The 140,612-nt window shown below is 39.3% G+C and overlaps 20 protein-coding genes across 20 annotated transcripts; all 20 read right to left on the reverse strand.

The window, feature by feature from the left end:
• Positions 1–43,225: 43,225 nt before the first annotated feature.
• LOC140319956 (trace amine-associated receptor 13c-like) lies at positions 43,226–44,496 on the reverse strand. The gene is made up of 2 exons (XM_072397722.1): positions 44,324–44,496; positions 43,226–44,042 (listed from the first exon to the last, which is right to left on the reverse strand). The coding sequence occupies exons 1-2, from the start codon at positions 44,494–44,496 to the stop codon at positions 43,226–43,228; spliced, it is 990 nt and encodes a 329-aa protein (XP_072253823.1).
• A 4,689-nt stretch (positions 44,497–49,185) lies between these two features.
• LOC140319957 (trace amine-associated receptor 13c-like) lies at positions 49,186–50,414 on the reverse strand. Its single transcript, XM_072397723.1, has 2 exons — positions 50,242–50,414; positions 49,186–49,990 (listed from the first exon to the last, which is right to left on the reverse strand). The coding sequence occupies exons 1-2, from the start codon at positions 50,412–50,414 to the stop codon at positions 49,186–49,188; spliced, it is 978 nt and encodes a 325-aa protein (XP_072253824.1).
• A 1,851-nt stretch (positions 50,415–52,265) lies between these two features.
• Positions 52,266–53,506, reverse strand: LOC140320001 (trace amine-associated receptor 13c-like). The gene is made up of 2 exons (XM_072397762.1): positions 53,334–53,506; positions 52,266–53,082 (listed from the first exon to the last, which is right to left on the reverse strand). Exons 1-2 carry the CDS (start codon positions 53,504–53,506, stop codon positions 52,266–52,268), a joined length of 990 nt encoding a protein of 329 aa, XP_072253863.1.
• Positions 53,507–55,401: 1,895 nt separating this feature from the next.
• On the reverse strand, positions 55,402–56,642 carry LOC140319958 (trace amine-associated receptor 13c-like). The gene is made up of 2 exons (XM_072397724.1): positions 56,470–56,642; positions 55,402–56,218 (listed from the first exon to the last, which is right to left on the reverse strand). The coding sequence occupies exons 1-2, from the start codon at positions 56,640–56,642 to the stop codon at positions 55,402–55,404; spliced, it is 990 nt and encodes a 329-aa protein (XP_072253825.1).
• A 3,670-nt stretch (positions 56,643–60,312) lies between these two features.
• LOC140319997 (trace amine-associated receptor 13c-like) lies at positions 60,313–61,553 on the reverse strand. Its single transcript, XM_072397758.1, has 2 exons — positions 61,381–61,553; positions 60,313–61,129 (listed from the first exon to the last, which is right to left on the reverse strand). The coding sequence occupies exons 1-2, from the start codon at positions 61,551–61,553 to the stop codon at positions 60,313–60,315; spliced, it is 990 nt and encodes a 329-aa protein (XP_072253859.1).
• Positions 61,554–64,339: 2,786 nt separating this feature from the next.
• LOC140319959 (trace amine-associated receptor 13c-like) lies at positions 64,340–65,580 on the reverse strand. The gene is made up of 2 exons (XM_072397725.1): positions 65,408–65,580; positions 64,340–65,156 (listed from the first exon to the last, which is right to left on the reverse strand). Exons 1-2 carry the CDS (start codon positions 65,578–65,580, stop codon positions 64,340–64,342), a joined length of 990 nt encoding a protein of 329 aa, XP_072253826.1.
• Positions 65,581–71,567: 5,987 nt separating this feature from the next.
• Positions 71,568–72,811, reverse strand: LOC140319960 (trace amine-associated receptor 13c-like). Its single transcript, XM_072397726.1, has 2 exons — positions 72,639–72,811; positions 71,568–72,384 (listed from the first exon to the last, which is right to left on the reverse strand). Exons 1-2 carry the CDS (start codon positions 72,809–72,811, stop codon positions 71,568–71,570), a joined length of 990 nt encoding a protein of 329 aa, XP_072253827.1.
• A 4,490-nt stretch (positions 72,812–77,301) lies between these two features.
• On the reverse strand, positions 77,302–78,454 carry LOC140319995 (trace amine-associated receptor 13c-like). The gene is made up of 2 exons (XM_072397756.1): positions 78,282–78,454; positions 77,302–78,118 (listed from the first exon to the last, which is right to left on the reverse strand). The coding sequence occupies exons 1-2, from the start codon at positions 78,452–78,454 to the stop codon at positions 77,302–77,304; spliced, it is 990 nt and encodes a 329-aa protein (XP_072253857.1).
• Positions 78,455–80,516: 2,062 nt separating this feature from the next.
• LOC140319229 (trace amine-associated receptor 13c-like) lies at positions 80,517–82,732 on the reverse strand. Its single transcript, XM_072396824.1, has 4 exons — positions 82,681–82,732; positions 82,329–82,575; positions 81,585–81,758; positions 80,517–81,333 (listed from the first exon to the last, which is right to left on the reverse strand). The coding sequence occupies exons 1-4, from the start codon at positions 82,730–82,732 to the stop codon at positions 80,517–80,519; spliced, it is 1,290 nt and encodes a 429-aa protein (XP_072252925.1).
• Positions 82,733–85,948: 3,216 nt separating this feature from the next.
• On the reverse strand, positions 85,949–87,157 carry LOC140319231 (trace amine-associated receptor 5-like). The gene is made up of 2 exons (XM_072396826.1): positions 86,985–87,157; positions 85,949–86,771 (listed from the first exon to the last, which is right to left on the reverse strand). Exons 1-2 carry the CDS (start codon positions 87,155–87,157, stop codon positions 85,949–85,951), a joined length of 996 nt encoding a protein of 331 aa, XP_072252927.1.
• A 5,704-nt stretch (positions 87,158–92,861) lies between these two features.
• LOC140319961 (trace amine-associated receptor 13c-like) lies at positions 92,862–94,156 on the reverse strand. The gene is made up of 2 exons (XM_072397727.1): positions 93,984–94,156; positions 92,862–93,672 (listed from the first exon to the last, which is right to left on the reverse strand). The coding sequence occupies exons 1-2, from the start codon at positions 94,154–94,156 to the stop codon at positions 92,862–92,864; spliced, it is 984 nt and encodes a 327-aa protein (XP_072253828.1).
• A 1,509-nt stretch (positions 94,157–95,665) lies between these two features.
• Positions 95,666–96,899, reverse strand: LOC140319963 (trace amine-associated receptor 13c-like). Its single transcript, XM_072397728.1, has 2 exons — positions 96,727–96,899; positions 95,666–96,458 (listed from the first exon to the last, which is right to left on the reverse strand). Exons 1-2 carry the CDS (start codon positions 96,897–96,899, stop codon positions 95,666–95,668), a joined length of 966 nt encoding a protein of 321 aa, XP_072253829.1.
• Positions 96,900–99,808: 2,909 nt separating this feature from the next.
• LOC140319232 (trace amine-associated receptor 13c-like) lies at positions 99,809–101,093 on the reverse strand. Its single transcript, XM_072396827.1, has 2 exons — positions 100,921–101,093; positions 99,809–100,634 (listed from the first exon to the last, which is right to left on the reverse strand). The coding sequence occupies exons 1-2, from the start codon at positions 101,091–101,093 to the stop codon at positions 99,809–99,811; spliced, it is 999 nt and encodes a 332-aa protein (XP_072252928.1).
• A 2,464-nt stretch (positions 101,094–103,557) lies between these two features.
• On the reverse strand, positions 103,558–104,858 carry LOC140319964 (trace amine-associated receptor 13c-like). The gene is made up of 2 exons (XM_072397729.1): positions 104,686–104,858; positions 103,558–104,374 (listed from the first exon to the last, which is right to left on the reverse strand). Exons 1-2 carry the CDS (start codon positions 104,856–104,858, stop codon positions 103,558–103,560), a joined length of 990 nt encoding a protein of 329 aa, XP_072253830.1.
• Positions 104,859–109,704: 4,846 nt separating this feature from the next.
• Positions 109,705–110,989, reverse strand: LOC140319233 (trace amine-associated receptor 13c-like). The gene is made up of 2 exons (XM_072396828.1): positions 110,817–110,989; positions 109,705–110,530 (listed from the first exon to the last, which is right to left on the reverse strand). Exons 1-2 carry the CDS (start codon positions 110,987–110,989, stop codon positions 109,705–109,707), a joined length of 999 nt encoding a protein of 332 aa, XP_072252929.1.
• Positions 110,990–113,468: 2,479 nt separating this feature from the next.
• On the reverse strand, positions 113,469–114,769 carry LOC140319965 (trace amine-associated receptor 13c-like). The gene is made up of 2 exons (XM_072397730.1): positions 114,597–114,769; positions 113,469–114,285 (listed from the first exon to the last, which is right to left on the reverse strand). The coding sequence occupies exons 1-2, from the start codon at positions 114,767–114,769 to the stop codon at positions 113,469–113,471; spliced, it is 990 nt and encodes a 329-aa protein (XP_072253831.1).
• Positions 114,770–119,620: 4,851 nt separating this feature from the next.
• Positions 119,621–120,905, reverse strand: LOC140319234 (trace amine-associated receptor 13c-like). Its single transcript, XM_072396829.1, has 2 exons — positions 120,733–120,905; positions 119,621–120,446 (listed from the first exon to the last, which is right to left on the reverse strand). Exons 1-2 carry the CDS (start codon positions 120,903–120,905, stop codon positions 119,621–119,623), a joined length of 999 nt encoding a protein of 332 aa, XP_072252930.1.
• Positions 120,906–130,305: 9,400 nt separating this feature from the next.
• Positions 130,306–131,434, reverse strand: LOC140319966 (trace amine-associated receptor 13c-like). Its single transcript, XM_072397731.1, has 2 exons — positions 131,262–131,434; positions 130,306–131,122 (listed from the first exon to the last, which is right to left on the reverse strand). The coding sequence occupies exons 1-2, from the start codon at positions 131,432–131,434 to the stop codon at positions 130,306–130,308; spliced, it is 990 nt and encodes a 329-aa protein (XP_072253832.1).
• Positions 131,435–135,199: 3,765 nt separating this feature from the next.
• On the reverse strand, positions 135,200–136,333 carry LOC140320017 (trace amine-associated receptor 13c-like). The gene is made up of 2 exons (XM_072397777.1): positions 136,161–136,333; positions 135,200–136,013 (listed from the first exon to the last, which is right to left on the reverse strand). Exons 1-2 carry the CDS (start codon positions 136,331–136,333, stop codon positions 135,200–135,202), a joined length of 987 nt encoding a protein of 328 aa, XP_072253878.1.
• A 2,261-nt stretch (positions 136,334–138,594) lies between these two features.
• On the reverse strand, positions 138,595–139,961 carry LOC140319967 (trace amine-associated receptor 8a-like). Its single transcript, XM_072397732.1, has 2 exons — positions 139,789–139,961; positions 138,595–139,408 (listed from the first exon to the last, which is right to left on the reverse strand). Exons 1-2 carry the CDS (start codon positions 139,959–139,961, stop codon positions 138,595–138,597), a joined length of 987 nt encoding a protein of 328 aa, XP_072253833.1.
• Positions 139,962–140,612: the final 651 nt, after the last annotated feature.

The raw sequence follows: 140,612 nt of genomic DNA on the forward strand, positions 1-140,612 counted from the left end.
AGACTTGGCACAAAGCAGCATGGGTGATGAGTGGATGACTAACGACAATTACACAGTTTACAAGTTCGATTTCACAAGGTGTTCCACTTTCCCAAACACCTACTTTAGTTGTCCTGGGCAAAATAGGTAACTGTTAATGCTGAGCCATGCACATCCTAACTGAAATGATCTTAAAGTGACACAATTTAGTGCATCTTTGGTGCTGCGTCATCTATAAGCCTCATTCATCACTTGTCAGACTTGATCCACAAAATCTTTGCACATAAAGCCCTTCAGGTTTGTTTGATGAAGTCATTTAGGTCAGTGATGAAGTCATCAGGAATGACAGAATAGGTAACTTTATTATTGTGTAATTATGGTTTATACTTGGAAGCTGTGGCTGCCAGGGAGCAACTCATTTCAGAAGCTGCTGCCGCCGAGGTTATCTTAAGTTGGATGTGTGAGCTGAGAGCAACAACAGCAAGCTGTGTTTTATTCCTGGTAGTAAAACGGTCTCAGACCTTTGGCAGCAGAACATATGGATTAGTTTGAATGGTGATTTGATATGCTTGTTAAGAGTGTATTGGGTTAAGAAATGGGAATGCCGGCTGTTGCGTTCAGTGTGAAATGTCTCTATGGGTAATTCAACTCTCAGAGGAGAATTAAATTGCTCCAACAGATTTTCCTCCTGCTGCTTTACGTTGTCACAGAGATGAGCACCTCAAGAGCTTTCCAACTTCATCACCCACATTTTTAATGTGTAATGTGTGAAAGAAACACTTGAATAAAAGTCTCAATTTCAGTGGTGTTTAATGTTACCTTAAAAAAGTAAAATGTGAAAACCAATGTTAGATAAAAGAAAGGTCCTTTTTTGTTTGTTTACATGGTGTATCTGCCACTTAAATACAGTGCTGTCTATTGTTTGATACTATAATCTTGTATGTGTGACATCAGTTGCAGAAATTATCGGAGGGGTAATTCAAAACCGCTTACATCCTCCAGAGAGTATCTGCTGAGAGACCATGAAAGGCATGATGTCATTCTGGCCATGTGTGATCAATAACTGCGTGCATGTCGAGCAGTAAAAGAAAATTATATTGTGTTTTCTGTTAGAATATGAGTAGCAAAATAAAATTAACATTCGAGCTGTAGCCGATTTACTTTCTATAATGATCATTGAAACACTGTTTCTGACTCAGTGTAAGACCTTGGAGTTGGGATACAATAATGCAAACAAAGATAAGTTTGAAACAAATCTCGAGTCATTAATGTTTCCCTGGAGAAAAACCCAAATGGGTCTTTATTTTTGAACGTTTTGCCCTGCTACAGATGCAACTGTTTGGACAAAAAGTTAGGTTTGTCCTTGACTTTGTTACAGACTGAAATATTTCATCAACTACCAAGAAATTTCTCTCACACATTCATTACTGATCAAGATCAAATGTAACCACTTTGTCAGTTTTTTTAAATTTATTTCTTTTGAATTAGATTATTTCTTTTATATTATTAAGAGCCTTTAACAAGCCAAACTCTCAATTTGTCTAATATTTAATTGTTCATTCGATACGGTGCAGAAATTAGACAGTGCACTAAAAAAGCTTCACATTTTTGCCTTTGATCTGGATCTTTTGGCAACTAACTCTTGAAGGATGAGAATATCCCCATATGTTCTTACTTATCTTTATACCTCATATTGCAGGAATTGGGTCAATGTTTTACAAGCCACATGTTTTCTGAACATTCTGACACAACGATAGCAGGCTACTCATACAATGGTAGAACTTATTTGGTGAAAGAAAATAATCCCAATGCATTTAGGTCAAAGGACATATTATTACATCTCAAGTAGCCTACAGTTTATTGCTCAGAGTTCAAATGTTTGCAAAATATACACTCACCGGCCACTTTATTAGGTACACCTTGCTAGTAAAATGTTGGACCCCCTTTTGCCTTCAGAACTGCTTTAATTCTTTCCGGAATACTTTGAGATGTCAGCATCACGCAGTTGCTGCAGATTTGTCGGCTGTAAGTCTCCACCACATCCCATAGGTGCTCTATTGAATTGAGATTGACTGTAGAGGCCATTGGAGTACAGTGAACTCATTGTCCTGTTCAAGAAACCAGTTTGAGATGATATGAGCTTTGTGACATTAGATGCATGATTGTCCTGCTGGAAGTATAACCATCAGAAGATGGAAACACTGTGGTTATAAAGGGATATGTATATATATATAAGCCTGTCAAAATTAATGAATTAATTGTAAATATATATACACACACATATATAGATATAGATAAATATCCATTAACAGGTTAAATTTGACATATTTATATATAAGATTCTTATATAGCACTTTTCATACAAGAAAATGTAGGACAAAGTGCTTTGCAAGATAAAAGCAAATAAAAAAAAGCAATGTTATAATACCGTAAAAACCACTAGTCTTTGCTCATGTGTTGATTTTCATGAAGATTAATGACAGCAACCTTAGTGGAGGAGCAACATAAAGGAGTTACAGATAAGGATTTAAGGTTCTTACATTTTTAAATATTGTAATGTTGACTTCACAAAGTCATGCTGTAAGTACATTTTTGTGTTGGATTTTGGAGGCAACCAAAACTGCTGTTAATTAGGATCTTGCTGTGGGTTGGGAATTGAGAAAGGGCTGAAAATCAGGCTTCTCTGGTTTCACTGCAGGAATTTGAGATGAACAACGCAGAACCCCTAAATTATAGAATAAGATGCTCTCCATGAATCATTTCAGAAGAATCTCCTCCAAATCATGTACTCTGTCAAAAAGCGTTCTTACCCACCCAAATATAATGTTTAAACGTGGGGTGAGGTAGGGGTTGGCATAAAAAAAATTAAATGAAGACTTTTCATCTCTCTGTTGTCTTTAATATGCTCCAAATCTAATTTTTGTAACTGATCTTCTCCACTCACAGCTGCTTCGAATTCACCAATAACATGTGCTCAATATTCAGGGAGTATCTTCCTGAAATAAGAGAAACTATCAGGGAAACTGATACATGTATTCCTTAATATATTAATATTCGTCATGGTCATTGTTGTTCTATATCTGGAATGTCTCAATTAGAGTCCCTTGTGGATTGTCACCCAGGCATCTACATATGCCACATATACGTAGTTATTCATATTATTCTGCTTTCGATGTCCTAAGTGTGCAATATATCTACTTCTTCAAAAAGATAGATTCTTCTTTTACAGCTTCCAAACAATTTCCCTAAAACTGCTGCATAAACCTAAGCATCTCTATTTTTTACTAAACCTAACTGTAAAGAATTAGGTGACACCAGGGGCCAGATGCATAAAAACGTGTAGTTTCATGACTAAAAGTGTGTTCGCAGAAAGGCAGAAATGTGCATACAAATTCTTTTCGCCATATGTATAGATGGGTCTTATTTTATAAATCTCAGTCATTGTGAAACTGTTGGCATGTTCACAAACTTGTATTCCACTCCCATTTTTAGCCACGAATGGAACTGGATATTCCCTAATTTGTAATTAGCATATCAAAGCATAATTTGCGCCACAACTAAACAGACACGATAATGAAAGCAACAGTGAAGAAAAAGTGCATTTTTACTGAATATAAAACTGTGTCACTAATAATAAAATCTTTTTTTTTGGTTGGCTCAGTTCTGTAGTCATGAACAGAACAAAAACAACTGAATTAAAGAAGTAAAATAGTGGCTGGATTATAACCTAGCACTTAATAGCTCATCCATCACATCGGGGCTATGTCTGGGGATTGGCAACTCCTGTTTTATCTGCAGCAGATGAACAGTATACCGTCTGTGTGAGGATGATCAGGAGGGAGACACGGAAGTAAAGACTGAACATGATATGTTTGCTTTGTCTACAAACAGGCCTGTGAAAGCCTTTGAGACAGTCTTATAACAGAAAATCAGAACAAGCTCTGATTGCTGATGTCTTTCCTCCTTGGCATTGTTAACACACCTCCAGACCAGCATACGGCTAAATCATCTGCTCTTATAGAGGCGCTCATACTTGCTTATAATCAGTTTATCAATTGCATTTAATTAGCAGCACCTTCTTACCCTCTTAAATGTTATGGAAGCAGTAAGGGTGTACTTAGTTTTTCACTTACTGCTGCCCCACACTGGCTTAGTTTTATATTAAATGAATAATGAATTGGTCTAATATGTCATTTGTTATTGCTCTTCTGAAGCTGTTTATCGATATCTGAAATATGGAAAGGACCTTTTATCATCTCCTCATACATAAAAAACATGGTGTAGTTACTTTGCTCACATGAAAGTTTTTTTTGGTCATAACAATTTTTATTGTCAGTAATTAGAAAAGTTAAGTTATTACTGAGGTTTCTAAATGGCCGGTGGACATTTTAGATCAATCGAAGGGAGACTCATCAGCTGAACTCAGGTTTACCCACTGTGTGTGTAAATCTCATAATGCTCATTCATGAAATAGGTCACTTTAGGTTTTATCTGAGCTTAAGTAGGACATCAGATAAATATTGTGGTTCAGTTGCTTGTTCAAAACAGAAAGTTTGCTGTAGCGTTATCAGCAAACCAACCTATACACTGAATATGGGGAAGTTTCTGTGATAAGTTTAGACATCAATGTGGCCTAGAAATACCTGCGACTTGTTTGTTGTCAGTCACTTTCAGTCTGTGAAATCTCCTGCTCTTTCTCCCATTAGAATTCAAATTTTGTGGGCTATCATGCAAGGGGTTTCTGGCAAAGTGCAACATCTGTGTAGTTGCAACATAGTGCTACTTTCACAGCTTAATATTTATATTAATGTGCAGCACGATCCGTTTTTTATTCTACCCACTATTTCAAGTCAAAATGCTCTCAGCTCTGAAAAAACAATGTACTCCATTTAAAGAAAAAAAAGTGCATTTGTGTGATGCCCATCAGGGGAATGGAGGAGCATTTTGAAGACCCACTAGCCTTTGCGTGATGCCTGCAGCCTGACTGTGAAAAACCTTCACAGAAGCATCACGGACAGCAGTGACCCAAATGGGCAAATTCTGTACGCGCTAAATATAACCTGAAGTGATGGAGGAGAAGGACAGGAATAAAATATGAGAAGCTTTAACATGGAGACACTTCTTCAAAGCCACAAACGCCTATCTGACACTATGCACGCACACTTTAGGAGCTTTTAAGTGCTTGCTGTCATAATGGAATCTTTGTTACATGAACATTTTGTATTAAGAGTTGACAGTGCTTGTTTTTGGCTTAATAATGGTATATTCTGACTTTATGCAAGCAGTTTTTAGAAGGTTATTAGGACCTCAAAGGTCTAAACATAATGTTCATAATTTTTTAGGAGTTTTTCTTTTTCAGAACCTAAAAGCATGAAATAATTGAACACATCATTATCACAACAGACAGGAACATCAATAAACTTTGCACGACTGTCAAATTGATATGTGGATGAGAGATATCTTATGCTGTGTTCACAATTACTCACCACTCATTACATAGTGGACTACATAAAGTTTATATCTATCATGTAGTGCAAAGAACAAAGTAAAACAAAGTTGTAGAATTGATAATAACTAACCCAACTCATATACCATCAACACCATAATGTATTGCATGGGAAGAAAAAAGACCCACAGCAGCTCCAAAACAAGTGTGATAGATGTAAGTTACCTTCATTTAAAGCAGTTTCCTAGCATTATTGATTATAAATGAATATCACTATTATGAGAATATGAAATGTCTTGTGTGAAGTAACAGGTTTATCAGATAGTTTCCTCTTTTTACTGTTACCAATTGTAACGTTGTTTCCTTTCAAAACCACAAAATGTAAACCCTGAGGTTTTGCTGTAAGCCACAGGGCCACTAGGTCATCACCACTGACCCACTAATGACCACAAACTGTGCGGAATTTAAAGGCTATATAGCCTTTATATTGCTATATAGGCTTCCTATATCTGTTGAGATATTTCAAGCTGGATCAAAGCGATGGCCCTGCTCACAAACTGACTGACTGTCAGCATGGAGCTATGTGATTGATTTGGCTAAGTTCCACAAAAAAGAACCTTGCAAACCTTGATTGGTTTTGAATTAATTCTTATCAGTAGGGACTCATAGACCTTTTTTCCTTTGGATGGAGGATGCATACATGGTTTTGGGTCATTCTTAGTAATAACACTAAAATATTAGTTTGAGGTGAATAATGTTAGTTCATATTCAAGCTTAAGATGTTAAAAATATGTTAATCTCATCTTTCTTGCAAAGAGATGAGTCAGGCTGAAGCCAAACCTGTGTCTCCAGTTTCTGCTTGGAACTTCCAACCAGTGGTTTTTCTTATGGGATCAATTTTCCAACTGTGTACAGTGAGTGATTTAGGGTTTGTTTAAATCTGGGGCAGCTTGCATTACAACAGAGCTGCTGAACAAACATCTCCGGCAAAGAGGTCACCCTGTTCTGTCATTGTATGAACTGGAACAGGTGGAGCTGCTTTTGTTTCCAAGCAGGAGAGGATGGTCCACTTTGTGCTGAAACTCTATTCACTAAATACACTAAAGTCATTCGCCTGTTGAATCTGAGCCCACTACAGGTGGAAAGAAAACAAATTCTACAAAGACAGAGAATGAGACAGGGTTGTCAGCTAATGGTTGTGGTCAGCCAATAGTAGTGGTCCCTGCAGGCCTGACATTACATGGGGGGATGAGCTGAAAGGTTGAGCTGGGAAAGAGTAAAAACACAAAGGATCTGTTGTTGGTTCCCACTGGAGTGGAGGTTTCCCAGGAAGGCATTACCATTCAGGCACAGGCCTGAGATAAGAGAGCCCCCCTTCTTTTGTATTGTGACTGTGAAGGGGTCAGGAGAGCTTAGAGGAGGGAGGAGATGCCTCCAGCTGGAGGATGTAAATTCACTGCCAGTACAAACCAGATGCAAGTGGTTGGTCCTTGTTACGACACTCAAATTTTCAGTGAAAGAATGTAGGACTTACAGCTCACCTGTGTCATCATGAAAGATGTTATAATATCCAATATGGACTCTTATAGAAAACTGGAAGAGGCCATTTTCTCCTTAAAGCTAAAAGTTCTCCAACAAAAATGACAATTTGACTAAGGTGTAAAGTTAAAACATGAAAGTTAAAAAACTTTTTATTCTTTGTGCAGCACACAAGAACATCAGGTGTTGGTTTGTGGTGAAATAAAATCTTAATGTTTATTATTCTAAGAGGCTCGAGTTTTATTTCCATAAAAATGATAGTGACGACTAACAAATCCCAACGACCCATTCGTTTACCAGCCCTATTCATGCTTCATTACTTTTCTACTTTGCTCCAACTAATAGTGTTAGGAGATAAAAACACGATAAAACTTCAAATGTTTATGGTTTAAACACTTTAATACTGTTTTGACAAAACAACAGCCTCTCAAAACTTCCCTTTGGTAAATGATGCGATGATTCCAGCAGAATTTTTTAATTTGTGCTTTAGGAACAGTTGATGGAAAAAGTTTATAACCTGCACAAAAACATCTACAGTTGCAGAATTAAATCCATTTTCTTTTTCCAAAAGGAGCTGACTCACATGTGAATGGAATGGAAACAATTTGTTTTTTTAGGGACAAAAATGGCCTGAGAGAATAATACTGGCATGCTGAATGTCACAGGGTGGGTGCAAAGGACGTAACTGCAGGACACACACAAAGGGATTTGGTAAAGAGTGTATTTTAATGTTGCTAGAGATCAAGGTCAAAAGGCAAGTCACTATGGTTGAGAGGCCATGATCACACTACCATACAAAGTAGGTCGAGTCCAGGTTAAATACTGTAGAGGATGAATGATGATGGTCAGGTGTGAAGGAGAAACTGGGGCAGCCACACCTGCTTCTGGGAGGGTACACGGAGTTGGTGCTCACGCCCACACACACACACACACACAAACACACACACACGATAGAGTGAGGAAAAAGCAGGAAAGACAGACAAGGTAGAAGGAGGGTCGGCACCTGAGACGGCAAGGGGACCATGACCCTGAAGAGCTCTCTCTATTTTTCTGAAGCTACAGCAGCTTTGTGTCTTTGGTTAGGATTATTTTGATCTTTGAGGAGTTTCTCTTTTAGAATATCAGGTGTTTCACCTATGACTAGATGTTCCTTCAATCTTTGATTTTCTCCTGCCCTTATCTGCTGATATTTGAACAGATCTAAACCTTTAAATATAAAGTCACAAAGAGCAACAAAGAGCAGGGGGACCAAAGTGAAGACAACACTAAATACTTCAATAAAACTGTATGTTTAGTGATTTAATCTCTGTATAAACTGTTTGAAGCCACTCACACAGGCTTGTTGAGGCTTCTCTTCTTTTGTGACAGGATACTACACACCCCGAAGACATTTGATTTTTTTCCAAATATTTCTCCATCTTCACAGCAAACAGACACAGCTTCCACAGCTAGTGGATGATGCTTAGTGATGATGCTGCAGAAAATGAATGGTAGTGACATGGGTGTGTGCTGCAGGAAGGTGGATACGGATGACACAGGGGTACGCTATGAGAGGCTACAGCCACGTCACTTGAGGGAAGTGTTCACATCTGTGTTAGATCACACGCCAGTCCCGACTTGTTTGTCAGCCAAGACTGAGCCCTGCTGCTTGTGTTTGAACCCGTGAAAATGTGACTTTCAACTGCTCAGAAAAGTGCGTGAAATATTTTTAATCACCAGGGAGAGGTTGTGTTTTTAGATCTGGGAGGAAATAAGTAGTCTTAAAAGGGAGACTAGGTCTGTTCTTGAGAAATCACTCTCGCAGCCCACGCATAACGACTCATCGCTTCCTGCTTTATTTATCTGCAGCGCTTACTGGAAGGACCAACCACAAAGTGAGAGTGAAGCGCTCCCTTTCAAACAAACTTTGAAACAGCTGCAACAAATTGTGTAGAATAGTTCTCGTCCTGATTCTTGACACGGGTCAGAAGAGGTTGCAGATGTAACCAGATTATTTTGAAGCCATCAGTAATTCAACAACTGCAACAGATGTCTTCACTTCACTGTCTCTTATTTATTATTAGGTATACCCTACTGGCATACCTAATGAAATGTAGAAAAAATTAATTGGAAATGAATGTCTAAAATTCCACCGTCATTGCAGTTCTATTCAATTTCATTACATGTCACAGTAATAGAATGTATTTGAAGTTCTGTTCATGTTTGATAGAGAAATAGATGGTTTAATCCCTGCTCCTTTGGATATTAGTCAGCCACTTGAAGCATAACCTGCCTTAGACATTTCATCACCCCCCTCCCCCACATTATTCAGACATGCTCTGACATAAATATGACAAACTCATCCACTTTAGCAGCAGCGTCCATAGACTGGAAGGTGACCATGAGAGTCTATTCATAGGTCAAAGATGGTGTTTGGGGGGATTGTAACACTGATTCCTAATGGCTGGGATGTTGTGTAAAATGTAAATAAAAACAGATTAAAATAACTTGCAAAACTCATCAATCAACATTTAATTGACAATAGAACATTGAAAACATATCAAATGTTGAAAGTGATTTTAACCAACCTGGATAAGCTGCAGTAGGACAGAAACCATTACAGGACACCACATTTGCTGAAACTTCAGGATGTTTTACCTCCTGAGGTCTTTGCCCCCTCAGGCAGAGTGAGATTTCACTGTGCATGTCGACAATAATGAGGAACTGGATCTATATTCATCAAAGCACTAAAAGAAAAAAAATTGGGACATGAGTGAAAGGAAATGGTTAGAATGCTTTACTTTTTTCCCACTTCCAATACCAAGTTCAGGAATAAAAACAATTCATTGATCTTCTTTTGAAAAAATGAGTTTGACTAATATGAGCCAGACTTATGAAAAAAGGTGGCAGGGATTTGCTTTTCTGGTCTATCCTCTTAATCATCTCACAACCCCACAATGTTTATCTTGTAACCCTTTTCAGAGGGTGGGATCACTGCTACCAGTTAAGCTGTTTGACTTTATGGAGATTTTGGGGAGACAGAATTTTTGTTTTTTAGATTTTATACATGCCAGATGAATCGGCCCTGCATGGCCACCCAAACATGCTCTGCTGCTCTGAAATGCTCATCACAAACAGGATAATGGAGACCCACTGGTCTAATTCTTAATCCAGGACTAGCCTGCTTCTGCGTCCTGGGAAAAGCACCGAAAATCAAACCCTATCTCAGTTTCAAAAGAAAATGATGAAACAACAACTGGCAGGCTGTAATATGGGCTTTTGCTTTTTGGACTGAAGTGATGCAGGGTCTTTTCACCCTTCTTACCCTCTAAAATCCCCAACCATCACGTTCTGAACCTCCTCAAGGGTGCAGCTTAACAAACACGTCAGCAATGGATGTTTGTTGCCAGCTGTCGTCTGATGTTTTGATTTGGTGTGGCAGAGTGGAGGTCGTGATGATGATGGACAAGCACACACTCAGGAGGCCACTGCAGCTCAAAAGCCTCTACATGCCTAAAACATTCCTCTTATCCTATAGATAGTCTGATGTGAGGGTCTAGAGCTGAACCATAATAGTATTTGATTACAGACCTAAATGAGGAGGAGGGTAATTGCAAGAATAGTTTGGATGTTTTAAATTGGTGGAAAACATAAACCTCAAGCTCCGCCAATTAGCACGAGGGCTATTTCTGTTGTCAGAGATACATTTCACTTAAAATCTACACATTATTTATTTATAATATATGGCAGCAGCAAGTAGAAGAGAGGATCTTTGCACAGATTGTGTCTAAAATACAACACTTTTCTCTCCTGTGTCTTCAGGGAGCTGAACCCGATACTGAAACATGAAGCCACGCCTGGTCTCTTCACTGTTGTAAAGCGTGACACTGACAACAAAATACACTTTATTCACTTTCAAGGAGTAGTTTTGTGAAAGTATAAGCATGCAGCTGCACTGGTTGCTTTGTGACAGTTTCTATTCACAGACATCCTGTGGTGTTCACCATGTTTCTAAAACCAATATGAAGTTCACATCAGTAACTGATTAGGCAGACATTTTAAATGCAGTGTTGGACAGAACAAACCAGCAATGATTCGGCTCTTCCTAGAGCTTTACAAAGAAAAACATTTAGTCATGTAGCTAGTGCCAGAGCAAATGTCATGAACAACACTTTGTCATGTGAACTAATTGTCAAAAGTCTGTTGTGCTACCAGACAAATTGCCCACAGATGAGAGAAACAAGAAGAAAGACAGAAAATAAGTGAAAACATGTTCCTCTGCTTGTAAAGACAAGAAGAACCTCTGAGACAGGACTGATTCAATCCTCTCTGATTAAAAGAACTAGTCTGACCCTAATCAGTAAGAACGCTTTTTTTCTTCGACCGATCACTTTTCATATCAGTACAGAATCCTCCTCTATCCACAGACTGCCTGAGATGGTTATGAAACCACGTGTGAAGGGTTTTCTTCCTAAAGATGATTTTCAGTATTCCAGACACCCCGTGTGATGTAATCCGACATATACTGTCATACATTAGTTAGATGAAAATGTAAAAATAAGACACAAAAGTTCCAGAGATCTTTGGCCTTTGACACAGCTAATACCAGACAGAATTGATAGCTATTACTTACAAAAAGTCCCCCTCCAATAAAGATCTAGTTTTTAAACCTTGTTACCATGACATTACGATGTTGGTATGTGTTACAAGTAATGAGCAAAATCAGCCATCAATGTTGTGGCTGCAGAGCTCCAACTACAGTGTCGGGAAGATGATGTCAGAGTATATTCCACGCAGACTTTAAAGAAACCAATCCTGACTTCTTGCTGTGTGGGGTTTTACAGTTACTTTGCAAACACTGTGAGAAACCAATGAAATGACAAGTTAGCAAGCTATAGGAGAAGTTAGCACAAGCTAGGTGGAGACGACAGCAGACAAAGTATAACCTACGTGGCGAGTTGCAGTCTGTTTAAAATATTTTGTTTATATATGTAATAGCATAAAATTAGATTTCATAAACCTTCATGTATGACCCAAAGATATTTCAGTTACAGCTGAAGTGGACTGAGTTTATTTGAAGACGAGACCCGGGTCTGCAGTCTTTATTTTTTGAGCAGCTGCTTCTCTGACTCAACACAAACACAGGTTTTGACACTTCAATAATTATATAAGTCTGACGCTGTTTCAAACATTTATCCAAACAACACCACATTTATGAGGGGGCATGCTGGATGACTAGCGAGTTGATTTTTTAAAATGTGAATTCTTTCTGTCCTGCCTTCTTTCCCATTTCATGCACTAAAGCAGTGAGTCACTGGATAGACAGGGCCTCATCAATCCAGGAGCAGAGGACTACTGTCTTAGTCTAGCTCTAATCTAGCTTCCTCCACTTGAAAATCACTCTGTGGTTCAAACATTTACATCTGGATTGTCCAGATATTTTTAGTGTTCATAGTGTACTGGAGACAGGTCAGGGATTGTCATCTACTGGTAGGCAGATATATGAGCAGAACCAACATATTCACACATTCGCTGAATGAGGAAAAAGATAGTTGTACAGCACCAAAGCCATTTTAAAGTTTATTGTGATAAAAACTTTAAAAAGTACTATTTTGAGGAACACAGATGAGTTTTTAAGGGAGTTATAACTACTCGACACCAAAACAAACAAAACACTTTGATCTTCTCCTCTGACTGCAGATGAGTTCAGATTTTAAAGCTTTAAGTTACTTTAAAAAAAAAGTTAAAAAACAAGGCAGTTTGTTTTGCAAAAGCTTTAAGTCAGTGCTGCTGTTTTAGTAGCTGTGGTGATAGACTACTGATATTTAAAGAGTTTCAGCAGAACAGAGAATAATTCATGGTGATTCATTTACTCTTTTATGGCCTGACTTTATTTTTTCCCATATAAATAATTTCTTTTGGAATCCCTGTTTCTCCTTACTTAAAGACATTTCTCTTCCTGTGTTGCAAAATGTCATCTTAACAACTGCTGTGACTTGCTTCTGAGGACGTCTCTTCAATAATAATTCTGCAGAGCAAAGAACAGAGCAGCAAGATGAAAAAGAGCCACTATTAGTACTGCCAGCCCTCATTTTCTTCCACTCCAAGCGCCCTGTCGCCCCCAATTGTGCATTCCCCCACTGAGACTGTCTCCGCTATCCCAGGATGTTTTTCCTGTACAGACGTTGTGTTAATATTCCACACACATACAGAGAAGGGTTGATAATCATGTCAGACACAGCTTTGATTTGTCTGAAAATTTCAGACTGTGTGTATATGTCAAACCCCCGTCACATCCTACAAGGGCTGCAGACGAAATATTGTGTGAAAGCTTAATGGATGTAACCCCAATCGAAGCAATTTAAAGCAATCTTCCAATGTCATTCTGGCCAACCTGGTGATGCCAAAATACCTCTAACATATCAAGGCATGGATCTACAGACCTCTCAAAGAGTCCCATGGTATCAGACTTCAGATCCTTTTCAGCCCTGTAAACTGAGGTGGAGCCTCCATGGATGGGACTTGTTTTTCAAGTGAATATCACAGGTGCTCAGCCGGATTACGATCTCACTGAAAATTAATTCAAGACCTTTGAAAACTATGTGTTATGTGTTTCAATGACTTTTGCTTGCAGTGTGTGTGGTATGAATCAGCTCAACTAAGTCATATCAAAAAGCATCATCTTAAAGAACTACTCAATGCAACAACAAATGCCCGCTAGTTTGCCACCTGTGTGGGGCAAAAGAGGAGCCAATAGAAGCAAGTCAACGTTGGGTGTTCAGTGGGTGTCTGCTTGCTATTCGGCACAGTCTGCTACAACAGGCCCCTGTCAGAGGCTTGTAAAAATGCCATCACTGACAAGATAGCAAATTTTGTGCTTGTTCATTCACGGTGCTGACTCAAAAACTGCAGAGATTTTAAAAAACAAAACTTGCAAGTATTTAAATTGCTGAGGTACGCACACACACTGATCTTCAGTGTCACAAATCATTCAGCTCAATCATTCGATTTCAATTGAAAAAATGTCTTCTAGGATTTTTCTGAAACTTTTTTAGATCTGCTAATGTCCTGTAGCTTACATGTTTATTCGCACATGTAGAGCAGGGAGCTGAGATCAGACTGGCTTCTTTAAACAAGAAGGATTCTAATGGTCTGAATAGAGGTATTGCAAGCTTTCCACCCAGGATTGGATCACCCAGGAGGGATGTTAAGAAAACATATCTAAAATCTTTAGCAAACTCTCTGCTGGACACAGGAGATATGTGGAGATATGAGATTTTGATGACTTGACTAACGAATATTCACAGCATTTGCTTTGCTCTTCATGTGTGCTAGCTTTTAAAGTCTGTCTGTCGTGGTTGCCATGCAATATTGTAAAATGATTGCTGTAGTCTAAAATCAAAAATGGGCTTCAATATGACATGAGCCAAACAGATTAAATTGCATGAATATGACCAAACCATTGTAACTCCATGGTAACCTAAAAAAATACTGCTATGGATTACAGTAGGAAAGTGGTTAGAGAGGGATGAACAGAGACAGGGGTCAAGAGGTTGATGGCAGAGAAACAGACAGACACCACATGATGGATTTGGGGGAGGGTTGGTGTTAAACGAATCACCGGCAGAGATGTTTGATTTCCATCCAAACTCCCTGCAGCCTCCTGGGGATGCAGAGCAGCTGCAGGGCTGGAAATCCCACCACTTGGCTGGTTGAACTGTGTCAGACATGAAGGGCTGAGCTGACTGCTGCCTTTCACTAAATCCTTGACTCGCTTTTCATCCTTTCTGTTGTTGTTCCAGGCCTTGTAAAAGAAGAATGTAAAAAAAACAAAAAACATTGACACATGTGAGATGTGACAGCTTGTAAAAGAACAAAACCCCTAACTTCAGTTAATGCAAAGAATGCTGTACCAATGTAGCGATCTGATGACTGGAAACCACAAAGTGTGTCATTAGTCTTATATGAAACGCCAACACATTCTGAATCATTCTGTTTACAGAGATGAAGCTATGGTGTTGTGGTTCACACTGCTGGGAAACCTGCATACAAGCAAGGAAACTGAAACTTGAGACAAAGTGTTAACTGTGTATACCAAAACTGCCAGCCTCAAGAAAAAAACAACCAAAAATATCTGTGCAAGGTGTAGTGATGGCTTTTCCATAAGTACAGCCATAGATGTGGATGAAATCCTTCTATAATCAGCCATGTTTCAGTATTTCATTTTATTTGTGTGCCCATCTTTTGATCCCTGACTTTGTAATTGAGGCATTTCCCTCTAAACAGATGAATTATGATTAAGCAAGCACATTTTCCTACCAACCTCATCACACATGAACACTTGGGCAACAGCCCTTTGACTCAGTTTTCAAAGCTTGGGGTAAAATATTACCATCACCTCTGACAGACAGGGAACAGTTCTACAGCCACGAAGACGCGATAAGTCTCCTCCATCTGGCATGTCTAAATTACCAAAGAGGAACAGTGGCTGTTAACGAGGAGGTCGTTTTAACTCCAATAAGCTGTGACCGACAAATGAAAAGGGGTGCTATGAACAATAAAGAAACAGTATCAACTCTCACTGCAGGGATTGCTGCTAATTTGCTGCTTGAGCTACAAGAAATAACATAAAAGACATTTTTGGGTTGCTTTATAAAACACTAAATTTTCAAGAGAATCAAGACTCTGCATTTAGGAAAAGACTAAGAAAACACATCTTAACATTCATTTGAATCTAGAAAAGAAATCCCAAAAAGTTTGCATGTTGCAGTTTTATCAAATAAGGCAGCATCTGTTTCATAAATAAGGCAGGGTTTAGTTTGAAATGTCACTCAGTAGCCTATGCACAAGTTATACCTTCTAAACAGACCCAGATGTAAAAATAATAATGAAGTGTGTTAACACATGGTTCAACAAGTCTTTGCAGGGTTTTAGATAGAAGTGTGAAGGAGTTCAGTGAGAGTACAAACACTGGGCTTTCTACAGAATCCCAGCATGCTTCTACATGTTTATCTCTGAACCAACAGGCTCTCCAGGTGTGCAAACACTGGGCTTATGTGTACCTGCCTGGAGCTGGATTTCACTGTGCCCGACAGTCTCTGAGGTCTTAGCAGTGGGTGGTGTTTCATTTTTTGTTTTCAGAGAATTTTAGCACATACGCAAGTAATGTGAGCTGTGAATATTTTGCCATGTGAATAGACCTATGAAATATCTTAAGCCATTTGTTTTTTTTTTTAAAGAGAGTGTACCATGTCAGGTTTTCTAGCACACACTGGATTGATAGCAGTTCTTAGCAGCCTAACCTGTCTTGAAAATTTTGACCCAATGGCTAAGACTTGCAATATCCAAAGAAATGAGGACATAATAGTTGGCCTTAGGTTCAAGGAGTGTTTTTGCTAGTACTTTTCCTCTTCCAGGGAGCCAGTATACTGCAGCTGAGGATGGTTTAATGGGTTCGGAAAACTATTCTGTCAATACTTCTTAACAATTTCTAAAGCTGTTTCACACACACTCTGCAGCCCTGAAATTTTCCAAACATGTTTGGAAAAGTGAAGATGCAAATACTTGCAAAATTTGTCTCACCGCTGAAAAACCTACCTAACCAGTAACCTAACAATTACTTTGGAAAATGACAGAGAGAAGCAGTGAATCAGTACAGCAGGTGCTTTGCTGGAGCATTTTCACAGTGCCGGTAATTTCCACAGCGTGATTTTTTGCATCTTGTCCTGCCTTTTTAATGCAGTACTCAGGCACCTCTTGGGGGTTTTTCCATTTGTAAGAGCACATCTTGCACCTTGTGACGTACATTTGTGAAAGAAGCAACTGCAGAGAAAGTCCCGATCTAATCTTCTGCCAATTCTAACACTCTCCGGGGTTCATATGTGAAAACAGTTGAACAAAGTTTAAGCTGCAATCAACTGTTTGCAGATCTGTGCTAGTTCCATCTGCCGGCACTGCCTTGTAATGAGATTTACCAGGGTGTTTTTTGTAGGAGAAATAAGTACAAAATCTTGGGTTGGTACATTATAGATTAGTTTAAAACAAACACAATACTTTTAAACCAGCAGAATATCAGAAGCAAGACAGAGAACAGTAATTGTTGACCTTATTAACATCACTATCAACAGCAACATATCTGTGGTCAAGCCATTCTTACACCCAACTCATCACGTAATGACACTTGGTCAGGAGCCACCACATTAGTTTTGAAGGTACAGGGTACTCCAAAAGATTTACTTTTGGATCTGCAGGGTCTTTAACAGTCGCAGGACACGTCACTGAGGCAATATGAAAAATGTCACCAATAAATCGAATGATGTCTTCCCTAATAATTTTTGTGGTGCTAAAAGATCCTACGTTTACCATTTATCAGGACAGTCAGAATTCATATAATTGTTAGAGGTTATTTTCTGGACAAGATAGATGCTGCTGATGTCATTCCTGCTCCACAGAGACAGACAAACTTTATCAGTTCAGCTCTGTTGATCAGGTTCTTTAGTCTGGACAGAAATATTCCAACAACAATAGGCTTAATTGCCATTAAATTTTGAAAGGACATTCATGATCCCAAAGGATGACCCCAATGCCAACTTTTCCAGCAAATACAAGTACGAATACAACTCTCTAACAGTTGTAAAACAAAGTAAGTGTAATGTTTATTCTGTGCAGCATTTTCATGCTAACAAATACACAGAAAACCAAAACACATGAGCCTCTGCAGGGGCAGAAGGAGGATTTCAGACTCCTAAACACAGATGTCACATTTTCCAATAAATATCTATGCACAAACTTGCATTTTTGACAATCTGTCAGACGTTTACCCTCATATAGAACTACATTCTTGTGCTATCTAGACTTTATTTGCTTAGCTAATGCGAAGGAAAACCATGAAGGGTGGGTGGGATATGAATGTGATAACCTGTAGAATCTTGAGGCCAAGACTGTTGTTCCCAGTGCTGAGTCCAGTGCTGTTGTTGTTGTAGATCAGTTGGTGTTGTCAGTGCTCAGGTTTCCCACATGCCTCAACCTATTCAGACCCACCCAATAACACCTCCCTCCCAAACTGAAGGAGGTTACTATAGTCTGTAAGGGGCGTTTGGCTGCAGTGTGATGAACACAGTAGGAGATCTCCTTTTTATCACATATATAAGCCTGGGTAATTCTGTCCCATATCCCCTATTAACACAACAATGCCTCTGCCTCACTGTAGGTTGCCACTGCTATCCCCCCCAGCCCTCTATTAGCTTTGTTCTGTTTTAATTAGAACATCGGGTTTAGTGGCAATAAAGACATAAACTAAACTTGTGTTTCTCATCGGAGCAACTTCACAGAGGGAGTCTGGCTGAGGAGAATGAAGATGCTCAAATAAAATCACCTGCATGTATAATGTAGTTGAAGCTGTTGCATTAACTTTGTTCAGATGGTTTCCAATATGAACTGAGTAGTTGAGGAACACAAAAGAAAGATAAAAACTGTGTTTCTGAGTATTCAGTTAATGCAGCACAAATACTGTTTTACAGATATGATTTTGTATGATTATAAATGCATTTTTCCACATATCAATACCTCAGGGTGACAGTGTTTTTTAGAAATCTAGAAAGACAAAAATTAAAATCTTTCATTCAAAAGAAGTATTCAGGCTTAATTGATTTCACAGTTTTTAAGGCAATTGGACTCCTGGGAACACTTAAAGCTTCAGAAAGAGTTTCACAACCTTTCACTGAAATATCCCACTAAGCAGTTTGATGTTGAATTTTTTTTAATTACATCTATTATGTTTTTTTCTAAACAGTTTGTGTAGCAGTCACAATCGAGGATAATTACGGCTGAAACGTGAAACCTCTGTAGGTTTCTTTTAAATCATAGACATCAGACAAAAGTGCAAGAGAGAATGTGAAGTTGTTGAGTGCTTTTGTAAAATACGAATTTTGATGCTTTTGTTATATAATTACACATCTATATGGAGTCCAAAAAATGCTCACAGTTGAAGTATAGAAAAAACCTTTGCATGACATATATTTGTACCTACTTATACGAAACACCTCCCTACATTTGCTTCTGTCTTGACTTGCCGTGTGAACTGTTGGACTTTGGGTCTTTTTTAACGACTTCAACAATTCCCAGACACATAAACAGTAATTCAAGCGAGCAGAATGCACCTGAACACATCTGTGAGTACCACAGAAAAACAGCCTGTATAATTTTGAGAATTAGAAAGCAAATAAGTTCAGAACAAATGTAAATTGTGAGAGATTTTTGTGTAATTTGTGTAACATCCAGGCCTTTCAAACTTCCCTTCTAGGGATTTATTAAACCCATTAGACTAGTTTACTGTTCAGTTAAGCTCATCTCATGGTTAAATATAAGATATGCAGAAAAATGACTGTATTCATGCTGATGGACATGCATTATGTAAGTAATGTACTTTGCTATATTCAATATATGCATCATGTTTGTGTATTTTCAAACTTTAGGAGATTTTTTACATGATGTAAATCATTGTGAGAGTATTTTAATGCAAACAGTGATAGTTCCTAACCTAGTCATGTAGTTTTTCATGCCTAAACCTAACCAAGTAATCTAAGCACCTGGCATTAGCATGTGACTTTCCTGATTTGTTGTCAGCTTCAAATTTAAAACATCAGGGACTCTGAAAACTTTTTTTTATGGTACATGTTTTATTGTACGATTATGTTTTTTTTTCTTTTTTTTTTTGCAATTTAAAAGTAATTATGTGGTTTATAGTTAAAACTATTCTTGAATTTCACTGAATGGCAAAACTATGACACCTGCTGGTACTCTAAACTACCAGCGTTGTCCCTTAATCAGTAAGAAGAAAATGTAGATGTGAAATATCATAAATTTATGCTGTATATAGTCAGAAAACGGCTAATGTGGTCGGCTACCAATTGTGTAGGTTGTTCTACTGCCTTAAATGTTCATTTTTAAACCTATTAATTAAAAACTGACAATTACGCTTGTTTATACCTGGCATTAGCCTCTGTGTGGTCAGATTTGGACTGCACTCAGACATTTCTTATTGATGCTTTTAGCGGTACTCGACATGAGCCGTATGACGTGCCAAAGCGCGCAGCAGTGCGCTCCATCCTGTGTCAGATGGAGAGAAAAAGCTGCAGATTTTGACCCCGACAGGAAGAACATTCCTTATTATTTGGCTCAAGTAATGTGAAAATGAACTGCAACTGGAATGGTAAAATGAAAACTTTATTAATCTAATTTGGAATATGTGTGATCCTTCCTTTAAAGGACCTCGTATCTTAAATCTATTAACACATCACCTATGCATATGAAAATGAAAAATAAATTACATTTGTGCTCATTTAGACATGATGCCTACAGCTTTAGCCGTCACCTAAATAGTAGAAACAGTGTCTGTTACTGACAGTGGGTACTGTCACACTCAAATTAAACTCAAAGTTCAAAATTAATATTGTTGTATATTTTGCTCATAATGCTAAAGTACTGACATATTTCAACATTTTATTCCATCCCTACACATTTTTCTTATCTTCAGCTTCTTCAATTGTTTCAATATCCTCACTTTAATTTACCAGGATGGTGGTTAAATGCAGTTTGCACCTCAACTGCTCCACTGCCTGACAGCAGGCCTTCACTGCACTTAAAACAAATGATGCATTTAATCTTGGTTTTCTCTTTTCTAGATGAAGCCATATATGTATGGTTGAAACATTTCAGCATCATGTGTTGTTCCTCAGGTAGGTTTAGTTTCTCTTCCTGCAACAGAAAGAGATGATTTGGGTCTGACCACTTTGCATTTTAATCACTGTACATTTTTCCCCCCTCGTCAGTTCTGGATAAAATGATCCATTTTTGCACTCTGCTCATCTGAGTTGCTTCTGAGCTTGTGGATTTCATGCTGGTAAATTAAGATTCTCTGCTTGTTTCACGCACATCAGTACATGACTTCAGCTTATGTGTTTGATCTTTAGCCAACGTGGACTCAGGATTTCCCCTCTTCCTCTCTCTGTCTGTCTCTCCCCACCCAAACAGGCTGGCCTCTTCTGAGCGAATGCGCTGTGATCCCATCACTTGCCGTTTCACATGCAGACGGGGTTGCCAGGCAACCATCTTTGGTCACCCAACAGCCCAGTAATCCAACAATAGATGCAGTTTCATATGCAGGTTTGGGTCTGTGTGTATGTGCACATGTGCACACAGAACACGTGCACATGCAGAGATTGGCTGCACATTTGCATGTCACATATAAATGCATTTCTAATAAGATTTATCTCATGGCACAGTGCAGCAGGTAGATGTGTGTTTATGTCTACAGTACATGTTGTGTTTACCTGTATATCAGCAGCAGAGACTCATTTTGTATTCCTGGCAGAAATCCTAATGTGGAGGCCCCAGAGTCTATTTAGGTGGAGCATAAATCTGAATGCAGTGGCTGTTTACTTTTCCGTTTATCTTGCAGAGCAGCAGCATGGTATTTCAAACAGCTGGAGCCGTTTTAGTCTAGTGTTACAGTACTGTGAAATACACTGCTTATATGTCAGTGAAAAGTTTGTTGTTGTATGTCATTCATTCACTTTTCATACCTTTTTTCTTCAGTTTAGGCAAGACAATGGAGAACTAATCAACACTTGATGAAAATATTCATGTGAACATGCTGATGTCTATGCTAAAACAAAATGGTGGGAGTAGCTCAGACAAAATTGCGCCCTGGTCAGTGATGGGACGTTTGAGGACAAGTGCAGAATGTTGGTATTTGTTATGGAACATAGCTGCTTTTGTGCGTGCTTCTGTGCTTGGAGTGTACGTCAGCTCAACAGCCTTTCCGTCCTCTCCACAGCCTCCCATATCAGTATGAGAAATCAGTCATGATACAAATGAGTCAAATAAGAAATGGGTCTAAATAACAAGGTGTCGTCAAGATATCTTCTGGATACAGATTATCAGATGAACCCTGATGCACTGTTGCAAGCTAAACTGAAAGCCTTGATGATATTTGATTTCTGCTTTCTCTTCTCCCCGTTGTTTTTTTCTGTGTATTTTCTCTTCATCTGTCTGTCCTTCACCATAAGGATGGTTGGTGGAAGGTGCTGTGATTACTTACTCTGCTAAACTGTGGCTCATCATCCTTTAAACAGGTTATCTGCCCAACTCTTCACCAGTTTGTCATTTTACCCATGCACCTGAATGGGATAATATAATGAATTGTTGTACTTTGGTCATTAATTCTTATGATTATTGGGTTGAGTGAATATCCATCATGTATGTGTGTTTAATCTGACATGAGAATTACTGCTGTGACTCAAGCAATCCAACATACCGCAAGTGAAAGGAAGCTATTTCAGAAAAAAGTAAAACAAACAGATTTCAATATCCTGTTTTCAATTAAATTTCCAAATCAACTTCTACTTACCAGAAGATAGACCATCTATAATTTTAAAGGTCCCAAGACTTTTTACCTCTTGTGTTCATCTTAAAAAAGATGGGTACACGAGTGGTCCATTTATATCATCAGGGTCCAGTATCAGTCTACATGCGATCCATTTGGATTGTCAGTTTAGTTTTGTCTGAACTGTCTGAAAAGTCGTAAAGAAACAGAAATGTGTTTCTGATTTTATTTTATTTTTTTAGGAAGGATGATGAGCGCATGATTCAATCTGTCACTCAGGAGCAGATGTTTTGAAACTGATCCTCCTTCCTAATAGCTCCAAATGCTGCTTGTAACTAGATCTGAGCGGTGAACATCATATGGTATTGATTATCAATCTTTTTTTTCCATTATGCAGAGGCTCTGAAATGCTGAAAGTGATGTAATTCGTAAAGCACATCAACATTTGTACATGTAATTACTGCTTTCTGGTCATTTCACTGAGTTGATTTGTCTTTCCTTAAAACAAGTTTGAACTCTTTCTTCTTTGGCAAGATGCACTATCATCCCGAGAAATTACGTCAGCATCACTAAAACTCCGTTTTGATTTATGGAATGTTTGGTCCTTTCTCTGTCATCAGCCTCTTATTATCAATGTGCTTGTTTTCTTCAGGCAGTCATCTATATGTATCTTGACTATATGTATGTGTTTCAATGGACCTGCATCAAACTAAAGTTCCAGCATCATCTCCTTGTCCAATGCAGACTGGTGATTCATCTCTGAATATGACTTTCATCCCAATATCCACAGTCCATGACTGCTTCTCTTCAGCCCACTGTCATCTTATTTCCTCCTGTTGAGGTATTAGTTATGGTCAGTTATGTTTGGCTTCTCTGGATGGAAATTCCATTTCTTTCAGACGGTTTCTTACAGTACAGTCACAAATACTGACTCCTGTTTCAGCCCATTTGTTTTTAATTTCTTTTGTTGTGCATTTTATATTTTCAGTCATGCTGCTTTGGGTTTTCTGTCCTGACGCTTTGACATCTTCCCTGGTCAACCTGTGTTTCCCTTTTACAAGGTTCCCAATTTCTTTGCTTTAAATTTCATAAAGAGTTGACTGGGAGCATCAAACATATTTTGCCACACAAGTATAAAGGCCGAAGGGATGGCGTCCCGACAGAGAAAACATTTGGAGGTTTGTTCACAGTCTTGATCTTTACTGAAAGGACTGTTATAAAGTGTGTGTTAAATTGTGGCAACCAATCAATAAATACTTTCACAGTAGGGATGAGTAATTTTGCAATAACCATGTTTTTTCTCCTCCATAGGCGGTCCGCGTAATCCCAGAAAACAGGAAACATCAATGAAAAGTTTGTCATTAAGTTTCTATGTGCTGTAAAGTAGAGGAAATTTTCCAGACAATGTGCATCTGTCTCATCAGCGCCTGCTGGTACTCTCAGCTTTATTAGGTACAGCTGCAGTACCTCACTTTTACAAGATCAGGTTTTCTGTCACCAACTGCATTTTTTTGTTGCTTTTAAAATCATGTTTAATGGAAATATATAAAGTAAAGCAACTAAATGCATCTTAGACCAATCGTAGCTACATGTGAACCTGGAGTATTATGTCATGTTTTCTTCACTAAAAGGTAAAGAATTGTGTTGGTTATTTTTCTTTATAATTTAAATAATTACACATACAGGTCCATAAAAAAACAATATGATTAAGAATAAAAGACAAAAAGTTACGCTTAGGGAAACGATTACAGTGTCGCTGTTTCTTTTTGTAGAAAATCGCACTACAATAGTTCTATTTAAATGTTTACCAAAGATTTGCTTTCAAGACATCTGGCAAAGTTTAATGGTACCGTATGTAATAAATAAGAGAGCAAAAATGACTCACCTTTGGAAACAATGATACACATTGCTTCAAACATTTGCCATCCCTTCCTAAAAGCACAGAAAGAGACATATAGCTCTTTAAGCTGGCAGTCTTCCACCTTTTTTTTTACTTTAAAAGATGATCTTGATGCTTGTACTGCGCTGAAGAATCAGTTGTGGTTTCAAACACCATGCAGCAACAAATCCAACATCTAACATAATGCAGAACAGAACAATAGTTTGTAATGACCGATGTGCAGTATCTCAATTTAAAGTCTTTGTACAGATCCTAAAATGATTGACAGCTCTGATGGCTTAATGCAGGAATGTGAAGTACACTGTGCAGTTAACAGGATTGTGAATGATCCCATGGTCAAACTCTCCTGGTCAAACAGCGAATATGTATATTAGAAAATTATCACCTTTTCTATTTTTTTTTCACAGTAATATTGTTTTGAATTATGCTCAGAGTAAATATTTCATTTGATAAATGAGGGGTATGAAGAGCACTTCATACGGTGTTCAGGAAGTAGTCGGGTTGAATGCAAGATGCACAAAGCAAGAGAGTCCCACTGAAGACCAAGACTGATGAATTAATAGAGATAAACAATGTGCCACAGGGTGTCCCAGTTGTGAAATTATTGTCGATGATTGATTATGGCACAGATAATTGTAATTGTTTATCTATTCTATCTATACTCTATCAAAATACAGGCCCGATAAAAATTTTATAAAAAAATGTTATATATATGGACACCTTTTGATGAATAACTGTCAATTACTGTTAGCAAACAAAAAAACCCCATTATATTCATGCTTGTCTTAGACTTAGTAAAAGAAAATGTACATGGAAAATTTGCGATAATTATAATTTTCCTAATTTATCTGTGAAAAAACACATTTTATATTGTTAATTTGTAAAAAGGGTAAATGAAATGTTCTTGAGTTTGTCATGATCCATATATTTTTTGCATGTTTTTTCTGGTTAATCTCTGTTTGGTCTCTTAGTTTAGCCTTGCCATTTCCTCACCTTTCCTCAGTTCCCTTTTGCCAGTCGTCAGCTCCATTCCCTTCACCTGTGCTCATTATCCTCAGCTGTACCCTCTCACTAATAACTCTCCCCACAGTATTTAGTCTCCCAGTTCCCTTCATTCTTTGTTGGATCCTCCGTCTATATACCCATGGTTTTCCCCGTCTGTTTTGTTCCTAAATAAACAGACTTTAAGTTTCTTCCTAGTTCCTGTCCCGTATCTGCCTCTGGGTCCTCCTTCTTCACCTCCACCTCCAAACCTTGACAGAGTTAACAAAATGTTATGACATACAACAACAAAGTAATGCAAACTGAGCAAAATAATGCAAAAAAAATAAAATAATATATGGAAACATTAAGCTGTAGAAACAGCAAAGAAATACATCTTTGATTTTAAATATATATATATATATATATATATATATATATATATATATATAAAATTTAATTGAGCATAATTATACACAAGTTATGCAATAACAGTGAAAAGCCTAATTTCAAGTCAGTGGCGTTTTTCAACCGGAGCATCTTTCCAGAACAATAAAGCAAACAGTGACTAAACTTAACCATAAAATGTTTCATATTGTTGCACAAGATTGTCTACAGTGAGGGGAGAACAAACATCTGTCAACATCTGTCTGATTTAGTCAATATCAGTTTCAGCAGTATTATGTTTTTTCTTCTCAGTATGTTTGTAGTGCAAAATGTTTTTATATGAACTCTTGGAGGCAGGATTGGCAAGTCGATTGACTTGCAATGAGCGGAACCTTCAGATGTTTGTGAAAGACAACTTCAGTGCTGATGAGGGTTGAAATTTGTACACGTGACTCCAAGAACTGAGCGACCCTTTAATATCACATAACACATTCTGCAGCTGTCCAGCTCTGAAGGTCACCTATCCATCACTCAGCCTCAGGCAGAGCAGGGGTTTTATGTTGTGATACAGATACAGTGCTTCTGGCTTAACCCTAATATGTCACATACTAGTTCACATCCTCAAGGAGACTGGTCCATGAATTAATAAAGTGGTAGAGTTTTTACCCAAGGCGAAAAATAACAACTGCAAAGCCTATAGTGAATTATTTCACCCCTCCCTCTGACCTCTGGCTAAAACCAAGTGCTGCAATAGTTTCACTGGGGCGTGTTTCAGTCATTCAGCTCCACCAATCACAAATAACTGTGTCAGCAGCTGCATGCTAGTTTCTATGCGGAAGATTTGCATCTGCAGTTTAGAGTCATCTACCAGCAATGACAACAAGATCAATATGTTTTAAGTTACATAATAAAATGTGCAATATTTGAATTTGAGAAGTTTCTTGTTCATGTTTTTTTTTTTTTTTTTGGAATAACAAGGTGCTTCAAAGAAGTCCGCAATCAAACCATTTCAATGTAGAAAAATCCATGTTGCATTAATTTTCAAGAGAAAACGTGATCCAAGCAGAGCCAGACCGAAGCCAAACAGACCAAAAATTGGTGCGTGAAGTTGACCTAAACAGACAGAAATAGAATTCTGGTGTCATATGCCATGTAGACATTTTGCTCTGCAAAGTGTTTTCTGAGTACAAATCTATAGATTTTACAAAAAAGGGCTCTAAAGTGTCAGAAATAAGCTCAGGTAAAGTTAGCATGAGCAGCAATAAGACTGCTTTCCACAAGCTGAGACACCAAGTGGTTGAAATAACATCAAAAACAGCTGGTAACAAAATCAGCAGAGTTTATAAAGAGACATTGTGAATCATAGACATGCCTGTTTGACCTTCAGGACATAACAACATAAGTGAAAGATGATGTGATTTCTGGATGACACAATGTGACACAACTGTGAAGTCAAATACTTGTGACTGAACTGAACCAGTCAGGGTTTCCAGGTGGAAATATGCTATCAAACAAATGTGCAAAAGGACATGATCCTGTAATCAAGCACACAAGCCAATATACAGCAACTTTACTGTGAAAAGGCCAAAAGAAATAAAAAAAGGTTGTACAAAATGTTCAGTCTGGCTTGGAATGTAGAGGTGTCGAGGCTGTTTGGATGTAAATATCAAATGTGTTTGGATAAAAAGCCATTCTGAGGAAGACTGTGAGAGTTCTCCATCATGTGCTATTTGAAGACTTTACATACTACAGTGTTTAGCCATCGATTTGAATCACATTTGTTTTCCTAAACGGAAATGTGATGATGATTCCATCATTTTTGTAAGGCGTTGAAGTTTATTTGCCTCAAACCTGTCAATGGAAATCTATCTGATTCACATTGCTTTCTACTAGTAAAAGGTAACCCAGCAACTGTTTCCATGCATATTTTCCTTAAGATAATGCTCTGTTTGTGAGGCTGATTTAGAGCAGAAGCAGAGGGGTTGAAAGTGTTAAATGTGGTATGGCTGTGGAAGATTAAGTCATGTTGACATGAAGACAATCTGCTCAGCTGCTGACCTGCAATGCTGCAGGATGAGGTGGCTTTGATGCAGGTCAACTGATTCAAGAGATGCAGGATTTTTCGAAAATGAATTCACAAGTAAATGAGTTCTAATGTAATTTAAACTTACAATTATCAAAGAGGCTGTCAAGGTCAGACTCGCCTGACCTCTTGATATTACCAGTAGGTGATTCGAGCTTTTGTTAAACATTATTTGATGGTATAACCAACAAGTAAATCAATCTGACAGATAAGTCTGAGATAGTAAGGATCAAATCCCAATGTTGAGTTTTTTATCCCTGGGTTTATGTTTAAAAAAAAATGAAATTGCACAGAATCAAGAGGATTACTCCCCCCCCCTCTTTTTTTTAATAGACTAAGTACAGAAAATATGTCCTTGCATATTACATGGAGATTATCTTTTCATTCCTTTCTCTTTACACCTTAAATTGAATCAAACCTTCTGTTGGAGCCTCTTGATTCTTTGTGTTGAAATCTTCAAGAGTGCTCTCAACAAGTTAAGATGTCCTCATCGTTTTTCAAAGGGGACACATTATGTTCATTTCCAACTATCATTATGGTGTAAGACTCATCCCTTGTAACCCTGAATCATTAATACAATCCTCATTACCTTATAATGGTTCTTTATGCATCCTTTCAGTTCATCCTTGCAACCATTTTAGCTTCTGTCTCTTTTGTGACCCTTAAATGTAACTTTCCTCTGACTTCAACAAGCTAAGGGGCAACAAAGAGGTCAAGTGACCTGTACCACCTGTAACTAGTAGGTGCAGGAGGATCCATCAGCAGCAAGACAACCTATGCCCATTTATCTCTTTATGGTATTTTACTGTTTGAGAGCATTTGGATTTCTATTAGTTTGTTATTTAAAAAGTTATGTATGACAACTGACAAAAGAAATGTTTTGTCAGTCACTGCATCCTGTTTTATTTACACTTCACACAACTTTTTGGGGTAATTGGTATTGCACTAACAATGGCTAAAACAGGTCTCTATGAATGTCTCAACTGGCTAAACCCTGGTTTACTGTATATTTCACTTGCTGTATCAGGTCCACAGAGATGCAAAAGTGCAAAACAATTTCACTGCACATACTACAGCAGGTCAATATGCCCTTAGGTCTTCTGCAAGCCATCGATGAATCATTATATGACCCTTTGTACCCTTGTGAAAGTTACAAGTTGTGTTTAATTGCGATCCATAGACTTTTTAAGGATCAAGGATCTGATCTAAAACCACCACATGTCATAACTAATTTAAAAATAATTGGGAATCCAAAATGAATTGCAAACGGCACTGCTTATTTTGCAATTGAACACTCATACTCTTAGCAGGTCCATGACAATCTTACACTTTCTTCATCCAATAATCTATAAGTCTTGTTTTGCAGAAGCTACTTTTCTTGATGTTAGTTCTGAACTTGATGAACCTGTAACTTTGAAAAGGTCTACACCAAGCATTGCTCAGTGTCTAAAACTGTGAGAGATTCAGCTTCACAAATTTCAAAGGTCTTTTGATCTCTGAGGCTTCAGTCAGGGAGACACGACATGTCGACATCCATCAGGACTTCTCCTCACAATTAGTTGGAATTCTTCAAAGCTGATTCACACTCAGAGCCAGCTCAGTCAGCTCCCCATACGTACCAGTTCTGCAGAATGATTACACTGTTTGGCATAAAATGCAGTAAAAATTACAGCTGACAAGAAGATTGATAAACCAGTCCAGTCATGTCGACTAGAAGTTACAATTACATACTGCATTTAAATGATAGATGTAACCTCCTGGTCTGAAAAGTGTAGCTAAAGTGCAACTGACTAATGCTTGCATTTTGGTCAGCCGGGGACAACTACTCTGGTATCTTACTTCATACTTTATTTATTACCTTAAAAAGAAATTCTCAAAATAAGTCTATGTTACGGGATGGGGGATTTCTGTGTTCACATCCATCTTTTACACTCAAGTGTTACAAGCAAAAGCGAGATAGCTTAGCTTAGTATAGAGCCTGAAGGTATGGATGGAGCTGTCTAAAATCTGCTTACCAATTAGTTTGTTGAATACTTTAGTTCATAACAAACTGTCTGAAACACTGAGATTCACATCAGTCCCGGCTGCATGAGATCTACAGCTACCACCATCAATGTTTACAGTGTTTGACTATGAGAGGGTCCCTGTTTATCTTGCATGTTTTGTCTTATGATTACACATATTTTTTTTTTTTTACTGATTTAAAGGTAGCAGTAGCACTGCAGTAATGCACAAATAAAGTCACAACAGAAATACAAAATATATTGTGGTTAAGTAATTAACTTACCTATATTAGTAGCTAACCAGTGACCTGTCCAGGGTGTACCCCGCCTCTCGCCCAATGACTAAGCGGGTTATAGATTTAAGATAGATTTATAGATTAAGCGGGTATAGAAAATGGATGGATGGATGGATGGATGGATGGATATTAGTAGCTAAATTTGATTATATTATACATTTACAATAATGAAATATAAACATAAGTAAAATCATTCTTCAGTTCTTCAGATATATTTTGACATCATATTATTACTATGATATTACATTTGTGACTAAATAATGTGTTACTTTTGTTGCTGCTGGGTTTGACGCTGGTTTCAATTTATGGTAGTTTTAAAATGCAAGGACCTGAGATAAAGTGCGCATGGATGTGTGTCTCTCAGTCCCTGAGATATTTCTGAAGTGTCATAAGATGGTTAATTATAGAAAAAAATTGGAGAAAAAAGTTCACATGAAGGAGATATTGTATTAAATGAAAATGAATTGAAGTTAATCCATCTGAGAAACTTAATAATAGAAAAAAATCATTGTGTAGCAGATCTGTTAAGATATAAAACAAAACAAAATGTGGTTCAAACTACAAACTCAGTATTAAAAAATGTAGGAAATCATTGAGTTAATGTCTAAGAATATGTTGTTGTTTCAAAAAGTGGTAGAGTAAATAAAGTGAAAGCCCAGTATTGATCTCTGAAATGTACTAGAGTGGAAGTATTTGGTAGCATCAAAGTTCAAGGATCTAGTACTGTACTTTGGGACAGTTGTTGAAAAAATCTACTTAGTTTCTTTTCACAGCTGGATTTATAGAGTAAAAAAACACACACAACCAGTCCTGTCTTCCAGAATGCACTAGTTTGTTCCAAGTTGTGTCTATGTGTGTTGAATCTATTATGAAAAAGGACAATTTTCATGAATGTATGTTGGCAGGCAGTAGTTGGAATGGGAGTACAAAACATATGGTTATGTTGTAAGCTTGGTTCTCTGAGTGGGAGACTATTTCTTCACTCCATTCCTATCAGACGATCAGTGACTTCACGCCTGCACAGCTGTTTTATAGATAAGCTGTGAGGCGTGGCCGGGCAAGATGGAGTGTTTTAAAGAAGTATCCACATGCCCTGACTAATGGGGGGGGGGTCGTATTTATGGAATATGTGGAGAGATAGTGTCGATGCGATAGAGCATATATGTTTTTGAAGAGGTTAGAGATGATTCACATTTTTTGATTGAATGTAAATAAAAATATGAAAATGTGGAACAATGCAGAAGATTATCCAAATGTAATCCTAAAACACATTAGAAAAATGTTTCCAGTGGACATATAACTGATAAATTCCATAAACAAAGTTGAGCTTAACTGTGATCTGGTTACAGTTATATAGAAATCGTGTTTCTTAAAGACAAAGCTTGCCTATTGGGGGCTCTGGCCGATCAGATTTATGGTTTCGTTAACATGCCGTTTCATTTTCAGCGTTCAAAAAATGTTGGTGTACAACAATACTAATTTTAAATGGTTTGTGTGACATGAATCCTAACATGAACAACCCTGACAGCGACAGATAACAGTGACAGTGCAGACACCAGAAGCAGAAGAACTGTCATATCGGCTCTCCAGTTTGGGTTCTTCTGTAGTTGTACTGGATGCACGCACTTCCCTCCTGAGGATATCCTGGTTTCATGGAGTTCAGGTGGTTCAAAGTTCAACACTTTCTGCTTCAACAGTGCAGAGCAAAGCTGGAGGATGCTCATTCCAAAGCATATTAAGCGTCCACGAGTTTAACTGATCAAAGAGTGTCCTGGGAAATAAAAGGTTTAAGCAGGAAGTCAGACCCTCTGTTCATCCCATTTATCCCGTTAACATGATAACATGAGCACAGCAGGAATTTCCTGGAGAGATGAAGTGCGGGTGAAGAAGCTTAACCGAAGCTTTGTGGAACGTGAACAGTTTTTGTTTGGGAGCTTGCCTCACATTGGACTTTATTGGCTGTAGCTGTACGGCCAATCAGATGAGTCGCTCAGTGTGGAGTCACACATGCAACCATCCATTCCCCTTTCAATGCCGCCGCTTGTTGCCAGGGTTGTTTACGCCCTGTGGGGGTAGAGGTGGAAGTGGAGCAGAAAATGTCAACAGAGAATAGACAGGCTGTTGGTCTGCCACCTGAGAACAAACATCACACAGAGTCCCAGTTTGTTGTAAAGGAAAAATGTGAAGCTGAGGGGTCTAAAGGATTTCAACAAGATAAAAACTTTCTTTTTGCATGACTGAAGGAGCCACACGAGATCACATGAGTGGGAGTCATAAACCTTACCTGTCTGCAAAGAAAACAGTTAAACTGTGAAGCTGAGTGAAGGTAAAATCAAATCACTCAAAGAGTGGACATTTCAGAGAGTATGGTGGCTAAACTTAAAATAGCCATTTCTTTCTTTAGCAAAAATATGTGTGACATGAAACAAGATGGTGGCACCGACATATGATCACTTTAATTTCAAACAGATGTTTAGTTTGGGAGCCACAATGAAAAATAAACAAAACAACACAACACATTCATATTACCAGCTGCATTTCTCAACTCTGATTCAATTCAAGATGGCTCACATTTGATGGTTCACAATAATCACAAGTGCCCTGTATCTGAATTGAATGGGAATGCGACTGCCCACCTAAAAAGGCACATGTGCGCCTGGATACCTGTTTCATGTCTCAACAGGAACAGAAAAAGTAGTTTTAAGACCCTTCAGTAGATCAGTTTAAGATGCAATAAGACAACAAACATTTATTCAACCATTTTAGAAAAGATTGGGAAGGACAAGAAAAGCTATGCCTCACTCGTGTTGCATATCACGTATCAGATATGTGTCCAACATGGGACTAAACATAGTGCTAAAGTGACACAAGTTGAAAATGAAAATGAGAACTGGGTCCACACAGTCCTAAAAAAAAAGAGATCGGATACGAGTCACAACAGCACAAAATAATTGGCTTTGAATAACTTCTGCGGCTATGAACATTTCTAGGATTAGAAGACCCAAATCAGATTTCATGAAGCTTTTTAGCTTGAACAAATTCGCTGAGCGCTGTCATTATAAACCTGCAGCACTACAACAGCGCTGCTAGCAATAGCCCCTAAAGAGTGTAGTTTCTGACAAGAAGGACAAGAAAAGTCTGTCTTATACAGCTGGAAAAATGTTCACTGTCGCCTTGAGCTAAATATCACAAATATGCTAAGATAGTTCTTCATTTCATTAATGTTCTTGTGTCTCGACCTAATTTGTCTCAAAAATATGACTTTTTCTGAATCTGTTGAAATTGATTCAAATGACCCAAAGCGAAAAGATATTCTTATGCACATGCATGCTGTTTCAGTGGGGAGTCACGTTCACATGAAAGTCGGATGCAAAACATTTGTAGTCATGCTTGTGAAGCATCAAACCAGATCTGTATTGAATCTGAATTTCACAGTGTGATGGGTAAAGTAAATGTAGCCAAGACTCTTGCCTGGAAGGGAATGTCCCAGTCTGGTGTGCAATCGCTTTACCTCAGTGAAAGACTTAATGTGCCATCTTCCTCTTCCTAGCCATTATGTGCATGTGTTTAAGCTTAAACTGCACACGTGCAGGTTTGTTTTTGTAAATGATTAAAAGAAAGAACTTTTTTTTTTTTTTAGCTTCCCACAACATGCAAAGTTAAGGAATATGGAACACGGTTACCTTTAGTTTTCTGTGGTTAAAACATTGATAAATGGGTCGATTTGCTTTGGAAAATTCTCTGCTCTCTATTCCCCCCATTTTGTTTTTGTCATCCTTTTCTCAGATATATCTTAGTCAGTCTTATTTGCTTTTCCCCTTCCCTCTGTTGCTTCATTCCTTGTTTTATTTTTGTTTGAGCCTCATTTTTTGTGTGATTAATTGAGTTACTGGTTCTTCTTTCTAGTCCTTGTTCTTGCCTGTCAGTCATCTAATGCCCTCAGTTACTATCTTTTCTTTTCCCAGCTTCCCATCTCACCACCCGCCCTGTCTCCAATTAACTCATCTGCATTCACTTATGTAATATCCTCTCACAGTATATATTCTCCTTGGTTTTCTTTGTTCTTTGTTAAAGCTTTGCCAGTGTTGCTTTCCTTGGACAGATCGTTGTTTCATTTGAGGACCTAATGGTGTTTTTGGATTTCCCTGCTTTTGTAGTATTTGTTTGTACAAAATAAGTATTTTTGTTTCGTCAGTTTTTCTAAATTGTGCCTGCCTTTCGGTCTTCCATCCAGCCATGATGTTTATGTTTATGGATTTAGCAGACACTTTTATTCCAAGCAACTTACAAATGAAGATATAACAAGCTATAAAAAAAGCTAAAAATAAACTACATAGAAGGAACCCACTAGTCCGATGGTGACAGAGTAGAGCTATAGTGCAGGCATAGAGGAAAGTACAGAAAGATAAAGTGCAGAGATAGAGGGGGTAGGGAAGTACAAGGTAAGTGCTGGGATAGGAGATGCTCTCTGAAGAGCTGGATTTTCAAGAGCTTCTTGAAGATAGACAGGGACGCCCCTGTTCTGGTAGCGCTCGGTAGGTCATTCCACCATCATGGAAAGGCACATAAAAAGAGTTTGTATTGTCTTATGCGTCGTGTAAGCTCTGCTAGACGACAATCCTGCGATGACCGGAGGGACCGAGTTGTGACATAAGCCTTTGCAAGAGCATTCAAATAGATGGGAACCGTTCCATTAAGCACTTTGTAGGCTAACATCAGTGACTTGAATTTTATGTGGACGACTAAGGGCAGCCAGTGGAGTTCAATGAACAGAGGGGCGACGTGTGCTCTTTTAGACTTTGAACCATGCTGTGTTGAATTCCAATCATCCATAGAAAGATTTCACCACATTTTCTAAATTCTAAAACTTTTGAAAGTATTGATTTTTATGTAATCATAAACAGATTTATCAGCCACTATGTACTGAAACTGAAACTATGTACTGTATTCAAAGTTTTGTGCTATATTTAAGTCTTTTCAGAAAGGGATTTGATATATAATTCAGTTTTGTGTATAATAACCCTTAAGGTTATGTTTCTTTTACATTAAACACAGATTTTCATAACATGGTGTGGAAACGAAAAAATATTCCCTTAATAACCCAAACTACAGTATGGTTTGACAGTCTTTATGGATTTCTCACACCTACTAAAACAAAATGCTATCCTGAACAGACAAAAATAAGATTACAGCGTGCCCATCCTCTTCTTACAAGCAGCTGTCCTTACTTGTTTTTAGTTTTAATCAAATGTGTCAACAAGTCCTCAGAGACGATTGCGATCTGTGGACTTAACACAGCTGCCAGGAGAAATTTGTGTTACTTGGTTTCAGTCCGAGTATATGCAGGAAACTTTGAGTTCCTTCAGCTCGGCAGGGGGGTACATAATTGGAGTGTCCTGCTGATTTTAATATGCTGGCTACTGCATATTTCAAAGGTCGGCGTTTCAAAGTAAAGGAGGGAGTCCGGAAAAAGAGGCCCCCGCTTTCATTAAGCACAAGAAGATTTACAGTGGAAAAGAGAAGATTAATTGATAATGTAACCCAGATCACAAAGGGTCAAAGCCACGTCCCTGCCTAAGCCAATAAGAGCAGCTCATATAGGATGGTCATGTCAGTATCTCTGCCAATCAGACTGCTCGCTCACACCACGGTCTGCAGGCATGCTAGTTTTACAGTCAGACGTTGAGTGATACACAACGGCGAGACAATGCGTTGCAGGCTGTTTCACAATAGCACAAACCACAGAGTTAATGTAGCTACTCCAAGATTATATTACTTCTTCTACATTAATATCTGCTGCTTCAGCTGAGGGATCAATTTCTTTTTACCCCCTAGCAGGTGCTGAGTTGTTACCACACGACACAATCTATCGACATGTTTATACAATGTTCCACTTTCCCCTTCTGAATATAGAGTGCCACAGGGGTGACTGTAGCTCAAGAGGAAGAATGGTCACCAACCAATAGGAGGATTGGTGGTTCGACCCTGACTTCCTCTGTCCACACTGTGAAGCATCTTTGGGCAAGCCACAGAACCCCACGTTGTTTGGGTGTATTAATGTGTGTGAATGCGTAGAAGAAAGCCCCGTGTTGCCTATATGGATGAAGACATGCTGTATGAATGTGAGTGAAGTTAGTGTGAAAGCGCTTTGAGTGGTCAGCTAGACTAGAACAGTGCTATACAAGTACAGACTAAAGACATTTAACAGACATTTAACATGGAAAAGTGTTGCCCATTTCTTTATATTTTTGTTTCCAATGAGCCAGTCTTGCTTGTAATCTTTCAAAGTAGAATGACCAAACGTTTTTTAGGTTTTCTGAAGGTCCATCCATTATTAATTTTTGTCTCATACTTATTCAGGGCTGCAGCAGAACTGAAGTCTATCCCATCTTTTTCGTCCCAGTGGCCACTGGGCAAGAGAAAGGTTACATCCTGGACAGGTTGCCAGTCCACGAAAGCCAAAACGGACAACAACATGCATGCTTACACTTACTGTTAGGGTCATCTAGTCAATTTGACATGAATTGAATGTTTTGGTACTGTGGGAGAAAGCCAGATAACTGGCTAAAATTAACAAAAAGGCTCCAGCCAAGACTCCTTTGCAAGAGGTGATGATGATGATGTGTTTTTCTTTTTTTTTTACTTTATAGTTCAAGCCACAGGGCTGCAATGTGGTGGTCATCTCACAGCAAGAATGTTATTGGTTTGAATTTCAACTAGGTCCTTTTTGTGTGAAGTTTGCATGTTCTCCCCGTACGTGACTGGTTTCTCTGCTGACTCTCTGGATTCCTTCCACCATCCAAAAACATGCATGTTTGACTAACTGATTCAATAATTGACCATGGAAAGAAGTGTAAGCATGCACGGTTGTCTCTGTGTATGTGCTGTAATGGACTGACAACCTGTCCATGGTGTACCCTGCCTCTTGTCCAATGGCAGCTGGAATAAGTGAGTATAAATAATGGATGGATGTCAAAGTCCCTTAACACTGATCTATAAAAAAGGCCCCTAACACACAGGATGAATGTTTTGCACACATAACGGTTCTTGGCAAAGAACCAAATTGTATCTATGAAAAATGCCAAAGATTACACAGTTTGACGGGCGGATAATAGTTTTTTCCACCAACAAGGTGATTGAAGCGCTCCGAACCGGGCATCCCAGTCACGCCAGATAACATGTAACATGTTTCTCCATATAACCAAACCTTATTAGTGCCATGGTAAGGAATGGGGAGATGGTCGCTTAGCCTGTTCATACCGTGTTGTTTTTTATAGGGAGAGTCGATGGACATGACAAGAACCCTGAGCCATCAATAGTATAATAACATCTATAATTTGTTAACCCTAAACGTATATTTTTTATTTTTTTTTTAGTTTGAGTGGTGTTGCTGTCTTACATAAGCCTGCTTATACCTGTTTTATACAGTCACAGGAAAAATATCCGGAGTTGCTGTTGTTTTACTTTGCATTTCCCATCAGAGCACCTCTACGTGGATATAAAAAATGTAGCTCTGTTATATCTGAAGCTCTTACAGGAGCAACACGTTCTTTTTGGAACTGAGTTCTTTCGTACAGAGATATCCAAACTTTAATTGGAAAACAGGTTTTCTCCTATAAATGCATTCACAACAAAACAAGAAAAGCATGACCTGTGCCCTCTCAAAAGAGCTCCCCTGCTCTTAATCCAAGTAGGATTTTGCAGCAATAGATTCTATCTAAGTAGATTCTGGATTGTTGATCCTGCCTCCACAAAACCCGAACTCGGTCTGCCCTTCATTTCAAAATGAACTCTGTCTTTGCCGAAGGAGACAAGGTCAGAGACGGCTTCTCTCAGAGGCACATCACTTTTCATTAGGGTGTGTGAGTGAGTTGTGGGTTTATTTTCCCATTGTGGCATTTTAAGTCACTTTTGTGGACAAAGAAAATCAACATCTTGTGTTGCTCATTGTATTTTGCACTGAAGTCTTGGACTGAGGGTTAAATGCGCTCTTACTTTCTCGTGAAATCTGTGTAAGTCAGGGTAATGTCCTCTGAAGGAATGTTAAATGCGACATTGTGTGTTTTAGACCTGCCATTAATAAAACATGCTGATATGCAGGCAAAGCATCAGCCTGACACATCATGTCCCCTCCCTCCTCTTTCCTCATCCCTCTTCCTGAAATGTGTCCTGAGTTTGCCAACTTGTTTGGTCTTGTGCTTGTTACAGGAAGTGAGGAGTGGGAAGGAAAGAGGCGCAGCAGACTCAAAGGTTATCTGGTAGGAGTTGAGGAGTCAGAGCTGCCTGTTTCCATAAATCAAGAAAATTTCTTGTGTCATGGTGTTTATAACATGATTTTTTTCAGTCATTCTGTGGTCATTTTACTGGTTATGGTGACATGTGGTGAGTATTCTCTTTCCACAACCCAGAAAAGCAGCTTGATTAAGTTGTCTAGAGTAAGAAGGTAGTGCTTTTTTCATTGTTCGTTTACTGGTGCTTATCTCCTTGCAAAATTGGTAGTGGTAGCCTAAATGTCTTCAAACGCTTGTCAAATGTCAATATTGGACAGAGCCAAGGTATACATATTGGGAAAGAGCACTCTTCGAGTCAGCTGGTGCTTGTAGCCAGGGACTTGAAGTCTGAGTCAAACACCTCATTGTATTTCTATTGTATAATGATAATTACACAAGTCCAAATGATGTGCCCAAATGGTACCAGTGTAATTTCCCAGCACAGTAAAGAAAAACGTCTACTCAGTTTTCTTCAAGGTGTTCTCTAATAGGTACATCACATAACCATAAGGAAGATGCACTGCAACACAGATACTGTATGGTGACAGACATTTCAGACTCCTGTACAACTTAGAAAGAAGAGCCTCAAACAAAGCTGTACAGTTAACGTTCAAAGATATCCCTTCAGTATAGCCTTAAAGGAAGCTTTTGTTCAACTAAGCCATGTAGCTACCATTAATTATAGCGTAAGCTTTTTGCCTCAGACACAGACTTCCAGGTGAAATATTTTGCTGTTTAGCTAGTAAAATAAATGTATGGCAAAAAACTGATACTGAATCCAGTAGCAGAGCCATGTGCTGCACAATCTCTCTATTCACAAAATAGATTTCTGTGTTTTCCCAGCTTGTTTAAACAAAGCAAAACGTATAGAAAATATTTCATTGACTTTTTACAACCTCATCAGGGACCCACAGATATATTAGAAAGGATGAAGAAAAGTTCAAAACCTCTTAATGTTACTCCAAGTACAAAAAGTTTATGATTAATCTGAGTTGACATAGGAATAAAGCCCACTCCTTTTGTTTTTGCAGATGACCAGATTTCATATCAGTTTGCATCTGTCATAAAACCTTTTTGGATTTACTGAAAAAGCACAGTGACAAGTTTATGTCTGAAAAGGGGGAGAGGGATATTTACACCTGGCCCTGTTGCAGAAAGCTTAGTAAATCTCACCCATAAGCTTTTTAATTAAGTCCACTTCTATTTCTTTAATCTTGTAAACACGTCACAGAATCAACACTGCCTTGAAAGATATTTATAGTGACAAAGTCTCATGGTAACATTATTCTCTAAACACCTATTTCTGGCTATTTAGACCATTATTTGTATGATTATTTATTCTTAGTGCAAAATGCACACAGACATGTACCAGGACAGTTCTGTTTATTTATCAGGTTTTGCTCTTGGAGAATTATATCCTTCATAACCACCACTCTGTGCCTTAGCAGGGACTTTTTGTGTGTTTTTAAACTAATGTGGATCAGAGATCAAAAAGCTGACTTTGGCTCACTTGCAAGCTTTCGGCATGATTCAGCAAACATTTACTTTTATAGAGGCAGTTGCACAAGCCTGTCATCGACATTGCACAGCTGTGCTGTGCAAGAAGAGTGGCGCATGAGAAGTGTTTAATTTACTGATCATTTAGCTTTTTCATCTCTTGATGAATCAAATGTGATGCACACTGTCTGCCAGGACTCTTTATTAAGTATTGTCTGGTTGGTATCCAACTTCTGAAAGTAAAATTAAGTAAGTAAAACTTGGAGATTAGCAGATAATAACCTAACAAAAACATTCTTCAGGCTCGGCCATGCATTTGCTCTCAGAACTATATTCACAATCTACAATACAAGACGAAGAGTTTGAACCAACTTGTTGGACCAAGTTTGATTGTTCATGGTGAATGAGTCACACTGCATACTGTCTCCACTTAATACAGCTATTTAAACTAGATACCACAGTTTGGGCTTGGGTTAAGTTGCAGTACTGGTACACAATCAGTGTGACACATCCACCTGGAAAGAATGCAGGACAAATAGCTCAGTAATCCTGAGAGGAATACTGCCATTCAGCAGCAGTATTGGTTTCAGAATGCAGCATGTTGTTTTTACATGAATAGCATTCGTCATTGTGGCGTCTGTTTCTCAACGACCCGCTCCTGTTTCTGTATTGACGGCTAAGAAAAGCGGGCTTTGCCCCACTTTAAATTGCTTTATTCAAGTTAAGTTTTTTGATACGCACTGAATCAGGATCCTTACATTTTTTCAAGCATAAAACCGTGTTGCAAAAGAATTTATTAAACTTTCAACAAGAACAAGGATAAAAAAGAAATGACAATTATCAGGAATTCAAAGAAATGTCTAAAAAAGGGACAAGATAAAAAAAAACACTAAATGTAAAGCACTAAATGACAGCTTTGATTTGCATCCTTAATTGGCTAAAACTGTCAATAATTATTGTTATTGTTAGGAAGACTGCTCTACAGAGTTTTTAAGATTATCTTAAAAAAATTAAAATCCCAGTGTGTAGTACTGATTTGAACAGCTTGAGACGGAGACAGAAACTGTTTCAGAACGGACACTGCAGTAGCTTAAGATTTAGCCTGAGGGATGGATATATCTTGCAAAACCTTTTGGTTTTTGTCCAACTACAGTAATAACCCGTCAGTGGTGCGAGTCTTTCTTGTTTCACCTTTACTCTGATCTGCCTGCTGAGCCTGCTGCCTGTTGAACAGCTGGACACTCCAGTCGGCAGCAGGAGTCACGCCTGCAGATGGAGGAATGTGCAGCAGCAGTTCCAGACATGTCGGGTTAAACGCAAACAAACAAGCCTGACGTGTATGTGTGTGTGCTTTGTTACACAAGCTGTTGGTATGCTTCATTTTTCCTTTCGTTGGTTGTATTTCATAATTTTCAAAGTGTTCACTTATATTTTACAACAGTCATGTGACAAAAAGTACACAATACAAATATGGTGCTTTATCAGGTTGCAAATTTAGGCAAATTTATTCTCAGACGAACAACATATGATATACTTTATACTTTTTCATTACTGAATAAAAACTGTGTGTGGAAAAAACTATGTTCACATTACTGCTTCCATGTTAATGAAGAGGGTAAGTAACAGACAGGTGCTACTAATCAGTTGAATTGATTAACTGATCATCAGCAAGTATGAGCACCTCCATACAAGCAGAAGTTTAGTCAGTTTTCTGGTCTGGACCATTCAAAGGTGTGTTAACAAAATACCGAGAAGGAAAGAAGCAATTGTTGCTGCCCATCAGTCTCAGAGGGGTTATAACACCATATTTGGAGTCAATCATTCTACTGTGCGAAAAATGATTCACAAGTGGAAAACAGTGGAAGACAGTTGCCAATCTTCCCATGAGTGGACGTCCCAGCAAGTTTAGACCGTACAATGCTCAGAAACTGCTGAAAAACAAGAGCAACATCTCAGACTCCACAGGCCTCAGTTAGCATGTTAAATGTTAAAGTTCATGACAGTACTATTAGAAAAAGACTGAACAAGTGTGGCTTGTTTGGAAGGGTTGCAGAAGAAAGCATCTTTTCTCTAAAAAGATCATCATTTAAGAATTTAAGAACAACAAACCAACCAAACAAATAAGTTTGTGTCAGTGTTTCAGCCAATTCAAAGTGTCCGGTGTGGTCCTTCTAACGTTGTCCTTGTCAACTGTTAAATCATCTGAAATTCAGTCCCCAATGTTACATGTGTCTACACAATTAATCCTGGCAAACATGAGGAGCTGCTGCTCTTTTACAGCTTGTTGGAACTTGAGGAAAATTTACAGCAGGCAGGATGCGTCCTTCAAAGAGAAGAAGACAAATGGACTGACAGGAGAAAAGCTGTCGGTGAAAGTGGGCTTCCATATAAACAAAGCAGTGAACATGGAAAATGTGGCATGCATTATTTAGAGGGAGGGACATAGACCTCTAGTGGCTGAAAGGATGACTGAGGAACATACATATCTGATGTTTAGAAAGATAACAAGATCATCAATACAGTTATTTTAAAAGTTCTCTGAACAGGATTATGTCTATAAGAGTACCGTGCTTTTCTTATTGGTAATGTTAAAATAACTCCTCCATGTACCTCAGAACTTTGTTTCTTTCTCAGTAAAATTAGGTCAGCAGCTCCATCTTCTGGTAAGTCAGAAGACTGAACCAAAGTTCATATGAATGTTAACTTATGCTCAACACCACATGAACAATTCAACATTATTAATTTGTATCAGAGCAACTTTACTATGAAGTGCAACAACATCGAGATCATCTTTTATCTTTGAGATTCCACATTAATTTGAGAGCTCCCTGGCAAATTTTGAGGTTTCATCTGTGAAACTAAATGCAGGTTGATAGAACAGTTTAACTGTAAAATTGGCTTCACGGCCTTGGGAGTTTTCTGTTTTGTTGTCAAAAAGAAGACGACTTCACCTTATCTTGAGGTAGTAATGCTTGTGCCACTGCTCTTGATGTCTCTGTTGGCTCATATCATCTTAAAGATGCTGTTGAAGTCATTTCTCAGTGAAACATAATCCTACATTCATGTTGTTCTTACTGTGTAGCCCATCTATTTTTCTCTCCTGCCCGACAGCCACAGCGTGTCATTTTTTTCATGCTTCAGTTGAAATTTCGAAAGCTCAATTAGCTGCTCCTGTTTGTAAAAAAAAAAAAAACTCCTGTATTTGCATAGCAACTCATACCAAAAAGAGAAAACTATTAAAAAATGAGGAGAATCGACCCCAAAAGCAAGAGAGCAAACAAGAGCAAAGAAAATCTTTGAAAAAAAAAATCAAAAAATGAAGGGGATAGAAAACACATTTTTGAATGCTTAAAATGCTTTCTGTTAACATGATTTAGTCACTTTGGCGTTGTGGGATAAACTGAATATATTGAATACATTTCCTGTCAGAACTTTACATGATTATTTAGTCCAACACTTGTAATAAATGATAATATTATCCTACATTATGTTGTCCTGACAGGAGCCAGACTGCAATATCTGAAGAGTTAATATGAGTTTAATTGCTTTTCTAAACCAGGGATAGAACAGTGTATAAATCACCGGGTTCAAACAGGAGTTTAAATAGAACAGATAGAACACAAAGGAGGCAGAGGAGCTATTGAGCAAATCAGCCCCAACAAGAGAGACACAGTAATATGGGATGAAACATATCAGAAAGACAATCATGAGAACACCAAGAATTGTGGCTGCTTTTAACTCAGATTTCTTTGTTTTTATAGTGACTGAAAGCTGGAGTTTGGCAGCTGTGACATGAGAGCGCATGGCACGAGCCTGAGACACAGCCACCACAAATACTCTCATATACAGAACTGTGATGACAGAAACTGGAAGAAAGAAGGTTAAAACAAGATCTATACTTCCTGAAATGTAGTCAATGAAAACAACACATTCTCCATAACATGAATTGTGTCTGCCTAATAGAGTCAGGTCATCTTTTACAAATAAAAGGCTGTAGACTGCAGAGCAGAACCAACACAGACACACACAGAGTTTAACTCTTCTCTCAGTCACTCTGGTTGGATAATGCAGAGGGTCACAAATGGCCACATAACGGTCAATTGATATGAGCACCATGTCTCCTACAGAGGCAGAAGTGATTATGTAGGACAAATAGTTATATAAAAAACACATGAGATCACCAAGAAACCAGCAGGATGTATTTAGGATAATTTCCCCTGGCATTGTCATGAGACCCACAAGAAAGTCTGAGACAGCCAGAGAGAGGAGGAGGATGTTTGTGGGTGTGTGGAGCTGCCTGGAAGGAGACAGAAAAGCATAATTAAGATAGGATTTTATGTGAAATGTAAAACAACCCAAAAAACTTTTTACAGCATTTTTTGGAGTTTCTGTCTCCGTCTCAACATTTTTCTGATTTTCCACATCTATAGAACAGACAACACTACAATGTGTGCACAAATATTTAGAAAGCCTAATTTCAGCAGGTGTAACATTATTCAACAATAGTTTGATTATAATTTACTTGTAAATGTACAATGAGGAAAAAAGAGCAAATTATGTTAACAGGTCTATCTTTGCCTGTAATGGGAGATTGAGATGATGACAAGTAGGTTGAGCATCACAGTGAGCACAGGGATGGAGAACAGCATGACCTGAAGGAGCACAAGTTCAGACGAAGAAGATGCAGGCTTCTTGCAGGAGCTGTTTGAGAAATGAGGAAAGCAAAGCTCTGCTCCATCCTGCATCTCCATCTTCGGAGATCTGCAAAGAGCTGCAGCTCTGACTGCTTTCAGAAACAAACGTGGTTATAAAGCTATTATTTCTCTACTCAACTCTATCTCTAACACCTCCCCTTCTCTTTCTCAGGTGGATATCAAAGTCCCTCCTTCCCTCCATCCTTCCTCTTCACAACAAATCACTATCTTAATGATCTTCCTTGCATCCCTGCTTGTGTTGGTGTCTCTTTCTCTTGTGATTCTAGTTTTATTTGAGGGAAGCATATTCCAACTAAAGGGTTCATGTCAGCTGGTTCTTTTCAGTAAAAGGAAAGAATGTGATTTATTTCCAAATCGAGGCAGCATTTAATTTGAATTGAAAATATGTAATTGTCAGCTAACTTTTCTGTCCCATCCGTTGTGTTACTAGCTTCTAGAAGAGCCTTTCATTTATTATCACCAGCCTGTTATTGGTCATTACTGTGCCATTCGAGCCAGGAGGGCTGCTCATCCTGATTGTTTCTCTAACTCATCCACCACATGAGTGTTTAAGGAACACAGTGAAACAATAGAAACTAGAGGAAATGTCCCCCAACACCCCACAGAAAAGCCTAAGAGCCTGATTATGTTTTTTAAGTCACCTTTACCCACTCATGGAAAGAATATATTCGAATTGTTTGGGTTTAAAATGCATATACTGCAAGGAGGGTGTGTGCGTCAAGGTGAAGAAGTCACACACAGACTGATAGGAGAAAAGCTGTCAGCAAGAGCAGGCCTGGAGAGGGAAATGCAGACCTCTTGTGCCTGAAAGGATGACTGAAGAACATAATTTACACCTGATGTTTTAAACAAGTATAGTTGTAACCAACATAGTTTTATGTTTGTGTTCATGTTTATGCATTTAGCAGACACTTTCATCCAAAGCGACTTACAATTGAAGATATAACAAGCTACATGAAAAGGTAACAATAAACAACATAGAAGGAAACCACTAGTTAGACTCTGTCAGAGGTGACAGAGTAGAGATAGAGTGCAGGCATAGAGGAAAGTACAGAAAGAAAGTGCAGAGATAGAGGGGGTAGGGAAGTACAAGGTAAGTACTAGGATAGGAGATGCTCTCTGAAGAGCTGGGTTTTCAAGAGTTTCTTGAAAATAGACAGGGACGCACCTGTTCTGGTAGCGCTCGGTAGGTCATTCCACCATCATGGAAAAGCACATAAAAAGAGTTTGTATTGTCTTATGCGTGGTGTAAGCTCTGCTAGACGACAATCCTGCAATGACCGGAGGGACCAAGTTGTGACATAAGCCTTTGCAAGAGCATTCAAATAGATGGGAACCGTTCCATTAAGCATTTTGTAGGCTAACATCAGTGACTTGAATTTTATGCGGACGACTAAGGGTAGCCAGTGGAGTTCAATGAACAGAGGGGTGACGTGTGTTCTTTTAGGCTGATCGAAGACCAGATACGCCGCCGTGTTCTGGACCATCTATAGAGGTTTCGCAGCACAGGCTGGGAGACCAGTTAGGAGAGCATTGCAGTTGTCAAGGTGGGAGATGACAATAGCCTGCACCAGAAGCTGGGTGGCATGTTGGGTTAGGTATGGCCTGATCTTTCTTATGTTTAGCAATGCAAAGCGGCATGAATGAGCAACGGAGGTAACGTGTTCTTAAAAGGTTAGTTGGTCATCAATCATGACACCCAAGTTTCTAGCTACCTTTGATGGAGCAAGAGATAGGGATTCAGTTTGGATGCAGATGCTGTGATGTATGGTAGGTTTGGCTGGGAAGACAAGCAGTTCAGTTTTAGGAAGGTTAAGTTGGAAGTGATGGGCTTTCATCCATGTTGATATGTCAGAGAGACAGCCTGAGATTTGTGCTGAGAGTGTGTGGTCGTCAGGTGGGAATGACAGATAGAGCTGGGTATCATCAGCATAACATTGGTATGAGAAGCCATGTGATCTGATGATCTGGCCCAGTGAGGTGGTGTATATGGCAAAGAGAAGAGGTCCCAGTACTGAACCTTGTGGAACCCCTGTGGTGAGGTGGTGCGCTGCAGAGGTGTGACCAAGCCAGGATACTTTGAATGACCGACCAGTGAGGTATGATTCAAACCAGGAGTGTGCTCTCACTGTGATGTCCATGCCAGAGAGTACGGACAAAATGATACTGTGGTTGACAGTGTCAAATGCAGCTGATAAGTCGAGCAGGATTAGTACAGAGGACTTAGCTGTTGCTCTGGCTTCTTTTAAGGCTTCTGTCACAGCCAAAAGAGCCATTTTGGTGGATTGTCCACTTGTAAACCCAGATTGGTTTGGATCAAGGAAGTTGTTTTGTGAGAGGTAATCAGTGACCTGCTTAAAGACCGCCCTTTCAATGATTTTAGACAGAAACGGGAGGAGAGAGACCGGCCAATAGTTCTCCACATGACTTGGAGGGAGGGAAGGTTTCTTGAGCAGAGGTGTAATCTGAGCTTGCTTGAATGTGGTAGGAAATGTGCCCGATATCAGTGACGCATTAATCACATGTATGACTGCTGCAGTTACAGTAGGAACAATGGATTGGAAAAAATTAGTGGGAACGGGGTCATGTAGTAGGACGGCTGCATGTAAGAAGTTTAGACACACTGGTCTGAGTGAGAGGGGTGAATGAGGAAAATGATGCAGTAGGACTTCTGCATGCAGATTTTGTGGTACAAGGTTCGGTAAACTGTTTGCTTATAGCTGCCACTTTGTCAGTAAAAAATTAGGCAAATGTGTGTGCTATTAGATTGGTAGCAGGAGGCGGAGGATAAAGTAGAGTTTTGAAGGTGGAAAAAAGTTTCTGGGTGTCAGTAGTACTATGAATCTTGTTAATGTAGAAAGACTTTTTTGCATCAATAACACTGGATGAGAATGATGACAGTGGCGCCTAGAATTTAGCTTGATCTTCAAAGGATCTGCAGTTTTTTCAAAAGTTAATTTAAAAGGATTATCTCTGTTAATAAATGTGGGGGGACTAAAAAGAAACCTGAGCTATCCTTATCAGTAATTAATGTTAAAAATTCCTACACCTGGCTGCAGAGGCAATGTAAATATAAAATTCAGACTGCATGGTAACTCTTCATGTTGTAACAACATAAAGCGAAACAACAGGGAGAGTAGCCATCATCATTGTGAGTCCACATTAATTTAGCATTTTATGTTCTCTGGGGTAACTTTTTAGGGGTTCATTTGGGAAAACGTATCCAATTTCTGCTCAAATTGAAAAAGAGCTTATAATTTAATTCTATGAGGTCACAGTGGGAAGTTAAGATATAATGAACCACATCAAGATGATAAGTAGGCTTCATATTTTACTTGTATTATGTATATTATTGAGCTGGACACTTTGAACTTTATTCCAGTCCGCTTAAAGGTGAATTGGGTATTTTCAAAAAGGAAGGCCTCTAAATCTTTGCTAACTTGAAGTGATCCGTTACCAAAATTCTTGAGTATTAAGAAGTTTGTCTTTCTCACTAAATTGATGTTTAATCATAATACAAGTCAAAACTGGAAAAGCTTGGGTGCTCAAATGGTCTATTACCATGTGTGTATATAACATGAATGAATCACTACATGTCTCAGTTCCCTTCACAAATGAACTCTGGGTTTCATATCTTTGGTGTAATCCACATAGTCTGTCCAATCTATGATTAAAAAGCAATATTTTACACTTAGTTTTGAAATAAAAGAATAATCATTTGACTATCGAAGCTTTAAACCTTTTTAATGATCTGAACGTAATCGGCCATTGTTACTGTATATATTTCAGACTTTTATTGATATTTGCATTGATCAAGCCTTTAAACACATAACAAGATATATTTTTTTTAAATTGACATAAAAATAAGGAAAACAACTTATAATGTGACTCAAAAGTTGAAGCTCTCGTATTATTTGAAAGTCATGTTTTCTACTTTCTTTAAAGACTGTATGTTAGTTCAAGGCTTTGCACGAGAAATATCGTTGTTTTTCTTTGAGAAAGGCTTGATAGAAAATTTCCAAAATGGTGGAGATTCTGGAAATAAACCCTTTTAATGGTGCCCTGAAAGTCAGGGAAACTAAATAAGATACCGGAGATGCGGCTGTTCTCTTCCAGGTCGTCTGGCGTTATGAGAGGAAAACTGAGCTTCTCACTATCGGCCACAGTCACTGGCCAGTCACCGTCCCACAGTGTCACCCACTGGTCTAAAGTGCACATAACGTATATCAATCCTTATCTTACTGACTATTTAGGGTACAGGCAGCTATAAATCATGCCAATAATCCAAAAAACTAACAAAATACCTCGTGACAAAAAAAAGAGGGTGTCACACTTCAAAGTGAAGAAGACACACAGACAGACAGGAGAAAAGCTGTCAGCAAGAGCAGGCCGAGAGAGGGAAATGCAGACCTATTGAACATCATTTATACCTGATGTTTTAAACAAGTATAGTTGTGACCAAATTAGTTTTTTCCAAAGTTCATTGAACAGGATTATCTCTGTTAATAAATGTGGGGAGAGTTTTTAAAAAAAAGAAAGCTATCCTTATCAGTGATAAATGTCATAATTTCCCACACCTGACAAATGAGGCAATGTGAATATTAATTTCAGACTGAATGGTAACTCCTCATGTTGTTACACCATGAAGTGAAACAACATGAGGAGTTACCATCATCATTGTGAGTCCACAATAATTTAACCCTTCTAATAAATATTAATCTTGTTCTACATTATGTTGTCCTGACAGGAGCCAGGCTGCAATATCTGAAGAGTTAATATGAATTTAACTGCTTTTCTAAACCAGGGATAGAACAGTGTATAAATCACCGGGTTCAAACAGGAGTTGAAAGAGAACAGATAATACACAAAGGAGGCAGAGGAGCTATTGAGCAAATCAGCCTCGACAAGAGAGACACAGTAATATGGGATGAAACATATCAGAAAGACAATCATGAGAACACCAAGAGTCCTGGCTGCTTTTAACTCAGATTTCTTTGTTTTTATAGTGACTGAAAGCTGAAGTTTGACAGTTGTAACATGAGAGCGCATGGCACGAGCCTGAGACACAGCCACCACAAATACTCTCATATACAGAACTGTGATGACAGAAACTGGAAGAATGAAGGTTAAAACAAGATCTATACTTCCTGAAATGTAGTCAATGAAAATCCCACATTTTCCATAACAGGAATTGTGTCTGCCTAATAGAGTCAGGTCATCTTTCATAAATAAAAGGCTGTAGAGTGCAGAGCAGAGCCAACACAGACACACACAGAGTTTAACTCTTCTCTCAGTTACTCTGGTTGGGTCACAAATTGCCACATAACGGTCAATTGATATGAGCACCATGTCTCCTACAGATGCAGAAGTGATTATGTAGGACAAATAATTATATAAAAAACACATGAGATCACCAACAAACCAGCAGGATGCTTTTTGAATAATTTCCACTGGCATTATCATGAGACCCACAAGAAAGTCTGAGACAGCCAGAGAGAGGAGGAGGATGTTTGTGGGTGTGTGGAGCTGCCTGGAAGGAGACAGAAAAGCATAATTAAGACAGGAATTTATCTGAAACGTAAAATAATCCAGATAAGCTTTTACATTTGTTTTCTAATCTTCCACATCTGTAGAACAGACAACACTACAATGTGTGCACAAATATTTAGAAAGCCTAATTTCAGCAGGTGTAACATTATTCCACAGTAGTTTGATTATAATTTACTTGTAAATGTACAAAGAGGAAAAAAGAGAAAATTATGTTAACAGGTCTATCTCTGCCTGTAATGGGAGATTGAGATGATGACAAGTAGGTTGAGCATCACAGTGAGCACAGAGATGGAGAACAGGACGATCTGAAGGAGCACAAATTCAGACGAAGAAGATGCAGGCTTCTTGCAGGAGCTGTTTAAGAAATGAGGAAAGCAGAGCTCTGCGCCATCCTGCATCTCCATCTTCGGAGATCTGTAAAGAGCTGCAGCTCTGACTGCTTTCTGAAACAAACTTGTTTATAAAGCTATTATTTCTCTACTCAACTCTATCTCTAACACCTCCCCTCCTCTTTCTCAGGTGGACATCAAAGTCCCTCCTTCCCTCCATCCTTCCTCTTCACAACAAATCACCATCTTAATGATCCTCCTTGCATCCCTGCTTGTGTTGTTGTCTCTCTCGCTTATGATTCTACTTTTATTTGAAAGAAAAAGAGGCATATTCCAACTAAAGAGTTCATGTCAGCTTGTTCTTTTCAGTAAAAGGAAAGAATGTGATTTATTTCCAAATTGAGGCAGCATTTAATTTTTTTTTAAAATGTGTAATTGTCAGCTAACTTTTCCATCCCATCCGTTGTGTTCAAAACAAAACTAGAATCATAAGAGAGAAAGTAACATATCAATATAAAGTAGCCTTCATATTTTACTTGTATTATGTATATTATTGAGTTGGACATTTTGAACTATATTCAAGTCCGCTTAAAGGTAAATTGAGTATTTTTTAAAAAGAAAGGCCTCTAAATCTTTGCTAACTTGAAGTGATCCGTTACCAAATTTCTTGAGTATTAAGAAGTTTGTCTTTCTCACTAAATTGATGTTTAATCATAATACAAGTCAAAACTGGAAAAGCTTGGGTGCTCAGATGGTCTATTACCATGTGTGTATATAACATGAATGAATCACTACATGTCTCAGTTCCCTTCACAGATGAACTCTGGGTTTCATATCTTTGGTGTAATCCACATAGTCTGTCCAATCTATTATTAAAAAGCAATATTTTACACTTAAAGTTTTGAAATAAAAGAATAATCATTTGACTATCGAAGCTTTAAACCTTTTTAATGATCTGAACGTAATCGGCCATTGTTACTGTATATATTTCAGACTTTTATTGATATTTGCATTGATCAAGCTTTTAAACATAACAAGATATATATTTTTTAAATTAAAATAAAAACAAGGAAAACAACTTATAATGTGACTCAAAAGTTGAAGCTCTCGTATTATTTGAAAGTCATGTTTTATACTTTCTTTAAAGACTGTATGTTAGTTCAAGGCTTTGCACGAGAAATATCGTTGTTTTTCTTTGAGAAAGGCTTGATAGAAAATTTCCAAAATGGTGGAGATTCTGGAAATAAACCCTTTTAATGGTGCCCTGAAAGTCAGGGAAACGAAATAAGACACCGGAGATGCGGCTGTTCTCTTCCAGGTCGTCTGGCGTTATGAGAGGAAAACTGAGCTTCTCACTATCGGCCACAGTCACTGGCCAGTCACCGTCCCACAGTGTCACCCACTGGTCTAAAGTGCACATAACGTATATCAATCCTTATCTTACTGACTATTTATGGTACAGGCAGCTATAAATCATGCCAATAATCCAAACAACTAACAAAATACCCCGTGAAAAACCTGGAGGGTGTCACACTTCAAAGTGAAGAAGACACACAGACAGACAGAAGAAAAGCTGTCAGCAAGAGCAGGCCGAGAGAGGGAAATGCAGACCTCTTGAGCTTCATTTATACCTGATGTTTTAAACAAGTATGGTTGTGACCAAATTAGTTTTTTCCAAAGTTCATTGAACAGGATTATCTCTGTTAATAAAAGTGGGGAGAGTTTTTTAAAAAAAGAAAGCTATCCTTATCAGTGATAAATGTCATAATTTCCCACACCTGACAAATGAGGCAATGTGAATATTAATTTCAGACTGAATGGTAACTCCTCATGTTGTTACACCATGAAGTGAAACAAAAGTCAGAGTATCCATCATCATTGTGAGTCCACAATAATTTAACCCTTCTAATAAATTGTAATCTTGTCCTACAGTATGTTGTCCTGACAGGAGCCAGGCTGCAATATCTGAAGAGTTAATATGAATTTAACTGCTTTTCTAAACCAGGGATAGAACAGTGTATAAATCACCGGGTTCAAACAGGAGTTTAAATAGAACAGATAGAACACAAAAGAGGCAGAGGAGCTATTGAGCAAATCAACCTCAACAAGAGAGACACAGTAATATGGGATGAAACATATCAGAAAGACAATCATGAGAACACCAAGAGTCCTGGCTGCTTTTAACTCAGATTTCTTTGTTTTTATAGTGACTGAAAGCTGGAGTTTGACAGTTGTAACATGAGAGCGCATGGCACGAGCCTGAGACACAGCCACCACAAATACTCTCATATACAGAACTGTGATGACAGAAACTGGAAGAATAAAGTTTAAAACAAGATCTACACTTCCTAAAATGTCATCAATAAAAAACATGCATTTTCCATAACATGAATTGTGTCTGCCTAATAGAGTCAGGTCATCTTTCATAAATGAAAGACTGTAGAGTGCAGAGCAGAGCCAACACAGACACACACAGAGTTTAACTCTTCTCTCAGTTACTCTGGTTGGGTAATGCAGAGGGTCACAAATTGCCACATAACGGTCAATTGATATGAGCACCATGTCTCCTACAGATGCAGAGGTGATTATGTAGGACAAATATTTATATGAAAAACACATGAGGTCACCAACAAACCAGCAGGATGCTTTTTGAATAATTTCCACTGGCATTATCATGAGACCCACAAGAAAGTCTGAGACAGCCAGAGAGAGGAGGAGGATGTTTGTGGGTGTTTGGAGCTGCCTGGAAGGAGACAGAAAAGCATAATTAAGATAGGATTTTATCTGAAACGTAAAATAATCCAGATAAGCTTTTACATTTGTTTTCTGATCTTCCACATCTGTAGAACAGACAACACTACAATGTGTGCACAAATATTTAGAAAGCCTAATTTCAGCAGGTGTAACATTATTCAACAATAGTTTGATTATAATTTACTTGTAAATGTACAATGAGGAAAAAAGAGCAAATTATGTTAACAGGTCTATCTCTGCCTGTAATGGGAGATTGAGATGATGACGAGCAGGTTGAGCGTCACAGTGAGCACAGGGATGAAGGACAGCATGACCTGAAGGAGCAGAAGTTCAGACAAAGAAGATGCAGGCTTCTTGCAGGAGCTGTTTGAGAAATGAGGAAAGCAGAGCTCTGCTCCATCCTGCATCTCCATCGTCGGAGACCTGCAAAGAGCTGCAGCTCTGACTGCTTTCAGAAACAAACGTGGTTATAAAGCTGTTATTTCTCTAATCAACTCTATCTCTAACACCTCCCCTCCTCTTTCTCAGGTGGACATCAAAGTCCCTCCTTCCCTCCCTCCTTCCTCTTCACAACAAATCACCATCTTAATGATCTTCCTTGCATCCCTGCTTGTATTTATGTGTAACTTTCTCTCTTATGATTCTAGTTTTATTTGAAAGAAAAGTAGGCATATTCCAACTAAAGAGTCCACTCTTATTTTTTGTGGCACCACATAATCAATACTGGTTGGAAATGGAGAAATGAAATCACCAATAAAGTCACTAAATGTTTATGTCAGCTCGTTCCTTTCAGTAAAAATAAAGAATATGATTTATTTCCAAATTGAGGCAGCATTTAATTTGTTTTAAAAATGTGTAATTGTCAGCTAACTTTTCCATCCCATCCTTTGTGTTACTAGCATCTAGAAGAGCCTTACATTTACCAGCACCAGCCTATCATTAGATAGATAAATAAATACTTTTTTGATAACGAAGGAAATTGAAGCATCGAGTAGTAAAAAGTAACATAACATACACTAAACAGACATTAAAATGAACTTGTAAAACCCACATAACCACAGTGTCCGACGTGCAGTTCTTCAGTCTGACGTACTGTGCTCTCTCTGTGAGGTAGTCTGTAATCCATCTCACCAGGTGTGAGTCCACCCTCATCTCTGTCAGATTGTCTATCAGCAGGAGGGGCTGAATGGTGTTGAAGGCGCTGGAGAAATCAAAGAACATGATTCTCACAGCACCGCTCTCCTTGTCTAGATGAGAGTAAGCCCTGTGTAGCAGATAGAGGATGCCATCCTCCACGTCCACCTTCTCCTGGTATCCCAACTGCAGTGGATCCTGTGCGTGGTGGACCTGGGTTCTAAGGAGATGGAACAGCAAAGGTTTGAAGGTCTTCATGATGTGTGATGTTAGTGCCACTGGTTTGAAGTCACCCGGCTACCTGGGGTGTTTTGTCTTGGAAGCAGGGATGAGACATGAAGTCTTCCAGAGCACTGTGCAGTTTTAATGGAATCACACCCATTGGTCATTACTGTGCCATACGAGCCAGGAGGGCTGCTCATCCTGATTATGCTTCTACACCTTTAACTCATCCACGACACAAGTGTTTAAGGAACACAATGAAACAATAGCAACTAGAGGAAATGTCCCCCAACACCCCACAGAAAAGCCTAAAAGCTTGATATGTTTTTTAAGTCACCTTTACCCACTCACGGGAAGAATATATTCAGATTTTTTGGGTCTACAATTACAATTAAGCAGGATGTCTGCGTCAAAGTGAAGAAGACACACACAGACTGACAGGAGAAAAGCTGTCAGCAAGAGCAGGCCTGGAGAGGGAAATGCAGACCTCTTGTGGCTGAAAGGATGACTGAAGAACAGCATTTACACCTGATGTTTTAAACAAGTATAGCTGTGACCAACATAGTTTTTTCAAATGTTAATTGAACAGGATTTATTGTTAATAAATATGGGGGGAGTAAAAAAAAACAAAAACCTGAGCTATCCTTATCAATAATTAATCAACTGAATGGACTGTGTCGTAGTAATATTGCCACTTTAGGCAAGACCTCCTTACGCTACTTGCTTTCCTGAGATATGAGTGTAAGTTGCTTTGGATAAGAGCGTCTGCCAAATGCATAAACACAATATTAAAATGTCCTTTAACTGGCTACAGAGGCAATGTGAATATTAACTTCAGACTGAATGGTAACTCTTCATGTTGTTACACTATGAAGTAAATGAACAGTGAGAGTATTCATCATTATTGTGAGTCCACAATAATTTAACCCTTCTGATAAACTGGAATATTATCCTACATTATGTTGTCCTGACAGGAGCCAGGCTGCAATATCTGAAGAGTTAATATGAATTTAACTGCTTTTCTAAACCAGGGATAGAACAGTGTATAAATCACCGGGTTCAAACAGGAGTTGAAAGAGAACAGATTATTCACAAAGGAGGCAGAGGAGCTATTGAGCAAATTGGCCCCTACAAGGGAGACACAGTAATATGGGCAGAAACATATCAGAAAGACAATCATGAGAACACCAAGAGACCTGGCTGCTTTTAACTCAGATTTCTTTGCTTTGATAGTGACTGAAATTTGGAGTTTGACAGCTGTAACATGAGAGCGCATGGCACGAGCCTGAGACACAGCCACCACAAATATTCTCATATACAGAACTGTGATGACAGTAAGTGGAAGAATGAAGGTTAAAACAAGATCTACACTTCCTGAAATGTCATTAATAAAAACCATGCATTCTCCATAACATGAATTGTGTCTGCCTAATAGAGTCAGGTCATCTTTTACAAATAAAAGGCTGTAGAGTGCAGAGCAGAGCCAACACAGACACACACAGAGTTTAACTCTTCTCTCAGTCACTCTGGTTGGGTAATGCAGAGGGTCACAAATTGCCACATAACGGTCAATTGATATGAGCACCATGTCTCCTACAGATGCAGAAGTGATGATGTAGGTCAAATAATTATAGAAAAAACATATGAGATCACCAAGAAACCAGCAGGATGTATTTCGGATAATTTCCCCTGGCATTATCACAAGACCCACAAGAAAGTCTGAGACAGCCAGAGAGAGGAGGAGGATGTTTGTGGGTGTGTGGAGCTGCCTGGAAGGAGACAGAAAAGCATTATTTAGATAGGATTTTGTCTGAAACGTAAAACAATCCAGATAAGATTTTACATTTGTTTTCTGATCTTCCACATCAGTAGAACAGACAACACTACAATGTGTGCACAAATATTTAGAAAGCCTAATTTCAGCAGGTGTAACATTATTCAACAATAGTTTGATTATAATTTACTTGTAAATGTACAATGAGGAAAAAAGAGCAAATTATGTTAACAGGTCTATCTCTGCCTGTAATGGGAGATTGAGATGATGACGAGCAGGTTGAGCGTCACAGTGAGCACAGGGATGAAGGACAGCATGACCTGAAGGAGCAGAAGTTCAGACAAAGAAGATGCAGGCTTCTTGCAGGAGCTGTTTGAGAAATGAGGAAAGCAGAGCTCTGCTCCATCCTGCATCTCCATCGTCGGAGATCTGCAAAGAGCTGCAGCTCTGACTGCTTTCAGAAACAAACGTGGTTATAAAGCTGTTATTTCTCTACTCAACTCCATCTCTAACACCTCCCCTTCTCTTTCTCAGGTGGACATCAAAGTCCCTCCTTTCCTCCATCCTTCCTCTTCACAACAAATCACCATCTTAATGATCCTCCTTGCATCCCTGCTTGTGTTGGTGTCTCTCTCGCTTATGATTCTAGTTTTATTTGAAAGAAAAGTAGGCATATTCCAACTAAAGAGTCCACTCTTATCTTTTCTAGCACCATATAATCAATACTGGCTGGAAATGGAGAAATTAAATCACCAATAAAGTCACTAACTGTTTATGTCAGCTCGTTCCTTTCAGTAAAAGGAAAGAATGTGATTTTTTTCCGAATTGAGGCTACATTTAATTTTTTTTTAAAATGTGTAATTGTCAGCTAACTTTTCCATCCCATCCGTTGTGTTCAAAACAAAACTAGAATCATAAGAGAGAAAGTAACACATCAATATAAAGTAGCCTTCATATTTTACTTGTATTATGTATATTATTGAGTTGGACACTTTGAACTTTATTCCAGTCCGCTTAAAGGTAAATTGGGTATATTTTTAAAAAGGAAGGCCTCTAAATCTTTGCTAACTTGAAGTGATCCGTTACCAAATTTCTGGAGTATTAAGAAGTTTGTCTTTCTCACTAAATTGATGTTTAATCATAATACAAGTCAAAACTGGAAAAGCTTGGGTGCTCAGATGGTCTATTACCATGTGTGTATATAACATGAATGGATCACTACATGTCTCAGTTCCCTTCACAGATGAACTCTGGGTTTCATATCTTTGGTGTAATCCACATAGTATGTCCAATCTATGATTAAAAAGGAATATCTTACACCTAAACATTTTAAAATAAAAGAATAATCATTTGACTATCGAAGCTTTAAACCTTTTTAATGATCTGAACGTAATCGGCCATTGTTACTGTATATATTTCAGACCTTTATTGATATTTGCATTGATCAAGATTTTAAACAAATAACAAAATATCTTTTTTTTAAATATTATCATAAAAACAAGGAAAACAACTTGCAATGTGACTCAAAAGTTGAAGCTCTCACATCATTTGAAAGTCATGTTTTCTACTTTCTTTTAAGGATGTGTGTTAGTTCAAGGCTTTGCACGAGAAATATCGTTGTTTTTCTTCGAGCAAGGCTTTATAGAAAACTTCCAAAATATTGGAGATGCTGAAAATAAACCCTTTTAATGGTGCCCTGAAAGTCAGGGAAACGAAATAAGACACCGGAGATGCGGCTGCTCTCTTCCAGGTCGTCTGGCGTTATGAGAGGAAAACTGAGCTTCTCACTATCGGCCACAGTCACTGGCCAGTCACCGTCCCACAGTGTCACCCACTGGTCTAAAGTGCACATAACGTATATCAATCCTTATCTTACTGACTATTTATGGTACAGGCAGCTATAAATCATGCCAATAATCCAAACAACTAACAAAATACCCCGTGAAAAACCTGGAGGGTGTCACACTTCAAAGTGAAGAAGACACACAGACAGACAGAAGAAAAGCTGTCAGCAAGAGCCGGCCGAGAGAGGGAAATGTAGACCTCTTGAACTTCATTTATACCTGATGTTTTAAACAAGTATAGTTGTGACCAAATTAGTTTTTTCCAAAGTTCATTGAACAGGATTATCTCTGTTAATAAAAGTGGGGAGAGTTTTAAAAAGAAGAAGAAACCTGAGCTATCCTTATCAGTGATGAATGTCATAATTTCCCACACCTGACAACTGAGGCAATGTGAATATTAATTTCAGACTGAATGGTAACTCCTCATGTTGTTACACCATGAAGTGAAACAAAAGTCAGAGTATCCATCATCATTGTGAGTCCACAATAATCTAACCATTCTAAAAAAATTGTATTCTTGTCCTACAGTATGTTGGCCTGACAGGAGCCAGGCTGCAATATCTGAAGAGTTAATATGAATTTAACTGCTTTTCTAAACCAGGGATAGAACAGAACAAATATTCTCATATACAGAACTGTGATCCTTGCATCCCTGCTTGTGTTGGTGTCTCCTTCTCTTTTGATTCTAGTTTTATTTGAAAGAAAAGTAGGCATATTCCAACTAAAGAGTCCACTCTTATCTTTTCTAGCACCATGTAATCAATATTGGCTGGAAATGGAGAAATGAAATCACCAATCAAGTCAATAACTGTTTACGTCAGCTCGTTCCTTTCAGTAAAAGGAAAGAATATGATTTATTTCCAAATTGAGGCAGCATTTAATTTGTTTTGAAAATGCACTTTGGACTGTAATCCAGTCTGCTTAAAAGTAAATTGGGTATATTTTTAAAAAGGAAGGCCTCTAAATGTTTGCTAACTCGAAGTGATCCGTTACCAAATTTCTTGAGTATTAAGAAGTTTGTCTTTCTCACTAAACTGATGTTTAATCATAATACAAGTCAAAACTGGAAAAGCTTGGGTGCTCAGATGGTCTATTACCATGTGTGTATATAACATGAATGGATCACTACATGTCTCAGTTCCCTTCACAGATGAACTCTGGGTTTCATATCTTTGGTACAAATAGTCTGTACAATCTATGATTAAAAAGGAATATCTTACACTTAAACTTTTGAAATAAAAGAATAATCTTTAGACTACCGAAGCTTTTAACCTTTTTAATTATCTGAACATAATCGGCCATTGTTACTGTATATATTTCAGACTTTTATTGATATTTGCATTGATCAAGCTTTTAAACACATAACAAGATATAAATTTAAAATATTAATATAAAAACAAGGAAAACAACTTACAATGTGACACAAAAGTTGAAGCTCTCACATAATTTGAAAGTCATGTTTTCTACGTTCTTTAAAGGATGTGTGTTAGTTCAAGGCTTTGCACGAGAAAGATCATTGTTTTTCTTTGAGAAAGGCTTGATAGAAAATTTCCAAAATGGTGGAGATGCTGAAAATAAACCCTTTTAATGGTGTCCTGAAGATCGGGTAAACGAAATAAGACACCGGAGATGTGGCTGCTCTCTTCCAGGTCGTCTGGCGTTATGAGAGGAAAACTGAGCTTCTCACTATCGGCCACAGTCACTGGCCAGTCACCGTCCCACAGTGTCACCCACTGGTCTAAAGTGCACATAACGTATATCAATCCTTATCTTATTGACTATTTATGGTACAGTTAGCTATAAATCATGCCAATAATCCAAACAACTAACAAAATACCTTGTGACAACACCTAGAGGGTGTCACACTTCAAAGTGAAGAAGACACACAGACAGACAGGAGAAAAGCTGTCAGCAAGAGCAGGCCGAGAGAGGGAAATGTAGACCTCTTGAACTTCATTTATACCTGATGTTTTAAACAAGTATGGTTGTGACCAAATTAGTTTTTTCCAAAGTTCATTGAACAGGATTATCTCTGTTAATAAATGTGGGGAGAGTTTTTAAAAAAAAAAGAAACCTGTGCTATCCTTATCAGTAATTCATGTCATATTTTACTATGAATATTAATTTCAGACTGAATGGTAACTCTTCATGTTGTTACACCATGAAGTGAAACAAAAGTCAGGGTATCCATCATCATTGCGAGTCCACAATAATTTAACCATTCTAAAAAAATTGTAATCTTGTCCTACATTATGTTGTTCTGACAGGAGCCAGGCTGCAATATCTGAAGAGTTAATATGAATTTAACTGCTTTTCTAAACCAGGGATAGAACAGTGTATAAATCACCGGGTTCAAACAGGAGTTTAAATAGAACAGATAGAACACAAAAGAGGCAGAGGAGCTATTGAGGAAATCAACCTTGACAAGAGAGACACAGTAATATGGGATGAAACATATCAGAAAGACAATCATGAGAACACCAAGAGTCCTGGCTGCTTTTAACTCAGATTTCTTTGTTTTTATAGTGACTGAAAGCTGGAGTTTGACAGCTGTAACATGAGAGCGCATGGCACGAGCCTGAGACACAGCCACCACAAATACTCTCATATACAGAACTGTGATGACAGAAACTGGAAGAATAAAGTTTAAAACAAGATCTACACTTCCTAAAATGTCATCAATAAAAAACACACATTCTCCATAACATGAATTGTGTCTTCCTAATAGAGTCAGGTCATCTTTCATAAATGAAAGACTGTAGAGTGCAGAGCAGAGCCAACACAGACACACACAGAGTTTAACTCTTCTCTCAGTTACTCTGGTTGGATAATGCAGAGGGTCACAAATTGCAATATAGCGGTCAATTGATATGAGCACCATGTCTCCTACAGATGCAGAAGTGATGATGTAGGACAAATATTTATATGAAAAACACATGAGATCACCAAGAAACCAACAGATTGTAGTTTGGATAATTTCCCCTGGCATTGTGACAAGACCCACAAGAAAGTCTGAGACAGCCAGAGAGAGGAGGAGGATGTTTGTGGGTGTGTGGAGCTGCCTGGAAGAAGACAGAAAAGCATAATTAAGATAGGATTTTATCTGAAACGTAAAACAATCCAGATAAGATTTTACATTTGTTTTCTGATCTTCCACATCTGTAGAACAGACAACACTACAATGTGTGCACAAATATTTAGAAAGCCTAATTTCAGCAGGTGTAACATTATTCAACAATAGTTTGATTATAATTTACTTGTAAATGTACAATGAGGAAAAAATAACAAATTATGTTAACAGGTCTATCTCTGCCTGTAATGGGAGATTGAGATGATGACGAGCAGGTTAAGAGTCACGGTGAGAACAGAGATGGAGAACAGCACGATCTGAAGGAGCACAAGTTGAGACAAAGAAGATGCAGGCTTCTTGCAGGAGCTGTTTGAGAGACGTGGAAAGCAGAGCTCTGCTCCATCCTGCATCTCCATCTTGAGAGACCTGCAAAGAGCTACAGTTCTGACTGCTTTCAGAAACAAACATGGTTATAAAGCTGTTATTTCTCTAATCAACTCTATCTCTAACACCTCCCCTCCTCTTTCTCAGGTGGACATCAAAGTCCCTCCTTCTCTCCCTCCTTCCTCTTCACAACAAATCACCATCTTAATGATCCTCCTTGCATCCCTGCTTGTATTTATGTGTAACTTTCTCTCTTATGATTCTAGTTTTATTTGAAAGAAAAGTAGGCATATTCCAACTAAAGAGTCCACTCTTATCTTTTGTAGTATCACATAATCAATACTGGTTTAAATTTAAGTAAATAAATCACTGATAAAGTCACTAACTGTTCAGTTCAGCTGGTTCTTTTCAGTAAAAGGAAAGAATATGATTTATTTACAAATCGAGGCAGCATTTAATTTGAATTGAAAATATGTAATTGTCAGCTAACTTTTCTGTCCCATCCGTTGTGTTACTAGCATCTAGAAGAGCCTTTCATTTAACAGCACCAGCCTATCATTGGTCATTACTGTGCCATACGAGCCAGGAGGGCTGCTCATCCTGATTGTTTCTCCACCTTTAACTCATCCACCACATGAGTATTTAAGGAACACAATGAAACAATAGAAACTATAGGAAATGTCCCCCAACACCCCACAGAAAAGCCTAAAAGCTTGATATGTTTTTTAAGTCACCTTTACCCACTCACGGGAAGAATATATTCAGATTTTTTGGGTCTACAATTACAATTAAGCAGGATGTCTGCGTCAAAGTGAAGAAGACACACACAGACTGACAGGAGAAAAGCTGTCAGCAAGAGCAGGCCTGGAGAGGGAAATGCAGACCTCTTGTGGCTGAAAGGATGACTGAAGAACAGCATTTACACCTGATGTTTTAAACAAGTATAGTTGTGACCAACATAATTTTTTCAAAAGTTCATTGAACAGGATTATCTCTATTGATAAATGCGGGCAGAATTAAAAAAATAACTGTCAGGGGAATAAAAAGAAACCTGAGCTATCCTTATCAGTAATTAATATTTAAATGTCCTACACCTGGCTGCAGAGGCAATGTAAATATTAACTTCAGATTGAATGGTAACTCTTCATGTTGTTACAATATAAACTTACACAAAATTGAGAGTGTCCATCATCATTGTGAGTCCACATTAATTTAGCATATGATGTACTCTGGAGCAAATTCGTAGTGCTTAATTTGGGAAAATGAATCCAATACATAAGTTGAAACAGTTTAAACATAATATTTGATTAAATTTTTGCTGAAGTTGCAAAAAAGATTATTATATAGTATTATGAGGTAACAGTGGGACGTGGAGATATACTGAACCACATCAAGATAATAAGTAGCCTTCATATTTTACTTGTACTATGTATATTACTGAGTTGGACACTTTGAACTTTAATCCAGTCCGCTTAAAGGTAAATTGGGTATTCTTTTTAAAAAGGAAGGCCTCTAAATCTTTACTAACTTGGAGTGATCCGTTACCAAATTTCTGGAGTCTTAAGAATTTAGTATTTCTCACTAAATTGATGTTTAATCATAATACAAGTCAAAACTGGAAAAGCTTGGGTGCTCAGATGGTCTATTACCATGTGTGTATATAACATGAATGGATCACTACATGTCTCAGTTCCCTTCACAAATTAACTCTGGGTTTCATATCTTTGGTACACATAGTCTGTCCAATCTATGATTAAAAAGGAATATCTTACACTTAAACTTTTGAAATAAAAGAATAATCTTTAGACTACCGAAGCTTTTAACCTTTTTAATTATCTGAACATAATCGGCCATTGTTACTGTATATATTTCAGACTTTTATTGATATTTGCATTGATCAAGCTTTTAAACACATAACAAGATATAAATTTAAAATATTAATATAAAAACAAGGAAAACAACTTACAATGTGACACAAAAGTTGAAGCTCTCACATAATTTGAAAGTCATGTTTTCTACTTTCTTTAAAGACTGTATGTTAGTTCAAGGCTTTGCACGAGAAAGATCGTTGTTTTTCTTTGAGAAAGGCTTGATAGAAAATTTCCAAAATGGTGGAGATGCTGAAAATAAACCCTTTTAATGGTGTCCTGAAGATCGGGTAAACGAAATAAGACACCGGAGATGCAGCTGCTCTCTTCCAGGTCGTCTGGCGTTATGAGAGGAAAACTGAGCTTCTCACTATCGGCCACAGTCACTGGCCAGTCACCGTCCCACAGTGTCACCCACTGGTCTAAAGAGCACATAACGAGTATCAATCCTTATCTTACTGACTATTTATGGTACAGGCAGCTATAAATCATGCCAATAATCGAAACAACTAACAAAATACCTTGTGACAAAACCTAGAGGGTGTCACACTTCAAAGTGAAGAAGACACACAGACAGACAGGAGAAAAGCTGTCAGCAAGAGCAGGCCGAGAGAGGGAAATGCAGACCTCTTGAGCTTCATTTATACCTGATGTTTTAAACAAGTATGGTTGTGACCAAATTAGTTTTTTCCAAAGTTCATTGAACAGGATTATCTCTGTTAATAAAAGTGGGGAGAGTTTTAAAAAGAAGAAGAAACCTGAGCTATCCTTATCAGTGATAAATGTCATAATTTCCCACACCTGACAACTGAGGCAATGTGAATATTAATTTCAGACTGAATGGTAACTCCTCATGTTGTTACACCATGAAGTGAAACAAAAGTCAGAGTATCCATCATCATTCTGAGTCCACAATAATCTAACCATTCTAAAAAAATTGTATTCTTGTCCTACAGTATGTTGGCCTGACAGGAGCCAGGCTGCAATATCTGAAGAGTTAATATGAATTTAACTGCTTTTCTAAACCAGGGATAGAACAGTGTATAAATCACCGGGTTCAAACAGGAGTTTAAATAGAACAGATAGAACACAAAAGAGGCAGAGGAGCTATTGAGCAAATCAACCTCAACAAGAGAGACACAGTAATATGGGATGAAACATATCAGAAAGACAATCATGAGAACACCAAGAGTCCTGGCTGCTTTTAACTCAGATTTCTTTGTTTTTATAGTGACTGAAAGCTGGAGTTTGACAGCTGTAACATGAGAGCGCATGGCACGAGCCTGAGACACAGCCACCACAAATACTCTCATATACAGAACTGTGATGACAGTAACTGGAAGAATGAAGGTTAAAACAAGATCTACACTTCCTGAAATGTCATCAATGAAAACAACACATTCTCCATAACAGGAATTGTGTCTTCCTAATAGAGTCAGGTCATCTTTCATAAATAAAAGGCTGTAGAGTGCAGAGCAGAGCCAACACAGACACACACAGAGTTTAACTCTTCTCTCAGTTACTCTGGTTGGGTAATGCAGAGGGTCACAAATTGCCACATAACGGTCAATTGATATGAGCACCATGTCTCCTATAGAGGCAGAGGTGATGATGTAGGACAAATATTTATATGAAAAACACATGAGATCACCAAGAAACCAACAGATTGTAGTTCGGATAATTTCCCCTGGCATTGTGACGAGACCCACAAGAAAGTCTGAGACAGCAAGAGAGAGGAGGAGGATGTTTGTGGGTGTGTGGAGCTGCCTGGAAGGAGACAGAAAAGCATAATTAAGATAGGATTTTATCTGAAAGCTAAAACAATCCAGATAATATTTTACATTTGTTTTCTGATCTTCCACATCAGTAGAACACACAACACTACAAAGTGTGCACACATATTTAGAAAGCCTAATTTCAGCAGGTGTATCATTATTCCACAGTAGTTTGAATATAATTTACTTGTAAATGTACAATGAGGAAAAAAGAGCAAATTATGTTAACAGGTCTATCTTTGCCTGTAATGGGAGATTGAGATGATGACGAGCAGGTTGAGCGTCACAGTGAGCACAGGGATGGAGAACAGCACGACCTGAAGGAGCAGAAATTCAGACAAAGAAGATGCAGGCTTCTTGCAGGAGCTGTTTGAGAAATGAGGAAAGCAGAGCTCTGCTCCATCCTGCATCTCCATCTTGAGAGACCTGCAAAGAGCTGCAGCTCTGACTGCTTTTCTGAAACAAACGTGGTTATAAAGCTGTTATTTCTCTACTCAACTCCATCTCTAACACCTCCCCTCCTCTTTCTCAGGTGGACATAAAAGTCCCTCCTTCTCCTTCTTCACAACAAATCACCATCTTAATGATCCTCCTTGCATCCCTACTTGTATTTGTGTCTCTCACTTTGGATTCAATTTTTGTTTTAAAGAAAAGGAGGCATATTCCAATGAAAGAGTCCAGTTTTATCTGTTGTAGTGGTATGATTCCCACCTTTCGTGTGGGAGACCAGGGTTCAAATCTCCTGCATGAAAGGTAGTACCTCCACTAGGGGTCTTTAGGCAAGACCCCCTTACCCTATCTGCTAACGTGTAAGTTGCTTTGGAGATAAGTGTCTGCCAAATGCATAGACATAAATGTAGCAACAAAATCATTAATAAAGTAATTAACAGTTTACGTTAACTCAATCTTTGAAGTAAAAGTAAAGAATATGATTTATTTCCAAATCGAGGCAGCATTTAATTAGTTTTGAAAATATGTAATTGTCAGCTAACGTTTCCGTCCCATCCGTTGTGTTACTAGCATCTAGAAAAGACTTTCATTTAACATCACCAGTCTATCATTGCTCATTACATTGCCATACGAGCCAGCAAGGCTGCTCATCCTGATTGTTTCTCCACCTTTAACTCATCCACCACATGAGTATTTAAGGCACACAGTGAAACAATAGAAACTAGAGGAAATGTCCCTCAAAACCTTAAAGAAAAGCATAAGAGCCTGAGATGCTTTTTAAGACACCTTTACACACCCATGGAAAGAGTATATTCCGTTTTTTTTATTCTACAATACATTTACAGCAAGCAAGGTGTGTGTTTCAAAGTGAAGAAGACACACACAGACTGACAGGAGAAAAGCTGTCCTTGAGGCTGAAAGGATGACTGAAGAATTTAATCTATACCTGATGTTTTAAACAAGTATAGTTGTGACCAACATAGTTTTTTCAAAAGTTCATTGTGCAGGATTATTTATGTTAATAACTTTCAGGGGAATAAAAAGAAACCTGAGCTATCCTTATCAGTAATTAATGTTAAAATATCCTACACCTGGCTGCAGAGGCAATGTGAATATTAACTTCGGTCTCAATGATAAGTCGTCATGTTGTTACAATATAAACTTACACAACAGGGAGAGTATTCATCATCATTGTGAGTCCACATTAATTTAGCATTTTATGTACTCTGGGGCAACAATTTACGGGTTCATTTGGGAAAGTGAATGCAATGCAAAAGAACAGTTGAAACATAATATTTGTTTAAATTTCTGCTGAAGTTGCAAAAGAGATTATAATCTAATTTTAGGGAGGGAATTAATCTTTTGCAGGAAGAATTGAGAAGCAGGCTAGCAGTACTCAGAAGGGCTGAATATCTTAGGAAAAAGAGAAAGAAGATATAATATGTAAGGACAGAGTTTTACAGGTACGATTTCTCCATTAGCATTTACAATGGCGATGGAGATAATTATTAGAGCTTTAAGTGGGTTGTAGGTGGAGAGAGATATCAGGATGGCATGCACCTCACACCAGTTAGGGCCTGCATGGATGATATGACGTTGGTGATTATAACAGTGCCATGTATGAGGATAATACTTGAGAGACTTAACAAAAATCTAAAGTGAGCTGGTATGAAAATCAAACTTACTAAGTCTAGAAGTATTTCAATAAGCAGAGGGAAATTAAGTGATAGAAAATTTGTAATAGATGAAGAAAAGATTCCAATAATTAGAGAGAAGGCAGGAAAGAGTTTAGATAGGTGGTACCAGGCCGACTTAAATGATCGAGAGCAGGCAGGGCAGTTTGAGAAAGATGTTGCTGAGGGACTGGATAGAATAGATAAATCAGGGCTTCCAGGAAAGTTGAAGTCATAGTGTCTGCAATTTGGATTGCTTCCTCGGTTGATGTGGCCACTGTCTGTGTATGAGATTCCATCTGTTGCAGAAAAAAAGTGAAAAATTAGTTAGCTTTTACATTAGGAAGTGGCTAGGTGTTCCTAGATGCTTAGGTACTGTGGCACTGTATGGGAAAGGCATACTCCAGCTGGCAGTATCTAGTTTAGTGGAGGAATTTAAGTGTACTAAAGTTAGGACAGAACTCCTGTTAGCTGGGAGTAAAGATGTGGTTGTTAGTAAGGTGGTTCCAAACCCAACCAAGGGGAGGAAATGGAATCCAAGAATGGCAGCTCAGGATGCAGAAGACACTCTTAGACATACAGAGATTGTGGGTAATGTTCAGATAGGCCGGGGAGGCTTAGGGCTTGGCCCAGGCAAACCGGTGTGGAATAGAGCAAGTCCCAAGGAGAAGAGAAAGCAAGTTGTTGAGCAGGTTCGTAGACAGGAGGAAATGTTAATGGGTATAAAGCCAGTGGCTCAGGCTAAGCAGAGACAGTGGTTGAATTGGGGAGGTGTAGAAAAGAAAAAGCTTAGTTGGAAAGACCTGTGGAGTATGAAGGAAAGGAGTATTAGATTTTGGATAGGGGCAACATATGATGTATTGCCAATTCCCCAGAATCTAAAACTCTGGGTAAATGGAGACCCGTTATGTTCAGGTACTGCAACTCTAAAGCACATTCTGTCAGGTTGTAAGGTTAGTCTGTCACAAGGCCGGTATACGTGGCAACATAACCAAGTATTAAGAAGCTTAGCTGCAGGTATTGAAGATAAACGACGGCAGGTGAATTTTAAAGGGTCTAAGGTGAAGAGAGTGGCAATTCAGTTTGTTCAAGAGAGGGAGAACATTAATAAGACAATAAGGAGGCAAGGCAGCTTAGAGGATGCTTGTGATTGGGAAATGTAGGTAGATTTAGGAGGAAAGCTTGTTGTTCCCCAAGAAATTGCCTCTACAAATCTAAGGCCTGATATAGTCTTGTGGTCTAGGAGTAGAATGAGAATATTTCATAGAGCTGACTGTTCCTTGGGAGGCATTAGTGGCAGAAGCATATGAAAAGAAAAAAGCTTAGGTATGTGGAGTTGGGGGCAGAAGCAGAGCAGCAAGGATGGAAAGTTAGGATCTGTCCAGTGGAAGTAGGTTGTAGAGGACTTGTTGCAAAGTCTGTTGTCTCATTGTTGAGGGAGTTGGGTGTAAGTGGACAGAGTGTGAGGAAAATAGTGAAGGAAGTGTCAGATGAGACAGTAAAGTCCAGTCAGTAGATTTGGATTAGAAGAAGCAGTAGTAGCTGGGGGCCCAGCAGGGGTAGCACTTGGGGTAAACAGACTCTTGGAAGAAGCAAAGAAGAAATCCAGTATGTATTCAAGTGGAGGGTGTGGCCCAGGCAGTGTTGCCAGATGTACGATAATTATCGTATTTGTACGATAATTTTTCCCTGTGTACGATGTACGATCTATAATCCCAAAAAAGGCCAAATATACGATAATTTGACCATTCTGTGAATGTGTGGGTTGTCATCAGCCTGTCGCAACTGTCTGTCAGATTTTTTGTGAACCCTGAAGGCATTTCCATTTCCATATGACAAGTTTCAAGCCAATTGTGCTTTTCTATGTGAGCTACGAGTGACGTACATGCATTTGCCTCAGAAGTTCCTAACAGTAGGTGGCCTCCAGGCCTCATGATTTGGCTCATTAGTTCCCACTCGTCATTGTTTACGGGGGCATTTAGCCTAACGCAACTGTGGGGCTGCTGATGCAAAGCCATGAGTGCCTGTTAGACGCTATTCAACACTAGAGTGACTATAGCGCATAAATAGACTTGTTATTTTGGTTATGACGGGTGTACGATAATTTCCCCCAAAATACAATAATTGTATGTCTCCGGTATGATTATACTACATATCCCACCTGGCAACACTGGGCCTAGGTGAGTCTTTTGAAACCAGGCGGCCATTTTACGTAAGTTGGCCTTGTTTTTGAATTTTTAATGATTGTAGGACTGTTTAGTTGAATTTGTCTGCTAAATCTGCATGTGTGTCTTGTCCTGCATCCACCTCGGGGACCCTCTTTACTTTCATTACTCCCTACCCGAACCAGGTTTTGTATCCCCACCTCGCTATGACTGGTGTGCAGTTGGTGAGAGGCGGGGGTGGTTTGTGGTTGAAAAAAAAAAAAAGAAGAAAGATGGTCATTGTGGTGTGAGGAGCAGTGATGGCTGGCATTAAGGGAGTGACTCTGGGACGCCAGTGATCACTGTCTAGCCTCCTGGAGGTGTCGTTGGCCCAAATAGACGAAACACAGATGAAAGGAGGTTCCCACCTGATGACCCCAATGACATGTTGGGCAGCACTGCTCACTGGTCTATATTCATTGAGTCTGGTCCATTTTTTATTCTATTTTAATTTTCTTTTTAGCACAAATTTCTTGTGTTTACCTTAAAGTAATATATGAGGTCACAGTGGGAAGTTCAGATATACTGAACCACATCAAGATAATAAGTAGCCTTCATATTTCACTTGTATTATGTATGTTATTGAGTTGGACACTTTGGAATGTAATCCAGTCCGCTTAAAGGTAAATTGGGAATTTGTTAAAAGGAAGGCCTCTAAATCTTTGCTAACTTGAACTGATCTGTTACCAAATTTCTTGAGTCTTAAGAAGTTTGTCTTTCTCACTAAATTGATGTTTAATCATAATACAAGTCAAAACTGGAAAAGCTTGGGTGCTCAGATGGTCTATTACCATGTGTGTATATAACATGAATGGATCACTACATGTCTCAGTTCCCTTCACAAATTAACTCTGGGTTTCATATCTTTGGTACACATAGTCTGTCCATTCTATGATTAAAAGGACATATCTTACACTTAAATTTTTTAAATAGAAAGATAATCTTTAGATTACCAAAGCTTTAAACCTTTTTAATTATTTAAACGTAATTGGCCATTGTTACTGTATATCTTTCAGACTTTTATTGATATTTGCATTGATAAAGTTTTTAAACACATAACAAGATATACATTTAAAATATTAACATAAAAACAAGGAAAACAACTTACAATGTGACTCAAAAGTTGAAGCTCTCGCATTATTTGAAAGTCATGTTTTATACTTTCTTTAAAGGCTGTGTCTTATTTCAAGGCTTTGCACAAGAATATTCGTTGTTTTTCTTCGAGCAAGGCTTTATAGAAAACTTCCAAAATGGTGGAGATGCTGACAATAAACCTTTTAATGGTGTCATAAAACTAAATAAGACACCGGAGATGTGGCTACTCTCTTCCAGGTCGTCTGCGTTATGAGAGGAAAACGGAGCTTCTCACTATTGGCCACAGTCACTGGCCAGTCAACGTCCCACAGTGTCACCCACTGGTCTAAAGTGCACATAACGAGTATCAATCCTTATCTTACTGACTATTTATGGTACAGGCAGCTATAAATCATGCCAATAAACCAAACAAATAACAAAATACCCCGTGAAAAACCTGGAGGGTGTCACACTTCAAAGTGAAGAAGACATACAGACAGACAGGAGAAAAGCTGTCAGCAAGAGCCGGCCGAGAGAGGGAATCCAGACTCTTGGACATCATTTATACCTTGAACATCAAGTATAGCTGAGCCCAACATAGTTTTTTCAAAATTCCTTGAACAGGATTATCTCTGTTAATAAATGTGGGGAGAGTTTTAAAAAAAACAACACACAAAAAAAAACCTCAGCTATCATTATCAGTAATTAATCAAGTGAATGGACAGTGTAGTGGTAATATTGCCGCTTTAAGCAACACCCCCTTACGCTACTTGCTTTCCTGAGATATAAGTGTAAGTAGCTTTGGAGAAGAGCGTCTGCCAAATGCATAAAAACAATGTTAAAATGTCCTTTAACTGGCTACAGAGGAAATGTGAATATTAATTTCAGACTAAATGGTAACTCTTCATGTTGTTACACCATGAAGTGAAACAACAGTGAGAGTATCCATCATCATTGTGAGTCCACAATAATTTAACCCTTGTAATAAATTGTAATATTATACTACATTATGTTGTCCTGACAGGAGCCAGGCTGCAATATCTGAAGAGTTAATATGAATTTAACTGCTTTTCTAAACCAGGGATAGAACAGTGCATAAATCATTGGGTTCAAACAGGAGTTAAAATTTAAAAGATGATACACAAAGGAGGCAGAGGAGCTATTGAGCAAATCGGCCTCGACAAGGGAGACACAGTAATATGGGATGAAACATATCAAAAAGACAATCATGAGAACACCAAGAGTCCTGGCTGCTTTTAACTCAGATTTCTTTGTTTTTATAGTGACTGAAAGCTGGAGTTTGGCAGATGTAACATGAGAGCGCATGGCACGAGCCTGAGACACAGCCACCACAAATACTCTCATATACAGAACTGTGATGACAGTAACTGGAAGAATGAAGGTTAAAATAAGATCTAGAGTTCCTGAAATGTAGTCAATAAAAACCACACATTCTCCATAACAGGAATTGTGTCTGCCTAATAGAGTCAGGTCATCTTTTACAAACAAAAAGTTGTAGAGTGCAGAGCAGAGCCAACACAGACACACACAGAGTTTAACTCTTCTCTCAGTTACTCTGGTTGGGTAATGCAGAGGGTCACAAATTGCCACATAACGGTCAATTGATATGAGCACCATGTCTCCTACAGATGCAGAAGTGATTATGTAGGACAAATAGTTATATAAAAAACACATGAGATCACCAAGAAACCAGCAGGATGTATTTCGGACGATTCCCGCTGGTATTATTACGAGACCCACAAGAAAGTCTGAGACAGCCAGAGAAAGGAGGAGGATGTTTGTGGGTGTGTGGAGCTGCCTGAAATTACACAGAAAAGCATAATTATGACAGGATTTTATCTGAAAGGTAAAACAATACAAATACCATTTTACAACATTTGTTTTCTGATCTTCCACATCTATAGAATAGACAACACTACAAATTGTGCTCAAATATTTAGAAAGCCCAATTTCAGCAGGTGTAACATTATTCCACAGTAGTTTGATTACAATTTACTTGTAAATTTACAGTAAGGAAACAAGAGCAAATTATGTTAACAAGTCTGTATTTGCCTGTAATGGGAGATTGAGATGATGACGAGCAGGTTGAGCGTCACAGTGAGCACAGGGATGAAGGACAGCACGATCTGAATGAGCAGAAATTCAGACAAAGAAGATGCAGACTTAGTGCAGGAGCTGTTTGAAAGATGTGGAAAGCAAAGCTCTGCTCCATCCTGCATCTCCATCTTGAGAGACCTGCAAAGAGCTGCAGCTCTGACTGCTTTCTGAAACAAACTTGGTTGTAGAACTGTTCTACTTCTCTACTCAACTCTATCTCTAACACCTCCCCTCCTCTTTCTCAGGTGGACATCAAAGTCCCTCCTTCTCCCTCTTCACAACAAATCACCATCTTAATGATCTTCCTTGCATCCCTGCTTGTATTGATGTCACGCTCTCGTATGATTCTAGTTTTATTTTAAAGAAAAGGAGGCCAACGAAAGAGTCCAGTTTCATCTTTTGTATTACCGCATAATCAATACTGGCTGGAAATGGAGCAATGAAATCACTAATAAAGTCAACTTGAACACCCGTCACACCTGTCAAGGAAAGTCACCTTCCATCCCTGCTTGTATTGGTGTCACTCTCTCTTATGATTCTATCCATCCATCCATTATCTGCCGCTTCCCTGAGGTCAGGTTGTGGGGGCAGCAGTTTGAGCAGAGAACCACAGATGTCCCTTTCACCGGTCGTTTCCTCCAGCTCTTACAGGGGGATCTGTAGGCATTCCCTGGTCAGCCAAGAGACATAGTCACCCCAAAGTGTTGTTGGTCTTCTCCCCTATAGTGGGAACACACCATTCAGTCCCCCTTTTTAAAGAGGGAGACCACCAGTCCAGAGCCATTGTCTCCGATGTCCATGCAATGTTGCAGAGGCATGTTAGCCAAGACAGCCCTACAACATTCAGAGCCTTGAGGAACTCTGGACGGACCTCATCCACCTCCAGTTTCTTTCCACTGAGAAGCTTTTCAACCACCTCGGCAACCTCAGCCCCAGAAATGGGAAGCCCCACATCCAAGCTCCCCAACTGACTCCCAACGTCGCAGGTTGAGGTCAGCAGGGCCCCATTGCCACAATTCATGTTATTGAATCTCTTTGAGACCGTCCGGAAGTCGTCCTCCATGGCCTCACCAAACTCTTCCATGTCCGAGTTTTTGCTTCTGCAACCGCCGAGGCTGCGTTACACTTGGCTCATCGATAGGCTATTCATCCCGATAGGACTCCTTCTTCAGCTTGACGGCTTTCCTCACCACCAGTATCCACCAGTGGGGTTCGGGGGTTGTCACCACGACAGGCACGACCACCTTATGGCCACAGCTCCGGTCAGCCGCCTCAACAATGGAGGCACGGAACATGACCCATTTGGACTCAATGTCCCCCACCTTCCCCGGGATATGATTGAAGCTTTGCCGGAGGTGGGAGTTAAAGTTCCTTCTGACAGGGGATTCCACCAGATTTTCCCAGCAAACCCTCACAATACGTTTGGGCCTGCCAGGTCTGATCGGCATCCTCCCCCACCAGCGGAGCCAACTCACCACCAGGTGGTGATCAGTTGATAGCTCCGCCCCTCTCTTCACCCGAGTGTCCTGAAACTGCTGTGTGGTGCTTAAGCACAAACAACAGTTAAAGCCCGTCCCCCCATTCAAAGGTGGAGGGATGCTACCCTCTCGTCCACCAGGGTAAACCCCAATGTGCAAGCACACAGCCGAGGGGCAATGAGTATGCCCACATCCGCTCTGTGCCTCTCACCATGGGAAACTCCAGAGTGAGAGTCCAACCCCTCTCTAGGAGACTGGTTCCGGAGCCCAAGCCGTGCGTTGAGGTACCCACGTCGTCTCTTCGGGCTGTGACCCATCGGGCTCCATGGGTATTGGCCCAGCCACCAGGTCCTCGCTGCTGGGCCCAGCCCCTGGGCCTGGTTCCAGGGGGAGGCCCCAGTAACTCCCGTCCGGGCTGTCACGGTTTAATTTTAATATTCTTGTGTTTAGGTTCTTGTCATGTTTTTTCCCCTGCCACTTAGTTCCACTCTAGTAACCTGTTTTGTGTTCCACAGCTGCACATAATCACCAATCACTTCCCCACAGCATTTAGTTTCCAGGTTCAGTCCCAGTCTTTGCAGAATCCTCACTTTCCCTTCCACACTCACGCCAAAAGCTAAGTCGGGTTTTGCATCATAGTAATGTTGTTTTTTTTCACAGTACCATAGTCTTGTTTGTTCGCTACGATAGTCTTGTCTTGCATTTGTTTTTTCACAGTTTAAGTGTTTATGATAATCCGGCTCAGCTGCGTCCTCTGTTTTTGTACCTTGGAATAAACCCATTTTGATTTTGAGAAGTATTGCATCTGGGTCCTACCCTCCTCCATCATTCCTGACACGGGCAAGGGAAAACATGCTTCAATGCAACTGTATGTTGTTCATCATAGGGGGTCTTATGAGCTGTTTTTTGTCTGGTCCCTCATCTAGGAACTGTTTTGCCTTGGGTGACCCTACCAGGGGCTTAAAGCCCTAGACAACATAGCTCCCAGTATCACTGGGACACGCAAACCCCTCCACCACAATGGTGACAGCTCATGGGGGGATTCTTATCATTCTAGTTTTGTTTTAAAGAAAAGGAGACATATTCCAACTAAAGAGTCCATTCTTATCTTTTGTCGCACCATACAATCAATACTGACTGGAAATGGAGAAATAGTTTAGTAATAGTTATTCATATTCATAGTTATTCATAGTAATAATTTCATATTCAGCAATTTTTTTAGGTGACTGTTGAGCCAGGGTTTGTTTTCAGGGAAACACATCACTGTCCTCGAGGTAATAATACTCTCCACACAGAAAATAATGTAGTTATTCTTGTATGTATTAATATTCCTAATGGACGCATGGCATAGGAACTATATGGATCATCTTTACATTTCCAGAGAAAAAAAAATCCTGTTTATTTCCTCTGGTGAAGTAGCTGAAGCTTGGAAGGTTGGAATTGAAGCTCAGAGGGAGACTTGGTTGAAATCTCCAATGTTCTGTTTGTAGTCTGGTAATGACTGAGCTGATGATGTCACAGACTGTGACAGCAGCAGCACTTGGTATTATACATACAACACTACCAGAATAACATAGATGACCTCTTGTGGTAGAAACTATGGATGTAAACTGACAGCCAGCAGTTCAATGTCCCTAGTTCAGATCCTCTCCATTACAATGACATGCCCAGCATTATACCATCTGTTGTTAACAATTACTGCAATACCTCCACCTTTACTTGTCCCACTGCTCCCGATGTCTCTGTTGGTTCATATCTTCTTAAAGCAGGGTAGAGAGGCACTGGTGAAATGGCTGCTCCTGCAGCCATTTCTCCGTGAAACACATAATACTGCATTTTTGGTTATTCTTTCTGTTTCTCCTTCAAAACTAGTCTACTTTGTTTTCTAGCAATGTGACATTCTCCATCAATACTGCAGGAAGACCTGACATATACCTCCTCCAGCTGTTTCTCAGTTTAGAATAGTTTAACCATAACATTTGCTACAAAGCCTCTGCATTTTATGTTTCTGCTGAAGTTGCAAAAGAGGCGACAGTTTTACTTTGAGGTCACAGTGGATAGTCAAGATATATTCTACATAGAGATCTTAAGTAGCCTGTAAATTTTGATTGCTTATGTATTTTAATTAGTTGGATTCTTGAAATCCATTCAATTTACAGGCAAACGGGGCATCTATTATGAAAGTGAGCCACACCATCTTTGATAACTGTCAATATGGCTCATCATGTAAATTCTAACCAGCACTGCAGCGGTCTTTCAGCTTTTGAACTGATCCATTCCCACACTAACTCTTGAAAATGTGTTCCTTTCTTTGTCACCATATTGAGCCATGTTCCATCATAAAACAAGCAAATCTGATTTTCTCTGTTTTGGTCCTTAGATGTTGTTCTGTAACCATGTAATAATTCAGAATTGATCACTGCGTGTCTACACTGTTTCCTTGCCGGTAACTAAGTGTTGTTGCACGTATAAATTTTGGGACCCATATTTTCAGTGTAATCCACAAAGTCTGTTTAAACTTTAATTATAAGGAAATATATGACAATTTAACTTCAAAACAACCAAATTATGTTATCAATTGATACTTCACAAGTATTTGTACTAAACTTTTGTGAGACTTACCATTTGCAGTGGCTAACACCTGACCAGGGATGTTGCAACAATTTACAATTTAAATGGAAGGTTAAAGCTCTCGCATACTTTATTTCATGTTTCTAATTAGTCATTTTGCATAATGAGTAAATTATACAAAATGTTCATGAGATTTTTTCTGTCTAATAAATTTTTCAATTAAAATAAATCACAAAAAATTCCCCACACTTGAATCATCATTTTCAAAGGGATGGAAAATCCATTTATCGAATGTCTAAACATGTTTACCATTTACAGGATTTATTCTGCTCCATTTTTTTGGATACAATAATTATAATCCTATTCATTAAATGTAATCAAAACTAAAACCTTCAGACTTTGCATTACTACAACAACATTATATAAACATTTAGTCCAACACTTAATAATATATATATACTTAATTTGATAAATTTCAATCTGTATGTTGGCCTGACATTGAATACATTTCCTGTCAGAACTTTACATGATTATTTAGTCCAACAATTGTAATGCATTGTATTCTTGTCCTACAGTATGTTGGCCTGACAGGAGCCAGGCTGCAATATCTGAAGAGTTAATATGAATTTAACTGCTTTTCTAAACCAGGGATAGAACAGTGTATAAATCACTGGGTTCAAACAGGAGTTAAAATAGAACAGATAGAACACAAAGGATACAGAGGAGCTATTTAGTAAATCAGCTCCTACGAGGGAGACACAGTAATACGGGATGAAACATATCAGAAAGACAATCATGACAACACCAAGAGTCCTGGCTGCTTTTAACTCAGATTTCTTTGTTTTTATAGTGACTGAAAGCTGGAGTTTGGCAGTTGTAACATGAGAGCGCATGGCACGAGCCTGAGACACAGCCACCACAAATACTCTCATATACAGAACTGTGATGACAGAAACTGGAAGAATGAAGGTTAAAACAAGATCTACACTTCCTGAAATGTCATCAATAAAAACCACACATTCTCCATAACAGGAATTGTGTCTTCCTAATAGAGTCAGGTCATCTTTCATAAATAAAAAGCTGTAGAGTGCAGAGCAGAGCCAACACAGACACACACAGAGTTTAACTCTTCTCTCAGTTACTCTGGTTGGATAATGCAGAGGGTCACAAATTGCCACATAACGGTCAATTGATATGAGCACCATGTCTCCTACAGATGCAGAAGTGATGATATATGACAAATAAATGAAAATAAAACATGTGAGGTCTCCAAGAAACCAGCACCCAGTATTTCTGATGATTTCTCCCGGCATTAATAGGAGACCGACAAGGAAATCTGACACAGCAAGGGAGAGGAGGAGGATGTTGGTGGGTGTGTGGAGCTGCCTGGAAGAAGACAGAAAAGCATAATCAAAACAGGCACAGTCATTTGTTAGAAAAGTCTTATTTTGAAGAGATGTAACATAATTGGTCACTAGGTGAAATATGAATAACTTGTAATTTTACAATGAAAAAAGTGACCATATTGTTATGAGAAATCTGTATCTGCCTGTAATGGGAGACTGAGATGATGACAAGCAGGTTCAGAGTCACAGTGAGCACAGAGATGGAGGACAGCATGATGTGAAGGAGCACAAGTTCAGAAAGGGAATATGCAGGTTTTTTGCAGGAACTGTTAGAAAGAAATGGAAAGCAGAGTTCTGCTCCATCCTGGATCTCCATCTTCAGAGACCTGCAGAGAGCTGCAGCTCTGATTGCTTTCTGAAACAAACTCGTTTTTATAACTGATACTTCTCTGCTCAAGTTGATCAGTGACACTTCCCCTCCTCGGTTTCTGCTGGACACCGATGTCCCTCCCTTATCCCTCTTCACAACAAATCACCATCTTCATGATCTTCCCTGCATTCCTGCTTCTATTGCTGTCATTCTCTCTCTCTCTCTCTCTCTCTCTCTCTCTCTCTCTCTCTCTCTCTCTCTCTCTCTCTCTCTCTCTCCCTCTCTCTCTTGTGTGCTGCTTTGTTTCATTTACCTTTCCCTGCCTCATTGCTCTTTTTACAGTTACAGAGGCATTGTGTTTGCACAGACAAAACTTCTTTGCTGGAAATATTCAAATGTATTCCTCACAATGAGGCCTGTGCAGTCTACAGGGGAGCCAGGAAAATTAAAGAAGGGCATTAACATTTTTTTAGACACCATTGTCCAACTTTTATGACACCACATAATTATTTCAAGAGTGTTAGTCACAAATGTAGTATTGAAGTACATAACTGTATAAGTTATTTCTCTCAAGAAACTGAAGTTAAAGTTGTGCGCTTTACGGCAATAACTGTCTTTATTAACTGAGGATACAGCAAATGAAATCACAGCCATGCATAACAGCTGATTTATATATTCAGATTTTATTTTCAGTTAGCACCATCACTTCACAGCAAGAGAGTTCCTGGTTTGAATCCCAGCTGGGACCTTTCTGTGTGGAGTTTGCATGTTCTTCCCGTGTATTTGTGGGCTCTCTCTGGGTATTCCGACTTCCTCCCACCATCCAAAAACATGCATGTTACGTTCATGGTGTCTCAAAAGTTGAATCTAGGAGTGAGTGTGAGTGTGGATGGTTATTTATCTTGTTTGCATCTCTTTGGCCCTGTGATGGACTCGGGCTGCCCTGCCTCTCACCCAGTGGCAGCTGGGATGGGTTCCAGCCCCCCTGTGACTCTGAGTCTGATTGGGCGGGTATGAAAATGGATGGATGTTTTAATTTTCAACTTCCATTCCCATTCAGTGGGTTACTAGTGTCTTCTTCAGTAGCCCAAGCTTCACATTGATATTAGGGCAAAGGGCAAAGGCCAAAGTGCATTCTTCAGATGCTTTCTCATCTTCTTTTAGACCTTCCTAATCACTTTTTTGGGGGTGGCTGTTAGAGGGGAGTCAGGAAAACCTCTGACTAGATCAAGCACTGATAGATAATTAACAACAATTACTCTAATGCTGTACTCACATTTAATTTTGAGGTACATTTTCTTTGTTCGGTTGGTGTATTTTCTGCTAGTTCTGAAGCACTTCTGAGGAAAACAACACATAATTTTCTATAACATTAACACAGATTATGATTTTATTTGCAAACACATCTGAAGCTTACATAATGCAGTTCTCAACATCTCAACCAGCTGCAACATCAAAGTGTCACATGTCAGTTAAATGTCAAATTAAACCATTAAATTACTGAGACATTTATGAGATATTTTCAAAGGCTCCATAGGCCGTCATGGTTTAAAACTGTCCGACTGTGAAGCATCAATGACAACACAGCTACATACAAGTAAATGTGTGGAAGTCACAAAGTGTATATTTCACATATGTTCCCTGTTTTGTTTGACTGTTTCCAACTAATGAAAATCACCCTGAGCTGAAAATCAAGACCAAGAGTAAACCATCAGTTCAAATATGTTATTTTGTAAATTAGAATTAATCGAAAACATGATGAATTGAAAAGGTTGTGATACTTAATTACCAGTGTGTCCACATTATGAAAATCATGAGGTAAGTTTATAGAATAAAGAAGTAAAAAAAAAAACTTATCAAATAGTTGAAAAAGTCATTTTTTCCATATTCTGTCCATAAATGCTTATGTTTAAATTTTTACCCACTTCTGCTTTGTTTGTTTTACTTTGTGGAATTATTTTCACATTAATTAGTTTTCAGGTTACTCCAAATTAAACCATTAAAATTCAAATTACTGCCATAACCTTTCATAATTAGTCTTGCAGATGGTACAAATTTCAATCTTTTTCTACAGTATGTTGGACTGAGAAGAGCCAGGCTGTAATATCTGAAGAGTGACAATGAGTTTAACTGCTTTCCTAAACCAGGGATAGAACAGTGCATAAATCACTGGGTTCAAACAGGAGTTAAAATAGAACATATAAAACACAAAGGAGGTAGAGGAGCTATTGAGCAAATCAGCTCCAACAAGAGAGACACAGTAATATGGGATGAAACATATCAGAAAGACAATCATGATAACACCAAGAGTCCTGGCTGCTTTTAACTCAGATTTCTTTGTTTTTATAGTGACTGAAAGCTGGAGTTTGACAGTTGTAACATGAGAGCGCATGGCACGAGCCTGAGACACAGCCACCACAAATACTCTCACATACAGAACTGTGATGACAGTAACTGGAAGGACAAAGATTAAAACAAGATCTACAGTTCCTGAAATGTCATCAATAAAAACCACACATTCTCCATAAGAGGAATTGTGTCTGCCTAATAGAGTCAGGTCATCTTTTATAAACAAAAAGCTGTAGAGTGCAGAACAGAGCCAACACAGACACACACAGAGTTTAACTCTTCTCTCAGTTACTCTGGTTGGGTAATGCAGAGGGTCACAAATTGCCACATAACGGTCAATTGATATGAGCACCATGTCTCCTATAGAGGCAGAGGTGATGGTCACAGTTACATAGTTATACAGAGACCACATCAGGTCGCCAAGAAACCAGCAGGCTGTGTTTCGGAGGATCTCTCCAGGCATTGTCAGGAGACCCACAAGAAAGTCTGAGACAGTCAGAGAGAGGAGGAGGATGTTTGTGGGTGTGTGGAGCTGCCTGGAAGGAGACAGAAAAGCATAATTAAAATATGCTTTTGTTTTCCAAAACAGATTTTCCAAACAACTGTTAAGAATACATTTGTTTTCTGATCTGCCACATCTATAATATTGTATTGCAGATACAGAGGTCAGATTATAAATCTTTTTATTTTCACATTTTCAACATAATTGGTAACTAGCTTATATTTGATTTACTTGTAATCTACAGTGAATAAAAAGAGCAGATTCTGCTGAGAAATCTATCTCTGCCTGTAATGGGAGATTGAGATGATGACGAGCAGGTTGAGCATCACAGTGAGCACAGAGATGGAGGACAGAATGACGCGAAGGAGAATAAGTTCATAAAGGGAATATTCAGGCTTCTTGCAGGAGCTGTTTGAGAGATGTGGAAAGCAGAAGTGTAATACCCTTTCATTGTATTTTCTCTCAGCAAACGTAAGTTAAAGGGGAACTCCGGTATTTTTAAACCTTGACCTTATTTCTGGCATAAAATACGTTTATCTACTCACTGAGAACATTTTGGCGAAAGTCGGCGTCCTTAGGAAGATATTTAGATAACTCGCAATCGGTGTATATCCATATAACGGAGTGAACAGGGCAGGGACAATGTAGATCTAAATAAGGCATTATCTGTCTATATTTCACCAATACTTTAAGAAGAATGAATGAACGAAAGTGTACTTTAGCTCTGTTAGCTAATAGGTGCTGTTATGTGACTACTTGCAGCTATAGGAGAGCTAACGGAGGGATTTCTACACAGGCACTCTACTGGGACGACTTAATCCACACGCCCCCCTGGAGCACAGTTTATGTACTCCTTTCTCTGTGATAGTCAGCTAACTTCACACGGAGTTTGCTACTGCTAGTTTTGTGCAACATGGCAGGATATTTATCAAAGCGAATGAGCTGTACTGCAGCCATGCGTGTCGATGAAGTGGTCCCAGTAGAGGTGTGTGTAGAATTCCTTCCATTAGCTCTCCTATAGGTTGAGACAGCAGTCTGCCACTGAACGCACTCCTCTGCTTGATGAAGTTGTTGTGCAGAGGGTGGTGGGCATTGTCCAGTATGGACAGCAGTTTGTCCAGGGTCCTTCTCTCTGCCACTGTCACCAGAGAGTCCAGCTTGGTGCCCGCCACCGAGCCAGCACTACTCACCAGTCTGTCCAGTCGGTCAGAGTCCCTCTTCTTGCTGCTACCTCCCCAGCAAACCACAGCGTAGAAGAGGACGCTGGCCACCACATCTGCAGCAGTTTATGCAGACGTTGAAGGACCCCAGCCTTCTCAGGAAGTACAGATGGCTCTGTCCTTTCCTGTGTACAGAGTCTAAGTTTACTGTCCAGTCCAACCTGTCATCCAGCTGCAGCCCCAGACATTTGCATGTCCTGACCCCCTCCACATCGGCCTTTAGTCACACACTCCTGCCACAAAAATGATAGTCTCTGGCACGCCGCTATCGCTATGGAAACGGCAGGAAACAAGCACATCTCCCATGAGTCTGAACAGAGCAGTTGTTAATTAACAACACTAATAATGATATTATTAATGAAAGACTCCCATTCCTGCGACCCATCCAACCAGCCTGCCCAAGGTGGGGAGGTGTCACTCTTGCCTGCATTCAAAACTTGAGAGCCCTGTAACGTAAAACTTCCAGGTCCTGTTGATTGTAATAAGCAAGAGGGTTCCAGGTCCGATCCCCGCCTGGGGCCTTTCTGTGTGGAGTTTGCATGTTCTCCCCGTGTATGTGTGGGTTCTCTCCGGGTTCTCCGGCTTCCTCCCACCGTCCAAAAACATGCATGTTAGGTTAATTGGTGACTCTAAATTGTCCTTAGGAGTGAGTGTGAGTGTGCATGGTTGTTTGTCTCTATGTGTGGCCCTGTGATGGACTGGCGACCTGTCCAGGGTGTACCCCGCCTTTCGCCCGATGACTGCTGGGATACCCGCTACCCGATTAACGGATTGACGGTATAGAAAAGGGATGGATGGATGCTTAGGCTGAATTCGTATTTACAAGAATAATTTAACTGATTAACTTATTCAGGAAAATGAAAAATGTTTTTCTGATGTTTATGAAGACATATCATTGATTAAACTGTTTAGTATTAATAATAAAACAACTGGATATTATATATTTTTTTTCTTTTTATCATCCTATAGCCCGGAATATGATATAATTAAATTCTACAGTGGATGAATGAGAGTGTATTTTGAACTTCCAGTCTGGATTTGAAAACTCCTCTGAATGATGGGTTTCTTATTGTTTGTTGATGATTGTTTGTTTGTTGATCAATGAAACAATATGCAATTGAGAATGTCTTTTAAAGATTGGAACGGCATGTGGTGCAGTGGATACTTTGAATTTTCAATTCAATCAGATTCCAGGGCCAATCGCATTGGTGTGTTCCCGGTGGATTACTATACCGAGAAGCAGACAAAAAAGGCGGCACAGGGAGAGGAAACAGAGAGGGGCTGTTGCGCTGGAGTGCTAAACAGGCTAAGACAAGCTTCATTCAAGCCTACTCTACCTGGCATCTACCTCACAAATGCTACATCCACTGGTAATAAAATCAGCGAGCTGAAAATAGTTATCACAACACAAAACTGAGGAGGATTGCTCAAAAATGTGCATCATAGAAACCTGGCCTCACACCAGGATTCTTGATAAATCCATTCAGCTACCTGGCTGTACAGCACACCGGGCCGATGAGACAAGAAACTTTGGTAAGATTATGGGAGGGGGGGGACTGTTCATATACACAAACAACCAATGGTGTACAAATGCAGTTGTTACCGACACATACAGCTTCTGTGGGACACATCACAGTGAGATTTTAGTCCTTTTATCTGCCGTGGGAGTTTACAATTATCATCATAATGACTGTATATATACAGGTCGCCAGTCCATCATAGGGAAACTGCATACAAAGGGAAGAACCCACGCATACAAAGGGAGATCATGCAAGCTCCACACAAAAAGGCCCCAGCCAGGATTTGAACCAGGAATCCTCTTGCTGTGTGACAATGCTAAAAACCACACCACTGTGCCACCACTCATTTTGATTTTATTGAATATAAATAGTGGTTCTTGGACACTTATTGATAAGTGCTAATGACTAAGCCAGCTCATGCAAGATCTGCAACATAGAAACAGAAGGTAACTGATCTGAGAACCTGGGAACAAAAAACATATTGCACGTCATTATGTAAGTTAGCCTTCAGCCAATCCTGGCAGAGTTGTGTCATCAAAGAGGTAGAGCTCAGCCAATCCTACAGGTGACGAACTGCCTTATTTGTGCCACCTCAGTCACGTGAGACTTTTTAGTCATGTGACAAGGTGATGTTCTACATCAGCATGCATTGCTTAAAGACCGTCATGTATCAAGTCAAGATGACATAATGTAAAATGCACCTTAATGACACATGTGAGTAACATACTTACTTGGCCAAACCAAATAACAAACAAAAGAAAAAACAAAATTAATGTCAATAACTAAACACAAGACACAAACTAACTATCTCGTTGATTAGAACTTGTTCAAATCAGATTTTTTAGAAGAAGCAACTTCACAATTTTATAATAGCATCAGTACCAAAGGATGACTTTCATGGCATTCTTCTTCCCCAACATGAACCTCTCATTAGACCGGAAAACTGTTTTCCCCGGAAAAGTTGCAAATTTTCCAAAATATTTGATTTGTAGAAAATGTCTAATTTCTTTCCAATTGATTTATTGGCCAACTTCATTGCATTTATGAAATATAAAAAAATCCACAATTTTGTACCTGCAACACAAACTAAGTGAATAGATAAAAAAGAAAATGTTTGAAATACCAAACCCAAAAGAGTTTAAACTAAAACTGCATTTTATGATACAGTTGAAAATTGTGTTACTTGTTTTTAAAGCTTCAAATGCTATGGCTCCATCATATTTGTCAGAGATGCGACACGGACATATTCCATTTAAAGCCAGCTCTTCTGGAGATCCCTGATTCCAGGCTCAAATCCAGGGGAGTCTTTTCAGTCTGCCTCTTCACATTAGAGCTGCTCAGACGTTTTCAGGTTTAGGTCCTTTATTAAGACACATTTCTCTACACTGGCTTTAAACACAGTTGAGCTTGACATTTATTTTAACTCAGACTTTTTATTTTGTCTTTATCATGTATCAATTTTTTTTTCATGAAATCTCATGTGTGGTAAAAATATAAAATCCCAATAAATGTTCTAGTGTTGTTCTGTGTTACTTTAACACCCACTTTAATGTAATACATTGACTACCCACATTTACGTTTTCAGTGTCTATTAACTAATAAGATAGTGAGACTCAAACCTCCAACCTCCAACCTCCTCCTCAGAGGAGAAGAAATGTTACCTTTCTCTCTATTAAACTTGAAATACAGTGTATGCAATGAAGAAGCAGCCAGAATGACAATGAAGAGAACAAAATGACAATTTTCTTAATGTTTTATAGTTGTTTTGATCTGAATATGCCATAAATAATAATCCATACCTTAATTTCACAACAGTGCAGCACACACCTCTCCCATAGACAAGACATAAAGGACATTTGTGGCTCCTTCTTAGATTGCGAATAAGTGAGAACCTCATTTAGAGCATGTTTTATTTTTTATGTAGTATGTTGGTCTCACAGGAGCCAGGTTTCAATATATGAAGAGTGACGATGAGTTTAACAGCTTTTCTAAACCAGGGGTAAAACAGTGCATATATCAGAGGGTTTAGACATGAGTTCAAATAGAACAGATAATATATAATGGATACTAAAATGCTATTCAGCAAATCATCTCCTGTAATAGAGATACAGTAATATGGGCAAAAACAAACTAAGAACACAACTACAAGAACACCAAGAGTCCTGGCTGCTTTCAGCTCAGATTTTCTTGTTTGACTCACTGAAAGTTGCAGGGTGACAGCTGTAACGTCAGAGCGCATGGCTCGGGCGTGAGAAACAGCCACCACAAATACTCTCATATACAGAACTATGATGACTATGACTGGAATAATAAATGTTATGACAATATCAATAGTTCCTGTTATGTGGTTAACAAAATATACACATTCTCCATAACAGGAATTGAGCTTATTTCGTTGAGTCAGGTCATCTTTAAGAAATAAAATGTTGTAGAGAACAGAGCAGAGCCAACACAGACAAACAACAAGTTTAACTCTTCTCTCAGTCACTCTGGTTGGGTAATGCAGAGGGTCACAAATAGCCACATAACGATCAATTGATATTAGCACCATGTCTCCTACTGAGGCACAGGTAATGGTATAGTTAACATAAACATATAAAGAACATGCAAGATCACCAAGAAACCAGCAGGAAGTTATTTGAAGGATTTCTCCTGGCATTCCCAGGAGAGCCAGAAAAAAGTCTGAGACAGCCAGAGAGAGGAGGAGGATGTTTGTGGGTGTGTGGAGCTGCCTGGAAAAGAGACAGAAAACCATCATCAAACTAGTGCAAAAATACTGTGAAAAAATATTCACGATATAATTGTGTATTTGTGATTCAGAAATGGCATGAATCACAGAATGGCATGTCTTGTATGTCCAAATGAAAAATCAAAGATTACCAGTTTTAAGACGATTTACATGTAAATATACAACAAAGTGCAGAGTGAGAGTAGTTTATCCCTGCCTGTAGTGTGAGACTGAGATGATGACAAAAAGGTTCAGAGCCATTGTAAGCAGGAAGAACAAGGACACAACAATGTGAAGGAGCACTACTGTTGACCAAGGAGACACCAGTTTCCTGCAGGAGATGTTGTAGAGGTGTGGAAAGCAGAGGTCTGCTCCATCCAGGATCTCCATCTTCATCTGCAGCTCTGACTGCTCTCTGAATCAAACTTAATTATAGACCTGATGATGTAATTTCTTTGTGTGTGACACACTGATGTCCCTCCTCTCTTGATCTGCATATCATACTACTATATCTATCATTTTCCTAATATTTTTCCCGTCTTCTTCTCTCTGTTAATTACAGCAATAATAGAAAAGTTTAAACTGTAGTAATATGAGCTTCTGAGTCACTGTGAAGTACATTAACCATTTTATGGATATTCCTGGGCCCATACCTGCCTGAAGATGCTACAGTTTATCACTCTGGTTTTCTGTTCGGCTCGGTGTCGCATAACAAACAAACAACCAGATAAAAACAAGAAAAAAAGAAGACACTGTTACAGTTACATATAAAGGTGGATGCAATTTGAAGGATATCTGCCAGCATTCCCAGGAGACTGAGGAGAATGTCAAAGGCATGGGTGTCAAACTAATGGGCCAGCCCAAAAACATGACTTGGGTCCCCCTTTCAATGAGCTCACCACTCGTGGGAGGGGGCAAGGTGGTTGGGTGCAATGTGAGCCGGGTAGTAGCCGAAGGCGGAGACCTTGGCAGTCTGATCCTCAGCTACTGAAGCTGGTTCTTGGGATATGGAATGTCACCTCTTTGTTTGGGAAGGAGCCTGAGCTGGTGCATGAGACTGAGAAGTTCAGGCTAGATATATTTGGACTCACGCCGACGCATGGCTTGGGCTCCGGAACCAGTCTCCTTGTGAGGGGTTGGACTCTCTTCCACTCTGGAGTTGCCCATGGTGAGAGGCGGGTGTGGGCATACTTATATCCCCTGAGCTGTGTGATTGGGGTTTACCCTGGTGGACGAGAGGGTAGGCACCCTCCGCCTTCAAGTGGGGGGACGTGTCCTAACTGATGTTTGTGCTTAAGCACCAAACAGCAGTTTAGAGTAACCACCTCTTTTGGAGTCCCACGGGCATTAGGTACAGGGCCTCTGGACTGGCAGATCGGGTTGGCGGTCCCCCTCTTTAAAAAGGGGGACAGGAGGGTGTTTTCCAACTTCAGGGGGATCACACTACTCAGCCTCCCTGGTGAGGTCTGTTCGGGGGTATTGGAGAGGAGCATCCATCGGATAGTCGAATCTCAGATTCAGGACGAACAGTGTGGTCTTCATTCTGGCCGTGGAACAGTGGACCAGCTCTAAACCCACAGCAGGGTCATGGGGGGTGCATAGGAGTTAGCCCAACCAGTCTACATGTGTTTTGTGGACTTGGAGAAGGCGTTCGACCGTGTCCCTCGGGGAGTCCTGTGGGGGGTGCTCCGTGAGTATGGAGTGCCAAACCCCTTGATAGGGGCTGTTCAGTCTTTGAATGACCGGTGTCAGATTTTGGTCTGCATTGCCGCCAGTAAGTTGAATGTGTTACCGGTGAGGGTTGGACTCTGTCAGGGCTGCCTTTTGTCACTGATTCTGTTAATAATTTTTATGGACAGAATTTCCTCATGTACAAAGGGTGCGTACGGACAAAAAAGTGGCGTACGCTCTTTTTCATGTCAGCGATCAGATGTATCAAGAGCAAAATGACCGTGGAAATGTGCTGTGCCACATGCCAACTTCAGGGCTGGCGTACGCACTTTTCTACAGCTGTTGATTCTTTGGTGACACTTAAAGGTGATGTTGGGAAACTGTTATAATTGTCACAGTTTATGTTTTGTATTCTTGTCTCTAGTCTTTAGTTTCCGTAAGTTTCACGGTCATTTGTTATGTTTTCTGTTATGTTCTTTGATTCAGTTCCTGTCATGTTTCTCCCCTGCCATCGGCTTCACTCAGGTCACCTGTTTCATTGCCCTCAGCTGCACGCATTCAGTAATCACTCCCTCCACAGCATTTAGGCTCCTGGTTTCCTTTCATTCACGGCAGAATCCTCACTATCCCTTCATGCCTAGCCACAGAAAGATAAGTCTGGTTTTGCCTCATAGCCATAGTCGCGTTTCTTTGTTCAGTCATAGTCATTGCTCATAGTCTTTATCTCATAGTCATGTCACAGTTAATCATGGTTTTGTTTTCATAGTCTTGTTAATTCCACGTTTAAGTATTTTTTAATCCGGCTCTGCCGCGCCTTTTGTTCTTGCTTTTTTGCTCACTGTTGTTTTGGAATAAACCTTTTGATTTTTGGAAAAGAGCTGCATCTGGGTCCTACCTTTCCACCAGTTCTTGACAATAATAAATAAATGTTGACACAATTTATCTTCTGACGGAGTGATGTGCACATCTGAGACACATGAACAATTAACCCAAGTGTCTCCAATTACACGAGTGTATATAAAAGCATGCGCAAAATGGTGCAATATCATTAAAAACATTGGCTGCTTTAGCGGTATTGGAAAACATTGCAAATGGTGCAATTTTAAGAAAGCGTGTGTTCAGAGACGGAGAGGATTTGTTGGCACATGATGGCAACTGGCTCATCAGCTGTTTTAAGGGAGTGCATAGAGCATGTGCGCCCCCAATTTCTATCCCGTCTTCACAGCACCATTACTTGTCGGTGGTTAAAGTTAGTAACTTTTTTTTTTTTTTTTTTTCTGGTTAAACTACAACTTAAGATCTTTATAACAAGCCCCTGACTGTCTCTGTGTGCAAATGTTAATAACCCCCGGTGTAATATGTGAAATGTCTTGATCAGCCTCACGTTTTCCCCGGCGCACTTCTACACTAGGTTACTGTTACACTTGTTTACACAAAAATATTGGTATTTACCTTGGGGGTAGTCAGAGTCACCCATATGTGTTCCAACCACGTCTGTGAGAGCAGTGTCACCCATAATTGCGCCAACTCTCTGTTCAAACAGGGTGGGCCCCTCTTCTCCTGTCTCCCCACCTGTTTTGGCCACACTTTGGCAGTGGGCAGCCATTCTCATTCACCTTAAAATTGGACCACTTCTTCTTCACCTCTGTTTGTGTGCGCTTCTCAGACTCCACAGCATTGACAGCCTCGCACACGCTCTCCCACCCACTGCTCTTACGTTTGCTGCTTATGCCGGAGGACAACATGCCAAAGAGCACAATTTTGCGTGCCTCCACTTCAGAAAGTAGCACCTCCATCTCGCTTTCCGTGAAGTTCTTCTTTTTTGCACTCAGTTTCACATTGATTGGGATGTACAAAGGAAATGTGCTTGGATTCATGCATACGCACAGATTTATACATCTTTACATATTTTTGTGCGCAGGAGGGCATTTGGGTTTCAGCGTACGCCATGTTTCAGTAGGAAATCAATGCAAGTCTTTGCACATGAGGCCCTGGATGATTTTCTTTTTAAAATTATATCCTCATATAGGAAATCTTTGAATTGAAAGAGGGTGTATTTTTTCATATGACTCCATGAAACTGTGGCTTACAGCAACCAAATAGCAAATATTTAGCAACCAAAAAAGGTTCAAGCATTTATCAGCAGAGGGGGAGATATTTCACCTTTACTTAGAACTGTGGCGGCTGCCTGCCTACCTGTTGACAGGTCCAACTTATTTGCTAAAGGCCTGCCCCCTTCTGTGGTGGCAACAATTCAGAGTTCTAGAGCATTTTCCATTAGAGGTATATATGACTATAAATGGAGGGCCTACTCTAGTGTTGATAATGCAAATAAGCTAGAATATTTTCTGGACTGGATAGTGTAGTGGTATGATTACCGCCTTCCATGAGGGAGACCTGGGTTCAAATCCCCTGCATGAAAGGTATTAGTTCCAGTAGGGGTCCTTAGGCAAGACCCCCTTACCCTACATGCCTACCTGTAAGTCGCTTTGGATAAAAGCATCTGCTAAATGCACAAACATAACATTTAATTTTCATGTCACACAGACTGAGGAGGCTCAGGGTTATAGCAGATCATGAGGTGTGGTATAGTTCTGGAAAGCTCGAGTTTACTCCATCTATAATTTCCATTGTTAATTTGCAGAGAGCTGCAACTCTGGCTGCTTTCTGAACATTTAATCTTATAGCTGAAACTTATTGTCTCATAACTCCTCCACTCCTCTTTATTCTGGAAACTAACGTCCACTCTCCTTTACCCTGCGCATTAGACCACGATTTTCATTAGCATAACTCTGCTTTTCCCTGTCGCTATCAAGACCATCAAGACCTTTCTCCAAATAAGACATTGTCACATAAACAGCATTTTCTGTTTATTTCAAAGTTCTTATGAAAGTATGCAATAATCAAATGAAGCTGTATGGTGTATGCAAATCTTACTTTTTAACAGCAATAAAACATCCAACCAGACTTTTGTTGGGGAAATGGGAACACATAGTGCTGCTTTATAACATATGCCCATGATGACCAACTTTGGGTTCTTTTTCCAAAACCAAATTGCTTTTTCAGATTTATTTTCTCAAATTTCTTAGACTGTTACATGGTCAAAACTGACTCCAGCACATATTAAGATGCTGGATGCTGTTAAAAAGAGCACTGTTTTGGAGTGAGGAAGAAACCAGACTATTAATTTGTGTTTGGTAATCATTTGGATCTAATAAAGATTTTTGATGGGCTAAAATAATGCAAGAGCACGGGGGGACATACATGAGCACAACTCAATAATAAGACTGTGCTCCCTATCACATAAGCAGGAATATTCATCGGATATGTGACTCGTGCAAACATTTTAATCCTGATGTGGTTTTATTTTGAATAAACTGAAGAAAAATGTTGTGCATGTACATATAGCCACGGTTTTTTCTCTCCTATACCTCCATGTTACATTTCCTATTTGAAAATTTGAAAATGTTTCTGGTGACAACAACATATTGTCCTTGAGGCCACATGAGTTTCCTCTGGGTATTCTGGCCTCCTATCACAGTCCATATTAGGTTGATTTATGCTTCTAAAGTGACTATAGGTGTGTATGTGAGTGTACATGATTTATCATTCATTCATTTATCTTTTGATTCATCCAATTCAGGAATGCATTAGCCCTGTGATGGATTCACCCTGCCCTTTGTTAGATGACAATTGGGACAGGCTCCAGCTCTCCTGGAAGCCTGAACAAAATAACGAAAATACCCAAAGTTGGTGAATACTTCAGTCGTTACAATGCCACCTGAGTAATGTATGCTATACATTACATTTTTATTATATAATTTCAATAAAGTATTTTATAAAATTATTAATAAAAAAATCAGAATAAGGATGACAATTAGCAGAATAAAATGAAATGAAAAAAAGATAAATGCAGATGTAATCTCAAGAAATTGCAGTATTAAAATCTCATATGTCAGATTACAAATCTAAAGACTCCTTCAAGCAACAGAGACTCATTCCACTGGCTTTCTTTTTACCTTGACAATCAACAATTTCTGGCAGTTATACTGATGTTAAGGATAACAATTTGCTGGAAGGCAATACCAATTATTTTTGTACTTTATTTTCCCTTCTATGCCAGGGAAATAATGGAAAATTAATAACATATTTGAATAAGAACAAATACTTTTATAAAAACTTATATAAAAACATTTAGTATTACCATTTCACTTAAAACTCTTTGTCATAATAATAGTAATAATGATAGTGATGACAATAATAATAACTGTTTCAAGGCTTTTTAAACTTTTAGTCAATGCAATTTCAATGATTTTTCAATAATTACATGACACCACAAATCGGCCATGCACAGATATTTCAAGCAGTCCTACCTCTCTGATTTTTGATTTTTTGAAAACTTTTGAAAAGCAAATTTATTTTTCTACAATATGTTGGCCTCACAGGAACCAGGCTGTAATATCTGAAGTGTGACAACAAGCTCTACTGCTTTTCTAAACCAGGGGTAGAAAAGTGCGTAAATCACTGGGTTTAGAGTGGAGTTAAAATAGAACAGGAAAATAAAATAGTATACATACGAGCCACTGAGAAAATCCTCCCCTGCAAGAGAGACACAGTAATATGGGATGAAACATATCAGAAACACAACTACAAGAACACCAAGAGTCCTGGCTGCTTTCAACTCAGATTTCCTTGTTGTTTGACTCACTGAAACCTGCAGTGTGACAGCTGTAACGTGAGAGCGCATGGCCCGAGCCTGAGACACAGCCACCACAAATACTCTCAAATAAAGAACTACAATGACAATAACTGGAACAATAAAACTTACAACAAGGTCAATAGTTCCTGCGATGTAGTCAACGTTAATTTCTCCACAGCAGGAATTATGTCTGCCTGGTGTTATAAATACATCTATTACAATAAGACTGCCATAGAAAACAGAACAGAGCCAACACAGACACACACAGAGTTTAACTCTGTTCTCTGTCACTCTGGTTGGGTAATGCAGAGGGTCACAAATTGCCACATAGCGGTCAACTGATATGAGCACCATGTCTCCTACAGAGGCAGAGGTGATGATGAAGGACAAGGAATTGTACAAAGAACACACAAGGTCACCAAGAAACCAGCAGGCTGTGTTTCGAAGTATTTCCACAGGCATCAGCAGGAGACCCATGAGAAAGTCTGAGACTGCCAGAGAGAGGAGGATGATGTTTGTGGGTGTGTGAAGCTGCCTGGAAAGAGACAGAAAGGCATCATCAAACCAACAAACCTTCCCTTTGGAAAGGCAAAATAAAGAAAATTATTTAGAATCATTTGTGATCTGCCACATGTGCAGGTATCACTTTGTCAAGTACAGAATAATAATCTGTTCATAACACATCCTCTTATGTTTCTCATGTTGGGATTAAAATTAAAGTCTGGTGTTCACATTAAACAGTGCAACAGTTCATTAATTTTAAACTCATTTATAGTTCATGCTTGACTCTACAGTGGCTGTGAAATCATTAGATTGCATAGAATAATAAAATAAGTCAATATCTGCCTGAAGTGGGAGACTGAAATGATAACAAGAAGGTTGAGAGTCACAGTGAGAACAGAGATGAAGGATGGCAGAATGTGAAGCAGGATAACTTCTGTCCAAGGAGGTGCAGGCTTCTTGCAGGAGGTGTTGAAGAGCTGAGGAAAGCAGAGTTCTGCTCCATCCTGGCTCTCCATCTTCAGAGAATAAAGAAAGCTGCAGCTGTGGCTGCTGTTTGACCAAATTTCAGTCATATAACTGCTACTTGTCATCTTCTAACTCCTCCCCTCCTCTCATTGTCTCCGACAGACTGATGTTTCATCTCGCATTATCAAGTGGCTGATGCCATTGGTCATAACAAACAACAAAGATGTTTTTGGGGGATCGGGAGGTAGGATTCTGAACCTTCAGGATTTGGATGGGTTTTGACAAGAAGCTATTGCACAACCTTTTGGTTCTGGTTCTGATCCCATGCAGCCAAGTCCCAGATTTCAGGAGTGCAAAGACATTATTGGACAGGTCAAAAAGATCAAATTGTATACTCTTGGACTTTTGGACAAATGGGATATTGTAGATTAGAGCTATGACACAGAGAGAGACACTGATCATAGCTTTTACAATCTACTGTTTATGAAGTTGACATTGTGCAGTTTTTAAACCAGGCTGTGTATGTGTTGGGGGCCTTAGGACCTTCACTTTCCTAAGGCCTGTTGGTAAGAGCTGTGGTGTAGCTGAACTATGATGAAGAGGTGTGGGCTGTGCACACTTAGATACAGAGAAGCATTACTCACTGTCACGGTTGTTGTAATAGTTGCCTTTTCTTCCTGGTTGTAGTTCAAACCGCCCAAACAGTTTTTTTTCCTGGCTTTCACTTCTGTCATCAAGACTTTGATTTTATACTCTGAGAAGTCCCTCTTCATTGCGGCAGGATTTGCCATTGTTAACTGGACCATAAGTGACACGAGGGCTGTATTATATGCATTTGCATAGTCATGTGTTGGAGGAACCGATGTTGGGTTACTGACTCAGTAACACGTGAGATTTGTAAAGGAAAGGTCTTCAGAATCAGACGTGCACAGTTTTATACATCTAGCTAATTCTTGGCAAATGTACTAAGATTTCATAACTACAACCTCATTATGAGGTTTGAAGTGAGTATGAAAGCTGAAAAATCTTATGCTTGTAAAATAGACGGAGACATGAGAAAGACAATTATAAGAACACCAACAGTTTTCAGTTTAGAGTTCCGTCTTTAATTGTCTGGAAGCTGGAATGTATCCTTTCCTGCATACAGATAAAGCGTTAAAGAATTGAGACCTGCAGACCTCAAAGAGAACTGCAGACCATGTCCATATCAAACATAAAAAAATAGTAGGAATGCAGGGTTTCATTCACTTTTAAATGTTATTTATTTGGAAAGAGCATTAGCCATAAATGCTATATGGTGTAACTTATTTGTCAATGATAACCACCTGTCGTCATATAAATAAACTATGAATAACAACAAGAGCACATAGAATGCATATTAGCCACTAAGAAAATCAACCACTGCAAGGAAGACACAGTAAGATAGACCGAGACAAATGAGTTCCTTATTTAATTGTCTGAAAGCTGGAGTGTATCCTATCCTGCATACAGCCGAAGGAAATAAAGTTATCTTTGATCAATAAGTTTCTGAAAACTTTTCAGAGATTAGATTTATTTTTCTACATTATGCTGGTCTCACAGGAGCCAGGCTGCAATATCTGAAGAGCGATGATGAGTTTAACCACTTTTCTAAACCAGGGGTAAAACAGTGCATATATCAGAGGGTTTAGACATGAGTTTAGATAGAACAGATAGAACACAACAGATACATCCCCTACAAGAGAGACACAGTAATATGGACAGAAACATATTAGAAACACAACTACAAGAACACCAAGAGTCCTGGCTGCTTTCAGCTCAGATTTTCTTGTTTGACTCACTGAAAGTTGCAGGGTGACAGCTGTAATGTGAGAGCGCATGGTCCGAGCCTGAGACACAGCCACCACGAATACTCTCATATACAGAACTATGATGACAGTAATTGGAACAATAAATGTTATGACAATGTCAATAGTTCCAGTTATGTGGGCGATAAAATATATACATTCACCATAACAGTAACTGAGCTTACCTCGTTCATTCAGGTCATCCTTTAAGAACAAAGTGTTGTAGAGAACAGAGCAGAGCCAAGACAGACAGACAACACTTTTAACTCTTCTCTCAGTCACTCTGGTTGGGTAATGCAGAGGGTCACAAATTGCCACATAACGATCAATTGATATTAGCACCATGTCTCCTATAGAGGCAGAGGTGATGATGTAGGACAAATAGTTATATAGAGAACACATGAGGTTACCAAGAAACCAGCAGGTTGTGTTTCGGACAATTTCTAAAGGCATCAACAGAAGACCAACAAGAAAGTCTGAGATAGCCAGGGAGAGGAGGAGGATGTTAGTGGGTGTATGGAGCTGCCTGGGAGGAGACAGAAAAGAATTATCAAAACATGCCTTTATATCTCAATGACAAAAAATTCCAAACTGATCTGCCACATCAACATATAGGTCTACATATCTACGTACAGATGAAAGTACATTTAACCCTTTGCTTTGCACAAAAAATCAGAAAACCTATTTTGAACAGGTGCATCATCATTGATCTCTGTCTTCAATATGATTTACTTGTACATCTACACTGGAAGAAAAAGAAAAAAAGTAGATTCTGCTGAGAAGTCTATCTGTGCCTGTAATGGGAGACTGAGATGATGATGAGCAGGTTGAGAGTCACGGTGACCACAGACAAAGAGGACATCATGATCTGAAGGAGCACAAGGTCAGATGGTGAAGATGCAGGCTTCTTGCAGGAGCTGTTTGAAAGATGTGGAAAGCAGAGCTCTGCTCCGTCCTGGATCTCCATCTTCAGACCTGCAGAGAGCTGCAGCTCTGACTGCTGTCTGGAACAAACTTGATTATATAGCTGTTACTTTTCTGTTCTTCTCTACCTCTAACACCTCCCCTCTTGTTTTTCAATTGGATACTGATTTCCGTTCTTCCTCCCTCTTCACAACAAATAAATATAATACCAAATTAAATGCCCTAACTCAATAGCTGCCATTCTCTGTTTTGTTTCTTTTGCTGTTTTTTTCTGCCTTGCTGCCCTTTTTAAAGTAAATGCAGTATTATTTATATAGACTGCATAAAAAAAGGAAAAGTATTGCTCACAATGACATCTCTGCACATAAGTGGGATAGTATTGTATCTATCGGAAACGTGGGACTGACACCCAGCAGACCCTGTTCTTGATTTTCCCTGAACTGTACTGCATCAACTGTCTTTATGGACTGAGGAAAAATGGAAAATAAAGTCATTAACTGTACATGTAAGCTCCCCTTTTGACAGTTTAATGTATTAACTATTTGAGAGAGAACATGCTTACATTCCTAATAGATGAAGCTTTTCAGTGGGTTACGAACCTCTGCCTCATCAGCTTTGGTTTGCCAATGCCCATCCATCTGGTTGATTACCAGCATGAGCTTATCACGAGCCTCCCCCTCTGAATGTTTATACTCCAATATACGAGTCAGAGGGGCTGCTCCTCCTGACTAAGCTCCTTCAAGCAACACTAGATTAGTTTTGAACCTTACACTTATGTGATTCTGATTAATTTTGAAGAATGCCAACCTTGTTATGCTCATTCCTACATGGCTACTTTCACCCTGCAGGCAAAATAGCCCAAATCCAACTTTTTTGGGCCCATTTGTGACCCAAATCTGATTTTATTTTGACAGTCTGAACAGCACAAATATGTTTTTTTTTTTTTTAAATCAGACCCATGCCACCCTCATATGTGGTCTTAAATTAGATACATATCTGATGTTTTTCAAAGCGACCTCAGTCAAAAAGGTCATGTCGCATTTTATCTTACTGTTAACATCATTTGAAGTGAGACGGGCGTCACAATTCTGTGCCGGAGGAGGTGGGACGCGGCAAGATCAAATGTAAATAATGGACGAAACAAGCATGGCAGACACCCTTGATGGAGCTAGTGAGTGGAGAGAAAGTGAAGTTTTGGATTGAATTAAAGTCCTCACAATCTTGTTGGATCCGATTGTACAACATCTTCAGAAATAATACACACACACTGACATGTGTAGCATCCATATTTACTTCTGTAAATGTGCAGCATGTGACATCATGTCTTCTTCTGAGCACGTGGGTCACTTTGGGGCCAAAGACTGTTCACACTGAAGTCTGATGGCGGTCACATTTAAATTATAATGTGAACAACCACGCAAAATAATCATATCTCAGCAAAATAGCAGAATTGAGCATTAAGACCTGTAGTGTGAATGTAGCCTATGAGTGTGTTTGTTGATCACAAATATCATAGAATATAAAAACATGCACTTTAATTCTTGTTAAGTTCTGTAACATGACCTAACTTTGTCTTTTGAAATGTTTGGTGGCTTCTGAAGGGGTCTTTCTCTCAGCTTTAAAGCACGACGACATGCTTAGCTGTTCATGTGCAGGGCTCAGGTGAAGTTTGTTTTTATGACAGCGGCACCATATCTCCCAACTGTAGGGGGAGCCAAAGCTGACATTGTTCTTTTAAGAAGTTACTTTGCTTTCCAGTTTAGTACATGAGACAAAAACACCAGCTCCAAGCAACATTTTTTGCCTGTGCATTCTGCATGATTTCCAACAGCGTGATGTCATAGATTCTGAGTATGTGTGCTCGACTGGCCGTTCCTGCAGTTCATATTTGTCTCCTATTGAAAATGTAAACAGCATCATTTTAAGGACAATCAACAACTACGGACTATTAAGCAGCTGAAAATCTTGTATTGCTTATCTAACATTTACGGGGACAGACACTTTACATATAACGCGCTGGTCAGTTTAATACATTTCATAAGGGTTTTTGTCAGATACAATCACTCAAAAAGGAATTTAGACTATAGCTTAAAGAGAGTTTTTTAGACTGTCTTCATAAAACAGTTTATTGACATATTATTTGTTACTCTTTAAAACGCTTTTGGAAAATTCAATGAAGTTTTATGCAACATGTGGTGTAATTTTCCTTTAATGGCCTGTAAAGATGGCTCTATTCTGAATTTGTTACTTCTGGCTTTTTTTGTTGTTGTTTTTTCCATAAAAACTCACATGTGGCTTGAAAGAAAAAATTCAAATAAATGCCTTTGTGAAGAAGTCCTCTCGATGAAATTCAAATAAAATGTTTCAAACTTACAATAGTTTCAAACTTAATAGAGGAAATTCAATATTTTCATGTCACTTTTTAAAATAAAAAGTTTCATTTGATTTGATCTTTTAACATTGGTACTTTTTCACCAGGAATGGATATTCTGAATTAGCTTGTCCATAACTACTATGGTGGGCCTTATCCATTTTCTAAACACTTGTGCTTATACAAACAAAGATTAAATAAGATCAATAAACGATCTTGTAGACTATGTTTCGATAGAAATACTAAATCTGAGTTTCCCTCTGAGTAGTGAGTAAAGTGGCTGTAATTCAAGGAATAACCAACAATGACTTCAGGATTTGGGATTTTCTCTAAAAAAGATTAAGATATAGCCACAGCCTTTAAGAAGGGAAATCTCATACTATTCTTCATGTCAAACGAATAAATATACAACAAAGAAGTCATGGGACACTGAAGAGAATAGAAGAATTCATGTGATGATGTTCCATAGTTTCTTTTGGTCTGAATTTGCAATAAGTCATAATGGTTGTCTTAATCTCACAACAGACAAAATGGAGACAGAAAGGATTGAGCATTATTGAGAACCTCTTTTAGGGTGATTTTCATTTTTTCTGCTGTATGTTGGTCTCACAGGACCCAGGCTGCAATATCTGAAGAGTGATAATGAGTCTGATAGCTTTTCTAAACCAGGGATAAAACAATGCATAGATCACAGGGTTTATAGATGAGTTTAGATAGAACAGAAAGAGCACAAAGAATGTATATGAGCCACTAAGCAAATCATCCCCTGCAAGAGAGACACAGTAATATGGGCAGAAACATATTAGAAACACAATTATTAGCACACCAAGAGTTCTGGCTGCTTTTAGCTCAGATTTCCTTGATGTTTGACCCACTGAAGGCTGCAGGGTGACATCTGTAACATGAGAGCGCATGGCTCGAGCCTGAGACACAGCCACCACAAATACTCTCATATACAGAAATATGATGACTGTGACTGGAGCAAAAAATGTTGTAACCATGTCAACTGTTCCTGCAATGTAATCAACAACAATCACACATTCTCCATAACAAGAATTATGTCTTCCAGGTTGAGTCAGGTCACCTTTTACAAATAAAAGGTTGTACAGAACAGAGCAGAGCCAACACAGACACACACAGAGTTTAACTCTTCTCTCAGTCACTCTGGTTGGGTAATGCAGAGGGTCACAAATTGCCACATAGCGGTCAACTGATATGAGCACCATGTCTCCTATAGAGGCAGAGGTGATGATGTAGGACAAATAGTTATATAGAGAACACATGAGATCACCAAGAAACCAGCAGGCTGTGTTTCGGATGATTTCTCCTGGCATCAACAGGGAACCAACAACAAAGTCTGAGACAGCCAGAGAGAGGAGGAGGATGTTAGTGGGTGTGTGGAGCTGCCTGGAAGGAGATAAAAAAAAGCACCAGTAAACATAAAAGCCATTATATTCCAATGTCAAGACAATGAAAATCAGCTTGAATGATATCTGATCTGAGTGCTAAACTGCTGCGATGACATATAATCCTCTGTTTCCTACGTTAAGTTAAAACCAAAGTGTCCACAGGTGCAACAGTTGACTCAGTGCCAACTAAGATACAGCCAGTGTTTATATTTAAAGCTGCTCGAAAATAAATGACTAAATTCATTCATTTTGATATACAAGAATTAAAAAAGGATTATCTCTGCCTGAAGTGGGAGATTGAAATGATGACGAGCAGGTTGAGAACCACAGTGATCAGAGAAATGGAGGACAATATGATGTGAAGGAGCACATCTATGGTCCAAGCAGATGCAGGCTTCTTGCAGGAGGTGTTGTAGAGTTGTGGAAAGCAGAGGTCTGCTTCCATCTGACTCTCCATCTGAAGAGAGCTGCAGCTCTGGCTGCTTTCTAAGCAAACTCTAGTTATATGACAGGTATGTCTCACCTTCTATTGCCTTCCCTTCTCTATCTCGCAGCCTCAATTGGACACTGACTCCTCCCCACCCTCATTGTCTACGTCACACAAGTATCTATAGTTGCTACACTAACCTTGCAGTGTCTTGGTGTCGGTCATGATTTCATTGTCACTTGTTAAATTTGTGTTTATTGACAGAAAGATTTTACAAAAATGATCCAGATGCTTTTCATGAAACTTGACTGTGATGGAGAAAAGTCAGTGTTCTAGTTGTTTTGCCAAAATAGCCAGATGTTGATGTGGGCAATCCACATTGGTAAGAAGACATTTTGTTTTAGGGCAAAAGGCAGGGAACACCCTGGAAAAGCTGCGAGGTCATCATGGGGCCAACATAAACAACCATGCACACTCACCCTCATTCCAACAATCAATTCTGACTAACATGCAGTTTTTCACCTTCAAGTGTGCACATAAACTTTCAAGTTTTGGCAAACAGGTGACCTGAGGCTGCTATCTCACTGGTTCTGTCTTCCAATCAGTATTGTTTTAAGTTCTTTATTTATCAAATGAGATTGATTCCTGACATCTGTCATTCAAAATCACAGCCCTGGTGTCTAAATACTCAAAGGCTAATGTTAGTGATATATGATGCGACTGACTTAATTCTAATCCAATACCAAGAAAAACGAAAGGTGATTTTACCGATATCGATACTATCAAAGCTTAATGTGTTTGCAGAAGGGAATTTGAAAAATGGTGTGTTCCAAAATCTAGCAACCAGTGACACCAAAACTTAGATGATCTTTCTTATTCTTTAATTATAGAGCATTTCCAGTTGTAATAAAGATAAGAAGAGATTATAGGAGAAATTAAAACAAAATTATCTGCTGAGAATAATAATTTTGAATTATGACAACTGAGCTGTAGAGCAGGCAAGTGAAGATGCACCATAACCCTACGTTGCATGTAGCGTCATTTTTATTTTTGAATGTAAAAGGCTCCACACATGACTACGCTTTTGCTTAGCCGTTCACATCCCATTAAACTAGCCACGGTGTGTCTGAGTGTCTGCAGAAGGAGAGCATTCATACAGCCGTAGTTCCCCTCACATTGATACTTAAGTATAAATCCGCACAACACCAGCTAACTAGCTCATAAATGAGACTCTCTCTTATCAGCAGGAATATAAATCTAATCGGATATGTGATTCGTGCAAACACTTTAATCCTGTTATGGTTTTATTTTGAATAAACTGAAGAATATTGTTGTGCATGTACATATAGCCACGTTTTTTTCTCTCCTATACCCCAAAGTTAAATTTCCTCTTTGAAAATGTTTCTGGTGACAACAACATGTTGTCCTTGAGGCCACATGAGTTTCCTCTGTGTATTCTGGTTTCCCACCACAGTCCATATTAGGTTAATTCATGCTTCTAAAGTGACTATAGGTGTGTATGTGAGTGTACATGAATGAATGATTTAACATTCATTCATTTATCTTTTGTTTCATCCCATTCAGGAATGCATTAGCCCTGTGATGGATTCACCCTGCCCTTTGTTAGATGACAACTGGGACAGGCTCCAGCTCTCCTGGAAGCCTCAACAAAATAACGAAAATACCCAAAGTTGGTGAATACTTCAGTCGTTACAATGCCACCTGAGATGTGATACTTTATGCTATACATTACATTTTATTATATAATTTCAACAAAGTATTTAAAAAAATAATTAATACAAAAATAAATGAAAACCCATGAAGACAGCTAAAATGAAAATAAGGATGATAATCAGCAGAATAAAATGCAATGAAATTAAAGAGAAATGCAGATGTAATCTCAAGCAACTGCAGTATTAAAATCTCATATGTCAGATTACAAATCTCAAGACTACTTCGAGCAACACAGACTCATTCCACTGGCTTTCTTTTTACATTGATAATCAACAACTTCTGGCAGTTACCAACAGTACAATCATGCCCAAGCATAAATGTAGATGTTTTCATTTGTGGCACAGATGTACCGATTGTGAATTTCTAGGCCTATACTGATGTTAAGAATAACAATTTTCTGGAAGTATATAGGCAATACCAATTATTTTTGTACTTTATTTTCCCTTTTATGCCAGGGAAACAATTAAAAATTTATAATATATTTGCATAAGCACAAATATTTTTATATTGACTTATATAAAAACATTTAGTATTACTTTTCACCTAAAAGTTTTTGCCATAATAATAATAATAATAGTAATGTTAATTATAACTGTTTGAAGGCTTTTTAAACTTTTTAAAGGCTTTTTAAACAATGCAATCTCAATGATTTTTCAATAATTACATGACACCACAAATCGGCCATGCACAGATATTTCAAGCAGTCCTACCTCTCTGATTTTTGATTTTTTGAAAACTTTTGAAAAGCAGATTTATTTTCCTACAATATGTTTGCCTCACAGGAACCAGGCTGTAATATCTGAAGTGTGACAACAAGCTCTACTGCTTTTCTAAACCAGGGGTAGAAAAGTGCGTAAATCACTGGGTTTAGAGTGGAGTTAAAATAGAACAGGAAAAGAACATAGTATGCATATGAGCCACTGAGCAAATTGTCCCCTGCAAGAGAGACACAGTAATATGGGATGAAACATATCAGAAACACAACTACAAGAACACCAAGAGTCCTGGCTGCTTTCAACTCAGATTTCCTTGTTGTTTGACTCACTGAAACCTGCAGTGTGACAGCTGTAACGTGAGAGCGCATGGCCCGAGCCTGAGACACAGCCACCACAAATACTCTCAAATAAAGAACTACAATGACAATAACTGGAACAATAAAACTTACAACAAGGTCAATAGTTCCTGCGATGTAGCCAACGGTTATCAGACATTCTCCATAGCAGGAATTATGTCTGCCTGGTATTTTAAATTCATCTATTACAATAAGACTGCCATAGAAAACAGAACAGAGCCAACACAGACACACACAGAGTTTAACTCTGTTCTCTGTCACTCTGGTTGGGTAATGCAGAGGGTCACAAATTGCCACATAGCGGTCAACTGATATGAGCACCATGTCTCCTACAGAGGCAGAGGTGATGATGAAGGACAAGGAATTGTACAAAGAACACACAAGGTCACCAAGAAACCAGCAGGCTGTGTTTCGAAGTATTTCCACAGGCATCAGCAGGAGACCCATGAGAAAGTCTGAGACTGCCAGAGAGAGGAGGATGATGTTTGTGGGTGTGTGAAGCTGCCTGGAAAGAGACAGAAAGGCATCATCAAACCAACAAACCTTCCCTTTGGAAAGGCAAAATAAAGAAAATTATTTAGAATCATTTGTGATCTGCCACATGTGCAGGTATCACTTTGTCAAGTACAGAATAATAATCTGTTCATAACACATCCTCTTATGTTTCTCATGTTAGGATTAAAATTAAAGTCTGGTGTTCACATTAAACAGTGCAACAGTTCATTCATTTTAAACTCATTTATAGTTCATGCTTGACTCTACAGTGGCTGTGAAATCATTAGATTGCATAGAATAATGAAATAAGTCAATATCTGCCTGAAGTGGGAGACTGAAATGATAACAAGAAGGTTGAGAGTCACAGTGAGAACAGAGATGAAGGATGGCAGAATGTGAAGCAGGATAACTTCTGTCCAAGGAGGTGCAGGCTTCTTGCAGGAGGTGTTGAAGAGCTGAGGAAAGCAGAGTTCTGCTCCATCCTGGCTCTCCATCTTCAGAGAATAAAGAGAGCTGCAGCTGTGGCTGCTGTTTGACCAAATTTCAGTCATATAACTGCTACTTGTCATCTTCTAACTCCTCCCCTCCTCTCATTGTCTCCGACAGACTGATGTTTCATCTCGCATCATCAAGTGGCTGATGCCATTGGTCATAACAAACAACAAAGATGTTGTTGGGGGATCGGGAGGTAGGATTCTGAACCTTCAGGATTTGGATGGGTTTTGACAAGAAGCTATTGCACAACCTTTTGGTTCTGGTTCTGATCCCATGCAGCCAAGTCCCAGATTTCAGGAGTGTAAAGACATTATTGGACAGGTCAAAAAGATCAAATTGTATACTCTTGGACTTTTGGACAAATGGGATATTGTAGATTAGAGCTATGACACAGAGAGAGACACTGATCATAGCTTTTACAATCTACTGTTTATGAAGTTGACATAGTGCAGTTTTTAAACCAGGCTGTGTATGTGTTGGGGGCCTTAGGACGTTCACTTTCCTAAGGCCTGTTGGTAAGAGCTGTGGTGTAGCTGAACTATGATGAAGAGGTGTGGGCTGTGCACACTTAGATACAGAGAAGCATTATTCACTGTCACGGTTGTTGTAATAGTTGCCTTTTCTTCCTGGTTGTAGTTCAAACCGCCCAAACAGTTTTTTTTTACCTAACAAAACTAACAAACATGACAACAACTGTCATTCAAAATCACAGCCCTGGTGTCTAACCACTCACTCACTAATGTCAGTGATGTGCAATACCAGTAACTTTATTCCAATTCAATACCAAGTAAAACCAAAGGTGATTTTGTCAATACTGATATCAATATATTTTATAAAAGCTTTATGTGCTAAAAGAAGGGAATTTTCAAAATTGAGTGCTCCAAAGTCGAGCCACCCAGTGACAACAAAACTCAGATTATCTTTCTTATTCTTCAATTATAGAGCATTTCCAGTTATAATAAGTTATAATAAGAAAAGAAATGAAGATAGGTGAACTTAAAACAAAATTGTCTGCTCAGAATAATAATATTAATTATGACAACTGAGCTGTAGAGCAGGCAAGTGAAGATGCACCATAAACCTACGCCTCATGCAGCGTTGTTTTTATTTTTGAATGTAATAGGCTCCACACATGACTACGCTTTTGCTCAGCCGTTCTCATCCCATTAAACTAGCCACGGTGTGTCTGCAGAAGGAGTGCATTCATACAGCCGTAGTTCCCCTCACAGGCAGTAGAGGGCATTAGTTAGTCCCTGCCAAAAGGCGGGAAATGTACTTTGCTGAAAACGTAGCTGTTAACATGAAATTTGTGCAGATTTGTGAAAGTATCAATACTTCATTAGAAGTATCTTTTGAGATCGTAGATATCGATACTTAAATGTCAATATTCCGCACAACACTAGCTAATGTTACGGCACTAAGCAGATGATGAGCGACAAACTGATGTGAGCAGAGGAACCCGAGGAGAAAATAACAGCTTCAGAGAAAGTTGGGCAATTGTTTGACAAAAAATCTTTTCACAGCGTTCACTTGGGAATAAAAAAATGATAAAGGATCTGTTGAGGATTTAATATTGCTTTTTACTATACATATTTATGCATTGTGCTTATACACTTTCTTTTTTAAGGGGACGAGCATTGACTCCACGGTGTGAAGGTTTAAAACAGTAAAGAGACTGAGTTGAGTGTTGAGTAAAACACTATATTCTTATAGGGGGAGTCAAAACAGGTGGGATGAAGCCCATAGTGGAAATTTACCAGACAGAAGGAGAGAGGGAGGAGTTTTCCCACAGAGGGTGAAGACATCCGAATGGAGCAGAAATGGGGTACATGGCTGATATCAGACCAAGGACCAATCAGGGAAAGCCACGTCTAAACCACGGTTTCTCCCCAACTTTTGGACTAATAATATTTACATCATATTTGTATGGGAATATAAAAGACCTGCAGAGAGCTGCAGCTCAGACTGCTGTCTGGAATAAAATTGATTATATAGCTGTTACTTCTCTGTTCTTCTCTACCTCTAACACCTCCCCTCTTGTTTTTCAATTGGATACTGATTTCCGTTCTTCCTCCCTCTTCACAACAAATAAATATAATAACAAATTAAATGCCCTAACTCAATAGCTGCCATTCTCTGTTTTATTTCTTTTGCTGTTTTTTTTCTGCCTTGCTGCCCTTTTTAAAGTAAATGCATTATTATTTATATAGACTGCATAAAAAAAGGAAAAGTATTGCTCACAATGACATCTCTGCACATAAGTGGGATAGTATTGTATCTATCGGAAACGTGGTACTGACACCCAGCAGACCCTGTTCTTGATTTTCCCTGAACTGTACTGCATCATCTGTCTTTATGGACTGAGGAAAAATGGAAAATAAAGTCATTAACTGTACATGTAAGCTCCCCTTTTGACAGTTTAATGTATTAACTATTTGAGAGAGAACATGCTTACATTCCTAATAGATGAAGCTTTTCAGTGGGTTACGAACCTCTGCCTCATCAGCTTTGGTTTGCCAATGCCCATCCATCTGGTTGATTACCAGCATGAGCTTATCACGAGCCTCCCCCTCTGAATGTTGTTCTTTTTACTCCAATATACGAGTCAGAGGGGCTGCTCCTCCTGACTAAGCTCCTTCAAGCAACACTAGATAAGTTTTGAACCTTACACTTATGTGATTCTGATTAATTTTGAAGAATGCCAACCTTGTTATGCTCATTCCTACATGGCTAATTTCACCCTGCAGGCAAAATGGCCCAAATCCAACTTTTTTGGGCCCATTTGTGACCCAAATCTGATTTTGTTTTGACAGTTTGAACAGCACAAATATGTTTTTTTTTTCAAATCAGACCCAGGCCACCCTCATATGTGGTCTTAAATTAGATACATATCTGATGTTTTCAAAGCGGCCTCAGTCAAAAAGGTCATGTCGCATTTTATCTTACTGTTAACATCATTTGAAGTGAGACGGGCGTCACAATTCTGTGCCGGAGGAGGTGGGACACGGCAAGATCAAATGTAAATAATGGACGAAACAAGCATGGCAGACACCCTTGATGGAGCTAGTGAGTGGAGAGACAGTGAAGTTTTGGATTGAATTAAAGTCCTCACAATCTTGTTGGATCCGATTGTACAACATCTTCAGAAGTAATACACACACACTGACATGTGTAGCGTCCATATTTACTTCTGTAAATGTGCAGCATGTGACATCACGTCTTCTTCTGAGCATGTGGGTCACTTTGGGGCCAAAGACTGTTCACACTGAAGTCTGATGGCGGTCACATTTAAATTATAATGTGAACAACCACGCAAAATAATCATATCTCAGCAAAATAGCAGAATTGAGCATTAAGACCTGTAGTGTGAATGTAGCCTATGAGTGTGTTTGTTGATCACAAATATCATAGAATATAAAAACATGCACTTTAATTCTTGTTAAGTTCTGTAACATGACCTAACTTTGTCTTTTGAAATGTTTGGTGGCTTCTGAAGGGGTCTTTCTCTCAGCTTTAAAGCACGACGACATGCTTAGCTGTTCATGTGCAGGGCTCAGGTGAAGTTTGTTTTTATGACAGCAGCAACTGTAGGGGGAGCCAAAGCTGACATTGTTCTTTTAAGAAGTTACTTTGCTTTCCAGTTTAGTACATGAGACAAAAACACCAGCTCCAAGCAACATTTTTTGCCTGTGCATTCTGCATGATTTCCAACAGCGTGATTTCATAGATTCTGAGTATGTGTGCTCGACTGGCCTTTCCTGCAGTTCATATTTGTCTCCTATTGAAAATGTAAACAGCATAATTTTAAGGACAATCAACAACTACGGACTATTAAGCAGCTGAAAATCTTGTATTGCTTATCTAACATTTACGGGGACAGACACTTTACATATAACGCGCTGGTCAGTTTAATATATTTCATAAGGGTTTTTGTCAGATACAATCACTCAAAAAGGAATTTAGACTATAGCTTAAAGAGAGTTTTTTAGACTGTCTTCATAAAACAGTTTATTGACATATTATTTGTTACTCTTTAAAACGCTTTTGGAAAATTCAATGAAGTTTTATGCAACATGTGGTGTAATTTTCCTTTAATGGCCTGTAAAGATGGCTCTATTCTGAATTTGTTTCTTCTGGCTTTTTTGTTGTTATTTTTTCCACAAAAACTCACATGTGGCTTGAAAGAAAAAATTCAAATAAATGCCTTTGTGAAGAAGTCCTCTCGATGAAATTCAAATAAAATGTTTCAAACTTACAAGAGAAGTGTAGACCATAAAGAAAATAGAAGAAATTCAATATTTTCATGTCACTTTTTTAAATAAAAAGTTTCATTTGATTTGATCTTTTAACATTGGTACTTTTTCACCAGGAATGGATATTCTGAATTAGCTTGTCCATAACTACTATGGTGGGCCTTATCCATCATTTCTAAACACTTGTGCTTATACAAACAAAGATTAAATAAGATCAATAAACAATCTTGTAGACTATGTTTCGATAGATATGCTAAATCTGAGTTTCCCTCTGAGTAGTGAGTAAAGTGGCTGTAATTCAAGGAATAACCAACAATGACTTCAGGATTTGGGATTTTCTCTAATAAAGATTAAGATATAGCCACAGCCTTTAATAAGGGAAATCTCATACTATTCTTCATGTCAAACGAATAAATATACAACAAAGAAGTCATGGGACACTGAAGAGAATAGAAGAATTCATGTGATGATGTTCCATAGTTTCTTTTGGTCTGAATTTGCAATAAGTCATAATGGTTGTCTTAATCTCACAACAGACAAAATGGAGACAGAAAGTATTGAGCATTATTGGGAACCTCTTTTAGGGTGATTTTCATTTTTTCTGCTGTATGTTGGTCTCACAGGACCCAGGCTGCAATATCTGAAGAGTGATAATGAATCTGAAAGCTTTTCTAAACCAGGGATAAAACAATGCATAAATCACAGGGTTTATACATGAGTTTAGATAGAACAGAAAGAGCACAAAGGATGTATATGAGTCACTAAGCAAATCATCCCCTGCAAGAGAGACACAGTAATATGGGCAGAAACATATTAGAAACACAATTATTAGCACACCAAGAGTTCTGGCTGCTTTTAGCTCAGATTTCCTTGATGTTTGACCCACTGAAAGCTGCAGGGTGACATCTGTAACATGAGAGCGCATGGCTCGAGCCTGAGACACAGCCACCACAAATACTCTCATATACAGAAATATGATGACTGTGACTGGAGCAAAAAATGTTGTAACCATGTCAACTGTTCCTGCAATGTAATCAACAACAATCACACATTCTCCATAACAAGAATTATGTCTTCCAGGTTGAGTCAGGTCACCTTTTACAAATAAAAGGTTGTACAGAACAGAGCAGAGCCAACACAGACACACACAGAGTTTAACTCTTCTCTCAGTCACTCTGGTTGGGTAATGCAGAGGGTCACAAATTGCCACATAGCGGTCAACTGATATGAGCACCATGTCTCCTATAGAGGCAGAGGTGATGATGAAGGACAAATAGTTATATAGAGAACACATGAGATCACCAAGAAACCAGCAGGCTGTGTTTAGGATGATTTCTCCTGGCATCAACAAGGAACCAACAAGAAAGTCTGAGACAGCCAGAGAGAGGAGGAGGATGTTAGTGGGTGTGTGGAGCTGCCTGGAAGGAGATAAAAAAAAGCACCAGTAAACATAAAAGCCATTATATTCCAATGTCAAGACAATGAAAATCAGCTTGAATGATATCTGATCTGAGTGCTAAACTGCTGCGATGACATATAATCCTCTGTTTCCTACGTTATGTTAAAACCAAAGTGTCCACAGGTGCAACAGTTGACTCAGTGCCAACTAAGATACAGCCAGTGTTTATATTTAAAACTGCTCGAAAATAAATGACTAAATTCAGTCATATAGATTTACAAGAATTAAAAAAGGATTATCTCTGCCTGAAGTGGGAGATTGAAATGATGACAAGCAGGTTGAGAACCACAGTGATCAGAGAAATGGAGGACAATATGATGTGAAGGAGCACATCTATGGTCCAAGCAGATGCAGGCTTCTTGCAGGAGGTGTTGTAGAGTTGTGGAAAGCAGAGGTCTGCTTCCATCTGACTCTCCATCTGAAGAGAGCTGCAGCTCTGGCTGCTTTCTAAGCAAACTCTAGTTATATGGCAGGTATGTCTCACCTTCTATTGCCTTCCCTTCTCTATCTCGCAGCCTCAATTGGACACTGATTCCTCCCCACCCTCATTGTCTACGTCACACAAGTATCTATAGTTGCTACACTAACCTTGCAGTGTCTTGGTGTCGGTCATGATTTCATTGTCACTTGTTAAATTTGTGTTTATTGACAGAAAGATTTTACAAAAATGATCCAGATGCTTTTCATGAAACTTGACTGTGATGGAGAAAAGTCAGTGTTCTAGTTGTTTTGCCAAAATAGCCAGATGTTGATGTGGGCAATCCACATTGGTAAGAAGACATTTTGTTTTAGGGCAAAAGGCAGGGAACACCCTGGAAAATCTGCGAGGTCATCATGGGGCCAACATAAACAACCATGCACACTCACCCTCATTCCAACAATCAATTCTGACTCACCAATAAACCTAACATGCAGTTTTTCACCTTCAATTGTGCACATAAACTTTCAAGTTTTGGCAAACAGGTGACCTGAGGCTGCTATCTCACTGGTTCTGTCTTCCAATCAGTATTGTTTTAAGTTCTTTATTTATCAAATGAGATTGATTCCTGACATCTGTCATTCAAAATCACAGCCCTGGTGTCTAAATACTCAAAGGCTAATGTTAGTGATATATGATGCGACTGACTTAATTCTAATCCAATACCAAGAAAAACGAAAGGTGATTTTACCGATATCGATACTATCAAAGCTTATTGTGTTTGCAGAAGGGAATTTGAAAAATGGTGTGTTCCAAAATCTAGCAACCAGTGACACCAAAACTTAGATGATCTTTCTTATTCTTTAATTATAGAGCATTTCCAGTTGTAATAAAGATAAGAAGAGATTATAGGAGAAATTAAAACAAAATTATCTGCTGAGAATAATAATTTTGAATTATGACAACTGAGCTGTAGAGCAGGCAAGTGAAGATGCACCATAACCCTACGTTGCATGTAGCGTCATTTTTATTTTTGAATGTAAAAGGCTCCACACATGACTACGCTTTTGCTCAGCCGTTCACATCCCATTAAACTAGCCACGGTGTGTCTGAGTGTCTGCAGAAGGAGAGCATTCATACAGCCGTAGTTCCCCTCACATTGATACTTAAGTATAAATCCGCACAACACCAGCTAACTAGCTCATAAATGAGACTCTCTCTCTTATCAGCAGGAATATAAATCTAATCGGATATGTGATTCGTGCAAACACTTTAATCCTGTTATGGTTTTATTTTGAATAAACTGAAGAATATTGTTGTGCATGTACATATAGCCACGTTTTTTTCTCTCCTATACCCCAAAGTTAAATTTCCTCTTTGAAAATGTTTCTGGTGACAACAACATGTTGTCCTTGAGGCCACATGAGTTTCCTCTGTGTATTCTGGTTTCCCACCACAGTCCATATTAGGTTAATTCATGCTTCTAAAGTGACTATAGGTGTGTATGTGAGTGTACATGAATGAATGATTTAACATTCATTCATTTATCTTTTGTTTCATCCCATTCAGGAATGCATTAGCCCTGTGATGGATTCACCCTGCCCTTTGTTAGATGACAACTGGGACAGGCTCCAGCTCTCCTGGAAGCCTCAACAAAATAACGAAAATACCCAAAGTTGGTGAATACTTCAGTCGTTACAATGCCACCTGAGATGTGATACTTTATGCTATACATTACATTTTATTATATAATTTCAACAAAGTATTTTAAAAAATAATTAATACAAAAATAAATGAAAACCCATGAAGACAGCTAAAATGAAAATAAGGATGATAATCAGCAGAATAAAATGCAATGAAATTAAAGAGAAATGCAGATGTAATCTCAAGCAACTGCAGTATTAAAATCTCATATGTCAGATTACAAATCTCAAGACTACTTCGAGCAACACAGACTCATTCCACTGGCTTTCTTTTTACATTGATAATCAACAACTTCTGGCAGTTACCAACAGTACAATCATGCCCAAGCATAAATGTAGATGTTTTCATTTGTGGCACAGATGTACCGATTGTGAATTTCTAGGCCTATACTGATGTTAAGAATAACAATTTTCTGGAAGTGTATAGGCAATACCAATTATTTTTGTACTTTATTTTCCCTTTTATGCCAGGGAAACAATTAAAAATTTATAATATATTTGCATAAGCACAAATATTTTTATATTGACTTATATAAAAACATTTAGTATTACTTTTCACCTAAAAGTTTTTGCCATAATAATAATAATAATAGTAATGTTAATTATAACTGTTTGAAGGCTTTTTAAACTTTTTAAAGGCTTTTTAAACAATGCAATCTCAATGATTTTTCAATAATTACATGACACCACAAATCGGCCATGCACAGATATTTCAAGCAGTCCTACCTCTCTGATTTTTGATTTTTTGAAAACTTTTGAAAAGCAGATTTATTTTCCTACAATATGTTTGCCTCACAGGAACCAGGCTGTAATATCTGAAGTGTGACAACAAGCTCTACTGCTTTTCTAAACCAGGGGTAGAAAAGTGCGTAAATCACTGGGTTTAGAGTGGAGTTAAAATAGAACAGGAAAAGAACATAGTACGCATATGAGCCACTGAGCAAATTGTCCCCTGCAAGAGAGACACAGTAATATGGGATGAAACATATCAGAAACACAACTACAAGAACACCAAGAGTCCTGGCTGCTTTCAACTCAGATTTCCTTGTTGTTTGACTCACTGAAACCTGCAGTGTGACAGCTGTAACGTGAGAGCGCATGGCCCGAGCCTGAGACACAGCCACCACAAATACTCTCAAATAAAGAACTACAATGACAATAACTGGAACAATAAAACTTACAACAAGGTCAATAGTTCCTGCGATGTAGCCAACGGTTATCAGACATTCTCCATAGCAGGAATTATGTCTGCCTGGTATTTTAAATTCATCTATTACAATAAGACTGCCATAGAAAACAGAACAGAGCCAACACAGACACACACAGAGTTTAACTCTGTTCTCTGTCACTCTGGTTGGGTAATGCAGAGGGTCACAAATTGCCACATAGCGGTCAACTGATATGAGCACCATGTCTCCTACAGAGGCAGAGGTGATGATGAAGGACAAGGAATTGTACAAAGAACACACAAGGTCACCAAGAAACCAGCAGGCTGTGTTTCGAAGTATTTCCACAGGCATCAGCAGGAGACCCATGAGAAAGTCTGAGACTGCCAGAGAGAGGAGGATGATGTTTGTGGGTGTGTGAAGCTGCCTGGAAAGAGACAGAAAGGCATCATCAAACCAACAAACCTTCCCTTTGGAAAGGCAAAATAAAGAAAATTATTTAGAATCATTTGTGATCTGCCACATGTGCAGGTATCACTTTGTCAAGTACAGAATAATAATCTGTTCATAACACATCCTCTTATGTTTCTCATGTTAGGATTAAAATTAAAGTCTGGTGTTCACATTAAACAGTGCAACAGTTCATTAATTTTAAACTCATTTATAGTTCATGCTTGACTCTACAGTGGCTGTGAAATCATTAGATTGCATAGAATAATAAAATAAGTCAATATCTGCCTGAAGTGGGAGACTGAAATGATAACAAGAAGGTTGAGAGTCACAGTGAGAACAGAGATGAAGGATGGCAGAATGTGAAGCAGGATAACTTCTGTCCAAGGAGGTGCAGGCTTCTTGCAGGAGGTGTTGAAGAGCTGAGGAAAGCAGAGTTCTGCTCCATCCTGGCTCTCCATCTTCAGAGAATAAAGAGAGCTGCAGCTGTGGCTGCTGTTTGACCAAATTTCAGTCATATAACTGCTACTTGTCATCTTCTAACTCCTCCCCTCCTCTCATTGTCTCCGACAGACTGATGTTTCATCTCGCATCATCAAGTGGCTGATGCCATTGGTCATAACAAACAACAAAGATGTTGTTGGGGGATCGGGAGGTAGGATTCTGAACCTTCAGGATTTGAATGGGTTTTGACAAGAAGCTATTGCACAACCTTTTGGTTCTGGTTCTGATCCCATGCAGCCAAGTCCCAGATTTCAGGAGTGCAAAGACATTATTAGACAGGTCAGAAAGATCAAATTGTATACTCTTGGACTTTTGGACAAATGGGATATTGTAGATTAGAGCTATGACACAGAGAGAGACACTGATCATAGCTTTTACAATCTACTGTTTATGAAGTTGACATTGTGCAGTTTTTAAACCAGGCTGTGTATGTGTTGGGGGCCTTAGGACGTTCACTTTCCTAAGGCCTGTTGGTAAGAGCTGTGGTGTAGCTGAACTATGATGAAGAGGTGTGGGCTGTGCACACTTAGATACAGAGAAGCATTATTCACTGTCACGGTTGTTGTAATAGTTGCCTTTTCTTCCTGGTTGTAGTTCAAACCGCCCAAACAGTTTTTTTTTACCTAACAAAACTAACAAACATGACAACAACTGTCATTCAAAATCACAGCCCTGGTGTCTAACCACTCACTCACTAATGTCAGTGATGTGCAATACCAGTAACTTTATTCCAATTCAATACCAAGTAAAACCAAAGGTGATTTTGTCAATACTGATATCAATATATTTTATAAAAGCTTTATGTGCTAAAAGAAGGGAATTTTCAAAATTGAGTGCTCCAAACTCGAGTCACCCAGTGACAACAAAACTCAGATTATCTTTCTTATTCTTCAATTATAGAGCATTTCCAGTTATAATAAGTTATAATAAGAAAAGAAATGAAGATAGGTGAACTTAAAACAAAATTGTCTGCTGAGAATAATAATATTAATTATGACAACTGAGCTGTAGAGCAGGCAAGTGAAGATGCACCATAAACCTACGCCTCATGCAGCGTTGTTTTTATTTTTGAATGTAAAAGGCTCCACACATGACTACGCTTTTGCTCAGCCGTTCTCATCCCATTAAACTAGCCACGGTGTGTCTGCAGAAGGAGTGCATTCATACAGCCGTAGTTCCCCTCACAGTCAGTAGAGGGCATTAGTTAGTCCCTGCCAAAAGGCGGGAAATGTACTTTGCTGAAAACGTAGCTGTTAACATGAAATTTGTGCAGATTTGTGAAAGTATCGATACTTCATTAGAAGTATCTTTTGAGATCGTAGATATCGATACTTAAATGTCAATATTCCGCACAACACTAGCTAATGTTACGGCACTAAGCAGATGATGAGCGACAAACTGATGTGAGCAGAGGAACCCGAGGAGAAAATAACAGCTTCAGAGAAAGTTGGGCAATTGTTTGACAAAAAATCTTTTCACAGCGTTCTCTTGGGAATAAAAAAATGATAAAGGATCTGTTGAGGATTTAATATTGCTTTTTACTATACATATTTATGCATTGTGCTTATACACTTTCTTTTTTAAGGGGACGAGCATTGACTCCACGGTGTGAAGGTTTAAAACAGTAAAGAGACTGAGTTGAGTGTTGAGTAAAACACTATATTCTTATAGGGGGAGTCAAAACAGGTGGGATGAAGCCCATAGTGGAAAATTACCAGACAGAAGGAGAGAGGGAGGAGTTTTCCCACAGAGGGTGAAGACATCCGAAAGGAGCAGAAATGGGGTACATGGCTGATATCAGACCAAGGACCAATCAGGGAAAGCCACGTCTAAACCACGGTTTCTCCCCAACTTTTGGACTAATAATATTTACATCATATTTGTATGGTAATATAAAAGACCTGCAGAGAGCTGCAGCTCAGACTGCTGTCTGGAATAAAATTGATTATATAGCTGTTACTTCTCTGTTCTTCTCTACCTCTAACACCTCCCCTCTTGTTTTTCAATTGGATACTGATTTCCGTTCTTCCTCCCTCTTCACAACAAATAAATATTATAACAAATTAAATGCCCTAACTCAATAGCTGCCATTCTCTGTTTTATTTCTTTTGCTGTTTTTTTCTGCCTTGCTGCCCTTTTTAAAGTGAATGCAGTATTATTTATATAGACTGCATAAAAAAAGGAAAAGTATTGCTCACAATGACATCTCTGCACATAAGTGGGATAGTATTGTATCTATCGGAAACGTGGTACTGACACCCAGCAGACCCTGTTCTTGATTTTCCCTGAACTGTACTGCATCAACTGTCTTTATGGACTAAGGAAAAATGGAAAATAAAGTCATTAACTGTACATGTAAGCTCCCCTTTTGACAGTTTAATGTATTAACTATTTGAGAGAGAACATGCTTACATTCCTAATAGATGAAGCTTTTCAGTGAGTTACGAACCTCTGCCTCATCAGCTTTGGTTTGCCAATGCCCATCCATCTGGTTGATTACCAGCATGAGCTTATCACGAGCCTCCCCCTCTGAATGTTTATACTCCAATATACGAGTCAGAGGGGCTGCTCCTCCTGACTAAGCTCCTTCAAGCAACACTAGATAAGTTTTGAACCTTACAACTATGTGATTCTGATTCATTTTGACGAATGCCAACCTTGTTATGCTCATTCCTACATGGCTACTTTCACCCTGCAGGCAAAATGGCCCAAATCCAACTTTTTTGGGCCCATTTGTGACCCAAATCTGATTTTATTTTGACCATCTGAACAGCACAAATATGTTTTTTTTTTTTTTTAAATCAGACCCAGGCCACCCTCATATGTGGTCTTAAATTAGATACATATCTGATGTTTTCAAAGCGGCCTCAGTCAAAAAGGTCATGTCGCATTTTATCTTACTGTTAACGTCATTTGAAGTGAGACGGGCGTCACAATTCTGTGCCGGAGGAGGTGGGACACGGCAAGATCAAATGTAAATAATGGACGAAACAAGCATGGCAGACACCCTTGATGGAGCTAGTGAGTGGAGAGAAAGTGAAGTTTTGGATTGAATTAAAATCCTCACAATCTTGTTGGATCCGATTGTACAACATCTTCAGAAGTAATACACACACACTGACATGTGTAGCATCCATATTTACTTCTGTAAATGTGCAGCATGTGACATCACGTCTTCTTCTGAGCACGTGGGTCACTTTGGGGCCAAAGACTGTTCACACTGAAGTCTGATGGCGGTCACATTTAAATTATAATGTGAACAACCACGCAAAATAATCATATCTCAGCAAAATAGCAGAATTGAGCATTAAGACCTGTAGTGTGAATGTAGCCTATGAGTGTGTTTGTTGATCACAAATATCATAGAATATAAAAACATGCACTTTAATTCTTGTTAAGTTCTGTAACATGACCTAACTTTGTCTTTTGAAATGTTTGGTGGCTTCTGAAGGGGTCTTTCTCTCAGCTTTAAAGCACGACGACAAATTTACATGCTTAGCTGTTCATGTGCAGGTTCAGGTGAAGTTTGTTTTTATGACAGCGGCAACTGTAGGGGGAGCCAAAGCTGACATTGTTCTTTTAAGAAGTTACTTTGCTTTCCAGTTTAGTACATGAGACAAAAGCACCAGCTCCAAGCAACATTTTTTGCCTGTGCATTCTGCATGATTTCCAACAGCGTGATTTCATAGATTCTGAGTATGTGTGCTCGACTGGCCGTTCCTGCAGTTCATATTTGCCTCCTATTGAAAATGTAAACAGCATCATTTTAAGGACAATCAACAACTACGGACTATTAAGCAGCTGAAAATCTTGTATTGCTTATCTAACATTTACGGGGACAGACACTTTACATATAACGCTCTGGTCAGTTTAATACATTTCATAATGGTTTTTGTCAGATACAATCACTCAAAAAGGAATTTAGACTTTAGCTTAAAGAGAGTTTTTTAGACTGTCTTCATAAAACAGTTTATTGACATATTATTTGTTACTCTTTAAAACGCTTTTGGAAAATTCAATGAAGTTTTATGCAACATGTGGTGTAATTTTCCTTTAATGGCCTGTAAAGATGGCTCTATTCTGAATTTGTTACTTCTGGCTTTTTTTGTTGTTGTTTTTTCCATAAAAACTCACATGTGGCTTGAAAGAAAAAATTCAAATAAATGCCTTTGTGAAGAAGTCCTCTCGATGAAATTCAAATAAAATGTTTCAAACTTACAAGAGAAGTGTAGACCATAAAGAAAATAGAAGAAATTCAATATTTTCATGTCACTTTTTTAAATAAAAAGTTTCATTTGATTTGATCTTTTAACATTGGTACTTTTTCACCAGGAATGGATATTCTGAATTAGCTTGTCCATAACTACTATGGTGGGCCTTATCCATCATTTCTAAACACTTGTGCTTATACAAACAAAGATTAAATAAGATCAATAAACGATCTTGTAGACTATGTTTCGATAGATATGCTAAATCTGAGTTTCCCTCTGAGTAGTGAGTAAAGTGGCTGTAATTCAAGGAATAACCAACAATGACTTCAGGATTTAGGATTTTCTCTAATAAAGATTAAGATGTAGCCACAACCTTTAAGAAGGGAAATCTCATACTATTCTTCATGTCAAACGAATAAATATGCAACAAAGAAGTCATGGGACACTGAAGAGAATAGAAGAATTCATGTGATGATGTTCCATAGTTTCTTTTGGTCTGAATTTGCAATAAGTCATAATGGTTGTCTTAATCTCACAACAGACAAAATGGAGACAGAAAGGATTGAGCATTATTGAGAACCTCTTTTAGGGTGATTTTCATTTTTTCTGCTGTATGTTGGTCTCACAGGACCCAGGCTGCAATATCTGAAGAGTGATAATGAGTCTGATAGCTTTTCTAAACCAGGGATAAAACAATGCATAGATCACAGGGTTTATAGATGAGTTTAGATAGAACAGAAAGATCACAAAGAATGTATATGAGCCACTAAGCAAATCATCCCCTGCAAGAGAGACACAGTAATATGGGCAGAAACATATTAGAAACACAATTATTAGCACACCAAGAGTTCTGGCTGCTTTTAGCTCAGATTTCCTTGATGTTTGACCCACTGAAAGCTGCAGGGTGACATCTGTAACATGAGAGCGCATGGCTCGAGCCTGAGACACAGCCACCACAAATACTCTCATATACAGAAATATGATGACTGTGACTGGAGCAAAAAATGTTGTAACCATGTCAACTGTTCCTGCAATGTAATCAACAACAATCACACATTCTCCATAACAAGAATTATGTCTTCCAGGTTGAGTCAGGTCACCTTTTACAAATAAAAGGTTGTACAGAACAGAGCAGAGCCAACACAGACACACACAGAGTTTAACTCTTCTCTCAGTCACTCTGGTTGGGTAATGCAGAGGGTCACAAATTGCAACATAGCGGTCAACTGATATGAGCACCATGTCTCCTATAGAGGCAGAGGTGATGATGAAGGACAAATATTTATGTAGAGAACACATGAGATCACCAAGAAACCAGCAGGCTGTGTTTAGGATGATTTCTCCTGGCATCAACAGGGAACCAACAACAAAGTCTGAGACAGCCAGAGAGAGGAGGAGGATGTTAGTGGGTGTGTGGAGCTGCCTGGAAGGAGATAAAAAAAAGCACCAGTAAACATAAAAGCCATTATATTCCAATGTCAAGACAATGAAAATCAGCTTGAATGATTTCTAATCTGAGTGCTAAACTGCTGCGATGACATATAATCCTCTGTTTCCTACGTTATGTTAAAACCAAAGTGTCCACAGGTGCAACAGTTGACTCAGTGCCAACTAAGATACAGCCAGTGTTTATATTTAAAACTGCTCGAAAATAAATGACTAAATTCATTCATATTGATATACAAGAATTAAAAAAGGATTATCTCTGCCTGAAGTGGGAGATTGAAATGATGACAAGCAGGTTGAGAACCACAGTGATCAGAGAAATGGAGGACAATATGATGTGAAGGAGCACATCTATGGTCCAAGCAGATGCAGGCTTCTTGCAGGAGGTGTTGTAGAGTTGTGGAAAGCAGAGGTCTGCTTCCATCTGACTCTCCATCTGAAGAGAGCTGCAGCTCTGGCTGCTTTCTAAGCAAACTCTAGTTATATGGCAGGTATGTCTCACCTTCTATTGCCTTCCCTTTTCTATCTCGCAGCCTCAATTGGACACTGACTCCTCCCCACCCTCATTGTCTACGTCACACAAGTATCTATAGTTGCTACACTAACCTTGCAGTGTCTTGGTGTCGGTCATGATTTCATTGTCACTTGTTAAATTTGTGTTTATTGACAGAAAGATTTTACAAAAATGATCCAGATGCTTTTCATGAAACTTGACTGTGATGGAGAAAAGTCAGTGTTCTAGTTGTTTTGCCAAAATAGCCAGATGTTGATGTGGGCAATCCACATTGGTAAGAAGACATTTTGTTTTAGGGCAAAAGGCAGGGAACACCCTGGAAAAGCTGCGAGGTCATCATAAACAACCATGCACACTCACTCTCATTCCTACATTCAACTTAGAATCACCAATAAACCAATGACACCAAAACTTAGATGGTCTTTCTTATTCTTTAATTATAGAGCATTTCCAGTTGTAATAAATTTAAGAAGAGATGATAGGAGAAATTAAAACAAAGTTATCTTCTGAGAATAATAATTTTGAATTATGACAATTGAGCTGTAGAGCAGGCAAGTGAAGATGCACCATAAACCTACGCCTCATGCAATGTTGTTTTTATTTTTGAATGTAAAAGGCTCCACACATGACTACGATTTTGCTCAGCCGTTCTCATCCCATTAAACTAGCCACGGTGTGTCTGCAGAAGGAGTGCATTCATACAGCCGTAGTTCCCCTCACAGGCAGTAGAGGGCATTAGTTAGTCCCTGCCAAAAGGCGGGAAATGTACTTTGCTGAAAACGTAGCTGTTAACATGAAATTTGTGCAGATTTGTGAAAGTATTGATACTTCATTAGAAGTATCTTTTGAGATCGTAGATATCGATACTTAAATGTCAATATTCCACACAACACTAGCTAATGTTACGGCACTAAGCAGATGATGAGCGACAAACTGATGCGAGCAGAGGAACCCGAGGAGAAAATAACAGCTTCAGAGAAAATTGGGCATTTGTTTGACAAAAAATCTTCACAGCGTTCTCTTGGGAATAAAAAAAATGATAAAGGAGCTGTTGAGGATTTAATATTGCTTTTTACTATACATATTTATGCATTGTGCTTATACATTTTTTTGGGATGAAGCCTATAGTAGAACATTACCAGACAGAAGGAGAGAGGGAGGAGTCAAAACATTTCCATATATTTTTAATAATATCAAATATATGTACTTTAATTATCTGAACTCCAGATTCTGTCTAATCACTTCATTTTTAATCAGCCTTTTTCTCACATGGACATCTTAGATATTTTTGAGAATATGTGGCTCCGTACTGTCTTTCAGTCCAGCATTTTCTAGCCACTGATATGACTTCTCGACATCAACCTCTTCTTCAATCTGTCTGTGATACATGTTTTGCAGAGGCTTATCTTTCCATGATGATTCCTGATCTTCCTCCGCTCATAGTCTGGTTTTCAGCTGCCTGAGGTTCTCACTTAGCAGATGACCACTGGGGGTGATCTTCCTTATGTATTCCTGGATATTTGTTGTTTCATCCTGGATAGTGGCTCTGACACTCACTGGCCCTCCGCCTCCCTCCTTCCTCTTAGTGTACAGTCTCAGGGTGCTGGATTTGGGGTAAAATCATCCATGCATTGTGAGGAACTTTCTTGTCTTGATATCAGTGTCTTCTATCTCCCCCTTTGCCAGCTTATTATACCAGCGGGGGATTTAATGACTGTCAGGGCATATGTGTTGATGGCTTAGACTTTGTTCTTCCCATTAAGCTGTCTCTTCCCATTAACTTCCCATTAAGCTCTTTGTAGATACTTAGTTGGGGCTGACTTTGTTGTTGCGTCTTCATGATTGATTTCTTCCTGTAGGATCGTAAGGTATATGTAGTTGTCCTGAACGTCTGCTATGAATGTTAGCATCCGGTGCTAACGTGGAACTACTGGGATTCACCGCTGTGAGAGCCAACTGAGACATGAAGGCATGTGGGAAAATCAAAGCTGGGGGCTCATACTGTATGTTAACAACAGATGGTGCACCCCTGGTCATATAACGGTGAAAGTGACCTCATGCTGCTGTGATTTAGAACTGTTAGTAGTGGGACCCTATTATCTCCCAAGTGAGTTCACACATGTGATAGCGGTGTGTGTTTACATTCCACCACGGGCCAATGCAGAAGCAGCTTTTGAGTCTATCTACTCAACCATTGCGGGTTTACATACTCAGCACCCTGGGGCATTTTTTTAAAATTTCTGGTGACTTTAACCATGTGACCCTGGATAAGACCCTCATTGCTTTCCATCATTTTGTGGACTGCCTGACCAGGAAGAACAGGACCATTGACCTGTATGCGAAGGCAAGGGCAGCATACACAGCCACCCACCTACCCCCACTTGGGAAGTCTGATCACAGTTTAGCTCACCTGCAGCCTCAGTCCACACCTTTGGTGAAAAGGCATCCCCCCAGCATCAGATCCCAACAAACCAAAGAGTTTTTTGGGCCTTTCGGTTTTTATGAGAGAGGGTGAGCCTTTCCAGTGATTTGTTGCTGATTTTCCTTTCATATTTACTGAACTGCTATAATTACCTCTGACTACCACTTCACCTCATCTGCATTTGAAGAAATTTGATTTGAGTAGGGAGTATGGATTAATTTTCTGTGATTTATTTATCTTGGATCAGCCACGTTTCTGTTGGGAAGCATACAATTTAATTGAGTTTAATGATATTATATTAATCCCCAAAGAGAAAATGCTATTTCTGCATTATATATTACTATTAGATATATGCTACTGTTATGGGTTAACAGTAGCATATATTGTTAAATAACAAAATAAATAAAATATCAATACGTTCAAGTGTAGCAGAGAGAGGTGTGGTAGAAATCTTTAGTTATTACTTGAGTTATTTTGAGCTTGGACAACATTGCTGATTTCACAAGAAGTGATGGAGTTTAACACAAGTGAACTGTAAACAGACACCATGGACAGGAACTCGAAGCCAACAGTTCAACATCTGGAGTGCAAAGATCCTCCTTCTTACTGACCTGTCATCTGTTGCCATGCACTATAATCCCTCTTTCTTTAAAGTTACCTCTATATCTGCAGTTTCTGTCCATACAGTCCAAAGCCATGTAGAGAGATGTTATAATTATTACTGCAGTGATGTCTCTGTGAAAATGAATACTGCCTCCCTGATATTCCCACTGTTACAGTCAACGCTCCAAGGAAGTCTATTTTATCCATCACTGATCTCACACTTCCTACAACAATCAAGACAAGAATCTTCTGATCTCTTCATTTTGTTTCTGCTCTGCATCCCAGATGTCTCCTCATCATCCAGCCTCAATTTGGGTTCTCTTTTCAGGAATCACTTTGGCTTTGAAAAAGTGCTGTGCTACAGTTTATAACAGGAATGGGGTCAGTGTCAACAGGATGACAGGGAGAAAGTTTTACTGGATTATCAATGATCTGATTAGTATATGGAACCACAGAAGAGGAAGAGGGTGGATCTAAACAGTGGGTGCAGGGTATAAACAGCCATGTGGGTGAGTCATTATAGTATGCTCCAAAATGTGGTGATTATGATTTTTTTCGATCTCGTTGCGAATACAAGCGGCCGAAATGGGTTTCCTCCGCAGGGTGTCTGGGCTCTCCCTTAGAGATAGGGTGAGAAGCTCAGTCATCCGGTAGGGGCTCGGAGAAGAACCGCTGCTCCTCCGCATTGAGAGGAGTCAGGTGAGGTGGCTCGGGCATCTGGTTAGGATGCCCCCTGGACGCCTCCCTGGGGAGGTGTTCCGGGCACGTCCCACTGGGTGCTTGCTGGTTTTCTTGTTTTGTTTTCAGGCTGGGCTGGACGGCTGGCAGGAGCGCTCTCACCATTCTCACCTGTGGCTGATTATCAATCTGGCACCGGTTAAAGCCTGCTCTCTCCTGGGCTCCTGTGTCGAATGATTGTCTTTCGTCAATGTGATACGTATGTCTGCTCTTACGCTTAGCCTGAGATCAGTGTCCTTCCCAGCCTTCCACCGAACCAGCCAGCAGCCCCCTTCGAGCCTCTCCTCACAAGCCCCTGCATGGAATCACCTGGACACGAGACCCCTTCTCCCCGGATAACGCACCCGGACACGGAGCCTCCTTCCTCCTTACCCAGACCCTGGATCGTTTCCTCGCTTCCTGGTATCCAAACTCTCCCCTCCCTGAATAAATCCCTTTTTGACTTCTAACTATCTGTCCCCTGTTCACTTTTGGATCCAGTTCTCTCCAGCCATAAATTTACAATCGACAGCCAGATTTATTGAAATGTACTAACCTCTTATCAACTACTTATAAACAGGGAAACTATTCCAAACAAGGTTAGAATTAGCAATGAAACACATTTCTGTGAACCTACAGGCAGACTGCAACCAAGTGTTAAGACTAAGGAGCCTGCTAAAATTATCAATACCTCGCTCCATCTAGGGATGGGCCCTGAATTAAAAGGAAAAAATGCATGTTTGTAGTGTACAGAGTCACCAAACGTAGCTGTACTTTTTTCCACCAGCAACAGCTACTTCAGGAGAAGGTCGGATGCTTCCTCCAAAGTTGTCATCACATGTTCAGGAAGACTGAGGTGTCAAGTGCTTCATCTTATCCCAGCAGTCTACAGTGAGACGAGGAGTAAGGAAAGGCTGCTGGTTTGTGTGTTCCACTTTTCTCAGTGCTGGACTGCATCCTGAACAACCTCCACTGGTGCTGAAGCATCTCCTACTGATGTTTCAGTAGTGTTCTCAGCAGTGTTCTCAGAACAGCAGCCCACAACACCACAGCAGCTCGGAGGTTCAATGTCATACCATTTCACTGACACTCAGTAGATGACCCAGTTGTCACAATTGCTAGACTGTGGTGGGATCCATGGTAGAATAATTGTCGAGTCCGAGGCCATAGTCTTTGATAGTTGGGAGGAGGACAACAGAACCAGCAGCACAGTCAGGAGATGCCTGGTTGTAGAAATTATGTTTAGACTGGACTACTGTCATCACTTGTCCTTGTCCTGCATACTGCGATGTTGCTATGCTGCAATGCTCGCACCTGGATGACTTAAAACCTCAGTTCAAATGTACTAATAATTAAAAAATTTCAAGAAGTAAAAGTCAGAGATAAAACAATTATCTAGAAGTGTGACTGAATGGATCAATTAAAGTAGCTTTAAAACTGGAGAAAAGTGCAGAGATTTTACTTAAAATTATGTGCAAAATAATGGTGCTTTACAATGCTGCTGTGACAGTTACAACAATGAAATCTAAATACAGAAATAACTGAATAAAACCATTAATGATTACCTGTTTTAGAAATGAAATAAAAAGTTGGATGTGCAGGTGTACTTCGTTACTTACCAAAGTTTTATAAGTGTGCTTTTCCTCTATGAAACTGTAACTGATAAATGCAAACTCTAGAAATGTTTTGCGCCCACTATTTGTGTTCATGTTTTAAAAGAATAATGTATTTTCACTTTCTCCTTACCGACTGAAAGTCTCTGTAGAGACTTTTTTTTCTTTTCTTTTTTTTCCCCCTTGTCCTGTTCAGCATTATGGCAGCAGAATTGTAGTCTGAATACCTTTGATGCCAAACAGATTTGCTTTGCCAAGGGAAGTTTTATAAATGTAAAGCTCCCCTTGATGCCCATTTATTTATTTTTGTTTACAATATATAACATGTAATAGAACTGAACCGGACCGGGGGACAAGGAAAGAAGAAGAGGAAAGAAGAGGAAACAGAACAAAAATAGAAACAAAAACCAGACAACCAGCTGCTACACCTGTAAAAAACAAAACAGACAACAATCCATGGCCTCTGAGGGGAATCCAGCCTTAGCGCCACCAGGAGCACCTGAAAGCAGACAAGCAGAGAAAAAACAAACACACAAACAAACAAAAACAAGCACAAGAAGCGGCAATCGCATACAACACAGCTGTGGATATAGATGACCTGAGACGACATGATAATACATCAACTGCTTAGTGACCATGCTACTGGACTAATGAATGTGTGTGTGTGTGTGTGAGAACATGCAACACCCATGGCACAGGACCTACATGATAACCGTGCTTAGTTATGAGTGTATAAGTGTACAGGGCCACAATCCACAGCCCCCCCCCCAGCAATCAGAAGCAGGCAGAGAGGGCCACAAGACCCAGGCCACCAGCAGCCCCCACGGAGCACAGAACCCACGAAGCCCACCGCAGGGACAACCAGGCATCCACCCAGAAGACTGCAGAGGAAGCCCCCGGACAGAGCCCCCATAAGCATAGGGCAGAGGCCCTCAGAGAGCCAGGGGCAACAGCCCACCGACCCCGCCAGGTCCCAGCCGCCCAGACATGGGCCGTGCACTGGACCCGGGCCCCGGGAGCCCGAGCGCCCCCAAACCCCCCGGCAGAGGCCCCACCCAATACCCAGGAGGGCCAAGTGCCCCAGACAGCCACGCAGTGGGTCAGCGCCTGCCAGAGCGCCCCTGGCCAAGTGCCCTGGGAGCCAAGACGTGCCCACAGGTGGGTGAAGTCGCGAGCAGCGGGGAGAGGCAACGCCGCCCCCCCATCGGGAGAAGCACAGGCAGGCCAGGCGACAGCCAGTCCCAGATCCAGGCCCAATCATTACCACACACACTTTCACGTCCCATACATCCACACATCCTCCCTCCCTCGACTCTGCTGGGGTGTAGTGCAGCGGGCACACCAGGGGGCCAGCAGCCCCCCAGCCACCACAGACCCCGAACCAGCAGAACAATTAATTAATCCTCTTGGCCCCTCCCGCCCCGAGCAGCAACCAGGAAGCAGGGGTGTGGGAAGAAGACCCCTCCCCTCACCCTTCTGGCTCTTCAATATTTTCTAATAGTGAGCGATTAAAATTGAGGGGCAGCCCAACTTGTAGGACTGGGAGCGCGGCCCTCTGGGCAGCCTACATACCCAAAGAGCCCCGCCCACCAGATGCCACTCAGTGTAACCACCCCCCAAGACCTAATGTGTGTGTGTGAGTGTGTGTTTGATAAGTAGTAATGTCTAAGGTGTAATTAAAACAGGGGCGGGGAACTGCAGAGTGCAACCAAAGGGGACCACCTACGTGGCCCCATCCACTACACCCCACCGAACACACACGCCCCCAAAACCCTTCATGTGTGAGTGTGTGCTGTGTACAGGAGCCAGAAGGGAGAGGGGTATGGGGATATACACCGGGGCAGCTACTCTCCCCCGGAGAAGGCAGCCAGGGACTGGCTGCAATAGGCATCCCCGCTACCTGGGAGCCAACCCAGGGCAGGAGGGGCTGATGTCCACCAGGCTCGGGGCCTGCAGCGACCATATTGCGGGAGCTACTGTACCCCCAGAAGGTACCCATCCCGCCCCACCCCACCCCGGAGGACCTCTACAAACAACAAACAAACAACAACAAAAAACAAACAAACAAACCTCCCGGTCACACCAGTCGCAGCAGCCCGGGCCTGAGACCCACCATCACACACCCACCTGGTTAATACACAGATTGTTCTTCGCTTTCCAGTTCATGAGAATAGTTTTCTTTGCGATACATAACACTGTGAGAACCATGTGTGCTGAGTTAATTTCCATGTTGATGTTGTCTAAGTCACCCAGTATGCACAGTCTGGGGCATGCAGGGATGCTACACTTTAGCCATGTTGATAGGTCCTCACAGACTTCAAGCCAGAACTTCTGGACAGGCGCACAGAACCACAAAGCGTGTGCATAATCATCAGGTGTGTTATCTGTGCAATGTGAGCAGATGTCTGAGTGTGTCAGACCCATCCTGGACATCCTTTGTCCTGTATAGTGTGTTCTATGAAGGATTTTGTATTGTATGAGCTGTAAATTAGAATTCTGAGTCATTCTGAAGGTGTTCAAACATATTTGTGGCCAGAAGCTATGACTAGAACTGATGGATAAATCTACCTCCCATTTTGAGGATGGAAGAGACATTGTGTCATCTATTTTAGACAATAATTTATATATTTTTGATAGTAGTTTTGGGGTGCAGATGCTTAGAAATTCTGCTACCCTAATCGGGAGTTGTAAGTCTGGTTGGTGGAGGATATATTTCTTTGTTATTATAGACTTAAGTTGTTGATATTCTAGGAATTTATTGCTGCCTATCTCGTGTTGTGATATGAGCTCATCAAATGAAATAAAATGTCCATTTTGGATTATATGTTCCAGATGTTTGATTCCTTTGATCTTCCACAGAGTAAAGTTTAGCATTTTTTTGTTTTGCAGTATGTCAGGATTGTTCCAGATGGGTGTAAGCTTACATGGGACAATTGAAGACTTTGTTATTTTAAGAAATTCCCACCAGGCTGTCAGAGAGGTGCTGATGTTAATGCTTTTGAAACATTTGTGATGTTTTACGTTTTGACTAATAAGTGGCAGGTCAGAGATTTCCAGATTATCACACAATGCTTGTTCTACATTTATCCATGGTTCATCTATTGGGCTAGGTTTAAACCATTTTGATATATACTGTAACCTATTGGCTAAGGAATAGTGCTGAAAATTAGGTAAATCTAATCCACCACTGGTTGAAATTTCTAACACAAGTGCTACTCACGCTTTAAGCAGCTATTGTCCAACACATTTAAAATCTCTCTATGCAAATCTCTGAATTTGCTTCAGTCTCCCGACAGTAAAAACCTGTCTTTCACAGTAACATCATCTCATACCAGAGTTTCTTGGGGGCTTTGTTTTATTTCACCCTTTTAACATGCATACAGTGAAAACTGATATACATTTGATACAGATACTTAGTAGTTATAATTTTTAAAAAAGAATTGTAACTATTTCACTTGCTTTAGATAAGTCACCCTTCACTTGTATTGTCTGGTTTTTATGTCCACATTAATAACTCAAGTAGCAAAGAATGTATTTTACTGAACTGTTCATATACTTACACTTAAAACAATGTATTTAGGGAAGACATGTACACTGTAAACAAGCTTCACATCCTAAGCGTACACGTATTTATTGCATTCCAGTACCTATTCTAAATAAATAGTATTTCTATAAAATGGTTAATGATTATCTGTCTTAAAGTAAAACCTGAAAAACATCTTCCAAAGTCAGCAACAGAAAACTAAGATACTAAAATAAAATCAAGATGAATGTGCAAGTGTACTTCATTGTTATGTACCTGATCATTACTTTCATAAATAAATTGTAATCGTCTTTACAAAGTGATTTGCTCTCTCATTTTATTGCTCAAACTGTAAAATAATCATGTATCTTAATTTTCCATGACCACTAGTTTGTTCGTTCACTGACTGGAAATCTCTGTGGATGTGTCAGTTCACAGCTTTCTCTACAGTACGTTGGCCTCACAGGAGCCAGGCTGCAGTATCTGAAGAGTGACGGTGAGTTTAATGGCCTTTCTGAACCAGGGGTAAAACAGAGCATAGATCACAGGATTGAGACATGAGTTACAATAAAACAGAAAGAACAAAAAAGATGCATATGAAGTACTGGTTAAATTAACTTCAACCAACGAGTAACAATAAAATGGGAGGAAACATACTAGATATATCACGACAAGAACAGCAAGGGTCCTGGCTGCTTTCAGCTCAGATTTCCTTTGTGTTAAAGTCAGTGAATGCTGGAGGCTGACATCTGTAGTGTGAGAGCGCATGGCGGTAGCATGAGACACAGCCACCACAAATATTCTCATATACAGAACTACAATGACAGTGACTGGAATTATAAAGTTCAAAATGAGATCAACAGTTCCTGTAACATAGTTAATGGCAAGTGTACACTCTCCAAAACAGGAATTACTCCTACCTGGTTGAATCAGATCATCCTTCATATAGATAATGCTATAAAATGCATACCAAAGCCAACAGAGACAAACACTGCGTGTAACTCTTGTCACAGTGATTCTGGTAGAGTAATGCAGAGGGTCACAAATAGCAACGTATCGATCAACTGATATGAGAACAATGTTACCGATTGAAGCAGAGACAATGTAACAGACCAGATACCCATAAAGAACACAAACAATATCCCCAAATAACCAACAGGTAGTTTTTCTTAAGATTTCTAAAGGCATTAATAGGAGACCAACTAGAAAGTCTGAGACAGCCAGAGAGAGGAGGAGGATGTTAGTCGCTGTGTGGAGCTTCCTGGAACGAGATAGAAAAAATGAAATTACAAATTAAAAAATATTCACACCAAAACAGTTTCACTGAGAGATTGTGTTAATATCAGTGTTCATGTTTATAAAGATGAAACAGAGGGATTTGCTGAGAAGTTAATCTCTACCTGAAGTGGGAGATGGAGATGATGACCAGCAGGTTGAGAGCCACAGTGACCAGGGAGATGAAGAACAGCACAATGTTCAGGAGCACAGCTTCAGACCAGTGAAGTATTGGCTTCCTGCACGAGCTGTTAAGGAGTTGTGGAAAGCAGAGATCAGCTCCATCCCTGATCTCCATCACAGGGCAGCTGCAGCTCTCTGATTAACACAATGTACAGCTAATTTATCATTTTCTATCATCCCTCCCCACTTCTTCTTTGGTCTCTGTAGAACATAGGTATCACTCCTCCTTACTCCACATAACTTCTAACTCTTTTTACTTTCCAAAAATCTTTTTTCATCTTCTACCCATTCAGTGAACTTACAGCTTTTCTCCAGTTTTCCCTTCCCGTTTCCCTTGTGGGTGATAAGGCAACTGTCATGAAAATCCTCCCTCTTAATCCTATATAGATTTACCCTGAATAGATTTACACATAAATTTATGTTTAGATGCTGACAAAAACACAGACAGAAGCTTCAACTATGCCAAGACACACGGTCGGGTCATGTAACTGGAGTAAAACTGCATATTTTTATATACTTTACTATAGGTGACAAACACACATGCTCACACAAAGATAAGACAAAACAAAAACACGGTGTAGTGTTTCTGTAATACAAATAACTTTTTCTGACTCACATTTCTGTAACTGAGGTTTTATCTGGGTATTAACTTATCGTTCAACTTCTAATAACAAGACAAATGAACACGCTACTGATGTTACGTAATTTATTTCCCTTTAGTCAGGAACGCCTATGATTGTGCATGCTGTCCCGCATGGCCTTGCAGTGACTAGTTTTCTTGGAGTGACTCTTTCCAGAAAAACAGGAGAAGGCATCTGTTGTGGACATAGCACGCGCTAGTTTAGTTGTTAACTACTATGAGTTATTATTATATTATATCATCTGCTTTACAAAGTAAGGAGTCTGTGTGATTGAATGTCTGTATGTGCCGTACGCAATGAGATAGAGGGCAAAGTGGCTTTTAAAACTTTTGTCATGAACCTATCATGGGGCCCCTTTGAGCACCTATGGGTTCCTGTCAGTAAGAAACCAATGTTTTGCTTCAAACCTTTTACCTACCAAGGGTTGAAGTTCAAGGCCCAATGGAAAGCTACTGTCACCTGTTGGTTCCTTTGTTTGAAACATGTATTCAGGCTTGATTTTATAATTGAGGACTCGATCTCCAGCAACATCCTACTGCAAATTTACATTTTTCTCAACATATTATCATAGTGTAGAGATTTAAACATTTTTGTTTTCATTAGTCTTTCAAAACAGCATATTTTCCCCAAATCACACACAATTTTGAGATGCCTGTACATTTCCTGGGTTTGCTGACACCTTGCCAACACCAGTCACTACCTGTTCCAGGTTTCTCTGTTAGTGGTGCCCAACTGTTGACCAGCTACTTGGGTTGCCAACCAGCAGCCTCTCCTGGTTGTTGCACTTGCCTCTAAAATCCAGCTTCCATATTTCTGATGTTCTTCCTATAGTGTTAGCCTCTTGTCTGACATGCAGAGGGCTGTTTTGGCCATGATGCCACCGTACTGAACTGGTTACATCTACCAATACTCTTATACTATGATTACATTAACAACAGAGATCAACAGTTTCTGCAGTATTGTCAATAACAAATGTACATACTCCGATGCAGGAATTGAATCTACCTTGAATCAGTGCACAAAGCCAACACAGGCAGACACAGCATTTGACTCTTACCATTATTATTCTGGTTCAGTAGTGCAGAGGGTGACAAATAGTCACATAGTGGTTGTTACAGACTGAAACTGTGTTACTGTGTTATAAGGGTACTGCACCTTTATTAATTAACCCAGGGACCCCCAGGAGCACTTAGAGGTATATCCCTCCCGGTTGACATGTGCTGCTTCATGTGTATGAGTGCTCTTGCAGACGTTAAGTAAAGCAAGTCTGTTAACCGTTCAAAGAGTGTGTGCATTAACCATCCAAGGTTATTACAGTGATCAATATTTCCAATTGAAGCAGAAACAATAGGAGTGATCAGGTAACTATAAAAAGTGCACATCATATCCCCCAACAGGTAGTTTTTCTGAAGATTTCTCCCAGCATCAATAAGAGGAGAGACAACCTGAAAGTAGAGGAAGATGTATCAACTTCCATCACCCTTTCTGCCTTTGTACCTTTGCACATGACATGATGTACAGCAAAGGCGCATCAGACCCAGCTCAAAAAGGGATATGTGAAAGAGGCTGTTGTCTCCTGTTTGTTTTCCTGTTCTCTGTCTTGACATTTTTCCTAGGCATGGTTGGGTGCTGAGTAATGACTCATGTAACCACGAGTAAAGCTGGTTTCCAAAGCAGTTTCCAAACCCATACTCCAGATAGTCAGTACCCCCTGACAAAAGACACTCCATTGTTTAATTAGATGTTATCTAGACAGTTATTGCATTCTCCATTGCACTTCAGCTTCAGGGGCTCCTGAACAGTTCCAAGCAGATGACCAACTATGAACTTGTGTCCTTTAATTTGTTCTCATTTTATTTGCCTTGTCTGGTTGTTTAATATTTTATTGTAACTGACATTTTTCAGAAAGGGATTGTATAAACAAAGCTAGACTTTAACAATATCTCTGATATTGGTCTGTAGCACACTTAGCATTTTTACAATAAACCCAAAAGAATACTATTGAGAAGATGGGTGAAGACAATGTTGTAACTTTGCATTAAATAAATCTTTATTTTACTTTTGAGGAAATTTCCATGGAACCAAAAAAAAAAGACTACACTGAACATTGTCAAGAAGCAGTTATTCTGAAACTTGGGCCTGTCTAGATGTTTCATGTCCAATTTCAGTGACACGCTCCGGCAGTTTTAAATCCAGTTTTTTCTAGGGTTAAAAAAAATAAAAACTCTAATGCCTCCAAAATTGCTCAGTTTGTGATTCTACCTCTTATTGCTCGTCCAGTTCATGGGGTTCTATAAATCTGCTAATATTTCCCTCCACCTTCTCTGTTATCCTTTTGTCTGCTATCTGCCAAGAATTTGCTCTGCTAGCTCCTGGTTGGCCTAGTTTCTGCCACTATCTAGTTTCATGCTCGCAGAGCTTGTGGCTTCTGCGATTAGCTCTTGTTCAATCAGGAGCATTGCTTGCTGAATGCTAAAGCTCCCCGTTTGGTCCTGCTTCTGCTGTGCTTTCTGCCTAGTCTGTTATAACCTCTCTACAGCTTACTAGCTTCTTATTTCACTTGTTTATCAAAGCACATCCAGATTAGCTGTATTGCTCCACCCAGGAAATAGTTAAGATTGATTGGTGCTCCTCTAAGAGTGTAAGTGGCGCATACGGCTTGTTTGATTTTGCCTCTTGGAGGAGGCAATGGTGCTCTGCATAGCCAATAAAGAAATCTACAGCCATGGCACTGAAGGGAAAAGCTCTGCCAATAGTAATACATTTGGTCACTTATGAAAGACAGATAAGCTTAAAACAGAAATCGTAATAGGAAAATATACGTATAACAGAAAAATAATGTGTTGAATGATCTGCATCATGTTAACTTCAGCTTCATAATTTATTATGAACGTTTAAGGAGTTTCACTTTTGTTGAAGTGTTCTGCTTTAATATTTTAGGAGATACATATTCACTTGTTTTCTAGATGACACGACTCACTGAGTTAACTCACTGACTCTACATTCAATGTCATGACTCCACATTTGCGTTTTTATAACGCACTGATAAACAGTAGAAAAAAAAGACAATTCTGTTACTATGAGGGAGGCTTGCAGATATTGTCCCTCCCACATAATTGTTGGTAAGGTCATTAATTTTATGATTATTTTCTTATCAAGTTAAAGCCCCTATTTTAATTTGTCTTTGTTTCCATTCATAAGATGTTTGTTCCTCTCAAGATAACAGCTCAAAAGCCTCTCTACATCATGTTGGTCTCACAGGAGCCAGGCTGCAGAATCTGCAGGGTGACAATGAATTTAATAGCTTTTCTGAACCAGGGGTAAAAAAACGCATAAATGATAGGGTTTAGACAGGAGTTAAAATAAAACAGGAAGACCAAAAAAGATGCATATGTAGTACTGGTCACATTAACCTCAAAGAGTGAGTAACTGTAATATGGGCAGAAACATAAAAGATACACAACTACAAGAACACCAAGAGTCCTGGCCGCTTTCAACTCAGATTTCTTTGATGATGTCACTTTATGATGGAGAGCAACAACTGTGATTTGAGAGCGCATGGCACGAACCTGAGACACAGCCACTACAAATATTCTCATATAAAGAACTACAATGACGATAACTGGAAATACGAAGTTCAAAACGAGATCAACAGTTCCTGTAATATAGCTGATGGAAAAAGTACATTCTCCAATGCAGGAATTACTCCTGCCTGGTTGGATCAGCACATCCCTTACATAGATAATGCTGTAAAAGGCAGCACCAAGCCAACACAGACAGACACAGTTTTTGACTCCTGCCAAAGTGATTCTGGTGGAGTAATGCAGAGGGTGACAGATGGCCACATAGCGGTCAACTGATATAAGAACAATGCCTCCGATTGAAGCAGAAACAATGTGGCAGACCAGATAACAGTACAGGGCACACATTATATCCCCAAGAATCCAGCAGGCTGTGTTTCTAAAGATTTCTCCTGGCATTAAAAGGAGACCCACAAGAAAGTCTGAGACAGCCAGAGAGAGGAGGAGGATGTTAGTGGGTGTGTGGAGCTTCCTGAAAGGAGACAGAGAAGCAATTATGACTCATAAATTAGGTTGAAAATATCCACAATGAAAAATGTACATAATCAGATTATGATAAAATTATATTTCATATTTCTGAAATTTAAAGTTTAAGTTCTGCTGAGAAGTTAATTTGTGCCTGAAGTGGGAGACTGAGATGATGACAAGCAGGTTGAGAACTACTGTTATGAAGGAGATGAAGGACAGCACAATGTTCAGAAGCACAGCCTCGGACCAGTGAAGTGTCGGACTTCTGCAGGAGCTGTTGAGGAGTTGCGGAAAGCAGAGTTCAACCTTGTCCTGGATTTCCATCGTCAGACCACTGTAGGAGCTCTCTGACTAGAGCCATCTGTTCAACAGCTGATTTATGTTTTTTTATATCAACCCTCTCCTCTCCTCCCTAGGTCCTTGTAGAACATTGTTCACACCCCCTCCTTCACCCTACACACATCTTGCTCTCTGAAAATATGTATTTCTTTATCAACCACCTATACCATAGCAACCATATCAACTCTTACCAGTTGTTGACTTTCACATCTGTTATTAATACAATTCTCAGACTTTTCATCACATATGAGTAAAAAGGTGAACACCAAGAAAATGAAGAGATTTAATCAATACTTTGAATCATGAGACTAAAAAGCGAAGTGGACACGAGTGAGAAAAGGAGATCTTATTTCACCATTTTCAAAAAATCTCTTTGAGGTAAAGAACAACCTGTTTTTACATATGAGGGATGTAACTGTCACGATGGGTGGGTGGAGGTACGTGGCGTGATGAAGGCAGGACCTGGTTGCAGATATATTTTAAAAAGCAAAACTTGATTTATTTAACAAAAAAAAAAAAAAAGAAAAACAGAACAAAAACACCTTAACTATGGACAATGAAAAAAACTTGACTTGGATTAAATAAAACAAGAACCTGACTGTGACTGTGACTATACCTGAACCTGACCTGACCTGAGCAAGAGCACCAAGGACAAACCTGAAACCCATGAATGAGAGACGGTGAGGATCTGGCAGAGTGCATGGGGGAACCTGGAAACTAAATACTGAGGATGATTAGTGATGGAGTGCAGCTGAGGGGAAAAGCGCAGGTCAAGTGAGTGAACTTAATGGCCGGTTTCTCTGAGAAAGAGAAACCAAAGGAAAACATGGCAAAACTAATGATGTAGACATCCGGCAACGTGGGACAGAGAGAAATAGTTTTTAACTGTGGGTTAACGCATCGACTCACAGTTGCTGTAAACATTTCCAGAAAGTCATTAGGCGCATTCGGACAGAGTTGTTCTAAGAACTGTCCACCTTGAATTTAGTTATAAGAACTGCCCTTCCCCAGGGGAACTGTTTCATTTTGCATTCGCACATAAGTCGGGGACCTTGGTCGGGACTGATGTGACGCAACCGTCCGCGACAATGACGGTAAGGAGAGAAGAAAACAAAACAACACCACCAAGAAGCTAACATGGAGAGCAAGGAGGCCACCGTGTTCATGGTCTGCATGACGGCAGTATTAATCATGGACGATCACATCAGGCATCTAAGATAGAGGCTGGAAGAGCACACAGCGAGAGTCAGGAGAGAAGAATCGAGCAGCGGGCGATACTTCTTCGTTTCATGAAGGAAAGAAGGAGAGCAGAGCGCCGCAGACAAAGGAGACGACGTGTAAGTTTAACTTATTAAACGTGTGCCGGTTGTGTCTGTGTCGTATGAGTAAACATTTCAGACAAGGGGCGGAGCTACCAGCCACCAAACACCTACGTCATATGTGTTCCTATGGAACCCTGAAAAGACCCTGCCTCGGAGAAGGAGCTAAAATGGTTCTAGGAACTGAGGGCCGTGGTCCTGAGTTCCTGTATGTCCGAATGCGCGAAAAAACGGCCTAGTTCCTGAAAAGATTATAGGAACTGCAAAAGGTTCCTACAGTGGGAATGCATCTACACTGCTCTAATAAAATTAAATGTTTTGTTTCATTTGTTTTTTTTGTTTTTAGAAGCATGGCATCATTTCATAAAGTCACTGTTCAAGTAACTTAACAATGTCTGTGCTGTGAATTTGGCTATACTTACATGTACGGTGATGTGCCTTGTATTTGCCTCAAATGGTATTAATATAATGAACCAAATTCTTTATTGAAAATCCCTCCCACCAATAAAGAGATGAGATCACAATCAATAAAGGTTAATTTGAGTCAAGACAGAGAAATGTGTAAGTTGTTTAAATAGCTCTTCATCCGCCTTTACTTTGGGTTTTGGCTCTGTTTCCTCTGAGCTGCTACCCAGTGGTTTCCTGAGGATGTCCAATACACCTTTATTCAGTTAATGCAAAATGCCTACCACAGATCACAACAGCACATCTTAGATGTGTTTCAGTCTCATTTAAGAATAATATAGAATTTTAAGTTTTTTCATTTATTAATTCATGTTTACTGTTCATGTTTCACTCAAGGATCATAGAACACAAAACTAAGTTACATAAAGTGGATATTTATTTTCCCAGATATTGTTTTTAGATTAACATTATATAATTTCACTCCCCCCTATACCACTAGATTAAGATTCTGTAACTTTTCTACTATATGTTGGACTTATAGGAGTCAGGCCGCAGTATCTGCAGTGTGACAATGAGTTTAATTGCTTTCCTGAACCAGGGGTAAAACAGAGCATAGATCAAGGGGTTCAGACAGGAGTTAAAATAGAACAAAGAGACAACATAAGATGCAGATGATGCATTGAGAAAATTTTCCCCTGCAAGAGAGACACAGTAATATGGACAGAAACATATTAAAAACACAACTACAAGAACACCAAGAGTCCTGGCTGCTTTTAACTCCGACTTCTTCGTCTTCAGACTCACAGAAAGCTGTGCAGTTACAGCTGTAATGTGAGTCCGCATGGACCGAGCCTGAGACACAGCCACCACAAACACACTTGTATATAGAACTACAATGACAGTAACTGGAGTAATGAAAGTTATAACAAGGTCAACGACTTCTGCTTTGTAGTCAATAGCAAACACACAATCTCCATGACATCCATTATACCTGCCTGGTTGAATCAGATCATCCCTCAAAAAGAGACTGCTGTAGAGAACAGAGCAGAGCCAACACAGACACACACAGAGTTTAACTTTGTTCTCAGTTACTCTGGTTGGGTAATGCAGAGGGTCACAAATTGCCACATAGCGGTCAACTGATATTAGCACCATGTCTCCTATTGAAGCACTGGTGATGATGCAGGACACATAAATATACAAAGAACACATGAGGTCACCAAGAAACCAGCAGGAAGACTTTCTAAAGATTTCAACTGGTATCACCAGAAGACCCACAAGAAAGTCTGAGACAGCCAGAGAGAGGAGGAGGATGTTGGTGGGAGTGTGGAGCTGCCTGAAAGGAGACAGAAATCCCAAATCAAAACACTTTGCATTGTTTTTGTCCAATCTTCTTCTCAAATAGAACTCTTTACACAGAATACATTTGGACTAATCAGAGCGGGAACACAAGTCAAACTGTTTGCATTAACAATACCTCTGTTCTAGCCACATGTCCTGTTTGATTGTGACACAACATCAACAATACCAGGATGCTGAAACCAGACCATCTCAATTGAATACTGTTAAAATTTCCCTACTGTGACATGTCAAATCCTCTGTGAACTACCACTGAGAAGCAGTAGTTGTGGTAATGCAGTTTAAAAATACAAAGGAACATTGTTATTGGGAGAAAGAGAGGTACATTATTCATCAGTAGGAAGATGTTTTTAACACCTGAAATGGGAGATTGAGATGATGACCAGCAGGTTGAGAGCTACGGTCATAAATGAAATGGATGAAAACAAAACATTCACGAGCACAGCTTCAAACCAGGGAGGCGTTGGTTTCCTGCAAGAGGTGTTGAGGAGTTCTGGAAAGCAGAGTTCCGCTTTGTCCTGAATCTGCATTATCTGAGGGTGGAGGGCTGTTGAAGCTGCAATGCTGACAGCTCTCTGTCTGAAACTCAGATTTATCATTTTCTAACAGCCCTTTCTTACCTCCCTTTTTCAACTCACAACATTTCCGCCTGACATTTTGCCACGCCTGCTTACTTCATAGTAAGCAATATCTACTGTCACAAGTAGGACGGTCACTTCTTCCAAACATGCAGTTTAAAAGAATTTGGGGGAAAAAAACATATATTTCTTTGAATTTCCCCCCCGTGACCCACATACATGCATGCATGCACACACAAGTCTATGGTGACAGCTACAATTCCTTCACAAAACACAGCTCCTAACAAGACAGGATGTAACTGTAAAGTATATAATGCCTCTAGTTTTTTAAGACCTTGAAAGCCATCTCTTGTGAAACTCATGCCTCCAGTGTTGCACTTGTGAGGGTAACAAGCGAGCAAGTGAGTAAGACTATTGGACTATTGTAGAGTAAGACAGCTGCTTAGTACAGCGTCAATAAATGGCCTTTGTTTATGACTATATCATCCACACTGACATCCATCTATTTTCTATACCTGCTTAATCCGTCAGTTGGGTTGCGGGGGCGCTGGAGCCTATCCCAGCATTCATTGGGCGAGAGGCAGGGTACACCCTGGACACCCA

The sequence above is a fragment of the Leuresthes tenuis genome, unplaced genomic scaffold (assembly GCF_036924035.1).
Source record: "Leuresthes tenuis unplaced genomic scaffold, fLeuTen1.0.hap1 SCAF_12, whole genome shotgun sequence".
In the NCBI taxonomy this organism is placed as follows: domain Eukaryota; kingdom Metazoa; phylum Chordata; class Actinopteri; order Atheriniformes; family Atherinopsidae; genus Leuresthes; species Leuresthes tenuis.

Excerpts from the sequence above, each read along its gene's own strand:
- LOC140319960 (XM_072397726.1), bottom strand. The coding sequence starts at position 72,811 with ATGGAGATGCAGGATGGAGCAGAGCTTTGCTTTCCACATCTTTCAAAC. Across the intron at positions 72,385-72,638 it reads ATCTCAATCTCCCATTACAG|GCAGCTCCACACACCCACAA; the intron begins GCAAATACAGAC and ends GTGTAATTTCAG.
- LOC140319967 (XM_072397732.1), bottom strand. The coding sequence starts at position 139,961 with ATGCAGATTCAGGACAAAGCGGAACTCTGCTTTCCAGAACTCCTCAAC. Across the intron at positions 139,409-139,788 it reads ATCTCAATCTCCCATTTCAG|GCAGCTCCACACTCCCACCA; the intron begins GTGTTAAAAACA and ends GTCTCCTTTCAG.
- LOC140319997 (XM_072397758.1), bottom strand. The coding sequence starts at position 61,553 with ATGGAGATGCAGGATGGAGCAGAGCTCTGCTTTCCACGTCTCTCAAAC. Across the intron at positions 61,130-61,380 it reads ATCTCAATCTCCCATTACAG|GCAGCTCCACACACCCACAA; the intron begins GCAGAGATAGAC and ends GTCTTCTTCCAG.
- LOC140319231 (XM_072396826.1), bottom strand. The coding sequence starts at position 87,157 with ATGGAGATCCTGGATGGAGCAGACCTCTGCTTTCCACACCTCTACAAC. Across the intron at positions 86,772-86,984 it reads ATCTCAGTCTCACACTACAG|GCAGCTCCACACACCCACAA; the intron begins GCAGGGATAAAC and ends TCTCTTTTCCAG.
- LOC140319234 (XM_072396829.1), bottom strand. The coding sequence starts at position 120,905 with ATGGAGAGTCAGATGGAAGCAGACCTCTGCTTTCCACAACTCTACAAC. Across the intron at positions 120,447-120,732 it reads ATTTCAATCTCCCACTTCAG|GCAGCTCCACACACCCACTA; the intron begins GCAGAGATAATC and ends ATCTCCTTCCAG.
- LOC140319958 (XM_072397724.1), bottom strand. The coding sequence starts at position 56,642 with ATGGAGATGCAGGATGGAGCAGAGCTCTGCTTTCCTCATTTCTCAAAC. Across the intron at positions 56,219-56,469 it reads ATCTCAATCTCCCATTACAG|GCAGCTCCACACACCCACAA; the intron begins GCAGAGATAGAC and ends GTCTCCTTCCAG.
- LOC140319963 (XM_072397728.1), bottom strand. The coding sequence starts at position 96,899 with ATGGAGATCCAGGACGGAGCAGAGCTCTGCTTTCCACATCTTTCAAAC. Across the intron at positions 96,459-96,726 it reads ATCTCAGTCTCCCATTACAG|GCAGCTCCATACACCCACTA; the intron begins GCACAGATAGAC and ends GTCTCCTCCCAG.
- LOC140319966 (XM_072397731.1), bottom strand. The coding sequence starts at position 131,434 with ATGGAGATCAGGGATGGAGCTGATCTCTGCTTTCCACAACTCCTTAAC. Across the intron at positions 131,123-131,261 it reads ATCTCCATCTCCCACTTCAG|GAAGCTCCACACAGCGACTA; the intron begins GTAGAGATTAAC and ends ATCTCGTTCCAG.
- LOC140319995 (XM_072397756.1), bottom strand. The coding sequence starts at position 78,454 with ATGGAGATCCAGGATGGAGCAGAACTCTGCTTTCCATTTCTTTCTAAC. Across the intron at positions 78,119-78,281 it reads ATCTCAGTCTCCCATTACAG|GCAGCTCCACACACCCACCA; the intron begins GCAGATACAGAT and ends GTCTTCTTCCAG.
- LOC140320001 (XM_072397762.1), bottom strand. The coding sequence starts at position 53,506 with ATGGAGATGCAGGATGGAGCAGAGCTCTGCTTTCCTCATTTCTCAAAC. Across the intron at positions 53,083-53,333 it reads ATCTCAATCTCCCATTACAG|GCAGCTCCAAACACCCACAA; the intron begins GCAGAGATAGAC and ends GTCTCCTTCCAG.
- LOC140319957 (XM_072397723.1), bottom strand. The coding sequence starts at position 50,414 with ATGGAGATGCAGGATGGCGCAGAGCTCTGCTTTCCTCATTTCTTAAAC. Across the intron at positions 49,991-50,241 it reads ATCTCAATCTCCCATTACAG|GCAGCTCCACACACCCACAA; the intron begins GCAGAGATAGAC and ends GTCTCCTTCCAG.
- LOC140319232 (XM_072396827.1), bottom strand. The coding sequence starts at position 101,093 with ATGGAGAGTCAGATGGAAGCAGACCTCTGCTTTCCACAACTCTACAAC. Across the intron at positions 100,635-100,920 it reads ATTTCAATCTCCCACTTCAG|GCAGCTCCACACACCCACTA; the intron begins GCAGAGATAATC and ends ATCTCCTTCCAG.
- LOC140319965 (XM_072397730.1), bottom strand. The coding sequence starts at position 114,769 with ATGGAGAGCCAGGATGGAGCAGAACTCTGCTTTCCTCAGCTCTTCAAC. Across the intron at positions 114,286-114,596 it reads ATTTCAGTCTCCCACTTCAG|GCAGCTTCACACACCCACAA; the intron begins GCAGATATTGAC and ends GTCTCTTTCCAG.
- LOC140320017 (XM_072397777.1), bottom strand. The coding sequence starts at position 136,333 with ATGGAAATCCAGGACAAGGTTGAACTCTGCTTTCCGCAACTCCTCAAC. Across the intron at positions 136,014-136,160 it reads ATCTCAGTCTCCCACTTCAG|GAAGCTCCACACACCCACTA; the intron begins GCACAAATTAAC and ends GTCTCCTTTCAG.
- LOC140319229 (XM_072396824.1), bottom strand. The coding sequence starts at position 82,732 with ATGTGGAGGGGGTCAGGACATGCAAATGTCTGGGGCTGCAGCTGGATG. Across the intron at positions 81,759-82,328 it reads GCGTTCAGTGGCAGACTGCT|AAAATACAATGAAAGGGTAT; the intron begins GTCTCAACCTAT and ends GTTTGCTGAGAG. Across the intron at positions 81,334-81,584 it reads ATCTCAATCTCCCATTACAG|GCAGCTCCACACACCCACAA; the intron begins GCAGAGATAGAT and ends GTCTCCTTCCAG.
- LOC140319961 (XM_072397727.1), bottom strand. The coding sequence starts at position 94,156 with ATGGAGAGCCAGGATGGAGCAGAACTCTGCTTTCCTCAGCTCTTCAAC. Across the intron at positions 93,673-93,983 it reads ATTTCAGTCTCCCACTTCAG|GCAGCTTCACACACCCACAA; the intron begins GCAGATATTGAC and ends GTCTCTTTCCAG.
- LOC140319964 (XM_072397729.1), bottom strand. The coding sequence starts at position 104,858 with ATGGAGAGCCAGGATGGAGCAGAACTCTGCTTTCCTCAGCTCTTCAAC. Across the intron at positions 104,375-104,685 it reads ATTTCAGTCTCCCACTTCAG|GCAGCTTCACACACCCACAA; the intron begins GCAGATATTGAC and ends GTCTCTTTCCAG.
- LOC140319233 (XM_072396828.1), bottom strand. The coding sequence starts at position 110,989 with ATGGAGAGTCAGATGGAAGCAGACCTCTGCTTTCCACAACTCTACAAC. Across the intron at positions 110,531-110,816 it reads ATTTCAATCTCCCACTTCAG|GCAGCTCCACACACCCACTA; the intron begins GCAGAGATAATC and ends ATCTCCTTCCAG.
- LOC140319959 (XM_072397725.1), bottom strand. The coding sequence starts at position 65,580 with ATGGAGATGCAGGATGGAGCAGAGCTCTGCTTTCCTCATTTCTCAAAC. Across the intron at positions 65,157-65,407 it reads ATCTCAATCTCCCATTACAG|GCAGCTCCACACACCCACAA; the intron begins GCAAAGATAGAC and ends GTCTCCTTCCAG.
- LOC140319956 (XM_072397722.1), bottom strand. The coding sequence starts at position 44,496 with ATGGAGATGCAGGATGGAGCAGAGCTTTGCTTTCCTCATTTCTCAAAC. Across the intron at positions 44,043-44,323 it reads ATCTCAATCTCCCATTACAG|GCAGCTCCACACACCCACAA; the intron begins GCAAAGATAGAC and ends GTCTCCTTCCAG.